General features: G+C 47.3%; 3 pseudogenes; 2 read left to right on the top strand and 1 right to left on the bottom strand.

Annotated features, from left to right (window-relative positions):
• Positions 1 to 23,290: 23,290 nt before the first annotated feature.
• On the bottom strand, positions 23,291 to 86,564 carry LOC129040195 (beta-glucuronidase-like; annotated as a pseudogene).
• On the top strand, positions 74,892 to 78,704 carry LOC129041498 (NADH-ubiquinone oxidoreductase chain 5-like; annotated as a pseudogene).
• Positions 86,565 to 124,961: 38,397 nt separating the features above from the next.
• On the top strand, positions 124,962 to 125,035 carry LOC129041809 (U7 small nuclear RNA; annotated as a pseudogene).
• The last annotated feature ends 18,371 nt before the right edge of the window (positions 125,036 to 143,406 follow it).

Genomic DNA, 143,406 nt, shown 5'->3' with positions numbered 1-143,406 from the left:
TTCCATGTGGTATTGGCCATGCACGTGCACAGAAGACAGGAGTTGAGCTCTAGAAACCTCTGCCTAGATTTCAGAGGATGTATAAAAATGCCTGGATGTTCAGGCAGAAGTCTTCTACAGGGGCAGAGCCCTCATGGATAACCTGTGATAGGGCAATGCAGAAGGGAAATGTGGGGTTGGAGCCCTCATGCAGAGTCCCCACTGAAGCTGCCTACTGGTGTTGTGAGAAGGCCACTATACTCCAGACCCCTAAATAACAGATTCACCATGAGCTTGCACCATGCACTTAGAAAACCCACAGGCACACAATTCCAGTCCATAAAGGAGCTTCCCAAGGCCATGAGGGCCCACCCCTTGCATCAGCATGGCCCACATGTGAGACATGGAGTCAAATGAGAACATCTCAGAGCTTTAAGACTTAATGACTGCCCCATTGGAATTAAAACTTGCATGGGGCCTGTAGCTCTTTGGTTTTGGCCAATTTCTCCCATTTGTAATGGGAGAATTGATCTAATGCCTGTACCTCCATTGTATCTTGGAAGTTACTAACTTGCTATTGATTTATAGGCTCACGGGTAGCAGGGATTTGCCTTGTCTCAGATGAGACTTTGGACTTAGACTTTTGGGTTAATGCTAACGAGTTAAGACTTGGGGGACTGTTGGGAAAGCATGTTTGGTTTTGAAATATAAAAAGGGCATGAGATTTGGAAGGGGCCAGAGGCAGAATGATACTCATGCTGTTCTCGTGATAGTGAGTGAGTTCTCATGAGTTTGGATGGTTTTATAAGTGGTAATTTTTCCTGCTCTCCTTCACCTAGTGAAAAGGATACCTGCTTCTCCTTCACCTTCTCCCGTTATTGTAAGGTTCTTGAGGCCTCCCCAGCCATGCTGAACTGTGAGTCAAATAAACCTCTTTCCTTTATAATTTACCTAGTCTTTGGTGTGTTCTTCAGCAGTGTGAGAATGGACTAATAGACAAAGTAACTTAATAACAAAGCTGTCACTATTATCCTCAATTTACAAAAAAAAAAAAAAAAAAGAGCCAGAGAAACAACCTGCTCACAATAGCAGAGCCAGTATTAAAACAGTATCAACTTTAACTCCAGAGATAACACTCTTGAATAAAACAATAAAAACACTTCAAACAGAAAAGAAGTTATGTTTAACATCCATTCTTAAAAATTTAACAAAAATGAAAATGGATACATTTGTATTGCTATATATTTGTATATATGTGAATGTATATTACAAATAAGAAATACTTCATATAAGCCAGAAAAAGATAATTATTTAATGAATACAACTGAAAAGCAGTTCAATTAATTATTATTTGCAGATGATATCTTTGTTTACTTAGAAAGACAGCAAAAGCAACTGAAAGGTGATTTTAGAAATCTATTCAGGTGGGTAGGGAAAATTCTCAGATGACCCTCAGGTTCCCACTTCAGTGAACACCTGCTGTGTAATCCTTTTCTCTTGAGCATCACAAAATGTGTGTGACTGTGGCGAAATAGTATTCATGTATTTATATTACTAATGTATTGGCTTCCTTTTTATCATAAGAGAGATTATCTTGATTAGGCTAAACTTAATCAGAGGTGCTTTAAGAGAAAGAGCACATCATAGAAAAATATCCCTGCTTCCCTGAAATTAATCAAACTTCTTAGTAAGCATGTCGTAAAGTGTTTATGGTGGCCACATGGCAAGGTATATATTTGTAGATTGTCTCCATTTCTGCCTTCAACATATTGCTTTCAGTAAGAATAGGAGGATCTCATTGCAGAGGAAAAAGAAGGGATCTCATTTATGCAAGAAATAATCACCCCTCATCTGAGACAGCTTAAGAAAAACAGAGACCAGAACATGACCTCATCAATGGGAAATAAAGGCAACTCGGTTGAAAGGGCTCCCTGGCATTATGAAGCAATGTCTACACAGCTGAAGTAAATGATCAGCCTCTGGGATACCAATAGTCTACCAACAAGGCCGTATTCATTTTCATTCTGATTGCATTAGCACTTCTGCACCATTCTGGTAACTCGGATTTACATAATTCATGACAAAAATACCTGCAGGGTGCGGTGGCTCATGCCTGTTATCCTAGAACTTTGGGAGGGCGTGGTGGGTGGATCACCTGAGATTGTGAGTTCAAGACCAGCCTCATCAATCTGGAGACACCCCATCTCTACTAAAAATACAAAATTAGACAGGCATGGTGGTGCATGCCTGTAATCCCAGCTGCCCAAGAGGCTGAGGCAGGAGACTGGCTTGAACCCTGGAGGCGAAGGTTTCAGTGAGCCAAGATCATGCCACTGCACTCCAGCCTGGGCAACAGGAGCAAAACTCCATCCCCTCCTGCCAAAAAAAAGGAAAAAGATACCATGCAGACCAGTGAGTACTATCCTAGAATTGAACTTATCATGAAAAAGCCTTGCCAATTCTTTAATTTCAACATTGGAAAATGTTGAAAAAAATAATGAATTTATTAATAATAATCTGACTTTCTAATTTTAGACTATTCTACTATTCTATAATACAATATTGAACTTTGATCATCGTAACATGAACATTTCTTGAATGCATAAATTGTTATGTAGTTTCTCTTTTAGATTAACACAATAAGACAATTAGAGCAAACAATTCGAAAAAAACATTTGAAATCAAATAAAAGTCATCAGATCCACGTTTCAATGGCTCGGCATAATTGCCATGCTCTTTGAAAGAAGCAAAGACAAGATTTTTGGCTTAGCCCAATTATTGAATCCTTGACCTTTTGAAATCCAATATCTTGGCTAAAAAAAACAGTAGGGAATATTTTTTGGGTGGCTGTCTAAGGCGTCCAAGGCAATATAAGAAGAATTTTAATAGTTAAGAAAATGCATACCACATACACACATACACACATTACTCCTCTACTTTGCTCTAACATTGAAAGATTAGAAATTGCAAATCTAGTCCCTCAATTTCGGGTAAATTAGCAAAAGATTCACGTTTCAGCTGAGCAAATTATTGTATGAAACTTATAGGTGACAGATGTCATTATCTGCAAAACACAAAATAGTATGACTAGATCCAGTAACTATCTAGCCATGCAAATGACAGGCCAATAGATTAAGATCGTAACAGGTGCATGTAGAAAGCATTTATGTGCAATGTTGTGACCCTTCCCCAAACACGTTTTTCTGACTCCTTACAGAGATACCAATTTTTCCTGAATGTCTCAGGGTGAATACTGGGAACTGAGATGCTCAATGTTCAGAGTTGATTACTGGGAACATAGTTAACGCATTTCTTTTATATTATGAAGAAATTTTATGAATCTTAAGAGAAAGGCTTTTTTTTTTTTTTTTTTTGAGACGGAGTTTCACTCTTGTTGCCCAGGCTGGAGTGCAATGGCATGGTCTTGGCTCAACTCAACCTCTGCCTCTCGGGTTCAAGTCAGTCTTCTGCCTCAGCCTCCCAAGTAGCTGGGATTACAGGCATGTGCCACCACGCCTGGCTAATTTTGTATTTTTAGTAGAGACGGGGTTTCTCCACGTTGGTCAGGCTGGTCTTGAACTCCTGACCTCAGTTGATCCGCCCGCCTCGGCCTCCCAAAGTGCTGGGATTACAGTCATGAGCCACTGCACCCAACCCAGAAAGGTTTTTAATAAAAGACTCTTCATGTATAACACTCTATTTGGATTCATAGAAATTTTCAATATGCCATTTAAGTCAAAGACACTGAAATGTCAACCAAATTTCACAAAACGTATTTGAATGAGATCAAGTCTTCCTTAGCTGAGAATTGTATTTCATCAGTAAATTTAGAAGAAAATAATAAATGTGTTTACTTTAGACCATGTAACAGTGTTTGCCACATGGGAACAATTCAGACAAGTGCTCTTCATCATTACTCTTAAAAAGTGGCAATAGCACAACATCCATTTCCTGGTACCAGCCAGCCTGTTTTTCACTGATATGAAGTGCAGAAGGCATTGAAACAGTGAAGAAGGGTGATATAAATGGAATACTTATATGAAGTACAATTGTTAATAAAAGGTAGCATTTGATATTATACAACTATAGGTAAGATGATTAGTATGAGATAAAAATATTTTTACTTTAATTGACAGAATATCTTAATCCACATTATTTCTATTTCAAATAATTGTTTTTGCTCTATATTTGCTGCCTTTTTATTTGCTATTACCTGAGCTCAATAGGAATCAACAAAATGAATCTTTACCACAAGAATTTTATTCATGCATATGCTTAATTTGCTGAAAACATTAGCTTTCCATGAAAGATTTATGCTTTTATTGTGTCATTTTTTGCCAAGAAGTGGCTGTCCTGCCAGAAAACTGCTATTCTGAGCTCTGCTCACATTGACTCTGCTCAGCATAGTGACTGGAAGTGATGTGTGGATAAAAAGCAAATGTGTCTTCTTTGCATCTTTTTTGATCTATTGGCTTTAGAAAGAGGAGAATGTGGATAGAAAATTTAGAAAAAAAATCTAATCTCCAAATAATCATGAAGAAGTTTTCTTAACCAGAAATAAACCAAAGGGGAGGGTGGTGTGTGCAGAAAATTATTATTTTGCTAAGCCTTTGAAATTGTAGAGTTTATTAGTATGACACCCTGCATTGCTTTAACAAACATATTAGTCTTTTAGTTTTAATTCTTCTGGATATGATTCAATTTCCTGATGAATCTGAACTGAGATGAGAATAACTTACTTGTTAAAAACACAGGAAAAAATATGTTGACTAAAATAAGATAGTCAAAAAGAGACAGACAAAACAGAAAGTAAAATGATGTTCTTCAGACACAAAAGAGAGAAGAAGTCAGTTTATTGAACATTAGATTGTACTTTTTAAAGATAAAATTATCTACAGATCTGTTTCATATAATGTAAATATACTTAAAAGTACTAAACATATAGCTTAAGTATATAACTTTAAAATGTTTAAGATGGTAATTTTATGTTTTTAATCACAAATACTTACAACTCTCAAAAAATAGTTACATTTTTCAAAAATTACTTCAAATACCAAGTGTTTTTCTCACACAATAACATAGATTCAAACAATAAACAGACAGTAATTTTAGACTGCCTTTCTGACTACTCATCCAGACAATAAAACACTGACAACCACCCGAGAAAAGAAATAAACAAGATAATTAATAAAGAAAATGGGTCAATATTTATACATGCAAATATCACATAAGTAACTTTTATAGGCAATAGAAATGTCTGACTTATGGGGCTGGGCGTGGTGGCTCAGGCCTGTAATCCCAGCACTTTGGGAGGTTCAGGCAGGTGGATCATGAGGTCAGGAGTTCAAGACCAGCCTGGCCAGCATGGTGAAATGCCATCTCTACTAAAAATACAAAAAATTAGCCAGGCGTGGTGGTGCGCACCTGTAGTCCCAGCTACTCAGGAGGCTGAGGCAGGAGAATTGCTTGAACCTGGGGGCAGAGGTGGCAGTGAGCCTGGATCCTGCCACTGCACTCCAGCCTGGGTGACAGAGCGAGATTCCATATCCAAACAAACAAACACAAATAAGGAATATCTGACTTATACTTGTTTTTTAAAATTTGCTGCAAGCGAAACCCAGGGATTTATATTTGAGTTAAACACCACTTTTTTTTTTTTTCTTAAGACAGAGAATCACTCGTTGCCCAGGCTGGAGTGCAATGGCATGATCTTGGCTCACTGCAACCTCCGCCTCCCAGGTTCAAGCAATTCTCCTGCCTCAGCCTCCCGAGGAGCTGGGATTACAGGCATGCACCACCACACCCAGCTAATTTTGTATTTTTAGTAGAGATGGGGTTTCTGCATGTTGGTCAGGCTGGTCTCAAACTCCCGACCTCAGGTGATCCGCCTGCCTCGGCCTCCCAAACTGCTGGGGTTACAGGCGTGAGCCACCATGCCTGGCCCTATTAAACACCACATTTTTATAAATAATACAGAGTGAAAAATTACCTTCCACATCATAAATGTAATGTTAAAAACAAAAATACAATTTAATCATCAAAAGAAACCTGTACGAAAAAAATGCAGTATAATGGACTTAAAAACAAAAACAAAACATGTTGACTTATAAAATATGGAATATTAGCATAGATGTATCAGAAAATAATTCTTTAAATAACTACAGTTTTCAAATATGACTATGAACTTATGAAAATCTGGCATTTTTAATTATTGGCATGCAATGTATAGCAGTAAATTTCCACAAAAAAATACAATAGAAGAACTAGTAAAAGTCTAATGAAAATGGAACCTTTTAAAGTATTTAAAAGATACTAGGTAAAGTTATTTATGTTATTAATATATCATTGCTATTACACAAAATATAAGATCTACAATACAACCATATGAACACAAGAAAATAATATTCCAAAGCAAAAACAATATAATTTTTTAGAATACTGTGAGATTAATTATATATAAAATAAATATTGGAATTAAATTATATCATTATTTAGGTATAGGTTGAGAAAAATGAGTACAATACTAATGACACCTGTAATGGTGGTGCATGGATTACTTTCAACTTAGGGATAAAAGCTACAAGACAAAAGTATCCAAAATACATATAGCTTAAATAATTTATTATGAGATACACAATATAAAAAATGTAAAGTGTGATATAAATAATGTATTGAAGAGAGTAAATCTGTTGAGTCTTTCTATACATCACAGTAGAGTTGTTATTATCGTAAGCTAGACTGTTATAACTATGAGATGTGTTATGTAAGTCTCTTGGTAACTAAATGAAAATTTGTAGTATACACACAAAAGAAAAAGGAATCAAGCAGCCAGGCGTGGTGGCTTATTCCTGTAATCCCAGCACTTTGGGAGGCCAAGACGGACAGATCACCTGAGGCCGGGAGTTCGAGACCAGCCTAACCAACATGGAGAAAATCCGTCTCTACTAAAAATACAAAATTAGTCAGATGTGGTGGTAAGTGCCTGTAATCCCAGCTATTCGGGAGGCTGAGGAAGGAGAATTGCTTGAACTTGGGAGATGGAGGTTGAGTTCACGCCATTGCATTCTAGCCTGGAAAATGAGAGTGAAACTCTATCTCAAAAACACAAAAACAAACAAAAAAAAAGAAATGGGAATCAAAGCATATAACAACAAAAGCAAAAAAAAAAAAAAAAAGAAAACACAAGAAAAGACAGCATGAAAAGAAAAACAAAGATATTATTTTGTTGGTGCAAAAGTAATTGCAGTTTTTGCCATTAAAAGTAATGGCAAATCAATAATTTTTAAAATATCAAATAATTTAATTATCTAATAAAAACACATTGCTGTGGTTTGAATGCCCCCTTCAAAATTCATGTTGAAATTTAACTGCTGTTGTTATAAAATTATAAATTAGACCTTTAAGAAGATATTAGGTTCTGAGGGATCTACTTTCATGAATGAATGAATGTCATTGTTTCCAGAGTGGGTTAGCTGGCAGGAAATTGGGTCTATTATAAAAGTAAGCTCTCTTATGTTCACCTTCTGTCATCCTCATGCCTTTGGCCATTTTGTGATGTGGAAATCTGATTCTCATCAGATGTCAATGGTGTGCTCTTGGACTTCCATAATCTAAAATTGAGAGCTATGTAAACTTCTATTCTTTATAAAATACCAACTCTAAGGTCGAGCGCAGTGGTTCACACTTGTAATCCCAGCAATTTGGGAGGCTGAGGCGGCTGGATCACCTGAGATCAGGAGTTTGAGACCAGCCTAGCCAACACGATGAAATCCCTAAAAATACAAAATTTAGCTGGGTGTCATGGCAGGTGCCTGTAATCCCAGCTACTCAAGAGGCTGAGGTGGGAGAATAGCTTGAACCTGGGAGGGGGAGGTTTCAGTGAACTGAGATTGTGCCACTGCACTCCCGCCTGGGCAACAAGAGCGAAACTCTATCTCAAGAAAAAAAAGTCTACCTCTACGTGATGAGCCACATCTCTACTCAGTGTGTGAAAAATAGATTCTTTTTTTTTCTGCCACCCCAGACTTCTGGGAAAGGAGCCTGGAGCTGTGCCCAAGCATCCCAGCCTTTGCCCTCAATTGCAAACAGAGTGGAGTGTCTCTTAGCTCAGGAGTGTGTGCTACTCAAGAGTTTGCACAAACACAAAGCTGAGAAATACTGCTTGCTGAAAGGGGTGTAAAAGGCAAAGGACAAACCAGTTATCCTCTGAAGTGGAGACACTTCTATTCTATGTTGGGCTACGATCTTGGAGAATGCAGGCAGGGAACGAGTTTTGCCCATTTTCCAGTGAGAGACCCCTTGTGGTAAGAGAGGCTCTCTACCTGGTGAGTTACTTCATCTCTTTGATACCCAATTTCCTCGTGTTTAAAATTAGGGAGTGAAACCACACATCCCCTAAGATTCTTTCCTCTTAGCTGTTCTGAGTTAATGAGATTTGTTTTCCCATTAGCATACATCCAAAAAGGTACTCAAGGTAGGTTTTCCGTGTTTCCTGGAATCATGTAACTGCCTAAGATGAAGTGGTAGTGTTTGGAGGACAAGCCCTTCCTTGCTTCCTTTATTTCCGTTTTAGAGACAAAATCTCTCCCTGTCACCCAGGCTGGAGAGCAGTGGTGCAATCCTGTCTCACTGCAACCTCAAACTTCTGGCCTCAAGCGATCCTCCCATCCCAGCCTCTAGAGTAGCTGGGACAACAGGCACACACCACCATGCCCAGCTAATTTTAAAAATTATTTTGGGCTGCGGGCAGTGGCTCATGCCTGTAATCCCAGTACTTTGGGAAGCCGAGGCAGGCAGATCACCTGAGATCAGGAGTACGAGACCAGCCTGGCTAACATGGTGAAACCGGCTCTACTAAAAATACAAAAAATTAGCCAGGTGTGGTGGTGCACGCCTGTAATCCCAGCTACTTTGGAGGCTGAGGCAGAAGAATCACTTTAACCCAGGAGGTGGAGGTTTCAGTGAACTAAGATCACACCACTGCATTCCAGCCTGGGCAACAAGAGTGAAACTCCATCTCAAAAAAACAAAACAAAACAAACAAACACCAAAAATAAAAATAAAATAAAATAAAATTATTTTGTAGAGTCAGGGACTTACTATGTTGTCCAGGCTGGTCTCAAACTCCTGGCCTCAACTGATCCTTCTGCTGCATCAGCCTCTCAAAGTGCTGGGATTGCAGGCTTGAGACATTGTGCCTGGCCCTTCATTGCTTTTTAATAAACTTAATTACCTTCTTTTGAATATCTTTAGAACTACATTGGTTTTGTATTTCGAGGCTAGAGTTGATTTCCATAAATAGTCATTTTGAGCCAGGTCTTTTGAATAAAGTTGAGTGGCTAGAGATGATGCCACAACTTTGGCTAAAACAGTTTCCCAGAGAGCATGCTGTGAACTCTAAAATGCTGTGTGCTGGTCACCTGGCCACAGTTCACTCTTCTTGCAAACTCAGAATGGCAAATTAATAAAATTTTTAAATTTATTTTATTTTTTCAGGCAGAGTCTCACTTGGCTCACTGCAACTTCCGCCTCCTGGGTTCAAGCAATTCTCCTGCCTCAGCCTCCCATCTAGGGGATTACAGACATGTGCCACCATGTCTGGCTAATTTTTGTATTTTTTTTTGAGATGGAGTCTTGCTCTGTTGCCCAGGCTGGAGTGCAATGGTGCGATCTCGGCTCACTGCCACCACCGTCTCCCAGGTTCAAGAGATTCTTATGCCTCAGCCTCCCGAGTAGCTGGGATTACAGGTGCGTGCCACCATGCCCAGGTAATTTTTGTATTTTTAGTAGAGATGGGGTTTCACCATTTGGCCAGACTGGTCTTGAACTCCTGGTCTCGCGTGATCCTCCAACCTCAGCCTCCCAAAATGCTGGGATCGCAGGTGTGAGCCACCGTGCCTGGCCAATACCCTCCTCTTAAGTCTGGATTAGATCTACTGGCTTGCTTTTTTTTTTTTTTATGAGACAAGGTCTTGCTTTGTCCTCCAGGCTGGAGTGCAGTAGTGCAATAGTTCACTGCAGCCTCCTGAGCTCAAGAGATCCTCCTGCCTCAGCCTCCTGAGTAACTGAGACCACAGACACATGCCACCACTCTCACCTAATTTTCTGTAGAGGCAGGGTCTCACTACGTTGCCTAGGCTGGTCTTGAACTTCTGGCCTCAAGTAATCTTCTCACTTCAGCCTTCCAAAGTGCTGGGATTACAGGTGTGAGCCACTGTGCCCAGCAAGAAATAAGGTAGTTTAATTTATTGGCTGTGGAGAGAACTGCTGATGTGAGTGGGTTCAGGGCCAGGATAAGAAGCCGTGATCCTTATGAGCTTCTCTGCACCTCCACCTTTTGGAAAAGGGCAGAGTCCCCATAGTCAGACTCCCCACCAGCTCTTTGTAGGCCCTGACTCAACAACCTTCTGATTTGTTGTCATTGTGGTTCCTGGCATGTGGCACTATTCTCACTCTGTTGCCCAGGCTGGAGTGCAGTTGTGCAATCTCAGCTCACTGCAACCTTGACTTTCCAGGCTTGAGCAATCCTTCTGCCTCAGCCTCCAAAGTAGCTGGGATCACAGACACCTGCCACTACACCTGGCTAATTTTTGTATTATTATTATTATTTTTAGAGATACTGGGTATCCCCATGTTGCCTAGGCTGGTCTTGAACTCCCAGGCGATCCTCCCACCTCAGCCTCCCAAAGTGCTGAAGTTACAAATGTGAGTCATCACAACCCGGACAGAAATTTTTAAAAACCAACTTCAGATTTTATTTCAAAATTTAAACAAGATTTTAAAATGTTTAAATTAGGCTGAGTGCAGTGGCTCATGCCTATAATCCTAGCAATTTGAGAGGCCAAGGCAGGAGGATTACCTGAGGTCAGGAGTTCGAGATCAGCCTGGCCAACATGGTGAAACTCTGTCTCTACTAAAACTACAGAAATGATCCGGGTGTTGTGGCACACACCTGTAATCCCAGCTACTCGGGAGGCTGAGGCAGGAGAATCGCTTGAACCCAGGAGACAGAAGTTGTAGTGAGCTAAGATTGTGCCACTGCACTCCAGCCTGGATGACAGACAGGGACTCTGTTAAAAAAAAAAAAAAAACTAATAATAAATAAACTAATTAAATGTTTAAATTATTTTCTTAGCTGGGTATGGTGGTGTGCACCTGTGGTTCTGGCTACTTGGGGGGCTGAGGTAGGAGGATGGCTTGAGCCTGGGAGATAGAGGCTGCAGTGAGCTGTGATCATACCACTACACTCCAGCCTGGGTGACAGAGCAAGACCTTGTCTCAAAAAAAAAAAAATTATTTTCCTCCGAGTCTCAGGTATTCTAACAAGGCTTGGTGGCCCCCATTTTGTGGCAAGGGCCTGGCAAACAGGTTCCGTGTGTATCATTGAGGTCGTTGTGGAGTAACATTTCCTCAGGCTGCATCAGCCTGTGGGTGAAAGCAAAGTTGGGTGCGGTGGCTCTCACCTGGATTCCTTGATGCTTTTAATACCCTTAGTCCTCCACCCCACTCTGAGCCACACTGACCCTTGTGCACCAAGGTGCATGGTATGTATGGCCCCAGTGCCCACAGGATCGCTTGTGAGAACTGCTCCTTCAGCCCCACCTGTGGCTTCTCCTTCTCCAGGGTGAAGTCTGGTTCCTGATGTTCACGCCACGCCCCTTCTCACCAGGGTGCACGGGCATCACTGCCTCCAAAACACCTGATGGAAACCTGTTCCTGGTGGGGCCAACTTACCTGTCCACGACGGCTTTCTCTGAAGCCTATTCTCCCACCACAGTGGAAGTAAAGAAAATTATGAAAACTAACAGGGCACAGTGGCTCACACCTGTAATCCCAGCACATTGGAAGGCTGAGGGAGGGGGGGGGGGCAGATCACTCAAGGTCAGGAGTTCGAGACCAGCCTGGCCAACGTGGCAAAACCCAATCTCTACTAAAAATACAAAATATTAGCTGGGCATAGTGGCGTGCGCCTGTAGTCCCAGCTACTCAGGAGGCTGAGGCAGGAGAATGGCGAGAACCCGGGAGGTGGGTTCTGAGCAGCCATGAAGAGTAGGAAGATAACTCCACCTACCTCTCGCTGGGTCTACGGGGAAACATTGATTAAAGCAGACCAGGTCTTCAGAGAGAGACTAGGTTTGGTGAGTAAGAGATTCAAAAAGCTAGAAGGAAAGGAGGATGTTTACGTTACTCTTACTGCATAATATATAACCCGAAAACTTTAGGCGCTTAAAATAGCAATCTTGCTGGGCGCAGTGGCTCACACCTGTCATCTCAGCACTTTGGGAGTCCGAGGTGGGTGGATCACCTGAGGTCGGGAGTTGGAGCCCAGCCTGACCAACATGAAGAAATCCTGTGTCTATTAAAAATACAAAATTAGCCGGGCGTGGTGGCACATGCCTGTAATCGCAGCTACTCAGGAGGCTGAGTCAGGAGAATCACTTCAACCTGGGAGGCGGAGATTGCCATGAGCCGAGATCACACCATTGCACCCCAGCCTAGACAACAAGAATGAAACTCCTTTTTTATTAAAAAAAAAAAAAAAAAAAAAGGCCAGGCACAGTGGCTCACGCCTGTAATCCCAGCACTTTGGGAGGCCGAGGCGGGCAGATCACAAGGTCAGGAGATCGAAACCATCCTGACTAAGACGGTGAAACCCTGTCTCTACTAAAAATACAAAAAATTAGCTGGGTGGTGGTCGGCTCCTGTAGTCCCAGCTACTCAGGAAGCTGAGGCAGGAGAATGGTGAGAACCTGGGAGGCGGAGCTTACAGTGAGCCGAGATTGCGCCACTGCACTCCAGCCTGGGGGAGAGAGAAAGACTCCCTCTCAAAAAAAAAAAAAAAAAAAGATTTTTTTTTTTTCATGGTTCTGGGAGTTGATGGGTTCATGTAGGTGATTTTCACTCGGGGTGTCTCATGCTGTTGCAGTGGCTGGGCTGGAGTCTTCGCAAAGCCTTCTTCAGTCCCATGTCTGGAAACTGATGTTGGCTGTCATCTGAAACCTGAGCTGGGACTGTTGATTGGAACATCAAAATGTGGCCTCTCCCTGTGATCTGGGCTTCCTCACGGCATGGTGGCTGGGTTCAAAGAGCAAACATCCCAGGAGGACCACGGAGAAATGGTGTCCCCTTTCATGACCTACCTTGAATCACTTCTGCCAGTCACAGACCTTCTTGAATTCAAGGAGAAGGAGCACAGACCCGACCTCACCATGGGAGCAATGTTAAGGTCATGCTGCAGACCAGCACGTGCTATTATTATTATTATTATTATTATTATTATTATTATTATTATTATTAGGGAATCTTGCTCTGTCACCCAGGCTGGAGTGCAGTGGTGCAATCTCGACTCATTGCAACTTCCACCTCCTGGGTTCAAGCGATTCTTCTGCCTCAGCCTCCTGAGTAGCTGGGATTACAGGCGCATGCCACTACACCCAGCTAAATGTTGTCCTTTTAGTAGAGATGGAGTTTCACCATGTTGGCCAGGCTGGTCTCAAACTCCTGACCTCAAGTGATCCACCTGCCTTGGCCTCCCAAAGTGCGGGGATTACAGGTGTGAGCCACCGCACCCAGTACATGCTGTTAGTAAAGTCAGAAAACAGTCAGGTGTGGTGATTTGCACCTATAATTCTGCACTTTGGGAGGCCAAGGTGGGCAGATCACTTGAGGTCAGGAGTTCGAGACCCGCCTAGGCAACATCAGACCCGCATATCTATAAAAATAAAAAATAAATATAAAATTAAAAGTCAGAAAACCACAGATATTGGTAAGGATGCAGAGAACAGGGAATGCTTATACACTGTTGGTGGGAATGTAAATTATTACAACCATTACAGAAAACATTATGGAGATTTCTCAAAGAAATAAAAACAAAACTGCTGTTCAAACAGCAATCTCACTACTGGATATCTTCCCAAAGGTGGCTCACGCCTGTAATCCCAGCACTTTGGGAGGCCGAGATGGGTGGATCATCTGAGGTCAGGAGTTTGAGATCAGCCTGGCCAACATGGTGAAACCCCGTCTCTACTATAAATTCAAAAATTAGCCGGGTGTGGTGGCACATGCCTGTAATCCCAGCTACTCAGGAGGCTGAGCCAGGAGAATCGCTTGAACCCAGGAGGCAGGGGTTGCAGTGAGCTGAGATCGCAGCACTGCACTCCAGCCTGGGGGACAGGTTGAAACTCTGTCTCAAAAAAAAATGCATTTTTATAGATGGCCTTTTGAACGGTATTGAAAAACATGACTTGGGAGTATAAATATGTTTAAATGTGGAATTTCAGAGAGATGATTTCAGCAATCAGTCCTTTCAAAGGTAAGGATGGAGTCGAGCACGATGGCTTACACCTGTAATTCCAGAACTTTGGGAGGCCGAGGTGGATGGACCACCTGAGGTCAGGAGCTCAAGACCAGCCTGACCAACATGGTGAAACTCCATCTCTACTAAAAACACAAAATTAGCTGGGCATGGTGGTGTATGCTTGTAATCCCAGCTACTTGGGAGGATGAGGCAGGAGAATTACTTGAACCTGGGAGGCGGAGGTTGCAGTGAGCCAAGATCGCGGCCAGAGTTTGAGACAAGCAAGGGCAATATAGTGAGACCCCATTTCTATAAAAAAAATTAAAAATTATCTGGGGGTAGTGGCTCATGCCTGCAGTCCTAGCTACTCAGGAGGCTGAGGCAGAAGGATCACTTGAGCCTCGGAGTTTGAGGTTGCAGTGTGCTGTGATTGCACCACTGCCCTCCAGCCCGGGTGACAGAGCAAGACCCTGTCTCAAGAAAAAAACAACAAATGAATAAAAACTGTTTATACTTATTATTATTTCACTGGTTGTACTAACTGATACCTCTTTTTAATGATTTCTGAGAATGGTACTTCCTTCTTTTCTGCCAGGATATAGACACAATACTGCATATACTCATTTGAAAGTACAAAATTCTGTTATTTGCCTTTTATCTTCACTTTTTTTTTTTTTTTAAGACAGTCGCGCTCTGTCGCCCAGGCTGGAGAACAGTGGCACAATCTCGGCTCAATGCAACCTCTGCCTCCTGGGTTCAAGTGGTTCTCATGCCTCAGCCTCCCGAGTAGCTGAGACTCCAGGTGTGCCCCACACGCTGGGCTACTTTTTAAATTTTTTTAGGGTCTTGCTATGTTGCCAGGCTGCTCTCAAACTCCTCCTGCCTGAGCCTTCCAAAGTGCTGGGATTTACAGGTATGTGCCACTGTACCTAACCAATTTTGTCATTTCTTTTTTGTTTTTTTGAGACAGGGTCTCACCCTGTCACCCAGGCTGGAGTGCACTGGCACAGTCATGGCTCACTGCAGCCTTGAACTTCTGGGCTCAAGTGATCCTCCTGCCTCAGCCTCCTGAGTAGCTGAGATGACAGGTGCACACCACAATCCCTGGCTAATTTTTGTAGAGATGGAGTTTTGCCATGTTGCTCAGCTGGTCTTGACCCTCTGTGCTTAAACGATCCTCCCACCTCAGCCTCCCAAAGTGCTGGGATCACAGGCGTGAGCCACCACTCCCGTCTGATTTTGTCATTTCTTAAAAATGAAATTGGGAGCTCCCTGAAAAAACTCTTCATTTTACTTGTATGTATTCCTCATTAAACTAGCCCAATGTTCACTGCTTAGCCAATCCCAACATTGGTTATAAAGTATCTATGCTAACAATAAATTATCTAAGCTAACAATTCAAAGGCAGCCATGTGCAGCGGCTCATGCCTGTAATCCGAGCAATTTGGGACGCCAAGGTGGATGGATCACCTGAGGTCAGGAGTTTGAGACCAGTCTGGCCAACATGCCAAAACCCTGTCTCTACTAAAAATACAAAAAATTAGCTGGGAATGGCGGGTGCCTGTAATCCCAGCTACTTGGGAAGCTAACGCAAGAGACTCGCTTGAACCTAGGAGGCAGAGGTTGCAGTGAGCCGAGATAGCACCATTGCATTCAAGCCTGGGCCACAGAGTGAAACTCTGTCAAAAAAAAAAAAAAAAAAGATCCAAAGGCTCGGTGCTGTGGTTCACACCTGTAATCCCAGCACTTTGGGATGCCAGGCGGGCAGATCACCTGAGGTTGAGAGTTGGATACCAGCGTGGCTGGAACCTTTTTTTTTTTTTTTTAAGATGGAGTCTCGCTCTGTCATGCCCAGGCCGGAATGCAGTGGTGCGATCTCAGCTCACTGCAACCTCCCGCCTCCTGGGTTCAAGTGCTTCTTCTGCCTCAGCCTCCTGAGTAGCTGGGATTATAGGCACCTGCCACCATGCCCAGCTAATGTTTGTATTTTTAGTAGAGATGGGGTTTCACCATGTTGGCCAGGCTGGTCTCAAACCCCTGACCTTAGGTGATCTGACTGTCTCTGCCTCCCAAAGTGCTGGGATTACAGGCATAAGTCACCTCCCCACCCGGCCAAAAAGGTTCCTTTTAATCCTTTTTCATTCATCATTCACAAAGATTATCTCTCTCTCTTTTTTTTTGACAACGCCTATTTTTAGATCTCAGGAATCTAGGTGGTAAAAACTTCAGCACTATATATATACATATTTTGAGACGGAGTCTCGCTTTATCACCCAGGCTGGAGTGCAGTGGCATGATCTGGGCTCACTGCAACCTCCACCTCCTAGGTTCAAGTGATTCTCGTGCCTCAGCCTCCTGAGTAGCTGCGATGATAGGCACCCATCACCACGCCCAGCTATTTTTTTTTTTTTGTATTTTTTGTAGAGACGGGGTTTCACCATGTTGCCTAGGTGGGTCTCAAACTCCTGGCCTCAGGTGATCCACCCACCTCAGCCTCCCAAAGTGCTGGGATTACAGGTGTGAGCCACCGTTCCTGGCCACACTATATTTTTGGTGTAGTTTTTCTTATGTTAGAATGACAATGATAAAGGATAAGCCCTATGTTAAATGGACACCTTTGATATTTATGACACTTGCTATATAGCATTTGCTTCCTGCATTGATTTTTAAATGCTTAGAAATAAAATCCCTGGCCGGGCATGTTGGGTCACACATATAATCCCAGCACTCTGGCAGGCCAAGGCAGGAGGATCACTTGAGCCAGGAGTTCAAGATTAGTCTGAGCAACATAGTGAGACCTGATCTCTACAAAAAAAAAAAAAAATGAACAAAATTAGATGGGTGTACTAGCATGAGTCTGCAGTCGCAGCTACTCAGGAGGCTGAGATGGGAAGATTGCTTGAGTCTGGGAGGTCAAGGCTGCAGTGAATTGAGATTGTGCCACTGCACTCTGCCTGGGTGACAGAGCAAGACCATCTCAAAAAAGAAATAAAACCTCTGCTAGTCTCAGAAAATGACGTTAATTCAGAGGAATAAAGTGTTGTGGTGGTTGGGATGCACTGGCACACATCTGTAATCCCAGCTACCCCGGAGGCTGAGATGGGAGGATCAATTGAGCCCAGAAGTTCAGGGCTGTGATAAGCTATGATCGTACCACTGCACTCCAGCCTGGGTGACAGAGTGAGACTCTGCCTAAAAAACAAAACAAAACAAGACATAATATTTGACTTCACAGGGCTGTTATGAGAATTAAATGAAGTAATGTATGAGGAACTAGTATATAAAGTATAAAATGATATTAAAATCTTGGTTATAAGAGTTGTTGATGATATTATTTGGGGAAATGAAACCAACTTATTGAGCACGCACCTAGGCTAAAAGGTGGTGCCCATCCTACAGGGATAAGGCATTGTTAAAAGTTTTAAAAGGTTTTTTTAGTTCCTTATTCATAACTTTTCTTGGGTTTGCACAAAGTCAATTGACATAACAAGATTGAATTTCTTTTTATTTCATTTTTATCTTCTAATGAGAGGTTTTTTTATTTACTCCTGTTTTAAATCTTATGTAGTTCTAAATCAGCTGTTCTTATTTTATTTATTTATTTTGTAGAGATGGGGTCTCACTGTGTTGCCCAGGCTGGTCTCAAACTCCTGTGCTCAAGCGATCTTCTTTGCCTCGGCCTCCCAAAGTGCTGGGATTATAGGACAAATCAGCTGTCTAAAACGAAAGTATGGCCAGGCGCAGTGGCTCATGCCTGTAATCCCAGCACTTTGGGAGGTCAAGGCAGGCAGATCACCTGAGGTCAGGAGTTCAAGACCAGCCTGGCGAACATGGTGAAACCCTGTCTATACTAAAAATACAAAACTCAGCCAGGCGTGGTGGTGGGCACCTATAATTCCAACTACTTGGGAAGCTGATGCACGAGAATCACTTGAAAACCCAGGAGGTGGAGGTTGCAGTGAGCCGAGACGGCACCACTGCACTCCAGCCTGGACAACAAGAGCAAAAATCTATCTCAAAAAAAAATTAAGAAATAATAAATAAATAAACAAAAATACACCCTGAAAAAATATTAGCACCCTTAATACATACAGCAGGAGGACAGGCTTCCATGTTTGTGACTCCATCTCCAATCATGATTATTTTCTTAAAATGAAAATTTTCCTTTAAATGTTTAATCACCTTTCCTTTTCCATCAGATTTGGCTGTTGGCTGCGTCTCATCAAAACCTACATATTCACCTTAAAAGAGCAATAAAAACAGGGTTAAAGATTCACAGATGTATCTTACCAGTTCCAGCTTTTTGCATAGATGATATATTCACTTAAATGTCACTGAAAATGGCCCTCGATAAAGTCGCACAACCTGGAGCTCCATACCTGTTGCTGGGAATAAATAAGCTTTGCTTTGCTTTTATTTCCTTTTATGATTATGATTATGAATATAGAAATGGGGTCTTGATACATTGCCCAGGTTGGTCTGGAACTCCTAGGCTCATATGATCCTCCTGCCTCGGCCTCCCAAAGTGCTGGGATTACAGGTGTGGGCCACCACACCCAGCCAACCTTTGCTTTTAAATTACAAATATCAATTGTAGAGATGGCTCTATTAGGTCATAAATACCTAGGGGTGAATTTGTTGTATCCTTTAAGCTTCCAGTAATTGTAAAACCTTGTTGAGATGGCAGAACACCATGAAATATTAATATATCAATTTTATTTATTTATTTATTTTTGAGACAGAGTCTCACTCTGTTGCCCAGGCTGGAGTGCAATGGCATGATCTCAGCTCACAGCAACATCCGCCTCCCAGGTTCAAGCCATTCTCATATCTCAGCCTCCTGAGTAGCTAGGATTACAGGTGCATGCCACCACACCAGCTAAGTTTTGTATTTTCAGTAAAGACGGGGTTTCACCACTTTGGCCAGGCTGGTCCTGAACTTCTGACCCCAGCCTTGGCCTCCCAAAGTTCCAGGATTACAGGCATGAGCCACCATGCCTGGCCTTAATACATTAAATTTAAAATGTTAATATATAATGTCACCCAAAAGGAAATTCCAGATTATTTTTGATCAATTATTTCTATTCTTACAATAATTACCACACTCATTCTTGACTTCTTTTTTCAATGATCTCTATCTCTAGACCATTCAAGAATGTTCTATTAACATATTTACATTTTTAAAATATTTAGTTTTAAGAATATCAGCCCCCTAGGCCGGGCGCAGTGGCTCACGCCTGTAATCCCAGCACTTTGGGAGGCTGAGGTGCATGGATCACCTGAGGTCAGGACTTTGAGATCAACCTGACGAACATGGTGAAACCCTGACTCTAATAAAAAAAAATACAAAAATTAGCCAGGCATTGTGGTGGGCACCTGTAATCCCAGCTATGCGAGAGGCTGAGGCAGGAGAATTGCTTGAACCCGGGTGGCAGAGGTTGCAGTGAGCCGAGATCGAGCCACTGCACACCATCCAGAGTAACAGAGTGAGACCCTGTCTCAAAAAAATAACATAAAGAGTAAAATAAAAAGAATATCACTATCAGTCACTCCTTGATATATTTGGAGATCTGAGATAAGATAACAGCTGTGGCACCGCTATGGACCAGAGAGGGGACAGGAGGCTTCCCCAGGGGCAGCTGTAGTTCAGTAATCCATTTACAAAAGTCTCCCTTCTGAAGTCTCCATCTGTTTTTTTTTTTAAGACAGAGTCTCACTCTGTCACCCAGGCTGGAAGTGCAGCTGCATGATCTTGGCTCACTGCAGCCTCCACCTCCCAGCTTCAAGTGATTCTCCTCCCTCAGCCTCCAAGTAGCTGAGACTACAGGCGTGCGTCACCACACCCAGCTAATTTTTGTTATTTTTTTTTTTTTTTAGCCGAGTTGGGGTTTCACCATGTTGGCCAGGCTGGTCTCAAACTCCTAACCTCAGGTGATCCGCCCACCTCGGCATCCCAAAGTGCTGGGATTATAGGCATGAGCCACCATGTCCAGCCTTATTTTTGTATTTTTAGTAGAGACAGGGTTTCACCATATTGGTCAGGCTGGTCTCGAACTCCTGACCTTATGATCCACCTGCCTCGGTCTCCCAAAGTGCTGGAATTATATGCGTGAGCCTCCATGTCCAGCCTTATATGTGTTTTTCTAAATGCACTTAGAAATCAATGGGTAGGGCTTGGCTGCTTTAGGAAACCATTCCAGAATTCTACTCTGCCCACGGGCCTAGAAAAACACAAGGTGAGGACAAACAAGGAAAGCTTAGGTTTTCCCTGGAGAAAGAGGAAAGGTAGAAACAGACAGGACCAGACAACCGGCCAGACAAGACAACGTGTAAGTGCCAAAAGAACCACACAGGCCACACCTTTAATTTCAGCACTTTGGGAGGCCGAGGTAGAAAATCACTTGAGAACAGCCTGGGCAGCACAGCAAGACCCCATCTCTACAAAAAAAATTTTAAAGGCTGGGTATAGTGGCTCATACCTATAATTCCCACACTCTGGGAGGCTGAGGTGGGAAAATTGATCACTTGAGCCCACAAGTTCAAGACCAGCCTGGGCAATATAGTGAGACCCTGTGTCTATAAAAATTTTTTTTTTTAAATTAGGCATGGTGGCCTACATCTGTAGTCCCAGCTACTTAGGAAGCTGAGGCAGGAGGATCTCTTGAGCCCAGAAGGTTGATGCTGCAGTGAGCTGTGATCGTGGCACTGCACTCCAGCCTGGGTGACAAAGTGAGACCTTGTCTCTCAAAAAAAATTTTATTTATAAATTAGCTGGATATGGTGGCATGCACCTGTAGTCCCCACTACTAAGGAGGTTAAGATGGAAGGGCCATTTGACCCCAGGGGTTTGAGACTGCAATGAGCCATGATTATACCACTGTACTCCAACCTGGGCAACAGAATGAGACTCTGACTCTTTAAAAAAAAAAATAGGCCAGGTGCGGTGGCTCACACCTGTAATCCCAGCACTTTGGGAGGCCGAGGCAAGTGTATCATTTGAGGTTAAGAGTTGGAGACCAGCCTGGCCAACACGGCAAAACCCGTCTCTACTAAAAATACAAAAATTAGCTGGCTGTGGTGGCAGATGCCTGTAATCCCAGGTAATCTGGAGGCTGAGGCAGAATTGCATGAACCTGGGAGGCAGAAGTTGAAGTGAGTTGAGATCACACCACTGCACTCCAGCCAGGGCAATGGAGCAAGACTTCATCTCAAAAATAAATAAATAAAATTTTGCCAGGCACAGTGGCTCACGCCTGTGATCCCAGCACTTTGGGAGGCTGAGGTGGGTGGATCACCTGACGTCAGAAGTTTGAAATCAGCCTGACCAACATGGCGAAATGCCGTCTCTACTAAAAATACATAAACTAGCCTGGCATGGTGGTGGGCACCTGAAATCCCAATTACTCAGGAGGCTGAGGCAAAAGAATTGCTTGAACCTGGGAGGTGGAAGTTGCAGTGAGCCAAGATCACACCATTGCACTCCAGCCTGGGCGACAGAGCAAGACTCTGCCTCAAAAAGAGCAATAAATAAATAAATAAAATTTAAAAAAATAGTAATAAAATTAAAGAATAAAAATGAAAATAAACAAGCCACCCAGAGGGCACTCTAAAGCAACAGTCAGATACTCTCAGGAGGATGTGCCCCCCCAACACTGGTGCTGAAATACACCTGGAACCGGGACTCCTCTTACCTTATGCAGTGAGTCAGGTGTCCAGGGTGCTCTGCTATGAGTCTCTGCACCTGCTCCCTGGAGGGCTGGATTAGGGCTAAGCGCTCCGTGAGAGCAGTTTTGAAAGGCACTGACCCACCCATGGCTCGCTGTGTCCTGGGAGGGAGACCCAATAGTCAGGCCAGCAGTTCCGATGTCCTTGAGGTTAACATGCCTTACTGCTTCGGGTCTACACAACATCCACCAAAAGGAAGATGCTACCAAGAGCCCCACTGTGCAAAAGACAGGCTTTGCTGCTATGAGAGCAAGGCCTTGGAATAAACTTCTGAAGGTTTGTGTGAAAATAACGTTAACAGGCCGGGTGCAGTGACTCATGCCCATAATCCCAAAACTTTGGGAAGCTGAGGTGGGCAGATCACCTAAAGCCAGGAGTTTGAGACAAGCCTGGCCAACATGGCGAAACCCCATCTCTACTAAAAAAAGAGGCAAAAATTAGCCAGGTGTGGTGGTGTGTGCCTGTAATCCCATGTACTTGGGAGGCTGAGGCAGGAGAATTGCTGGAACCCGGGAGGTGGAGGTTGCAGTGAGGTGAGATCACGCCACTGCACCCCAGCCTGGATGACAGAGTGAGACTCAGTCTCGAAACAAAAGAAGCCACACAGCCTATCCATAGGTAGTTTTCTTGAAAGCCATGAGCTGTCAAAATCAAGAAAATCTCAGCACTTTGGGAGGCTGAGGCAGGCAGATCAAGAGGTCAGGAGTTCGGGACCAGCCTGGCCATCATGGTGAAACCCCATCTCTACTGAAAATACAAAAATTAGCCGGGCATGGTGGTGCATGCCTGTAATCCCAGCTACTCAGGAAGCTGAGGCAGGAGAATTGTTTGAATCCAGGAGGCAAAAGTTGCAGTTAGCCGAGATTGCACTGCTGCACTCCAGCCTGGGCTACAGATTGAGACTCAGTCTCGAAAAAAAAAAAAAGAAAAGAAAAAAGGCCGGGCACGGTGGCTCATGCCTGTAATCCCAGCACTTTGGGGTGCAGAGGCAGGCAGATCATGAGGTCAGGAGATCAGGAGATCGAGACCACCCTGGCCAACATGGTGAAACCCCGTCTCTACTGAAAATACAAAAATTAGCTGGGCGTGGTGGTGCACGCCTGTAGTCCCAGCTACTCAGGAGGTAGAGGCAGGAAAATCACTTGAAGCCATGAGGCGGAGGTTGCAGTGAGCTGAGATCATGCCACTACACTCCAGCCTGGGCAACAGAGCGAGACTCCATCTCAAAAAGAAAAAAGAAAAGAAAAGAAAAGAAAATGACATGGTGTATGACTGGGGGACTGGGGGACTGGGGCTGTGGAGGGAGGTGCCCAGCTGCAGGGCAGGAGGGCAGGAGGGAGGGAGGGGCTCTGACCCAGGACCCACCAAGAGGCTCTGAACCTTTCCAGGGAATCATTAAGGCCACACTTTCAACCATGACACAAAGCTGCTGGATACTTGGGCCCCGCCCCCCAAGCCATCTTCTTTGGTTAGTGACAGTTGTCATTCCCCTGATCAAGCTAAGAACATGTCTTATCCATATCTGTTTGCCATAAATATTTATATAAATGAATGAATATATCAAATTCAGCTCTAAGGAATGAAAGAAAAAGCCTAGTGCTCATGTTCCAAAGCCAGGGTCTAGCACTTCATCCAAAACAGTCACTCTTTAGAAATTCTTTATCATTTCATAAAGTGAATAAAAGCTATCCCTACATTTCTGACGCCGCGTCCTCAATGCCACACATTTGGGCTAGCTCATCGGTTCCTTCTTCTCTGATAACTGTGCTGTCAACATCAAAACACACAGCATCTGCTGAGGGGAAAAGCTTCCTCAGCTCTGAGCGGGAGACCATCCTTGGAAGAATTTTCCTCCTATAGAAAATAAAAGATAAATATATTTAAAGACATCCAATAAAATTATGAAAAGATCCACACCCAGCTAATTTTTTTTTTTTAATTTTTAGTAGAGATGGGATTTCACCATGTTGGCCAAGGCTGGTCTAGAACTCCTGACCTCAGGTAATCCGCCTGCCTCGGCCTCCCAAAGTGCTGGGACTACAGGTGTGAGCCACCGCACCCAGCTGGTACCAGCTTTTAAATATATTTGATGTGGAGGCCGGGCACGGTAGCTCACGCCTATAATCCCAACATTTTGGGAGGCTGAGGCAGGCAGATCACCTGAAGTCAGGAGTTCCAGACCAGCCTGGCCAACACGGTGAAACCCCATCTCTAATAAAAATAAAAATTAATATAAATTAGCCAGGCGTGGTGGTGTGCACCCATAATCCCAGCTACCCAGGTGCCTGAGGCAGGAGAATTGCTGGAACCTGGGAGGCAGAGGTTGCAGTGAGCCGAGATCGCACCACTGCACTCCAGCCTGGGTGACAGAGCAAGACTCCATCTCAAAAAAAAAGATACATATATAATATATATTTTATATATATCATCAAATATATATATGTATTGTTGAAACAATATTCAATTATTTTTGACCTAATTGTAGCAAGAAAGCAAGCATTAAAGTGGAGGTGTGCATAAGGCTCTGTGGGGACACAGGAAAAATGTTTAGCCTTATCTATGAAACAGGACTTCAGACTGGACGTGGTAGCTCATGCCTGTAATCCCAGCACTTTGAGAGGCTAAAGCAGGAGGATTTCTTGAGGCCAGGAGATTGAGACCAGCCTGGGCAACATAGAGAGACTGAGTCTCTACTAAAAATATTAATACAAAAAATTAGCTGGGCATGGTGGTACACGCCTATAATCCCAGCTACTCGGGGGGCTGAGGCAGAAGAATCACTTGAACCTGGGAGGTGGAGGCTGCAGAGAACCAAGATCGCAACATTGCACTCCAGCCTGGGTGACAGAGAAAGACCCTGACTCTAACTAGAAGAAAAGAAAAGAAAGAAGGCTTCAAGGAAGCACAGGTATTTGAGCTGAATCTGACAGGTAAGTGGCCCTCTAAGTGGGTTGTCAAAGGGCAGGGCATCGATTTGGCATGTGCTGGGAGGAGAGGGATAGAGGTGAAGACAAGGAGAGACGCTTGTGATGGCAGAGGGAGGAGCATGAGCAAAGATGAGGAGGAGGAAGAAGCAGATGACCTGCTGGAAGCTACCTCATGGCTTGGCCCAGGGGCCTGGCAGTGCATCAGGAGTTTAGACTAAGCGGGTCCTAGGGCCAGGCTAAGGAGCTTAGACTTTAACTTCCAGGTACTGGAAAATGCTTTAAGCTTCAGAAGAAAGGTCAGAGCTAAATATAAGGGCTAAACATACACAAGGTCGCCAATGTAGAGGGGATAGTTGAAGACATGGTTGATTTAAGTCCAGGGAGAGGCCGGGCACAGTGGCTCATGCCTGTAATCCCAGCACTCTGGGAGGCTGAGGCAGGAGGATCACTTAAGGCCAGGAGTTCAAGACCAGCCTGGTCAACATGGCAAAACCCCATCTCTACTAAAAATACAAAAATTAGCCAGGCAGGGTGGCATGCACCTGTAGTCTCAGCTATTCGAGAGGCTGAAGCAGGAGAATTGCTTGAACCTGGGAAGCAGAGATTGCAGTGAGCCGAGATCATGCCACTGCACTTCAGCATGGGTGACAGAGTGAGACCGTCTCAAGAAAATAAAAAACTATAAAAGTAAAGGTCAGGGACAACAGAGAGAGGGAGAAGAGAAGAGCACTAAGGACAGAGCCTGCAGGACCACCACCTTTACGTCCTGACTTGAGCCTGGGAAGGAGAAGGAAAATGGTGAAGTTACAGGAAGAAACTCTGGGAGGCACACGCCACAGAAGCTGCAGAGGCAGAGAGTCAAAACAAATTTTATTTATTTATTTTTTTGAGACAAGTTCTCACTGTCACCCAGGCTGGAGTACAGTGGTGTGATCGTGGCTCACTGCAGCCTCCAACTCCCGGGCTCAAGAGATTCCTCCTGCATCTGCCTCCCAAGTAGCGGGGACTACAGGCATGCACCACTATGCCTGGCTAATTTTTTAAAAATTTTTTGTAGAGATGGGGGTCTTCTATGTTGCCCAGACTGGTCTTGAACTTCTGGACTCAAGCAATCCTCCCACCTAGGTCTCCCAAAATGGTGGGATTACAGGCACAAGCCCCTATGAGTGGTCTTTATTTTTTAGAAAATCTTTGGACTAGAATTAGGGTGAAAGGGATCCTCAAGGTTGCCTAGACCAGCCTCCCATCAGAGACTAATATGTCATATACAAGGCTACACAAATGATGTAAGTAATCTATATTTAGAATAGACTGTGGTTAAAAACAGACTCAAAGCAGCTGAACAACCCACTGCTCAACTGATTTCCAACCAATGCAGTTGGCAGAATAATGCCATTTAAAGTTGGCCTGGAAAAAAAAATATTTTAAGTCAGGGCTCAGCACGCTATGGCTTGTAGGTCAAATCCACCCTGCCACCTGGTTTTGTATGGCTCACAAGTAAGAATGATTTTTACATTTTATTTTACTTTTTTTTTTGAGACAGAATCTCATTCTGTCACCCAAGCTGGAGTGCAGTGTTGCCATCATAGCTCACTGCAGCCTCAAACTCCTGGACTCAAGCGATCCTTCCATCTTGACCTCTCGAGTAGCTGGGACTACAGGTGTGAGCCACCATGCCCAGCTGATTTTTACATTTTAAACAGCTGGAAAAAAATAGTTAGAAGAATAATATTTGTTGACATGTCAAAATTAATGAAATTCAAATTTCAGGCTGGCTGCAGTGGCTCACGCCTGTAATCCTAGCACTTTGGGAAGCTGAGGCAGGAGGATTACTTGAAGCCAGGAGTTCAACACCAATCTGGGCAACATAGCAAGATCCCATCTCTATGAAAGTATTTTTTAAATTAGCCAGGTGTGGTGGTGCGCGCCTACAGACCTAGCTGCTCAGGAGGCTGAGGGAGAAAGATTACCTGAGCACAGGAGTTTGAGGCTGCAGTGAGCTACAACCATGACACTGCACTCCAGCCTGGGTGACAGAGTGAGAGCCTGTCTCAAAAGTAATAATAAATAAAAATGAAATTCAAATTTCAGTGTCTATTAAATCTTTTTTTTTTTTGAGAAGGAGTCTCGCTGTCACCCAGGCCAGAATGCAGTGGCATAATCTTGACTCATTGTAACCTCTGCCTCCCAGGTTTAAGCGATTCTCCTGCCTCAGCCTCCTGAGTAGCTGGGATTACAGGCTCCTGCCACCACACCCAGCTAATTTTTGTATTTTTAGTAGAGATGGGGTTTCACCACGTTGGCCAGGCTGGTCTTGAACTCCTGACCTCAAGTGATCCGCCTGCCTCGGCCTTCCAAAGAGCTGGGATTACAGGAGTGAGCCACCGCACCCTACCAGAGTCACCACACCCGGCCAATTAACATAATGTCTTTATTACACAATTTATGCCCTTCATGATCTGGCTCCTATGCCTATGTATTTTACCAACCTCATTCCCCATAAATACACATACACAAACACACACACACATTTTTACACACACATATTATTGACACGGACACACACACACTTTTTTTTGAGTTAGGGCCTCACTGTCACCCAGGCTGGAGTGCAATGGTGCAATCTCAGCTCATTGCAACCTCTGCCTCCCTAGCTCAAGCGATTCTCCCACTTCAGCCTCCTGAGCAGTTGGGACCACAGGCATGCACCGCAATGCCTGGCTAATTTTTTGTATTTTTAGTAGAGACGGTGTTTTGCCATGTTGCCCAAGGTGGTCTCAAACTTTTGGCCTAAAATGATCCATGCTCCTCGGTCTCTGAAAGTGCTAGGACTACAGGCGTGAGCAACCGTGCCTGGCCACACACCCAATTTATGGCTCAAGGAATACTAAGAACATGTTTTTCTTTTTTTTTTCGAGACAGAATCTTACTCTGTCACCCAGGCTGGAGTGTAGTACAGTGCCACGATCTTAGCTCACTGCAACCTCCCTCACCTGGTTTCAAGCAATTCTCCTCCCTCAGCGTCCTGAGTAGCTGAGACTACAGGTGTGTGCCACCACATCTGGCTAAATTTTGTATTTTTAGTTTCACTGTGTTAGCCAGGCTGGTCTTGAACTCCTGACCTCAGGTGATCTGCCTGCCTCAGCCTCCTAAAGTGCTGGGATTACACAACTGAGCCACCGCACCCGGCCGGGCTTGTTTCTTATGCACGTCACGTGTTCATGTGTGTGCCTGTTTTTTTTTTGCTTTTTTTTTTTTTTTTTTGAGACGGAGTCTTGCTCTGTCGCCCAGGCTGGAGTGCAGTCGTGAGATCTCGGCTCACTGCAACCTCCCCCTCCCAGGTTCAAGCAATTCTCTTGCCTCAGCCTCCCGAGTAGCTGATTACAGGCGCCCGCCACCATGCCCAGCTAATTTTTGTATTTTTAGTAGAGATGGGGTTTCACCATGTTGGCCAGGCTGGTCTTGAAATCCTGACTCAGGTGATCCACCTGCTTCAGCCTCCCAAAGTGCTGGGATTACAAGCATGAGCCACTGCACCCGGCCACTAAAGAACTTTTTTTCTGGGGGAGGGGCGGGGGGACAGCGTCTCGCTCTGTCTCCCAGGATGGAGTACAGTGGTGTGATCTCAGCTCACTGTGAGCTCCGCCTCCCGGGTTCATGCCATTCTCCTCCGTCAGCCTCCGGAGTAGCTGGGACTACAGGTGCCCGCCACCACACCCGGCTAATTCTTTTTGTATTTTTTTCAGTAGAGACGGGGTTTCACCGTGTTAGCCAGGATGTCTGGATCTCCTGACCTCGTGATCCACCTGCCTTGGCCTCCCAAAGTGCTGGGATTATAGGCATGAGCCGCCGCACCCCATCAACTAAAGAACTTTTTAAGAAGGTACATGAGAAGGCCAGGCGTGGTGGCTCATGCCTGTAATCCCAGTACTTTGGGAGGCTGAGGCGGGCGGATCACCTGAGTCAGGAGTTGGAGACCAGCCTGGCCAAGATGGTGAAACCCCATCTCTACTAAAAACTCAAAAATTAGCCAGGTGTGGTGGCATACACCTGTAATCCCAGCTACTCAGGAGGCTGAGACAGGAGAATTGCTTGAACCTGGGAGGCGGAGGTTGCCGTTAGCCGAGATAGCACCACTGCACTCCAGCCTGGGCAACAAGAATTAAAACTCCGTTCCCCACCCCCCCGCCAAAAAAAAAAAGAAATTTGGAAAACAGAATTGGCTAGAAACTGGAATTCACACTAATTACCCCCAGGATGCAGAGGGCTCAGGGAATGGGTGGGTCAGGGGGTAGTGGGTGTCTTGTTCTCATTAGTTGAGTGCTCATCAGGAGGACCCCCCAGTTGAAACTTTCCAATTTATACTAAAAAAATATCCAGAATGTCCACAGAGAAGAATAAATGTGGTTGCATCGTGGCTTGAAGAATTGAGGATCCTTCCAGAGCAGAGTTTTACACATGACTTCTCAACCTGGTCTTCTGGAAATGTCCTGGTCTCAGGGCCAGAAGATCCAGGCGAGAGTCCGGCTCTGACATCTCTCTGCTGTGGGACTTCAGGCAAGTCCCTGTGGTTGAGCTACAATGCTTTCCCTCTGTAATGGCGGGAGAGAGAGGCATATGCTTTATGGACCATTCAGGGGCATGTAAAGCTCACATTAAATGAGATATCTGTCTGCTCACTTTGATTTTCACATCACTGTGCAAGCATGGATTACCATTACCAACCAGGTGGGAGGGTGTCAGAAGAGACAGGAACAAATGTCTTCTAAAACCCAGGTTAGGTCAGGTGCGGTGGCTCACATCTGTAATTCCAGCACTTGGGGAGGCTGAGGCAGGTGGATCACCTGAGGTCAGGAGTTTGAGACCAGCCTGGCTAACACGGTAAAACCCTGTCTCTACTAAAAATACAAAATCAGCCAAGCATGGCAGCACATGCCTATAATCCCAGCTGCTCGGGAGGCTGAGACAGGAGAGTTGCTTGAATCTGGAAGATAGAAGTTGCAGTGAGCTGAGATTGCACCACTGCATTCCAGCCTGGGCAACAGAGCTAGACTCTGTCTCAAAAAAAAAAAAAAAGAAAAAGAAAAAGAAAAAACAAAATAAAATCCAGCTTAGACTTAGGAAGTTAGGAAGTCTCTTCTTTTCTCTTTCTTTCTTTCTCTCTCTCTTTTTGACAGGGTCTTTCTCTGTCCCCCATGCTGGAGTGCAGTGGCACAATCATAGCTCACTACAGCCTCGACCTCCAGGGCTCAAGAGATCCTCCCACCTCAGCCTCCTGAACAGCTGGAACCACAGGCCTGGCTAATTAAAAAAAAATTTTTTTTTTTTGTAGAGACAAGGCTCTCCCTAATGTTGCCCAGCCTGGTCTCGAACTCCTGGCCTCAAGGCATCCTCCAACCTTGGCTTCCTAAAGATATGGGATTACAGGTGTGAGCCACCATGCGTGGCCTGGTCTCTTCTTTTCATCTGTGAGTTGGAGGCACAGTCTTCGGTAGCTCAGCTTCCTGGGAGAGGGAACGAAACACTGGGCATGCCTGGGGCCTGGGTTAGGGCAGAATTCTTGGTGGATGTGGGAGGAAGGGGTGAAGTGAGGAATCTGGGCAGCTGTCAAGATGAGGAATTCAAAATGTCAAAGGACAGAGAAAGATCTACAAGAAGCACTAACGTATAATCTTTTTTTTTTTTTTTTTTTCTTGCGATGGAGTTTTGCTCTTGTTGCCCAGGCTGGCATGCAATGGCGTGATCTTGGCTCACTGCAACCTCCACCTCCCAGTTTCAAGTGATTCTCCTGTCTCAGTCTCCTGAGTAGCTGGGATTACAGGCGCCCACTATTACACCCGGCTAATTTTTGGTATTTTTAGTAGAGACGGGGTTTCACCATGTTGGCCAGGCTGGTCTCAAACTCCTGACCACAGGTGATCCACCTGGCTCGGCCTCCCAAAGTGCTGGGATTACAGGTGTAAGCCACTGCACCCAGTCTAATGTGTCATCTTAATTGAGAGCCATAAACATTCATTTATCAGATATCAATTGGTGGTTTTTATTTAATGGGTATATTTCTTTGAAGGTGATGCCACATTGGAACAGGGTCTCATGGGATTAATTTGGATTATATTTAGGGACTGACCATCAAAATTTTGGAACTCAGCTGTTGTGTTCAGTTGAACCACTTATTAACCCAAAGCTAGGTGCAGTGGCTCACACCTATAATCTCAGCATTTTAGGAGGGCAAGGCAGGAGGATCGTTTGAGCCCAGGAGTTAGAGACCAGCCTGAGCAACATAGTGAGACCCCATCTCTACCAAAAAAAAAAAAAAAAAAAAAAAAAAATTAGCCAGTCCGGGCATGGCAGCTTGCATCTGTAGTCCCAGCTATGCAGGAGGCTGAGAGGGGAGGATGGCTTTAGCCTGGGAGGTTGAGGCTGCAGTAAGCCATAATCACACCATTGTACTCCAGCCTGGGCAACAGAGCAAGACCCCAACTCAATAAAATAAAATAATCATGCAAGATCTGAGCTGTTATATAATTAAAAATTTGTTCTAGAATGGGCCGGGCGTGGTGGCTCAGGCCTGTAATCCCAGCACTTTGGGAGGCAGAGGCGGGAGAATCATGAGGTCAGGAGATCAAGACCATCCTGGCTAACATGATGAAATCCCATCTCTACTAAAAATACAAAAAAATTAGCCAGGCGTGGTGGCGGGCACATGTAGTCCCAGCTACTTGGAAGGCTGAGGCAGAAGAATGGCATGAACCTGGAAGGCGGAGCTTGCAGTGAGCTGAGATCACGCCACTGCACTATAGCCTGGAGGACAGAGCAGGACTCCATCTCAAAAATAAATAAATAAATAAATAAATAAAAGAGAATAAAATAAAAAATTTATTCTAGAATGAAGAATTTCCCTGGTTTCTGAAAGGGAGCTTCTAAATCCTTGGAATTTCCCGAGTGATAGGAGTGTGTGTTATTCACACACTCTGCTCCCGCCTGAGTTTATGTTAATGAGGTGACTTGGGATGGGAGCTGGCCATGCCAGAAATTCCAACCATGTGATTACAGGGTTGGAGCTTTGAGCCAGGGGATTATCAGCCCAACCTGTGGTGTGGGGTAGGGTGGGAGGCTGGAGACTGAGTTCAGTCACATGGCCAACGATTCACTGAATAACATCTATGATGAAACTCCAATAAAAATTCTGGACACTGAGGCTTGAGGGAGCATCCTGGTTGGTGAACATAGAGGTGTGCCAGATTCTATGGGGACAGGGCCTGGAACCTGTGCATTTGGGACCCTCCCCTGAGGCCTTGCCCTATATGTCTCTTCATTTGGTTGGTCCGGATTTGTACTCTTTATAATAAAACTGTAATAAGAAGTATAGAACTTACCTGAATTCTGAGTCATTTTAGCAACTTATTGATCCTAAGGAGGGTCATGAAACCCCTTTCCCTCCCAGATTGGGGGCCAGATGGTCAGAAGTGCATGTGGCTTGGTGACCCCTGAAATGGTCTCTGAAATGAGGATGGTCTTGCTGGGAACTGTGCCCTTAAACCTGTGGAGTCTGATGTGAACTCCAAGTGCCCAGCGTCAGAATTGCATCGCAGTAATTGCAGAGCCAAGAGAACACCACACCTTATTTCATTTTGTCAGCCAAGAGATTATCTCTCCAGGGCTTATTTTGTGCTAGACCTGGTGGTGGGTGCCACAGGTACCACCTAACTGTTGAATGCTGTGTTACTAAAGGAATTAATGAGGCTCAAAATAGCACCCGTGTCAAAGGGACAACACTGTGGAAAACACACCGCGATGGGAATTACTATTTTTGGGAGGATGCACAGATTTGGAGGAACAGATTTTCATACACATTCATTAAACCAAGGAAGTCAAAAAACTTCCTAAAGTTAAAGGCTGGAAAGGAATTTTTACCACTACCTTAAGAGATGTCCCATTTCTTAAGAACCTGGAGTCATTTCTTGATGGAGAAAGGATGCCGGTGGCAGACACGGTGGTCCTATCCGTGAAATCTCCTTGGGATGTGCCAGTTGTGGTGAGTTTGCTGTGGGGGAAATGTTTGAGACCACTGTTAGCAAGGACTTGAGAAGTGCACCAGGCACTGTGCACCAAAAGCAGGAGGAAGGGCTTGAGGTCCCCTTGAGTCCTCACGTGGATGGGTGGGCCCATGGCAGAGAAGCACTAGTAGATGAATGTTTGTAAGACCCCATATTGGGGGTTTTCCTGTCCTGGAGGCCAACACCTCCATTTCTCTTTATCTCTCTCATTTCTCTTTCTCTCTTTCTGTCTCTCTTTGCATTTCTTCCAAATTCCCAGGTGGTCCTGATGCAACTGGACTCAGGACCACAAATAGAGAACCTCTGCTCTCAAGGGTGGCAGAGAAGTAGATGCAAGTAGCTTCAATTCCTGAATCACCACACGTGAAAGGCCAACCAGCAAATACCAACCCGGGGCTCTGAGTGAGAGATCAGCCAGTGTGTTTAACCTCTGAGATTTGGGAATTAACTATCATAGAGGCTCAAATTACCTAATTAAGGCAGAAGAAACGATAGTTGTCTCAGTGGAGAAGAGGAAGACCTCACTGAGGTTTCTGACTATTATTCCTTGGCTTAAAATACAAGACTCTTTAGACCCTAACCTTCTCCCCCAAGTCTCCCACCAGCCTCGCACTCTCTCTAGATTCTAGGTCAACAAGGCTGCAGCAGGAACACTGAGAAAAGGGGGCAGAAGTGAAGTCACCTTAGTTGGCCAAAAAACAGCCTTCTGAAAGCTGGGTATGAAATAAGAATATTGCAGACCCAATAATTTATGTATTAATTTTTGAGATAATTGTAGATTTGTATGCAGTTATAGAGAATAAATCAGAGATTCCATATAACTTTTACCGTTATTCCAATAGAAATTGCTTGCAAAAATACCATACATTAACAAAATCAGAATATTGATATTGATATGACCAAGATATAAAACATTTCCATCACCACAAGCATCTTTCTGGTTGCTTTTTTAATAGCCACATCCACTTACCTCCAACTTTCTTTTCTATTGGCTTGTTTCAGAAAACTGCCAAACTATTTTTCCAACTTACATTCTCACCAGCAGTGTATAAATGATCTGGTTTCCTCACATTATCAATAGCATTTGTTATTACTATTTTTTTTAATTTTAGCCATTCTGATAGGTGTGGAATATTTCACTGCCATTCTAATTTACATCTCCCTAATGGCTAATGATATTGAGTATCTTTTCATGTGCTTATTTGTCCTCTGTATATCTTCTTCAGTATCTCTCATTCATTCTATGTCTTTTTTTTTTTTTTTAATGAGACAGGGTCTTGCTCTGTTGCCCAGGCTGGAACACAGTGGCGTGATCATGGCTCACTGCAGCCTCTTAACTCCTGGGCTCAAGGCAATCCTCTCACCTCAGCCTCCTCAGTAGCTGGGACTACAGGCATGAGCCACCATGCTTGGCTCATTCAGGGGAATTGTTTGAACCCAGGAGGCAGAGGTTGCAGTGAGCCAAGATGACACCACTGCACTCCAGCCTGGGTGACAGAGCAAGACTCCAAAAAAAAAAAAACTTTTTTTGTAGAGACAGGGTCTCACTACATTGCCCAGGCTGGTCTCAAACTCCTGGACTCAAACGATCCTCCCACCTCAGCCTCCCAAAATGCGAGGATTACAGTCATGAACCTTTCATTCATTCTTTAAAAGATATTTGCTGTGTGCGGATTGTAGAGAGGCACAGTTCTAGGAAGTATAGATACGGTGAGAGGCAAGTTACCTAAAGGATCAGACCAAGAAGACACTGTCATTGCTGGGGTACTGACTGTTTCCTAGACAGGAGCAAGATTAACCATGATCTAAGTGAATGAGTTAACAATCTCAAAAATATCAAATCTTTTTTTAACTAGAAGGGGCAGTTGTTGGTCAGTGTGGCAAAGATTTGGAGATGCATCTTTCGTCTGGTGATATCTCTCAGCAGAAGACAGAGAGAGAAAGCACTACAGCCCTTTCGCTCTTCTTATAAGGCAATGTACCTCAATCTGTCTTAACTGAGAAGCCATCTTCCGTACACCTATGTACAGGGGGAAAAGGTGCTGATGTGCTACTGTATATATATGTGCATATATATATATATATATATTTTTTTTGAGATGCAGTCTCACTCTGTCACCCAGGCTGGGGTGCAGTGGCACGATCTAGGCTCACTGCAACCTCTGCCTCCCAGGTTCAAGTGATTCTCCTGCCTCAGCCTCCCACGTAGCTGGGATTACAGGCGAGTACCACCACGCCCGGCTAATTTTTTGTATTTTTAATAGAGACAGGGTTTCACCGTGTTTGCCAGGATGGTCTTGATCTCCTGACCTCATGATCCACCCACCTTGGCCTCCCAAAGTGCTGGGATTACAGGCGTGAGCCACCACGCCCAGCTCTATAAGTACCCTATATTTATAGGGATCTGAAGAAAGGTAACACAGGCTTTCTGGTTACACATCGGTCTATTTAGAGTTGGGTTAGTGTGAGTCTTTCTGAAGATCAATTCCCCTCAGAGTGCATTGACAATATCAAGTTTACTGACCTTGACGTCATGTGAAGCCTCATGACAGCAAATCAAACTTCCTTGGTGACCTTCCACCTTTACCACAGGCCTGTCTTAAAGTATTAACCCAAATTGTTGGCAGTTTCATTCTTCTCAGGCTTTGTGTGTGTTCATCTGCCTGCCTGGAATTGTCTCTCTGCTTTGTTTACCTGGAGAACTCCTACATTTCCCCCAAAACCCAATTCAAATATCCACTCTATTGTGATGACTCTTTTTTTAAGTGTTTTCAGTTTTTATTTTCTTTGGAATTATCATCGTACTTTGGATGTGCCTTTGTTTTTAATTACCTATTTAATGCCTGTTGGATATAGGCTCTAAGGTTGCTATTTTGTGTATTTGATCCTCACACAAACTCCTTATAGAGATTTTATTTTTTTGAGAGAGGGTCTTACTCTGTCACCCAGGCTGGAGTGCAGTAGCATGATCATAGCTCAATGCAGCCTCAAACTCTTGGGATCAAGCAATCCTCCTGCCTTGGCCTCTTGAGTAGCTGGGACTATAGGCATGTGCCACCATGGCTGGTTAATTTTTAAAAAATTTTTTGTAGAGATGGGGTCTCCCTATGTCACCCAGGCTGGTCTTGAACTCCCAACTGCAAGGGATCCTCCTGCCTCAGCCTCCAAACTGAGGAGAAAGAAACTACCCAAACTAGGGGGCATCCCAAAGTGCTGAGATTACAGGTGTGAGCCACCACACCTGGCCAGAGAGAAATGTTTTTATCCACATATTATAAATGATAGATTTAAGCCTCAGAAAGTTTAAGTCCAGTCATACAGTCAGTGAGTTTCCTAGGCTAAAATTCTAATTGCGATGTGTCGGCTGCAAAGGGCAGGCCCTTTTAAGCACCTCATTCTGATCACGGCACTTGGTTATTTATTTGCTTGTCTACGCCTCCATTAGTCTGTGTTTATAAGACCCATGACTGTGTATATCACACTCACACCATCACCGCCTTGCCCTAGCTGTGCCATGCACGTGTGTTGAGTGAATAAATGGATGAGTGAATGAGTGAATGAACACATGAATTTTTCACATGGCAGAGATACAGTCATGTGTAACAGATCTTGAACAAATATTTTATTTCACTGTCGGTAGCTTTCTGTCTTGAATTAACTACTGTTATCTTCTCTTGCTATCCATCCTATATTTTAAAAAATTCCACTGAGATATTCATGGGAAGATGTTCCTCCTAGTCTCTTCTGGAGAACTGTCCAACCACACAGTACTAATTTCATACAACTTAAATGGCCCAGACATTTAGCTTACCTCTCTCATTTATATTACAGTACAAATCTGGGATGTGCTTCTTTAAGTGACAGAAGGAGACAGCCTCTAATCTACACATGATTTCTTCTCAACTGCTCTCTCTGTGTAATGGCAGATGGTTCACAGGCCCATCCTGTGAATGTTATGGTACTTAATGCATAAATAGAGTCTGGGAGGGGAGGAGAGAGAGATAGAGATGAGATAAAAGACAATTACCATTTGTTCACATTTGAAATCCCACTTAGAGGAGGAGTTGCGGCTCAAAAATGGAAGGTGGAGATGGAGCGAGGAGGAAGCCAGTTACATACAAGGTAAAATCTGGGGGATTAGCTGGATATAATTGACAGCAGAGATGTTTATTTCATGCAAGCACAACCTTGATTTCTTCTAATCTGCTTGCTTAAATATTAGGACTTCAGGAAGGCAACCTCCATATTTTACGTGAAACAAATTTGCAGTTAAAATAATTATTAACATTTTACAACAAATATAATGCTTAATCTATTTAATATTTAATTATCTTCTACAGAGCAAATGAATAATTTAAATAAACGCTTAGATCCTCTCATGAAACAAAAACACAAGGAAATTTCTAAGAAACTTTTAAAACAATATATAGCCACAGCAGAAACGGGGAAAAAATGCAATCAAGTAGGAGGCCCTTTTCTGTCCATGAAATTAGCAAAGATACAAAAATTATGATCCAAATCGTGCTAAATATATAATGCAATGTGCAGCCTCATATACTTTTGGCTGGAATATGAATTAGTTCCATCTTTTCAGAATTATCTACAAAGAATAGTAAAAGTACACAGAAACATTATCTCTAAATTCTGTTTCTGAAAACTTATCTTAAAGCAATAATTCAAGATTGGTGGAGGGAAGGAAAGTTTTATACAAAAAGACATTCATCACACTCTTGTTATTACTGGGGTAAAGTAGGTAAAAAATTAAATGACTAAATCTAGAAATCTGGTTTGGTCACAGTAGAGTCCTACAACAAAATATTTTATGTCTTTTACCCACTGCTTTTGTTGACATCTGTAGATAAGCTAAACAGTCAGTTGTATTTTCTTGTAGATTTTGATTTTTTTTTTTTTAAAGACAGAGTCTCACTCTGTTGCCCAGGCTGGAGTGCAGTGGTGCAATCTCGGCTCACTGCAACCTCCCCCTCCCAGGTTCAAGCAATTCTCTGGCCTCAGCCTCCCAAGTAGCTGGGATTACAGGCATGTCACACCATGGTCGGCTAATTTTTTGTATTTTTAGTAGAGATGGAACTTTGCCATGTTGGCCAAGCTGGTCTCAGACTCCTGGCCTCAAGTGATCCACCTGCCTTGGCCTTCCGAAGTGGTGGGATTACAGGCATGAACCACCAAGCCTGGTCGGATGTTCTTATTTCTTGTTTTTTGTTTTTTTTTTTCCAGAGTCAGGGTCTCAGTCTGTCACTCAGGCTAGAGTGCAATGGTGCAATCGTAGCTCACTGCAGCCTCCAACTCCTGAGCTCAAGCAATTCTCCTGCCTCAGCCCCCCAGGTAGCTGGGACTACACCACTATGTACACTATGTTCACCACTATGCCTGGCTAATTTTGCGTTTTGTTGTTGTTGTTGTTGTTTTTATAGGGATGGGGTCTTGCTATGTTGCTCAGGTTCATCTCAAATTCCTGGCCTCAAGCAACTCTCCTGCCTCATCCTCCGAAAGTGCTTGGATTACAGGCATAAGCCACTGTGCCTGCCTCTCATTTCTTCCTTCTAACCCTTTATTCTATAGAGAACTTATTTTAACATGTGATATGAAGAGTCAGAGGATATGGGTCCAAATCTTATCTTTGCCATCAGCTATGTTACCTTTGATTCATGGAAACAAAAATGACCTCACCTACCTCACAGATTGCTTGTGAATCTGCTGTGAGTTGGTGCATATAGAATTAGTGAGATTTGTTTTAATTGGTTTCCTAGCTCATGGCCAAGGGGATGCCGCACATCACCCCATCTATCAGGAGACCGATAGTAAGAACTGGGGCCGGGCGCAGTGGCTCATGCCCGTAATCCCACATTTCGGGAAGCTGAAGAAGGCATGTCTCTTGAGGCCAGGAGTTCGAGACCAGCCTGGCTAACACAGCAAAACCTCATTTCTACTAAAAATACAAAAAAATTAGCTGGGCGTGGTGGCATGTGTTTGTAGTACAAGCTACTCAGGAGGCTGAGATCGTGCCACTGTACTTCAGCCTGGGCGACAGAGTGAGACCCTGTTTCCCCCAAGAAAAGAGAGTGAGAGAATAGGAACTGGAATGGTTGGATAAATCTATGTGGAAAATGCAATCCTGAATCATGTATTATAAATAAGGAGAGGCCGGGTGCAGTGGCTCACGCCTGTAATCCCAGCACTTTGGGAGGCCAAGGCGGGTGGATCACGAGGTCAGGAGTTCAAGATCAGCCTGGCCAACATGGTGAAACCCCATCTCTACTAAAAATACAAAACTTAGCTGGGTGGGTTGGCAGGTGCCTGTAGTCCCAGCTACTTGGGAGACTGAGGCAGGAGAATTGCTTGAACCCAGGAGGCAGAGGTTATAGTGAGCTGAGACAGTGCCACTGTACTTCAGCCTGGGTGACAGACACTGTCCCCTCGAATAGAGAGAGAGAGAATAAAAACTGGAATAGTTGGAGAAATCTATGTGGAAAAGGCAATCCTGAATCACCCATTAAAAATAAGGGCCAGGCGCGGTGGTGGCTCACGCCTGTAATCCCAGCACATTGGGAGGGTGAGGTGGGCAGATCACTAGGTCAGGAGATTGAGACCATCCTGGCCAACATGGTGAAACCCTGTCTCTACTAAAAATACAAAAAATTAGCCAGCCATGGTGGCACGTGCCTTAGTCCCAGCTACTCGGGAGGCTGAGGCAGGTGAATCGCTTGAACTCGGGAGGCAGAGGTTGTAGTGAGCTGAGATCACACCACTGCACTCCAGCCTGGGCAACAGAGTGAGACTCCATTCCACGCCCCTGCAAAAAAAAAAAAAGATGAAAGATTTCCATTTCTAGCCATGAAAGTAAAACATGGATCAGAGTTCCACTCCAGCCTTAAATGACTAGAACATCAGATAAATGGAAGAGCCAAGTGTTTTCAGAGATTGAAAAATAGACAACACAGGACATTGATCCCTGCAGTAAGACCAGCAAATGAGGTGAGCTGTAGGAGTGCCCCAACTCACCACCTGCAGAGAGGTACCATGGCTAATCCCAGTGGATAGGGAGCACAGCAAAGCCAGGTGGCCTTGCAGAATTGAAGGGACAGAGTGTGGTTCTAGGGCAGGTGGCTGGAGTTGGCATGGATGTTTCCTGGAGATAATGAAGCCAAGCCAGAAAGAGAGATCCAGTGATTCACAGACCAGCCTGGGTAACATGGCGAAACTGTCTCTACCAAAAATTAGCCGAGCGTGGTGGTGCGCACTTGTAATTCCTGCTACTCAGGAGGCTGAGGCAGAAGATTCGTCTGAACCCTGCTGGGAGTGGAGGGTGCAGTGAGCTGAGGTTGTGCCACTGCACTCCAGCCTGGGCGACAGAAGGAGTGAGTCTCTGCCTGAATCTTTGAATACTGCTGTGTGTGTGTGTAAGAAGAAACTACCCAAATTGGGGGGTGGGGAGAGGGCATCCCTATCCTTCCCAAACTGGGCCCCTATTGTAATGGTAGGGGTGGAGGATACTTCTAGGTAACACTGAAGTGGTGATCAAAGTCCTCCCTAAAGCGTTCCCCTTTAGTGATATCCAACTGCCCCCCTACTCACTGGCAAATTTTTATTTACCTGGAACACCAACCCCAGATCTTTTTATTTTTTCTTTTCAGACAGGGTCTCCCTCTGTCACCCAGGCTGGAGTGCAGTGGCATGATCACAGCTCACTGCAGCCTTGACCTCCTGGGCTCAAGCGATCCTCCTACCTCAGCCCCTGAGTAACTGGGACCACAGGCATGCCTCGCCATGCCCAGCTCACTTTAAAAAATTATTTTTTGTAGAGATGGGGTCACCCTATATTGAGAAAGCAAGTCAGGGTCTTGCTCTCTCACCCAGGCTGGAGTGCAATTGTGCAATCATAGCTCACTGCAGCCTCCAGCTCCTGAGCTCAAGCAATTCTCCTGCCTCAGCTTTTCAAGTAGCTAAGATGACAGGTGTGCACACTATGCCTGGCTTATTTTGTCGTGTGTGTGTGTGTGTGTGTAGAGTGTGTGTGTAGAGTGTGTGTGTGTGTGTGTAGAGTGTGTGTGTGTGTGTGTGTGTGTGTGTGTGTGTGTGTGTGTGTGTGTGTGTGTGTGTGTGTGTGTGTGTGTGTACAGATGGGGTCTTGCTATGTTGCCCAGGTTGATCTCAAACACCCGGCCTCAAGCAATCCTCTCACCTTGGCCTCCCAAAGTCCTGGGATTACAGGCATGAGGCACCGCACCCAGTCTGAGCCCAAATCTTCCTATGTCTATATTGCTTTCCCTACAAATGCAAGAACCTAAAAAGACGTTCAGCCCAAGGCTACATCCCAACCACAAATACATAAAAACCACCGCAAACACAACTATGGCCTTCTCCATTCACTATCAGGGACTGAAATATTTGTTGTTGTTGTTGTTGCTGTACACATAATATTTTATATGTTCCTAATAATAATGCTGTGAATGAAGGATGGTAAATGTGCTTTGCCAGCTTTCAGAAACCTAGTACACAGAGAGGTTTATTAACTTTTCCAAATCTGCACAGCAAGATAAGGGGAGAAGTGGAACCAGAGTTGAGGTTAACTAGTACTTAAGTTGATTCTTCCCAAGAAATAAAAAATAAACTTGTAGGCCGGGCACAGTGGCTCACCCCTGAAATCCCAGCACTTTGGGAGGCTGAGGTGGGTGGATCGCCTGAGGTCAGGAGTTTGAGACTAGCCTGGTCAACATGGTGAAACCCCATCTCTAAAAATACAAAAATTAGCCAGGTGTAGTGGTGCACTCCCAGCTACTAGGGAGGCTGACGCATGAGAATTGCTTGAAACTGGGGGACAGAGGTTGCAGTGAGCCAAGACTGCACCACTGCCCTCCAGCTTGGGCAACAGAGCAAGACTCCGTCTCAAAAATGAATCAACAAATAAACACATTCATTAAGATACTTCTTGGCATTCATCATCATTCCCCAGACACCTGGAAAATAAGAAACTCTACCTTTTCTGTGCATGAAACCGAACTCTGCAATAAGAAGCCTTCTTGAGTCTGAATTTATTAGAAAATCTGCATTTATAACACACTGGATCTCTGTAGAATGTAACTTTGCGTCCAGATGAAAATATGGTTTCACAGCAAAATCATGGTATGAAAGCAAGATCATGTTCCAGACGGCATGCCCTCAATAGATACTATTTAGCACGTGCTTTGTCAGACATCACAGAGTACCTGGGAAGCAACAATACATAGAACTCCTTCTCCCTCCTGAGCCCACAGTCCAGTCAAAGAGAGGCAAAGAAACATCGGCAATGCCTGGCGAGAACACTGGGAGAGCCAGGTTCGGGCTGCAACAGGGGCAGAGCATGTGGAAGTTTCCCTCAGCCTGGCGCAGGTAGGGTAAACCTCCCCACAGGGGGACAGCTGTGAGGAGACTCTGACAGTGAATAGAAATCTTTTCAGCCATGCATCGTGTGACTCATGCTCATATTCCCAGTACTTTGAGAGTCTGAGGGGAGAGAATCACTTAAGGTCAGGAGGTCAGGACCAGCCTGAGAGTGAGACTAGATCTCTACAAAAAAAATTTTTTTTTTTTTTTGAGATGGAGTCTCGTCCTGTCACCCAGGCTGGAGTGCAATGGCGCAATCTCAGCTAACTGCAACTTCCACCCGGCTAATTTTTTGTATCTTTAGTAGAGACGGGCTTTCACCATGTTGGCCAGGCTAGTCTTGAACTTCTGACCTCGTGATCCACCCATCTCGGTCTCCCAAAGTGCTAGGACTACAGGTGTGAGTCACCGCACCCAGCCCCAAAAATTTTAAAAATAGACTGCCCATGGTAGTTCATGCCTGTCGTCCCAGCTACTCAGGAGGCTGAGGGGAATCGCTTCAGCCCAGGGGTTCAAGGCTGCAGTGAGCTATGATGGCACCACTGCACTCCAGCCTACGCAACAGAACAAGACCCTGTCAAAAAAAACAAAAAAAAACAAAAAAAAAACAGCTAGCACAGTGGATCATACCTCTAATCTCAGCACTTTGGGAGGCCAAGGCAGGAAGATCAATTGAGTCCAGGAACTCAACACCAGCTTGGGCAACACAGCAAGAACCTATCTCTAAAAAAATAAAGAAAAAACAAGAATCTTTTAGTTGGTGATTATGGTGCCCACATGGGCATTCCAGGCAGAAGAAACAGCTCAAGCAAGAGCAGGAGAGCAAACGAGGGCAGTGGAAACAGATCAGTGGCTGGGATAGAGGGGAGAAGGGGATGAAAACCCAGGAGAGAGCAGAGGACACTGAGTGTCCTGACCAGGGGTTAGGGCTTTGTCCTGTGGGCCTGGGGGAGCCAATGACAGGACTCTCAAATTTTGATCTGTGGCCGGGTGCAGTGGCTCACACCTGTAATCCCAGTGCTTTGTGAGGGTGAGGCAGGAGGATCATTTGAGCCCAGGAATCAAAACCAGCCTGGGCAACATAGCAAGACCCCATCTCTACAAAAGTAAAAAAATTAGCCAGGCATGTTGGCATGTGCCTATGGTCCCAGCTACTCAGGAGGCTGAGGTGGGAGGATCGCTTGGGCCCAGGAAGTTTAGGCTGCAGTGAACAGTGATCACACCACTGCACTCCAGTCTGGATGACAGAGAGAGACCCGGTCTCACAAACAAACACACACAAATTTGGATTTGTTAGAAAGACCACTTGGGCACGGGTGATAGGAGGCTGTCTGGAAACAAAGCCGATAAGGAGGCCACCTCAGAGGATCAAGTGAGTGGGGCAGAGGCCTGGCTGCTGGTGGGGAGAGAACATGGATGGGGCAGTGGGAGATGAGCCCAAAGCTGAAGTGAGGGGAGCAGTGCAGTGGACGCAGGGCAGGCTGGGGGAGGTGAGTGACATCTCTGCCCCGAGAAAACACACAAGCAGAAAGTTCAATACCACTTACCTGATGAAAACCTGCAATTGTTTCTGCTCCGTACCCGCTTTGAATAATGGGCTTCTCAAACTGGGTGTCCAGCTGCAGCTGAATCAACTCCAGGTGCCTGTAGTCATGATACCAAGAGTAGTAGCTGTTCACACGGATCATGTTCACATATGGAGCCTAGGACCAGAGCAGCTGAGCCCGTTCAGCGCCCAGAAGACCACATGATTCAGCACTCACACGCTTTAGGGGCTCTTCTGGCAGAGAAGGTAAGAAGGGGATGTAATCCAGACACTCTGGGAGGCTGAGGCAGGAGGATGCCTTGAGGCCAGGAGTTCGAGACCAGCCTGGGCAACACAGCAAGACCCCGGATCTAAAAATATAGTAGTAAGACAATGAACAGGGCACAGTGGCTCAGGCCTGTAGTCCCAGCATATTGAGAGGCCAAGGTAGGAGGAATGCTTGAGCACAGGAGTTTGAGACCAGCCTGGGCAACGTCATGCGACTCCATTTGTACAAAAATAAAAAATAAAAATAAAAAAATAACTAGAAGGGAAGAGCCACCTCTCAAGGCTGAGAACATCCAAGTTCACCAATTTAGATCCTGAAATTACCCTGCCTCACAGGCAGGAAACATGGTCACAAAGTGGCCCAAGGGAAGCAGGCCTGTGACTGCACCGACGTGGCAGCTGAAAAGGGCTGAGAGAAGCAGAGCAGCTGCCAACACGCAGTCCTCAGGCAAAGCCCAGGGCCCCCGCCACTGGAACTGACTCTTCTCCAGGCAGCAGTCCCATCACTGGGCTTCCCCTCACCTTGCTCTGGAGAAGCACTCCCATCTGAGGGGCCGATGCAGTCGTTCTCACAGAAAGTCTTTTTTTGTTTTGTTTTGGATACAGAGCCTCACTGTGTTGCCCAGGCTAGAACGCAGGGGCGCGATCTTGCTCACTGCAACCTCTGTCTCCCATGATCAAGTGCTTCTCGTGCCTCAGCCTCCCAAGTAGCTGAGATTAGAGGCGTGCGCCATCATGTCCAGCTAATTTTTTGTATTTTTTGTGGAAACAAGGTTTCACCAGTTGGCTGGGCTGGTCTCGAACTCCTGACCTCAAGTGATCTGTCCACCTTAGCCTCCCAACGTGCTGGGATTACAGGCGTAAGCCACCATGCCTGGTCATCACAGAGAATCTTGAGGCACCTTTCACGACGCAGCATTCACGAGGCAGCACTGTGGGCTGTAGAGGGCCTGAGAGTCCCACCTAGGAGCAGGGCAGAGATGACCGAGCCACCGGCAGCTTCAGCAAAGTGGTGCTCAGGGCTGAGCAGCAGAGGCTTCTGTGTCCAACTGGCTAGTTTCTAATGCATCCTGAACACACTTCTTTCTAGTAAGAATGCTGGCCAAGTGCAGTGGCTCACGCCTGTAATCCCAGCACTTTGGGAGGCCGAGGTGGGTGGATCACCTGAGGTCAGGAGTTTGAGACGAGCCTGGCCAACATGGCAAAATCCCATCTCTACTAAAAAATACAGAACTTAAGTCGGGCATGGTAGTGTGCACCTGTAATCCCAGCTACATCGGAGGCCGAGACAGGAGAATTGCTTGAACCTGGGAGGGGGAGGTTGCAGTAAGCCAAGATTGTATCTTTGAATTCCAGCCTGGGCAACAGAGCAAGACTCCATCTCAAAAAAGAATGCTAATGGCAGCTTGTGCCTGTAATCCCACCACTTTGGGAGGCCAAGGTAGGAGGATCACTTGAGCTCAAGGGTTTGAGACCAGCCTGGGCAATATAGTGAGATCCCATCTCTAAAAAATAATTTAAAATTAGCCAAGCACAGTGGTGCACACCTGGAATCCCAGCTACTCGGGACACTGAGGCAAGAGGATCGCTTGGGCCCAGGAATTCAAGGCTGCAGTGAGCTATGATCACACCACTGCACTCCAGCCAGGGCAATAGAGAAAGATCTTGCCTCTACAAAAGAAAAAGAAAAACGCAGGCTCCAACCCTGGAGTTACTGAATCGGGATCTCAGAATGCAGAGATTGCCATTTCAAAAAAACTTCCCCTAGAGATTCTGATCAGCCAGGTGTGGGCCAGATGAACTCTAAGCTCCCTTAAATCTTTGACATTTTATGAGTCTACTAAATCAAAGTGCAAAAAACTCTGAGTCCAAACTGAGCAAACAAATCCCACCTATGGGATTTGTCCTATGCCCAGCCTCCTTGTATTGAGAAAGCCACACTGCCTGGCAAGTAAGCAGGGAGAGAATTCTCACTAACCTAAAGATCATCTTTGAAAACAGACTGGCTGAGGCTCGGTGCGGTGGCCCACACCTGTAACCCCAGACCTTCGGGAGGCCGAGGCAGGAGGATCACTTGAGCCCAGGAGTTCAAGACCAGCCTGGGCAACATGGCGAGACCCTGTCTCTATCTTTTTAAGTAAGAAAACAAAATTTAAAAAAAAACCCAGATTGGCAGCTCATGGTCCTTTCCAGTTAGTTGTTCCATGATCAGGCTTCAGGACAAGCCCAGGCAAAGGTGGGGAAAAATGAGGGGGGGACCCCCAGGCTCACCCCTTTATCTGCTGCACAGTTGGAGTTGGTCACAAAGGTCACAGGCCGTGAGGGGTCCAAGACTTTGGTGTGAGCGATCACCATCCTGTCTACAAAAGGCAGAAGACAGGTTCCATCAGTCCAGGAATGGCTCAGACACCCTCCCATCCTCTCTGTCCCATCTTCCCCCACCAGAACACAACACGAGACCAGGCACAATGGCTCACACTGGTAATCCCTACACTTTGGGAGGCTGAGGCAGGTGTATCACTTAAGGTCGGGCGTTCAAGATCAGCCTGGCCAACATGGCGAAACCCCATCTCTACTACAAATACAAAAATTAGCCGAGCATGGTGGCACACGTCTGTAACACCAGCTACTCAGGAGGCTGAGGCACAAGAATCGCTTGAACCCAGGAGGTGGAGGCTGCAGTGAGCCAGGATCGTGCCACTGCACTCCAGCCTGGTCCACAGAGCAAGACCCTGTCTCGAAACAAACAAATGAACAAACAAAACAAAAAAGAAAGAAAAAAAAGGCATGAAGCCACTGCTTTCTTCCCTAACTTCAGATGTATTTTATGTAAGGGCACATGATCCTGTAGCCCTAGACTGAGCTCTCTAACATCACTCTTTCTTCCCCTGCCTCCGAATCCTGTCCCCCCAGAGGAGCAGCCACCTTTCCAGGTACACAGAGCTGAGGTCAGTGGGCTGAACACTGGCAAAAATGAGGTTGACTCCCTGAAACAGCTCTTGAACACAGGAGCGGATGGATGCAGATTTGGGTGGGATATTTACTAATGCATCAAGCAAACAGGGAGTGTGGGCTCTCAGATGAGAAGCTTCAAAGCCTTGTGACAGCCTGGCTGAACCACTCCAGCCTGGGCAGCTCCCTCCAATTCCTGCCCCGGAAATCAAGCATCTCCTCTGGCCACCTCCCAAAGAAGCCTGTGTCAGGCACCTGCTCCTGGAAGCCGGTGCTCTCCACCTTTGCAACAAAGGACCTGTCCACCCAGTCCTGCTGAGCACACTCCTGTGCCCCCCAGCTCTGAACTGTCCTTTGCCCAGGCTGGGACGACTTCTCAGAACCTTCTGCCTACTGCAGACTTGGCTCAGCCCAAAGCACTCCATGAAATCAGGGTGTGGCGTCTGCCTCAAGGAGCATTTCTACAACCTCTACTGCCTCTGCTGCAAGTAAAAAATCCACCTCTGAACGCTGAGTTAGAATTGCATGATTGTAAGGAAAAAAGGGAGGCCGGGTGCGGTGGCTCACACCTGTAATCCCAGCACTTTGGGAAGCTGAGGCAGGCAGATCACTTAAGGCCAGGAGTTCGAGGCCAGCCTGGCCAACATGGTGAAACCCCATCTCTATTAAAAATACAAAACTTAGCCAGGCACAGTGGCTCACGCCTGTAATCCCAGCACTTTGGGAAGCCAAGGCAGGCAGATCACCTGAGGTCAGGAGTCCAAGACCAGCCTTGCCAACATGGTGAAACACTGTCTCTACTGAAAAATGCTAAAGTTAGTTGGGCGTGGTGGCACGTACCTGTAATTTCAGCTACTTGGGAGGCTGAGGCTGGATAATCACTTAAACCTGGGAGGTGGAGGTTGCAGTTACCCAAGATTATGCCACTGCACTCCAGCCTGGGCGACAGAGTGAGAATCCACCTCAAAAAAAAAGGCCAACAATTAGCTGGGCATGGTGGCACACATCTACAATCCCAGCTACTTGGGAGGCTGAGGCAGGAGGATCACCTGAGCCTGGGAAGTTGAGGCTGCAGGGAGCTGAGATTGTGCCACTGCACTCCAGCCTCGGCAACCAGAGTGAGACCCTGTCCAAAAAAAACAAAAAACAGCCCAGGCGCAGTGGCTCATGCATGTCTCTAATCCTGGCTACTCAGAAGGCTGAGCCAGGAGAATCACCTGAACCCGGGAGGCGGAGGTTTTAGTGAGCCAAGATTGTGCCACCACACTCCAGCCTGGGCGACACAGCAAGACTCCATCTCAAAAAAAAAGAAAGCAAGCAAAAGAAAACCATAATTTGGGTGGGTAGATATTTGGTCCCCTGAACTGTCCGGGTATGGGCAGCCCTCCCAAAGGGCTGAGACGGGCTGATCTTGAACAGCACACACCCACCCCAGTGAGCCACCTGCCTGGGTCTCCTTCCCAATCCAGCCCAGGGCAGGCAGGGGGCACTCACTTGAAGTAGTAGCCGGCAGATTCCAGGTAGCATGCAGGCTCCTTGGCCACAGACCACGTTACCATGGCAGGGTGTGTCCCTGCACACCAGTTCCTCCATCACCCGCATGTGGTGATGCAGACACGTTGTTGAAGAGCTGCCTGCGGGCCAGGAGGGAAGGGACAGAAGATCACGGTGAGGCCCGCGGGCTGGGAAGGCGGAGTGGGTGCGTGGTGGGGACTCATGGCAGCACCAGGCCCATGGAGGGACACTACTCATCGATGACCACAATCCCATAGCGGTCACGCATCTGCAGCACCTCCTCGGCGTAGGGGTAGTGGCTGGTGTGGAAGGCATTGGCACCAAGCCAGCGAAGCAGGTTGAAGTCCTTCTCCAGCAGCGGCCAGTCGAAGCCCTTCCCTCGGATCTAGGAGACAGCAGAGCCGAGTGACCCATGTCCCTGTCGAAGCTGCACTTCCTCCAACAGCCAGGACCCTGGAGAGCCACCCCACGAGCCCCCTCTCCAGCCCAAGCCTCCTCTCCAGCCCAAGCACCAGTTCCACCACAGGGCAGTTTGGAGCCATTTGCCTCATTGCCCTGAGCTGTGCTCAACTGCGGGACACAGGGAAGGCAAAAGTAGAAGGTGACCAGAAGCAGCCCCCACGAGGACCCAGGAGCCCCAACTCACGTCCACATCCTCATGCTTGTTGACGCCGTGGAAATATAAAGTTTTCCCATTGATGAGGAACTGGCTCTCGGTGACAGCCACAGTGCGGACCCCCACAGGGAGTGTGTAGAAGTCAGACACAGGCCTCAGTGACATCTGTGCAGTCAGCCGCACCTACGACAACCAAAGCGCCAGGTGTGAGCACCCTGACAGCCTGAGCCCCATCTGGCCTGCCCTTTGGCAGGAAGGCCCCTCATGCACCCCAGCAGCTGCCTCAGGGCTGCAAGCAGAGATGTAGCAAACAGAGGTTCTGCCCTTCCCTGGCTGACCCTGGGGACCTGCCCTTCAAAACTGGGCCTTCCCCTTGACCAGACAAGGTAGCTCATGCCTGGAGTTCCCACGCTTTGGGAAGCTAAGGCAGGAGGATCACTTGAGTCCAGGAGTTCAAGACCAGCCTGGTGACAGAGTGAGACCCCCCATCTCTAAAAATATTTTTTTTTTTGAGACAGTCTCACTCTGTCACCCAGGATGGAGTACAGTGACATGATCTCAACTCACTGCAGCCTCTGCCTCCCAAATTCAAGCAATTCTCCTGCCTCAGCCTCCTGAGTAGTTGGATTACAGGCGTGCACCACCATGCCCAGCAAATTTGCATTTTTAAATTTTTTTTTGAGATGGAGTCTCACTCTGTCACCCAGGCTGGAGTACAGTGGCGTGATCTCGGCTCACTGCAAGCTCTGCCTCCTGGGTTCATGCCATTCTCCTGCCCCAGCCTCCCGAGTAGCTGGGACTACAGGGGCCCACCACCACCAAGCCTGGCTAATTTTTTTTTGTATTTTTAATAGAGACGGGGTTTCATCGTGTTAGCCAGGATGGTCTTCAAATCCTGGCCTCAAGCGATCCAGCCACCTCGGCCTCCAAAAGTGCTGGGATTACAGGTGTAAGCCACCATGCCCAGCCTACAAAAAAGGTTTTTTTTAATTAGCCAGGCATGGTGGCATGTGCCTGTAGTCCCAGCTACTCAGCAGTCCAGGTAGGAGGATTGCTGCAGCCTAGGAGCTCAAGGCTGCAGTGAGTTGTAATCAGGCCATTGCACACCAGCCTGGGTGACAGAGTGAGACCATCTCAAAAAAAAAAAAAAAAAACCTGGGCCTCCCACCAAGGGTAGGAAACATCAGAGGACCATGCCTGCCCATTCACCTGTCCTGGGCTCCTGCTGAAGCCAGGGCCACCAGATGGTGGCAAAAGACCTCCCTTAAGCAAGTCCCAAACCACCATTACCTCCAACGAGTACAGATAGGTGGAGCATTCGTGCATCAAGTATGGCGACCAGAGGCTGGCACCCGGCACCTTCAGCTGGCCCTGGGTCCTGGCTCCCTTGGCCACGACTTTGTTTTCTGCATCCAGAAGAGGCACTTCCAACTCGAACTGGTTACTGCACTTGATGGAGATCTGGTAATTCACCAGCCCTGCAGGAGGCAAGAAATACCAGGGCTGAGGGAGGGACACGACCTGGGCCACACAAATGGGAGTGTCCTGCAGTCACCACTCCCAGGCAGTCACTTGTTTCTGTTGCTTTTTTAAAACTTTTAATTTTTTTTTTTTTTGAGATAAAGTCTCGCTCTGTCCCCCAGGCTGGAGTGCAGTGGCGTGATCTCGGCTCACTGCAACCTCCACCTCCTGGGTTCAGGTGATTCTCCTGCTTCAGCCTTCCAAGTACATGGGATTTTAGGCGTGCACCACCATGCCCAGCTAATTTTGTACTTTTTAGTAGAGATGGAGTTTTGACATGTTGGCCAGGCTGGTCTCCAACACCTGACTTCAGGTGATCCTCCTGCCACGGCCTCCAAAATTGCTGGGATTACAGGTGTGAACCCCCACGCCTGGCGCTTTTTTTTTTTAATTTAAAAAAAGATTTTTTTGGCCAGGCAACATGGTCATACCTGTAATCCCAACACCTGGGGAGGCTGAGATGAAAGGATCGCTTGAGCCCAGGAGTTCAAGATCAGCTTTGGTGACATATTAAAACCACTTCTTCCATAAAAATACAAAAAACTAGCCAGGCATGGTGGTGCATGCCTGCATTCCCAGCAGCCCTAGCTACTCGGGAGGATGAAGTGGGAGGATTGCTTGAGCCAGGAGTTCAGGGCTGCAGTGAGCTACGATCTTGAGACAGGGTAGGTAGTCAAGGAAGTGACCGTGTCCTTTGGACATGCCAATCACGGCGCTGAGACAGGTGACGTGTAAACAAGCAAGTACAGCTACTGCGCATGTGCACCAAGAGGACGACCCAGAGCTTGCTTAGAGTAACACCTCTTCCCAGCTCCTTAGGAATTCATCATGTAAGACTCCCAGTGTCTCCCCAGTAATAATCAGCACTGTCTCAGCCTTACAGGCAGCGTGCCCTGAATTCTGTCTCTCTCACGGTGAACCGTGTATTTTGTACTTCATTATATTTTCTGAGACGGAGTCTTGCTCTGTCACCCAGGCTGGAGTACAGTGTTGCAATCACAGCTCACTGCAACCTCCACCTCCTGGGTTCAAGCAATTCTCCCATGTCAACCTCCTGAGTAGCTGGTATATTTCAGGCACATGCCATCATGCCCAGCTAATCTTGGCCAGGCTGGGTTGAACCCCTGAGCTCAAGTGATCCACCCACCTCAGCCTCAGAAAGTGCTAGGATTACAGGCACGAGCCATTGCATCCAGGCTATTCTGAACTTAACTGTCAAAACACTTTTTCCTTTGCAATAAATTGCTGTATGCTGCATCGTCTTTGCTGTGCGATTCTTGTTTAAATTCTTATTTACTTATTTATTTTATTTATTTTTTGAGACAGGGTCTTACTATGTTGCCCAGGTGAGTCTCCAACTTTCGGCTCAAGTCATCCGCCCACCTTGGCCTCCCAAAGTGCTGGGATAACACGCATTAGCCACCACACCCAGCCTAAATCCCTTTAAACTTAGAACTGCGGCCCCACAACAGCTGTCAATAATCTCACCACCGCACACCAGCCTGGGAGACAGCGCAAGGCTTCATCTCAGAAAAAGAAAAAGATATATTTTAAAAAAGAAAAAAACTTAAAAAAAATTTTTTTTTCCTTAAAGACAGAGTATCCCAGCCGGGCATGTGGGTCACGCCTGTAATCCTTACACTTGGGGAGGCCGAGGCGGGTGGATCATCTGAGGTCAGGAGTTCAGGACCGGCCAGGCCAGCAATGGTGAAACTCCATCTCTACTAAACAAAATACAAAAATTAATCAGGCATGGTGGTGGGTGCCTGTAATCCCAGCTACTCGGGAGGCTGAGGCAGGAGAATCGCTTGAACCCGTGAGGTGGAGGTTGCAGTGAGCCAAGATCCCACCATTGCCCTCCAGCCTGGGTGACAGAGCGACAATCTGTCTCCAAAAAAAGACAGGGTCTCCCTCTGTTGCCCAGACCGGAGTGCAGTGGCATGGTCATAGCTCACTGCACCCCTGACCTCCCAGGCTCCAGTGATTCTCCTGCCTCAGCAGCTGGGACTAGCAGCACACATCACCATGCCTGGCTAATTTTTTAATTTTTTGTGGTGATGGTCTCGCTATGTTGCCCAGGCTGGTCTTCAACTCCTGGCCTCAAGTGATCCTCCCACCAGGGCCTCCTTGCAAAGAGCTGGGTTGACAGGAGTGAGCCACTGTGCCCGGCTCCCCGAAACTACCTGTTCCTTAAACACAATGTGTATCAAGGGGAGCTGGAGTGAGAGCAGCACCATGGGGAAGGGACAGCATGGCCACCCTGAGCTGTGTGATGTTAGGCCAGACCCCTCTTCTCCAAGCAAGGTCAAACACATGGGTGATTTTGGGAGCCTGTGCCCACTCAGACCGGCTGGATTTTACCTTCGTAGGTGGATGGGAACCTGTGAGGGTTTAGAGAAGCTGGGAGCACCTTTTTCCTGGGAGAGCTTTCCAAACAGGGAACAAACAGAGCCACCCTGGGCCCGCTGAGGGAGGATCCTACCAGAAGCCCTCACCACTGTCATGCTCCACGCTGGTGGTGACGGTGATGTCGTCGATGTAGGTGGTGGGTGTCGTCTACAGAAGCACAGCCCGCTGCAGTCCCGCGTAGCTGAAGAAGTCCACTCTGTGAAGGCCACCCTGTCCCTAGCAAGAAGACCACGGGGTGGGATGGGAAGGTGGGTGGGTGTGGTGGAGACAGGATGGTACCCACTTGGAGGTGTGGGTCATGTAGCGGATGGTCCCTGGTGGCAGGGTGGAGGGGGTGAGCATGTTGTTGATGGTGATAGCGATGGGGAGGCAGGAGGCCAGGGGCACCACCTAGACCAGGCTGCTGGTGTCTGCCCTTCATGCTCTAGTGTGTCAACCCCATTCACCCACTGCAGGCACAGGGGATAAGGGGAGGGGGCGGCAGGTCAGGGCAAGAGGCGGGGCCCTGCTATCAGGCACTCCCTCACATAACCTGCAGCATGGGGCTCAGGGGCCTGCCAGCCAGATGGGAAGAATGACATCCCAATAGGGTAGATCTGGCCACCTATCCCCCTACACAGCGCACAGCCCCCTGGGCAGGGGAGTGTCCCCTACTGCCCCACCCCAGGAGACAGGCTGTGGGGTGGTAGATGGAGGTCCCATGCTGTTCAGCAGCCGTGCGCACTCAACCCGCCCTGCCTGCTCCTGGCCGCACTGACCACAACAGCATAGGAGTGGGCACTGCCAATTCTCAGCACCACTCTTGTGCGCAGGTCCTGGGTCCATCGCTCTGGCAGAGTCACCTCCCGTTTGTACCACACCCAGCCAACAAAATGCCACAGCCACCAGTCCTGGCCGATGTCGTTGAAGCTGGAGAGAACTCACATGTCCAGGGTGGGGCCCGACTGCAGAGAGAAGGGCCAGGCTCACCTCTTAGGCCCCCAAAGAGATCCGGGACCAATATGCTTCACAGCTGTGTCCCCAGGCCTAGTGTAAGCCCTGACACATAGCGGGGACTCTGCGGAATCGACAGAAAACTTGCTGATGACAGGTCAACTGCCAAGGCAGTTTGTGTACCTGGGCCAGTGGGGCCAGGAGTTCCTCCTCGGAGTGGATGGGCCCAATATCTCCTGAGACAGGGGACAGCCCAGGGCCACATCCAAGCCTGAGGCAAGAGGGTTCAGACCCATGACTAACAGACAGATGACCCACTGCCTGTCACAGGGAGGAAGGCTGGTTGGGGGATGGGGGGACTTTGCTTAGGACACTGTGAGTGGGGTGCATGCTGGCACCCAGCCCTCTCCTCTCTTCCTCCTGTACTGAATGCCACAAAGTCAGAAAAAGAGGATATAGACCAGGAAAAAGCGGCCCAGACATCATCTGGTGCCACTTCTCTGCTGACCACACCCAAGTCAGGAGGGGAACAGGGGTGGCATCCTTCGCCTGATGTCACATCCCGTCCTCTATCTGAACCTTGAAAACCAACGGACCTTCCTGCCTTGGCAGAGTTGACCTCAGGATGTCTTATCTGTCCCCTCCTCCTGATCCCCGGGCCCAGCTCTCTGTAACACATGACACTCTGGCAGGATGAGTGTCTGGGTGGCTCATGCTTGTAATCAGCGCTTTGGGAGGTCAACGTGGGAAACTGTCTTGAGGTCAGAAGTTCGAGAACAGCCTGGACAATGTAGTGAGACCCTATATCTTCAAAAAAAAGTTTTTTGCTTTTCTTTTTTGAGACGGAGTCTTATTCTGTCGCCCAGGCTGGAGTGCAGTGGCGTGATCTCGGCTCACTGCAACCTCTGCCTCCCAGGTTCAAGCAATTCTTCTCCCTCAGCCTCCCAAGTAGCTGGGATTATAGGCATGTGCCATCATGACCAGCTAATTTTGTAGTTTTAGTAGAGATAGGGTTTCATCATGTTGGGCGGCGTGGTCTCGAACTCCTGACCTCATGTGATCTGCCCACCTCGGCCTCCCAAAATACTGGAATTACAGGCTTAAGCCGCTGCACCCGGCCCAGGCAAATTTTTTAAAAAACATTTATTTCAGAAATGGGGTCTCACTATGTTGCTCAGTCTGGTATCAAAGATCTTTTTTTTTTTTTTTTTGAGACGGAGTCTTGCTCTGTCACCCAGGCTGGAGTGCAATGGTGTGATCTCAGCTCACTGCAACCTCCACCTCCTGGGTTCAAGCGATTCTCCTGCCTTAGCCTCCTGAGTACCTGGGATTATGGGCACCCGCCACCACGCCTGGCTAATTTCTATATTTTTAATGCAGCTGGGGTTTCACCATATTAGGCTGGTCTCAAACTCCTGACCTCGTGATCTGCCTGCCTGGGCATCCCAAAGTGCTGGGATTACAGGTGTGAGCCACCACACCCAGCCTTCAAAAGATCTTTCTACCTCAGTCTCCCAAGTAGCTGGGACTCCAGGCATGCACCACCACACCTGGCTGAGTTTTCTAATGTGTTTCCAGTATTTTTTTTTTTTTGAGACGGAGTCTCACTCTGTCACCCAGGCTGGTGTGCAGTGGCACAATCTTGGCTCACTGCAAGCTCTGCCTCCTGCGTTCAGGCCATTCTCCTGCCTCAGCCTCCTGAGTAGCTTGGACTACAGGCGCCTGCCACCACACCCAGCTAATTTTTTGTATTTTTAGTAGAGATGGGGTTTCACTGTGTTAGTCAAGATGGTCTCGATCTCCTGACCTCGTGATCTGTGCATCTCAGTCTCCCAAAGTGCTGGGATTACAGGCATGAGCCACCACACCCGGCCATGTTTCCAGTCTTTATAACATTAGGATCTGATGGACTTAGACGTCCCAGTTCCCAGGATCATGGTAAGCAGAATACTTTCTTTCTTTTTTTTTTTTTGGCTGGGCATAGTGGCTCACACCTGTAATCTCAGCACTTCGGGAGGCTGAGGTGGGCGGATTGCTTGAGCTCAGGAGTTTGAAATCAGCTTAGGGAACATAGCATAACCCCATCTCTAAAAAAATACAAAGATTAGCCAGGCGTGGTGGCACATACCTGTAGTCCCAGCTACTCAGTAGGCTGATGTGGGAGCATCGCTTGAGCATGAGAGGTTGAGGCTGCAGTGAGCTGTCATTGCATCACTGCACTGCAGCCTGGGGAACAGAGCAAGACCCTGTCTCAAAAAAAAAAAACAAAAAAAAAGTGGGTAGTAGAAAAGTAACATTAGAAGGCTGGGTGCAGTGGCTCACGCCATCAATACCAGCATTCTGGGAGGCTAAGGCCGGCAGATCACCTGAGGTCCGGAGTTCGAGACCAGCCTGGCCAACATGGCAAAACCCCGTCTCCACTAAAATACAAAAAATTAGCCTGGTGTGGTGGCATGCACCTGTAATCCCAGCTACTCGGGAGGCCGAGGCAAGGAAATCGCTTGAACTCCAGAGGCAGAGGTTTCAATGAACCGAGATTGTGACACTACACTCTAGCCTGGGCGACAGAACAAGACTCTGTCTCAAAAACAAACAAACAAAAAAAAAAAAAAAAAAAGGAAAAGAAAAAGAGAAAAAAGAAATAACATTTGATATATATGGACCCAGAAGCTAATGTGTATGAAATAGTTTGAGTCATCAGAGAAGTACAATTGTAAGCATATAATTTCATTCTTCTTGCTACCCAGTCATAATGTGTCATCACTCGTAACAGAACGGCCTCAATCATTTGGTGTGTGCAATCTCACACACACAGAATTTTTATTTTGTTTCATTTTGCTTGCATGTTTTAGAGACATGGATGTGCTCTGGCACCCAGGCTGGAGTGCAGTGGTGCGATTATAGCTCACCGCAGCCTCCAACTCCTGGGTTCAAGCAACCCTCCTGCCACAGCCTCCTGAGTAGCTGGACACGGGTGCATGCCACCACACCCAGCTAACTTTTTAAAATAGAGTTTGCATTTTTATGATAATTATATGCACTAGAAGTTATTACAATTCTTGTGTTTATAGGGTACAAACCTGTACCAGTACTATAAACAATGATAGTATCTTTTCATGAAGTCACAGCCCAATGTATCAGTTCACATATTTTTTTTTTTTTAGACTGAGTCCCACTTTGCCTCCCAGGCTGGAGTGCAATGGCGCAATCTTGGCTTACTGCAATCTCTGTCTCCTGGGTTCAAACGATTCTGCTGTCTCAGCCTCCCGAGTAGCTGGGATTACAGGCATGCAACACCACACCCAGCTAATTTTTGTATTTTTAGTAAAGACCGTGTTTCACCATGTTGGCCAAGCTGGTCTCAAACTCCTGACCTCAAGTGATCCACTGCTTCAGCCTCCCAAAGTGCTGGGATTACAGGCATGAGCCACCACATGCAGCCAATTTTTTTTTCTTTTGAGACAGATCTCACTCTGTTGCCCTGGCTGGAGTACAGTGGCACCATCACATCTCACTGCAGCCACGACCTTCTAGGCTCAAGCGATCCTCCCATTTCAGCCTCCCAAGTAGCTGGGACCACAAGCATGTACCACCGTGACCTGCTCATTTTTAAATTTTTGGGTGACATTTTGGGGTCTTTGTTTCTCAGGCTGGTCTGTCTCAAACTCCTTGGCTCAAATGATTCTCCCACCTCAGCCTCCCAAAGTGCCGGGATTAAAGGTGTGAGCCACCCTGCCCGGTCTCCTGGTGCACTTGAAATATAATTCAAACTCCTTACTATGGCCAAGAAGGCTTTGTGTGACCCAGCCCCTGCTCAATTCTTACTCTCATTCACCGTTCTCCAAACAGTCAAGCCACTTTCTGTTCCTTAAAAGCCCATTCCTGCCTTAGAGACTTTGCATGTGTAGCTCCTATAATTTCCGCTTCTTTGTCATTAAAGCCTCACCCCAAATGTCGCATCCTCAGTGAGCTCCCCTCTGCCTTTTTAAATTATGATAACTAACCGTAGATGTTAACCAAATATTTATTTCTCCCTCTTTTTAGACACGAAGTGGAACTGCATGTCTTTGACCCTGTCATGTGAGGGGTGACTGTGTGACTTTTTGGTCAATGAAATGTAAACAGCGATTTTTTTTTTTTTTTTTTTTAGAGAGAGAGGTTCTCAGTCTGTCACCCACGCTGGAGGGCAGTGGCACGGTCTCGGCTCACTGCAACCTCTGCCTCCCAGGCTCAAGCAATCCTCCCAACTCAGCCTCCCGAATAGCTAGGACTACAGGTGCATGCCACCATGCTGGGCTAATTTTTTGTAGAGACGGGGTTTTGCCATGTTGGCCAGGCTGTTCTCAAACTCCTAAACTCACGTAATCTGCCCCCTACTTGGCCTCTCAAAGTGCAGGGATTACAGGCATGAGCCACCATGCCCAGCCTTAAGCAAACAAAAAACAACAACAACAAAGAATTTTTTTGAGGCGAATCTCACTCTGTTGCCCAGGCTGGAGTGCAGTGGCATGATCTCGGCTCACTGCAACCTCTGCCTCCCAGGTTCAAGTGATTCTCCTGCCTCAGCCTCTCGAGTAGCAGGCATTACAGGCGTGTGCCACCACATCTAGCTAATTTTTGTATTTTTAGCAGAGAAGGGGTTTCACCACATTGGCCAGGCTGGTCATGAACACCTGACCTCAGGCGATCCACCCACCTCAGCCTCCCAAAGTGCTGAGATTACAGGCATGAGCCACCATGCCCAGCAAACAGCGATATTTTTAAAAGCCAACGCCTGATTTTCTGCAACCCTTTTTCCTGCCTTGGTGATCATGGAAGCACAAGTGAAATTGAGCATCCATCCCTCAGCTGGGATCCCTGAGCAACTTATGGAAATCAAAGCCCTCTTTCCAACCTGTCATGTATGTGTAGCATGAATGAGAAATAAGTCTTTTATTGATTCAAATAACTGAGGTTTTGGGGTTGTTTGTTACTGCAGCTTAATTATCCTGTCCTGACTGATACACCACGTGCCAGACAGACCCTCATCTGGGGGCTCTACCTGTATTATCTCATCTACTTCTCACAACAATCCGATAAAGTAGCTCATCCTCTTAGGTTGTTATAAAGGAACAGCTGAGGCTGGGTCATTGGTCTCTTTTTTGTCAAAAAGAGATTTGTCTGGCTCATGGTTCTGCAGGCTGTACTAGAAGCATGGCCCCAGCATCTACTTCTGCTGCAGTCTTGGAAGCTTCCACTCACGGCAGAAGGGTGAAGGGGAGCTATGTGCAGATCACATGGCAAAGGAGGAAGCAAGAGAGCGGAGGTGCCAAGCTCTTCCAACAACCAGTTCTTTAACTTTTTAACTTTTTGTTTGTTTGTTTTAAATGGAGTTTCGCTCTTGTTGCCCAGACTGGAGTACAATGGCATGATCTTGGCTGACAGCAAACTTCACCTCCTGGGTTCAAGCAATTCTTCTGCCTCAGCCTCCTGAGTAGCTGGGATTACAGACATGCGCCACCATGCCTGACTAATTTTTTATTTTTAGTAGAGACGGGGTTTCTCCATGTTGGTCAGGCTGGTCTGGAACTCCCGACCTCAGGCGATCCAGCCGCCTCGGCCTCCCAAAGTGCTGGGACTACAGGCGTGAGTCACAATGCCTGGCCCATTTCTTAACATATTAGAGGATTGTGGCCCTGTGTTGAGCTAGTGGATTGGTGCCATTTTTCCAACAGCGTGTGCTCATGTGGTGTCTTTGTGTCACATTTTGGTAATTCTTACTGTATTTCAAACTTTATTTTTTTGAGATAGAATCTTACTCCACTGCCCAGGCTTAAGTGCAACGGTTTGACCATAGCTCACTGCAGCCTCAACCTCCTAGGCTCAAGTGATCATCCTGCCTCAGCCTTCTGAGTAGCTGGGATGACTGCCTTGTGCCACCATTCCTGGCTAATTTTTAACTTTTTTTGTAGACATGGGTTCTCACTATGTTGATCAGGCTTGTCTCAAACTCCTGGATGTCCAGCAATCTTCCCGCCTCAGCCTCCCAAATTGCTGGGATTACAGGCGTGAGGCACCATGCCTGTTTCTTTTTTTTTTTTTTTTGAGACAGAGTCTCACTCTGTCGCCCAGGCTGGAGTACAGTGGCATGATCTCAGCTCACTGCAACCTCTGCCTCCCGGGTTGAAGAGATTCTTCTACCTCAGCCTCCCGAGTAGCTGGGGCTACAGGCATGAGCCACGGAGCCCAGCCCAGCTGTTTTATTCGTCCTTCTTCCTTCCTCCTTTCCTCCTCCTGTTTCTTTTTCCTCTTCCCTCCTTCCTCCTTTCTTCCTCCTCCTCTTTTTTTTCCTCCTCCCTCCTTTCAGCTTGCTGCCTCACCGCCTCCCAAACTGCTGGGATTAAAGGCATGAGCCACCACACCTGGCTGTTTTTTCTTTCTCCTCCTCCTCCACCTTTTTTTCCTCCTCCTCCTCCACCTTTTTTTCCTCCTCCTCCTCCTTCACAGGCGTGAGCCACCTCACCTGGCTGTTTCCTCCTCCTCCTCCTCTACAGGCATGAGCCACCATGCCTGGCTATTGCCAGCCATGGAACATGCCTTTTTCTTTTTGTTCTGTTCCTTCTTTTTCTTATTTTTCTCCTCCTCCTCCTCCTCCTCCCCCTCCCCCTCCCTCTCCTCCCCCATCAACCTCCCCCACTCTTCCTCCTCTGGCATGAGCCACTGGGCCTGGCTGTTTCCTCCTCCTCCGCCTTCTCCTTTTTCACAGGCGTGAGCCACTGCATCTGGCTGTTTCCTCCTCCTCCTCCTCCTTTACAGGCGTGAGCCACTGTGGCTGTTTCCTCCTCTTCCTCTACAGGTGTGAGCCACCATGCCTGGCTGTTGCGAGCCAAAGAGCCTGCCTGTTTTTGCCTCCTCCCCCTCCCCCTCCCCACCTTTCTCCCTCCTCCTCGTCCTCTACAGGCATGAGCCACAGGGGCTGGCTGTTTCCTCCCCCTCCTCCTGTTTCTTCCTCCTCCTCCTTTACAGGCATGAGCCACCACATCTGGCTGTTTCCTCCTCCTCCTCTTTGACAGGCGTGAGCCACTGCGGCTGTATCCACTCTCCCTCCTCACTTACAGGCGTGAGGCACCACGCCTGGATGTTTCCTCTCCTCTTCCTCATTTACAGGCATGAGCCACCTCACATGGCTGTCTCCTCCTCCTCCTCCAACTCCTCCTCCTACTTTACAGGCGTGAGCCACCACACCTGGCTGTTTCCTCCTCCTCCTCCTCTACAGGCATGAGGCACTCCACCTGGCTATTTCCTCCTCTTCCTCCTCCTCCTTTACAGGCGTGAGCCACATCACCTGGCTATTTTGTCTTCCTCATTTACAGGTGTGAGCCACCTTGCCTGGCTGTTTCCTCCTCCTCCTCCTGTTCTACAGGCGTGAGGCACTGTGCCTGGCTGTTTCCTCCTCTTCCTCTACAGGCCTGAGGCACTGCACCTGGCTGTTTCCTCCGCCTACTCTATAGGCATGAGCCACCTCGCCTGGCTGTTTCCTCCTCCGCATTTACAGGCATAAGCCACCATGGCTGGCTGTTTCCTCCTCCTCCTCCTCATTTACAGGCATGAGGCACTGCGCCTGGCTGTGTCGTCCTCCTCATTTACAGGCGTGAGCCACCTCGCCTGGCTGTTTTCTCCTCCTCCTCTACAGGCGTGAGGCACTGTGCCTGGCTGTTTCCTCCTCCTTTACAGGCATGAGCCACCTCGCCTGGCTGTTTCCTATTCCTCCTCCTCCTCATTTACAGGCATGAGCCACCTCTCCTGGCTGTTTCCTCCTACTCCTCCTCTACAGGCGTGAGACACTACACCTGACTGTTTCCTCCTCTTCCTCATTCACAGGCGTGAGCCACCTCACCTGGCTGTTTCCTTCTCTTCCTCCTCCTCATTTACAGGTGTGAGCTGCCTCACCTGGCTGTTTCCTTTTCCTCCTCCTCATTTACAGGTATGAGCCACCTCACCTGGTTGTTTCCTCTTCCTTCTCGTCATTTACAAGCATAAGCCACCTTGCCTAGCTGTTACCTCCACCTGCTCCTCATTTACAGGCGTGAGCCACCATGCCTGGCTGTTTCCTCCTCCTCCTCCTCCTCCTCCTCCTCCTCCTCCTCCTCCTCCTCCTCCACAGGCGTGAACCACCTCGCCTGGCTCTTTCCTACTCTTCCTCCTCTACAGGCGTGAGGCACTGCACCTGGCTGTTTCCTCTTCCTTCTTTACAGGTGTGAGCCACCTCACCTGCCTCTTTCCTCCTCATTTACAGGCGTGAGCCACCTCGGCTGGCTGTTTCCTCCTCCTTCTCTATAGGCGTGAGGCACTGTGCCTGGCTGTTTCCCCCTCCTCCTCCTGGCTTTATTTTCCTCCTCCTCCTCCTCCTCCACCTCCTCCACCTCCTCCTTCTCCCCCCATCCCCCTCTCCCTCCGCCTCCTCCTTTACCAGCATGAGCCACCTTGCCTGTTTCCTCCTCTTCCTCCTCTACAGGCGCGAGCCACCACACCTGGCTGTTTCCTCCTCCTCATTTACAGGCGTGAGCCACCTCGGCTGGCTGTTTCCTCCTCCTTCTCTATAGGCGTGAGGCACTGCACCTGGCTGTTTCCCCCTCCTCCTCCTGGCTTTATTTTCCTCCTCCTCCTCCTCCACCTCCTCCACCTCCTCCTTCTCCCCCCATCCCCCTCTCCCTCCGCCTCCTCCTTTACCAGCATGAGCCACCTTGCCTGTTTCCTCCTCTTCCTCCTCTACAGGCGTGAGCCACCACACCTGGCTGTTTCCTCCTCCTCCTCCTCTACAGGTGTGAGCCACCTCGCCTGGCTGTTTCCTCCTCCTCCTCATTTACATGTGTGAGCCACCTCGCCTGGCTGTTTCTTCCTCCTCCTCTACAGGTGTGAGCCACCTCGCCTGGCTGTTTCCTCCTCCTCCTCCTCCTCTACAGGTGTGAGCCACCTCGCCTGGCTGTTTCCTCCTCCTCCTCCTCCTCTACAGGTGTGAGCCACCTCGCCTGGCTGTTTCCTCCTCCTCCTCCTCCTCTACAGGTGTGAGCCACCTCGCCTGGCTGTTTCCTCCTCCTCATTTACAGGCATGAGCCACCTCGCCTGGCTGTTTCCTCCTCCTCCTCCTCATTTACATGTGTGAGCCACCTCGACTGGCTGTTGCCGCCGCCTCCTCCTCCACCTCCTCCTCCATCTCCTCATTTACAGGCGTGAGCCACCTCTCCTGGCTGTTTCCTCCTCCTCATTTACAGGCATGTGGCACTGCGCCTGGCTGCGTCCTCCTCTTCCTCATTCACACGCATGAGCCTCCTCGCCTGGCTGTTTCCTCCTCCTCCTCCTTTACAGGCGTGAGCCACCATGCCTGTCTGTTTCCTCCTCCTCCTCATTTACAGGCAGGAGGCAGTGTGCCTGGCTGTTTCCTCCTCCTCCTCCTCTACAGGCCTGAGCCACCTGCCTGGCTGTTTCCTCCTCCTCCTCATTTACAGGCATGAGCCACCCTGCCTGGCTGTTTCCTCCTCCTCCTCATTTACAGGCATGAGCCACCTTGCCTGGCTGTTTCCTCCTCCTCCTCCTCTACAGGCCTGAGCCACCTGCCTGGCTGTTTACTCCTCCTCTGTTTTTTCTTCTTCCTCCTCCTCCTCCTCCTTCTCCTCCTCCTTTACAGGCATGAGCCTCCTTGCCTGGCTGTTTCCTCCTCCTCCTCCAACTCCAACTCCTCCTCTACAGGCATGAGCCATCACGCCTGGCTGTTTCTACCACCACCACCACCAGGACCACCACCTCCTCCTCCTCTTCCTCCTCCTCCTCCTCTTCCTTTACAGGCGTGAGTCACCTCACCTGGCTGTTTCCTCCTCCTCCTCTTCATTTTATTTTATTTATTTTTTAGACAGAGTCTTGCTCTTGTCAACCAGGCTAAAGTGCAATGGCATGATCTCAGCTCACTGCAACCTTCCCCTCTTGGGTTCAAGCAATTCTGCCTCAGCCTCCCAAGTAGCTGGGATTGCAGGTATCCACCACCACTTCCAGCTAATATTTGTATTTTTAGTAGAGACAGGGTTTTACCATGTTTGCAAGGCTGATCTCGAACTCCTGACCTCATGTGATCCACCCGCCTTGGCCTCCCAAAGTGCTGGGATTTCAGGCATGAGCCACTGTGCCCAGAATAACAATAATAATAATAATTATTATTATTATTTGAGACAGAATTTCCCTCTTGTTGCCCAGGCTGAAGTGCAATGGTGTGATCTCCACTCATTGCAACCTCCACCTCCCGGGTTCAAGCAATTCTCCTGGCTCAGTCTCCCAAACAGCTGGGACTACAGGCATACACCACCATGCCCGGCTAAGTTTTTGCATTTCAATAGAGACAGGGTTTCACCATTTTATTCCGGGTGGTCTTGAACTCCTGACCTCAGGTGATCCACCCGCCTCAGCCTTCCATAGTGCTGGGATTACAGGCATGAGCCACCACGCCCATCCTATAATTATTATAATAATATCTGTCACACTGATCTGTGACCAGTGATCCTTGATGTTACTATTACATTGGTACAAAAGTAATTGCGGATTTTCCCACTGAAAGTAATGGGACTAGGCCAGGTGTGGAGGCTCATGCCTGAAATCCCAGCACTCTGGGAGGCCAAGGTGGGTGGATCACCTGAGTTCGGGAGTTTGAGACCAGCCTGATCAACATGGTGAAACCCTATCTCTACTAAAAATACAAAAATATTAGCCAGGCGTGGTGGCGGGCACCGGTAGTCCCAACTACTTGAGAGGCTGAGGCGGGAGAATTGCTTGAACCCGGGAGGCAGAGGTTGCAGTGAGCCGAGATCACGTCACTGCACTCCAGCCTGGGTGACAGAGCGAGACTCTGTCTCAAAAAAAAGTAAGATCAACAATGGAAGCAGAGAGAGACCTGAAGATGCTACACCACTGCTCTTGCAGACGGAAGAATGAACTACAAGCCAAGGAATGCAGGTGGCCTCTAGAAACTGGAAAAAAACAGGGAAATGGATCCTTCTCCAGATCCTGGCTGACACTTGATTTCATCTCAGAAAAACCAATTTTAGACTTGTGATGTCCAGAATTATAAGATAACACATATTACGTTGAGTCATTGAATTCATGGGTTAGGCCGGGCATGGTGGCTCATGCTTATAATCCCAGCACTTTGGGAGGTTGAGGCAGGTGGATGGCTTGAGCTTAGGAGTTTAAGACCCCATCTCAGTTTTTAAAAAATAAAATAAATTTATTTAAAAAGTTTGGTTTCTCTTTTTTCTTTTTTTAGGAAGGAATCTCACTCTATCACCTAGGCTGGAGTGCAGGGGCATGGTCTCGGCTCACTGCAACCTCTGCCTCCTAGGTTCATGTGATTCTCCCACCTCAGCCTCTCAAGTAGCTGGGACTATAGGCACATGCCACCACGCCCAGCTAACTTTTGTATTTTTAGTAGAGATGAGATTTCACCATGTTGGCCAGGCTGGTCTTGAACTCTTGTGGTCTCAAGAGATCTGCCTGCCTCGGCCTCCAAAAGCACTGGGATTACAGGTGTGAGCCACCATGCCTGGCCAAAATCATTATTATTATTATTATTTTTTATTTGTGGTAATGTATTACAGCAGCCATAGGAAGCCAGTACTGAGCTTTGGTGTAAATAGATGTTAAAAGACAAAGGAAGAGAAAAAGATCAAGCCAGTTGATAGCAGAACAGGAGAGGCAAATGTGAGTAGTAGCTCAGTCCTGGAGAAGAGCTATGCAAATCCTGCATCTCCCTGAACTAAGACAGGCTCGTTCCTTCCAGTGGGGTCAGACCACATGTGTTCAAGTTCATGGGTGACAGGCACTGGTCAGCTAATTGTAGTTTGGTTAGGGAGAAAACCTTTTTCCTTTCTTTTTTTTAGAGACCAGGTCTCACTCTGTTGCCCAGCCTGGAGTGCAGTGGTGTGATCATACCTCCCTGCAGCCTCAAGAAGTCCCAGGCTCAAGGGATCCTCCTTCCTCAGCCTCCTGAATAGCTAGAACTACAGACATACACCACCACAGCTGGCTAATTATTCATTCTTTTTATTTTTTGTAGAGAAGAGGTTTTGCTATGTTGGCCAGGATGGCTTCCTACCTTGGGATCAAAAGATCCTTCCCTATCAGCCTCCCAAAGTGCTGGGATTACAGGTGTGAGCCACCATACCCAGTGACAGGAACTTTTTAATGGAATTGTCTAAAAACAGATTTCCCACTTAGAATGGGGTATGCCCCATCGATGGAGGCAGCAGAATTGTCACCACAGCAATCTTCTGGTTCTCTATTCCAGTTCTCCTTGTGTTATAGGTATTACAATGATTATTTTAATACTATCTGCTGTTTCATGGACATAAGGCCTTCCTTCATTTCTGAGAATAGATTTTTAGACACTCTCTCTGGATCAGCACTTCTGGAGTCCCCTAGGCATAATATGATTTCTCTCCATATTAGCAGAAACTAACCGAGCCCCTTTTACCTAACAGAAGGAGAATCAGAGTTAGTCTCAGGTTCCAACATCGAATATACTGCAGGTCCATTTGCCCTCTTCTTCATAGCAGAATACATGAATATCATCATAATAAATGCCCTAACTACTACAATTTTTCTAGGAACATTACACACTATATATTCACCAGAACTCTATACTACATATTTCATTACCAAGAGCCTCCTCTTAACTTCCCTATTTTTATGAATTCAAACAGCATATCCCCGTTTCGGCTACAATCAACTCATATACCTCCTATGAAAAACCTTTCTACCACTTACACTAGCATTCTGTATATGACATATCTTAATACCCATCCTAATCTCCAGCATCCCACCTCAAATGTAAGAAATATGGCTGACAAAATAATTACTTTGATAGAGTAAACAATAGGATTTCAACCTCTTATTTCTAGAACTATAGGAATTGAACCCACCCCTGAGAATCCAAAATTCCCCATGCTACCTATCACACCACGTCCTAAGATAAGGTCAGCTAAATCAGCTATCAGGCCCATACCCCGAAAATGTTGGTTACACCCTTCCCGTCCTAATTAACCCATTAGCTCAACTTATTATTTACCTTACTATTTTTACAGGTACTCTTATCACAATGCTAGGCTCACACTGATTTTTCATCTGAACAGGCTTAGAAATAAATATATTAGCCCTCATCCCAATCTTAATTAAAAAAATAAACCCCCGCTCTACAGAAACAGACACTAAATATTTCCTTATACAGGCAACCACATCTATAGTCCTCATAATAAGTATTCTCTCCAATAACCTGTTTCAGACAGTGAACAATAATAAATACTATTAATCAATTTTCATCCTTAATAATAATAACAGCCTTAGTAATAAAACTAAGGATAGCCCCTTTTCACTTCTGAGCTCCAGAAGTAACTCAAGGAACTTTCCTAACATCCGGTATCCTCCTCCTCACATGACAATCTAGCTTCTATTTCGGTTATACATCAAATTTTTCCATCAGTAAACACGAACATCCTATCTCTCTCAATCCTACCTATTACGGTGGGCAGTGGAGGAGGACTTAACCCAACACAACGACGTAAAATTCTAGTCTACTCCCCAATTACTCACATAGGTTGAATAAGAGCAGTACTAATATATAACCCAAACATTACCATTTTTAACCTATTTACTTCATCTTAACCACCACTGTATTCCTAGCACTCAGCCTGAATTCAAGCACCACAACCCTATCACTATCCCACGCCTGAAACAAATTAACATGGTTAGTATCTATAATTCTATCAATTATCCCTAGGAGGTTTACCTCCATTCATAGGATTCCTGCCTAAATGAATCACCATTCAAGAGTTTACAAAAAATAAGTCTTATTATCCCAATCATTATAGCTATCATAACTCTACTCAATCTGTATATTTACATATGCTTAGTTTACTCCACTTCAGTGACAATATTCCCCACATCCAATAATATAAAAATAAAATGATAGTTTGAAAACACAAAACCCGTATAACTTCTCCCCCCACTTACCATCTTCTCTACCCTCCTCCTACCAATCTCTCCAGTAACGCTACCTATAATCTAGAAATTTAGGTTAAGTAAGTCCAAGAGCCTTCAAAGCTCTTAAAAAGTGAATTATACTTAGTTTCTGCAAAAAACCTAAAGACTGCAAAACTGTATTCTGCATCAGTTGAATGCAAATCAATCACTTTAATTAAGCTAAGCCATGGCTAGACTGGTGGGACTTAAACCCACAAAAATTTAGTTAATACCTAAACACTCTATCAACTGGCTTCAATCTACTTCTCCCGCCTCTGGGGGAAAAAGGCAGAGAAGCCCCAGCAGGATTGAAGGTGCTCCTTTGAATTTGCAATGCAACATGAAAATCACCTCGGGGCTGCTAAAAAGAGGCCTTGACCTCTGTCTTTAGATTTACTGTCTAATGCTTACTCAGCCTTTTTACCTTTTCTCACTTCACTTATGTTCACCAACTGTGGATTGTTCTCATCCAACCATAAAGATATCGGGACATTACACCTGCTATTTGGTGCATGAGCAGGGATAGTGGCTACAGCCTTAAGCCTCCTTATTCACCAACCAGGCACTCTACTAGGAGATGATCAAATTTACAATGTCATCTTTACCGGTCATGCATTTTTCATAATTTTCTTTATAGTAATACCAACTATAATTGGAGGTTTCAGCAACTGGTTAATCCCTCCGATAATTGGCGCCCCCAACATAGCATTTTCCCGGATAAATAATATGAGTTTCTGACCCCTCTCACCCTCTTTCCTACTATTACTTGCATCCACTGTAGTAAAGGCTGGCGCTGGAACCGGCTTAACGGTCTACCCCCCGCTTAGCAGGAAACCTAACACACGCAGGAGCCTCTGTAGATTTACCCATCTTCTCACTCCATTTGGCAGGTGTCTCTTCTATTTTAGGTGCCATTAACTTTATCACAATTATTAACATAAATCCTCCACCTATGTCCCAATGTCACACACCCCTTTTCGTCTGATTAGTCCTAATTACAGCAGTTCTCCTACTCCGTTCTCTGCCAGTCCTAGCCACCGACACTATAATACTGTTAACTGACCGCAATCTTAATATTACTTTTTTCGACCCAGCTGGTGGAGGCAAATCCTATTGTATATCAGCACTTACTCTGATTCTCTGGTCACCCCAAAGTCTATATCCTCATCCTACCGGGCTTCAGGATAATTTCCCATATCACAACATACTATTCTGGAAAAAAAGAGCCATTTGGGTACATGGGCATAGTGTAAGCCATAATATCAATTGGCTTCTTAGGGATTATTGTATGGGCTCGCCACATATTGACAGTAGGAACAGATGTAGATACATGAGCATACTTCACCTCTGCTACTGTAATTATTGCTATTCCTACTGGTGTCAAAGTCTAGCTGATCAGCTACACTACATGGCAGTAACATCAAATGATCTCCCACAATACTCTAAGCCCTGGGATTTATTTTCCTTTTTACAGTAGGAGGTCTAACCGGCATTGTACTAGCCAATTCAACACTAGATATTGTTTTACATGACACATATTATGTTGTAGCCCATTTCCTTATGTCTTATCAATAGGAGCCGTATTTGCTATTATAGGAGGCTTTGTCCACTGATTCCCCCTATTTTCAGGTTATACACTTAATCAAATCTGTGTTAAAATTGACTTTGCCATCATATTTAGAGGTGTCAGTTTAACTTTTTCCCCCGCAGCATTTCCTCGGCCTATCCAGTATGCCTCGATGTTACTCCAATTATCCCAACGCATACACCACATGAAATATTATTTCATCCAGAGGCTCATTTATTTCCCTAACAGCAGTAATGCTAATAATTTTCATGATCTGAGAAGCCTTTGCTTCAAAACGAAAAGTTCTAACAATTGCACAACCATCTACCAACTTAGAATGACTGTATGGCTGTCTAACACCCTTTCACACATTCGAAGAACCAACCTACATGAGGACCTAAGTGAAAAAGGAAGGAATCGAACCTCCACAGACTGTTTCAAGCCAATCCCATAACCTCTGTAAGTTTCTCGATATTAGCAAAATTATTTCATAACTTTGTCAAAGTTAAGTTATAGGTTAAGCCCTATATATCTTAATGGCCCATCCAGTTCAATTAGGTCTTCAAGACGCTTCATCCCCTTTTACAGAAGAACTGCTTACCTTCCATGACCACACTCTTATAATTATTTTCCTAATTAGTTCCCTGGTTCTATACATTATTTCTCTAACACAACAAAACTAATTCATACTAGCACCACAGATGCCCAAGAATTACAGACTGTCTGAACTATCTTGCCTGCCATCAGCTTAATCTTAATTGCCCTCCCATCCCTACGTAGCCTGTATATAACAGATGAAATCAATAACCCTTCTCTCACTGTTAAAACAATTGGACATCAATGGTATTGAAGCTACGAGTACACAGATTATGAAGAATTAAGCTTCAATTCTTATGCTTCCAACAGCTGACTTAAAATGAGGAGAACTTCGACTCCTTGAAGTCAATAACCAAACAATCTTCCCAAGAGAAATTCCCATCCGTATGTTAATCGCACCCGAAGATCTCCTGCACTAATGAACTATTCCCTCACTAGGGTTAAAAACAGATGCAATCCCTGGACGCTTAAACCAATTTGCCTTACCTGCTACATGATCAGGCATCTACTACGGACAATACAATGCTCAGAAATTTGTGGATTTAACCACAGTTTTATACCTATTGTTCTAGAATTAGTCCCATTAAAAACTTTCAAAACTTGGTCTATATCTGCACTATAATATCACTGTAAAGCTACCCCAGTGTTAACCTTTTCAGTTAAAGACTGAAAGAAATCACACCTCTCTACAGTGAATGCCTCGACTAGATACTTCCACACGACCTATTATTACTATATCAACAATCATAACTTTATTCTCCATTATTCAATTAAAACTATCAAAGTTCATTTACCACACACCCCCTACACCAAAAATAATTAAAACACAAAAACGTTAACAACCCTTGAGAACTAAAATGAACTAAAATCTGCTCACCTCATTTACTGCCCCAACAATCCTAGGTTTACCCTCAGCAGCACTAATCATCTTCTTTCCCACCACACTACTTCCAACCTCCAACTACCTAATCAATAACCAACTGATTTCTATTCAACAATGACTAGTTCAACTTGTTCTAAAACAAATAATAATCACACATACTATTAAAGGATGAACCTGATCCCTTATACTAATATCCCTAATTCTCTTTATTGCCTTAGCCAATCTCCTTGGGTTTCCACACCACTCATTTACACCAACTACCCGATTATCAATAAATCTCGGTATAGCAATCCCCTTATGAGCAGGCACGGTAATCACAGGCTTCTACTTGAAAACTAAAAACTCCTTAGCTCACTTCCTACTACCAGGCACACACATTCCACTTACCCCTATACTAGTAATCATCAAAACCATTAGTCCACTTATTCAACCAATGGCACTAGCTGTACGTTTAACAGCCAACATTACAGCCGGTCACTTACTCATACACTTAACTGGAGGAACCACACTGGTATTATCAACTATTAACCTTCCCACAGCTTCAATCACCCTTATTATTCTAATTCTATTGACCACTCTCGAATTCGCTGTGGCCCATATCCAAGCTTGTGTCTTTATGCTATTAGTAAGCCTTTATTTATATGACAACACATAACGACCCACCAAACACACCCCTATCGTTTAGTCAAACCCAGCCCTTGGCTGTTAACAGGGGCTCTCTCAGCTCTCCTAATAACATCTGGCCTAGCTATTATGATTTCACTTTAACTCTATTACTCTTTTAACCTTAGGCCTACTAAACAATACACTGACTATATATCAATGGTGACATGACATTATCTGAGAAAGTACATTTCAAAGCCACCATACAACAACTGTCCAAAAAGTCCTCCGATATGGAATAGTTCTATTTAATATCTCAGAAGTAATTTTTTGTTTTTCTTTTGCTGGGTTCTTCTGGGCATTCTACCATTCTAGTCTAGCCCCAACTCCAGAACCAGGAGGACACTGACCCCCAACAGGCATTTCTCCCTCGACCCTCTGGAAGTACCTCCCCCCCCCCCCGAATACATCTGTATTACTTGCATCAGGGATTTCAATTACTTGAGCCCATCACAGCCTAATAGAAAATAATCAAAAACAAATAATTCAAGCACTACTTATCACAATTACCTTCGGTATTTACTTCACCCTCCTACAAGTCTCAGAATACTTCGAGGCTCCCTTTGCTATTTCTGATGGAATTTATGGCTCAACATTCTTCACACCTACAGGCTTTCACAGACTTCACATCATTATTGGATCAACATTTCTCACTATCTGTCTCCCCTGCCAATTAAAATAACACTTTACATCTAGCCATCACTTCGGCTTTGAAGCCGTGGCCTGATATTGACACTTTGTAGACGTAGTATGACTATTCTTCTATATTTCTATTTACTGATGAGGATCTTACTCTTTTAGTATAAACTGTGCCATTGACTTCCAATCAGTTTCGACAACATCTGAAAAAGAGTAATTAACCTGCCCTAGCAGTCAACGCCCTATTAGCCCTATCACTAATAGTTATTACATTTTGGCTCCCACAACTTAATATTTATATAAAAAAAATCCAGCCCCTATGAATGCGGATTTGACCCACTACCCTCCACCCACATTCCCTTCTCCATAAAATTTTTTCTAGTAGCCATCACATTCCTCCTATTTGACTTAGAAATTGTCCTCCTACTACCCTTGCCATGAGCCCTTCAAACAAGCAACCTGACACTAATAATCAGCACAGCCCTTATACTAGTTATCATTTTAGTCCTAGGGTTAACTTATGAATGAACTCCAAAAGGATTAGATTGAACTGAATTGGTAGATAGTTTAAGTCAAAATACATGATTTTGACTCATTAGATTATGATAGAACATATTTACCAAATGCCCTCTATTTGTATCAATATCATATTAGCATATACCACATCACTTCTGGGGATATTAATCTTCGATCCCACCTGATATCATCCCCACTATGCCTAGAAGGAATAATATTATCATTATTCATCATAAATACCCTTATAACTTTAAATATACATTTCACCCTAGCATTCATAATACCCATTACCCTCCTAGTATTTGCTGCCTGCGAAGCCACAGCGGGCCCTGCCATACTAGTTTCAATTTCCAACACCTATGACCTAGACTATATACATAACCTAAATTGACTTCAATGCTAAAAATTATTATTATTCCAATAATTATACTGCTTCCAATAAAATGACTCTCTAAAAACTCTATAATCTGAAGCAATATGACTATTCACAGCCTAATCATCAGCTTCATTGCCCTATTATTTTTTAATCAATTCAATGACAATCTATTCAACTTCTCATTAACTTTCTCTTCTGATCTGCTGACATCACCCCTTCTAATCTTAACAGCCTGACTACCACCTCTTATAATTACAGCAAGCCAGTACCACCTCTCCAGTGAGTCACCTCCATGGAAAAAGCTCTATTATTTCCATATTGATTTCCCTATAATTTTCTTTAATTATGGAATTCACAGCCACAGAGCTAATTATATTTTGTATTCTCTTTGAAGCTACATTTATCCCTACCTTAATTATTATCACCCCCTGAGGTAACCAACCAGAACGCCTCAATGCAAGCTCATATTTCTTATTTTATACACTAGTGGGATCTCTTCCCCCTGCTTATTATACTTATTTATACTCAAAATACCTTCGCTTCACTGAACACGATAATAATATTTACCACCCAAGAACTGTTAATTTCCTGATCCAATAACCTTATATGATTAGCATGTATTATGGGTTTTACAGTAAAAATACCCCTACATGGACTTCACCTATGAATTCCTAAAGCCCACGTACAAGCCCCTATTGCAGGCTCAATAGTACTTGCAGCGGTTCTCCTAAAACCAGGCGGCTATGGCATAATACGGCTTACCCTTATCCTCAGCCCCCTGACAGAATATACACCTTACCCCTTCCTCCTGTTATCCTTATGAGGGATAGTTATGATAAGCTCTATTTGTCTATGACAAACTGATCTAAAATCACTTATTGCATATTCCTCTGTAAGTCATACAGCACTTGTTATTATGGCTATCCTCATTCAAACTCCCTGAAGCTTTACCGGTGCAATCACCCTCATAATTGCCCACAGACTTACTTCATCCTTACTATTCTGCCTAGCAAATTCAAACTATGAGTGAATCCACAGCCGAATCATATTACTCTTTTGAGGTCTTCAAACACTACTCCCACTAACAGCCTTTTGATGACTTATAGCAAACCTTACTAACCTTGGCTTACCCCCCACCATTAATCTAATAGAACTCTTTGTAAGGGTAGCTTCATTCTCCTGATCAAACATCATCAATAAGCTTATAGGACGAATATATTAATCACAGCCCTTTATTCCCTATATGTGCTTATCACAACACAAGGAACACTTACAGATTACATTAACAGTATTAAACCTTCCTCCACACGAGAAAATATGCTAATACTTGTACACCTTGCACCTATTCTCCTATTATCACTAAACCCTAAAATTATTATAGGTTTTATACCCTGTGAATATAGTTTAATCAAAACATTAGATTGTGGGTCTAGTAACAGAAGTCTGCAATTTCTTATTTACTGAGAAAGTATGCAAGAACTGCTAACTCATGCCCCCGTGCCCAACAACATGGCTTTCTCAAGTTTTAGAGGATAAGAGATATCCATTGGTCTCAGGAACCAAAAATATTGGTGCAACTCCAAATACAAGTAATAATCATGTATTTTTCCATTACTGTAAACTTAATCTCCTTAACCTTACAATCATTACTACCTTAATCAACTCTCACAAGAACTCGTATCCATATTAGGTAAAAATATCTACCGCATGCACCTTCACCATTAGCTTCATTCCCACAATGTTTGTGTATATAGACCAAGAAGCCATCATCTCAAACTGATATTGAATAACAATCCAAACCTTAATCTCTCACTAAGCTTCAAACTAGACTACTTCTCCATAAAATTTATCCCAGTAGCACTATTTGTCACCTGATCTATTAGAGAATTCTCAATATGGTATATAAAATCAGATCTCAACATTAATCAATTTTTCAAATATTTATTTTCCTCACTACGATCTTAATTCTAGTTAGAACCGCCAACAACCTTTTTCAACTTCTTGTCAGATGAGGAGGCATAGGAATTATGTCTTTTTTTACTGATTGGCTGATGACATGGCCGAGCAGATGTTAATACAGCAGCCCTCCAAGCGATTCTATATAACCGCATTGGTGATATTGGCTTCATTTTAGCTATAGCATGATTCCTCTCATCCTGCAATACATAAGAACCTCAACAAGCATTTATCCTAAATCCTTCCCCCGATCTTCTTCCATTAATTGGCCTTCTCTTAGCAGCAGCGGGAAAGTCAGCTCAATTTGGCCTCCACCCGACTTCCTTCCACCATGGAAGGCCCAATCCCAGTCGCAGCCGTACTCCACTCTAGCACTATAGTTGTAGCAGGAGTTTTCCTGCTTATCCACTTCCACCTTTTAATAGAAAATAGTATATTAATCCAAATCCTTACACTGTGTTTAGGGGCTATTGCCACCTTATTTACAGCAATTTGTGCTCTAACACAAAATGTTATCAACAAAATCATAGCATTATCCACCTCAAGTCAACTAGGCCTTATAATAGTCACAACTGGCATTAATCAAGCACACCTAGCATTCCTACATATCTGCACCCACGCCTTTTTTAAAGCTATATTATTTATATGTTCAGGATCCATCACCCATAACCTCAACGATGAACAAGATATCCGAAAAATAGGAGGACTATTTAAGACTTTACCCCTTACTTCCTCCTCTCTTATTATTGGCAGCCTAGCACTTACGGCTATGCCTTTCCTCACAGGCTTTTATTCTAAAGATCTCATTATCACAACTGCAAACACATCATATACCAAAGCCTCAGCCCTCTCTAGTACTCTTATTGCCACCTCCCTAACAAGGATCTATAGTATCCAAATTATTTTCTTTGCTCTAATAGGACAACCTCACTTCCCAACCCTAATCAGCATTGATGAAAATAATCCTTCCCTAATAAACCCAATTAAATGCTTTATAGTCAGCCGTATCTTCCTTGGGTTTCTCATCACCAATAGCATTATCCCTAACTTCATCCCCCCAAACAACCAAAACTTACAGCCTTGGGTGTAACCATCCTAGGACTCTTACTGGCAATGGAACTTAGTTTTATAACTAATAATCTTAAGATAACATATCCATTACAAACATTCAACTTCTCCAATATATTAGGATTCTACTCAATCACAATTCATCGTACAACCCCTCACTCAAACCTATCTACAAGCCAAAACCTGGCATCACTTCTGCTAGATCTAACTTGACTAGAAAAGTCCATACCAAAGACAATTTCACAGACCCAAATCACAGCCTCCATTACCATAACTACTCAAAAAGGCCTAATTAAATGTTATTTCTTCTTTTTTTATTCCACCCTTTTTAACTTTACTCTTAATTGTCTACTCTATTACCCCCAGGTAATTTCAACTGCAACATAAATACAAACAAACAATGTTCAACTAGCAACCACCACCAGTCAACACCCACAATTATATAAAGCACCAGCACCCACGGAATCCTCACAAATCAACCTTGGCCCCTCACCCTCAAAAATTATTCAACTTCCCACACTAATAAAATTAACTATGATTACCACCCCATCATACTCACCATTCATCAAAGTAACACCACCTCTATTGGTATCCCCAGTAATAAAGTTCCTAAAACCTCAATACTTGATCCTCATGCCTCAGGGTATTCCTCAATAGCCATCACTGCAGTATATCCAAAAACAACCATCATCCTCCCCAAATAAATAAAAAAGACTATTAATCCCATAAAAGCCCCACCATAATTCAACACAACACAACCTACAGCACCACTAAGAATTAACCCTAAACCCCCATAAATAGGAGAAGGTTTAGAAGAAAAACCTACAAATCCTGTAACAAAAGAACACTTAATAAGAATAAAGCATATGTCATTATTCCCACATGGGTTATAGCCATGACTAATGATATGAAAAACCATCACTGTACTTCAACTATAAGAACACTAATGACCATTATATGTAAAACAAACCCACTAATACAAATCATTAATTACTCATTCATTGATCTCCCCACACCATCTAATATCTCTATATGATGAAACTTTGGCTCACTTCTTGGTACCTGCTTAATCCTCCAGATCATCACAGGGTTCTTTCTGGCCATACACTACACACCAGATACCTCATTTGCTTTCTCTTCAGTCGCCCATATTAACCGAGATGTGGACTACAGCTGAAGAGTCCGCTATTTTCACACTAACGGCTCTTCAGCACTCTTCATCTGACTCTTCCTACACATCGGCGGAGGCTTATATTATGGGTCATTCATATATTTAGAAATCTGACATAGTGGCATTATCCTTCTACTCACAACCACAGCAACAGCATTTATAGGCTATGTTCTTCCATGAGGCCAATGAATCCATTGTTCTTCCATGAGGCGCTGCAGTAATCACAAACCTACTATCAGCCATCCCATATATTGGAACTGACCCTGTCCAATGAATCTAAGGTGGATTTTCAGTTGACAAAGCCACTCTTACACGATTCTTCACCTTCCACTTCATCTTACCTTTCATCATCATAGCGCTAACACTTCTCCACCTTTTATTCCTACATGAAACAGGGTCTAATAATCCTTCAGGAATTTCATCACATTCTGACAAAATCACCTTCCACCCTTACTACACAACCAAAGATATTCTAGGTTTAATTTTTCTCCTCCTCCTTTTAATAATTCTAGTACTGTTTTCGCCTGACCTCCTGGGTGACCCAGATCATTACACCTTAGTCAACCCCCTAAATACCCTGCCCCACACTAAACCACAGTGATACTTTTTATTTGCATATGCAATCTTATAATCCATCCCCAATAAACTAGGAGGCGTACTGGCCCTTCTATTATCCATTCTCATTCTAGCAGTTATTCCTGCACTCCACACATCCAAACAACAAAGCATCATATTCCACCCATTAAGTCAGTACCTGTTCTGAATCTTAGTCACCGACCTATTCACACTCACATGAATCAGAGGACAGCCAGTTGAACAGCCTTTTATTACCATCGGACAGATAGCATCTATGATACATTTCTCTATTATTCTTGCCCTCATACCACTCACCGCCCTAATCGAAAATGAACTACTTAAATGAAACTGCCCTTGTAGTATAATCCAATACATCAGTCTTGTAAAGTAGAAATGGAGAGTCCCCTCCCCAGGGCAACTCAGAGAAAAAGCATTCCCACTTCACCATCAACACCCAAAGCCGAGATTCTAATTAAACTATTCTCTGTATTCTTTTTGGCACGCATTTTAACTACTATGTAAGTGCTGACCATCAACACTAATACATTAATACTTTTATGTACTTTGTGCATTATTGCTAGTCTCCATGAATATACAGCACTATCAATGCCTGATTGTACACAGTATAGTCTCAGATTATATGACATTACAAGCTTGCTCCACATGAATATAAGTATTAGCAATTTCTTAACTATCGTACATAATACTACACTTACATATAGAACTAGTTCCACATGGATATCGACCAGTACTCAAAATCCCTAATATTACATAGTACATTCATTGGTTCATTGGACATAGCACATTTCAGTCAAAACCACCCTCCCAACATGGATATCTCCTACCAAATTTTGGTCTCTTAATCTACCAACCTCCGAGAAATCATCATCCGGCTCGGGTGTGTTACCCTCCTCGCTCCAGGCCCATAATACATGGGAGTGACTATACTGAAACTATACCTGGCATCTGGTTCTTACCTCGGGGCCATAAAACTAAGATTGCCCACATGTTCCCCTTAAATAAGACATCTCGATGGACTAGTGACTATCACCCTATTAACCAGTCAAGGGAGAACTGTCACGCATTTGGTATTTTTTTTTTTTTTTTCTTTTTTTTTTTTTTTTTTTTTATCTTTTTTTTATTATTATTATTATTATTATTATACTTTAGGTTTTATGGTACATGTGCGCAATGTGCAGGTAAGTTACATATGTATACATGTGCCATGCTAGTGCGCTGCACCCACCAACTCGTCATCTAGCATTAGGTATATCTCTCAATGCTATCCCTCCCCCCTCCCCCCACCCCACAACAGTCCCCGAAGTGTGATGTTCCCCTTCCTGTGTCCATGTGTTCTCATTGTTCAATTCCCACCTATGAGTGAGAATATGCGGTGTTTGGTTTTTTGTTCTTGCGATAGTTTACTGAGAATGATGATTTCCAATTTCATCCATGTCCCTACAAAGGACATGAACTCATCCTTTTTTATGGCTGCATAGTATTCCATGGTGTATATGTGCCACATTTTCTTAATCCAGTCTATCATTGTTGGACATTTGGGTTGGTTCCAAGTCTTTGCTATTGTGAATAATGCGGCAATAAACATACGTGTGCATGTGTCTTTATAGCAGCATGATTTATAGTCCTTTGGGTATATACCCAGTAATGGGATGGCTGGGTCGAATGGAATTTCTAGTTCTAGATCCCTGAGGAATCGCCACACTGACTTCCACAAGGGTTGAACTAGTTTACAATCCCACCAACAGTGTAAAAGTGTTCCTATTTCTCCACATCCTCTCCAGCACCTGTTGTTTCCTGACTTTTTAATGATTGCCATTCTAACTGGTGTGAGATGGTATCTCATTGTGGTTTTGATTTGCATTTCTCTGATGGCCAGTGATGGTGAGCATTTTTTCATGTGTTTTTTGGCTGCATAAATGTCTTCTTTTGAGAAGTGTCTGTTCATGTCCTTCGCCCACTTTTTGATGGGGTTGTTTGTTTTTTTCTTGTAAATTTGTTTGAGTTCATTGTAGATTCTGGATATTAGCCCTTTGTCAGATGAGTAGGTTGCAAAAATTTTCTCCCATTTTGTAGGTTGCCTGTTCACTCTGATGGTAGTTTCTTTTGCTGTGCAGAAGCTCTTTAGTTTAATTAGATCCCATTTGTCAATTTTGGCTTTTGTTGCCATTGCTTTTGGTGTTTTAGACATGAAGTCCTTGCCCATGCCTATGTCCTGAATGGTAATTTCAGGTTTTCTTCTAGGGTTTTTATGGTTTCAGGTCTAACATTTAAGTCTTTAATCCATCTTGAATTGATTTTTGTATAAGGTGTAAGGAAGGGATCCAGTTTCAGCTTTCTACATATGGCTAGCCAGTTTTCCCAGCACCATTTATTAAATAGGGAATGCTTTCCCCATTTCTTGTTTTTGTCAGGTTTGTCAAAGATCAGATACTTGTAGATATGTGGCGTTATTTCTGACGGCTCTGTTCTGTTCCATTGATCTATATCTCTGTTTTGGTACCAGTACCATGCTGTTTTGGTTACTGTAGCCTTGTAGTATAGTTTGAAGTCAGGTAGTGTGATGCCTCCAGCTTTGTTCTTTTGGCTTAGGATTGACTTGGCGATGCGGGCTCTTTTTTGGTTCCATATGAACTTTAAAGTAGTTTTTTCCAATTCTGTGAAGAAAGTCATTGGTAGCTTGATGGGGATGGCATTGAATCTGTAAATTACCTTGGGAAGGATGGCCATTTTCATGATATTGATTCTTCCTAATAGGAACAGCTCCGGTCTACAGCTCCCAGCGCGAGCGACGCAGAAGACGGGTGATTTCTGCATTTCCATCTGAGGTACCGTGTTCATCTCACTAGGGAGTGCCAGACAGTGGGCGCAGGTCAGTGGGCGAGTGCACCGTGCGCCAGCCGAAGCAGGGGCGAGGCATTGCCTCACTCGGGAAGCGCAAGGGGTCAGGGAGTTCCCTTTCCAGGGGTGACAGACAGCACCTGGAAAATCGGGCCACTCCCACCCGAATACTGTGCTTTTCCGACGGGCTTAGGAAGCGGTGCCCCAGGAGAGTATAGCCCGCACCTGGCTCAGAGGGTCCTACGCCCACGGAGTCTCACTGATTGCTAGCACAGCAGTCTGAGATCAAACAGCAAGTCGGCAGCGAGGCTGGGGGAGGGGCGCCCGCCATTGCCCAGGCTCGCTTAGGTAAGCATTTGGTATTTTTAACTTTTGGGGATGCTATCACTCACCATCACAGAAGGCCTGGTCCCCTGTCCATCGGCTGTAGTAGTACTTGGATTTGATTTCCACCAAACCAATTGTAGAAGTCACACCTACTCCTCAGGTGATCCACCCAACTCGGCCTCCAAAAGTGCTGGCATTACAGGCATGAGCCACCGTGTCTGGCGCTCTTTTTAAATTTAAAAAAAGATTTTTTTGGCCAGGCACAGTGGTCACACCTGTAATCCCAACACTTAGGAAGGCTGAGGTGGAAGGACTGCTTGAGCCCAGGAGTTTAAGACCAGCCTGGGTAACATAGGGAAACCACTTCTTCCTTAAAAATACAAAAAAATTAGCCAGGCATGTTGGTGCATGCCTGCAGCCCCAGCAGCCCCTGCAGCCCCAGCTACTTGGGAGGCTGAAGTGGGAGGATTGCTTGAGCCAGGAGTTCGGGGCTGCAGTGAGCTACGATCTTGAGGCAGGGTAAGCAGTCAAGAAAGTGACCGTGTCCTTTGGATGCACCAACCACGGCACTGAGACATGCGACCTGTGAACAAGCAAGTACAGCTACTGCCCATGTGCACCAAGAGGACGACCCAGAATGTGCTTAGAGTAACACCTCTTCCCAGCTACTTAAAGGGAGTTTCCCTTGTAATAATCAGCGCTGTCTCATCCTTTTGAGCAGCCTGCCCTGAATTCTCTCTCTCAGGGTGAACCGTGTATTTTGCACTTCACTATTTTTTTTGAGACGGGGTGTCGCTCTGTCACCCAGACTGGAGTGCAGTGTTGCAATCTCAGCTCACTGCAACCTCCACCTCCCGGGTTCAAGCAATTCTCCCATCTCAACCTCCTGAGTAGCCAGTATTACAGGCACATGCCACCACACCCAGCTAATGTTGGCCAGGCTGGTCTGAACTCCTGAGCTCAAGTGATCCACCTGCCTCGGCCTCTGAATGTGCTGGGATTACAGGCATGAGCCACTGTGCCCTGGCTATTCTGCACTTAACTTCCAAAATACTTTTCCTTTGCAATTGCTCTATGCTGCATTGTCTTTGCCTTGTGATTCTTGTTTAAATTCTTATTTATTTTTCATTTAATTTAATTAATTTATTTATTTTGAGACACAGTCTCACTATGTTACCCAGGCGGGTCTTGAACTTTTGAGCTCAAGTGATCTGCCAACCTTGGCCTCCCAAGGTGCTGGGATGACAGGCATTAGCTACAACACCCAGCCTAAATTCTTTTAAACTTAGTACAGTGGTCCCACAACAGCTGTCAATAATCTCGCCACTGCACTCCAGTCTGGGCGACAGTGCAAGGCCTCATTTCAGAAAAAGATATTTTTAAAAAGTAAAAAAACTTAATTTTTTTTTTTTCTTAAAGACAGGGTATCCCAGCCGGGAACGGTGGGTCACGCCTGTAATCCTTACACTTTGTGAGGCTGAGGTGGGTGGATCACCTGAGGTCAGGAGTTCAAGACCAGCCAGGCCAACATGGTGAAATCCCATCTCTACTAAAAACATACAAAAATTAGCTGGGCGTGGTGGTGGGTGCCTGTTATCCCAGCTACTCGGGAGGCTGAGGCAGGAGAATCACTTGAACCGATGAGGCAGAGGTTGCAGTGAGCTGAGATCACACCACTGCCCTCTAGCCTGGTCAACAGAACGAGACTCTATCACAAAACAAAACAAAACAAAACAAAACAAAACAAGACAGGGTCTCCCTCTGTTGCCGAGACCGAAGTGCAGTGGTGCCGTCATAGCTCACTGCACCCTTGACCTCCCAGGCTCAAGTGATTCTCCTGCCTCAGCAGCTGGGACTACCGGCACATATCACCATGCCTGGCTAATTTTTTAATTTTTTGTGGTGATGGTCTCACTATATTACCCAGGCTGGTCTTGAACTTCTGGCCTCAAGTGATCCTCCTACCAGGGCCTCCTTGCAAAGAGCTGGGTCGACAGGAGTGAGCCACCATGCCCGGCTCCCTGAAGCGGCCTGTTCCTTGAGCATGATGTGTAGCAGGGGGAGCTGGAGTGAGAGCAGCACCGTGGGGAAGGGAAAGGACAGCCACCCTGAGCTGTGTGACCTTAGGCCAGACCGCTCTTCTCCAAGCCAGGTCAACCACATGGGTGATTTCAGGAGCCGGTGCCCGCTCAGACAAGCTGGATTTTAGCTTCCTAGGGGGATGGGAACCTGTGAGGGTTTAGAGATGCTGGCAGCACCTTTTTCCTGGGAGAACTTTCCAAACAGGGAACAAACAGAGTCACCCTGGCCCCACTGAGGGAGGGTCCTACCAGAAACCCTCACCACTGTCATGCTCCATGCTGGTGGTGATGGTGATGTCATCGATGTAGGTGGTGGGTGTTGTGTACAGAAGCACAGACCGCTGCAGTCCTGCATAGTTGAAGAAGTCAAAATCTGTGTTCCGGACAAAGTAACCCTTGAGATACCTAGGGTGGGAGGACTATGGTTCGCTGGGCCCTTGCCCTGGGTCCCTTACCTCAGTTCACAGGCCTCCCCCGCCTCCCCAGATCCAGGGCCTCCACTCTGCGAAGGCCACCCTGACCCTAGCAAGAAGACTACAAGGTTGGGCAGGAAGGTGCGTGCGTGCGTGCGGTGGAGGCAGGATGGTACCCACATAAAGTGTCGGTCATATCATGATTGGTCCCTGGTGGCAGGGTGGAGGGAGTGAGTGTGTTGTTGGTGGCGACAGTGATGCGGAGGTGGGAGGGCAGAGGCCCCACCAGGACCAGGCTGCTGATGTCGACCTGGAAGGGGAGACAGCCCCTCTTACCCTCCAGCGCTTCGATCCCATTCACCCACTGCAGACACAGGAGATATGGGGAAGGGGCGTCAGGTCAGGGCACGAGAAGGGATCCTGCTACCAGGCACTCCCTCACATAACCTGCAGCATGGGGCTCAGGGGCCTGCCAGCCAGACGGGAAGAATGACATCCCAATGGGGTAGAGCAGGCCACCTATCCCCCTACACAGGGCACAGCCCCCAGGACAAGGCAGGGCACCCCATTGTCCCACCCCAGAAGATAGGCTGTGGGTGGCAGTTGGGGGTCCCATGCTGTTCAGCAGCCATGCCCACCCACCTACCCTGCCTCCTCCTGGCCACACTGACCACGACAGCATAGGAGTGAGCACTGCCAATCCTCAGCACCACTCTTGTGTGCAGGTCCTGGGTCCGTCGCTCTGGCAGGGTCACTTCCCATTCGTACCACATCTGGCCAACAAAATGCCACAGCCACCAGTCCTGGCCAATGTCGTTGAAGGTGGAAGGAACCGGCATGTTCAGGGTGGGGCCTGACTGTGGAGAGAAGGGCCGGGCTCAGCTCCTAGGACCCCAAAGGGATCTGGGACCAGTGTGCTGCACAGCTGTGTCCCCAGGCCTAGCGCAAGCCCTGACACATAGCGGGGACTCTTGACAGAACGGACAGATTACTCGCTGATGACAGGTCAACTGCCAGAGCGGTTTGTGCACCTGGGCCAGTGGGGCCAGGAGTTCCTCCTCAGAGTGGATGGGGCCCAATATCTCCCGAGACAGGAGCGAGCCCAGGGCCACATCCCAGCCCGAGGCAAGAAGGTTCAGACCCATAACTAAGAGACAGATGACCCACTGCCTGGCACAGGGAGGAAGGCTGGTTGGGGGGGATGGGGGAGCTTTGCTTAGGACACTGTGAGTGGGGCACACACAGGCACCCAGTCCTCTTCTCTCTTCCTCCTGTACTGAATGCCTCAAAGTCAGAAAAAGAGGATGTAGATCAGGCAAAAGCGGCTCAGATCTCACCTGGTCCCACTTCTCTGCTAACCACATCCAAGTCAGGAGGGGAACAGGGGTGGCGTCCCTGGCCTGTCACGTTCTGTCCTCTATCTGAACTTGAAAACCAAGGGAACTTCCTGCCTAGGCAGAGCTGACCTCATGACGTCTAAACTGTCCCCTCCTCCCCATCCCTGGGCCCAGCTCTGCGCAGCGCCTGCTGCTCTGGCCAGATGAGTGTCTGGGTGGGTCATGTCTATAATCAGCACTTTGGGAGGTCAACGTGGGAGGATGGCTTGAGACCAGGAGTTCGAGACCAGCCTGGGCAACATAGTGAGACCCTATATCTTAAAAAAAGTAAGTTGTTTTTTGTTGTTGTTGTTGTTTGAGATGGAGTCTCACTCTGTCACCCACGTTGGAGTGCAGTGGCGTGATCTCGGCTCACTGCAACCTCTGCCTTCTGGGTTCAAGCAATTCTCCTGCCTCAGCCTCCCAAGTCGCTGGGATTACACGCATGCACCACCACATCCAAGTAGTTTTTATATTTTTAGCAGAGACAGGGTTTCACCATGTTGACCAGACTGGTCTCGAACTCCTGACCTCAGGTGATTTGCCCATCTCGGCCATCCAAAGTGCTGGGATTACAGGCGTTCGCCACCGAGCCTGGTCAAAATTTTTTTTTTAATTAGCCAGGCGTGGTGGCCCCAGCTAACTTGCAAAGCTGGGGTGGGAGGATCGCTTGAGGTCAGAAATTAGGATTGCAACACTGCGCTCCCGCCTGGGCGACAGGGCCAAACTCAGTCTCAAACAATTTTAAAAATTAAAAATAAACATAAAAAATAGGACACTGCTAGGGCTCAGCCTTCGCCTCGGGAGGGGGCTCGGCAGGAGTGCTTCCTCCTTCTCCTGCATCCTCTGCCTCGGCCCTTCTGGTTCCCCCTGGTCCCCCTGTCCTCCAACCCCGCGTCCCCAAGCCCGCTGACCTTTAACCTCCTCCCAGTTGGGCTCCCAGTCTCAAGGCGCTCAGGTGAAGGAGCCTGAGGGGGTGCCCGTGCTCCCCTACTCCCACTCCCGCCGCCGGGCTTCCGTGCGCCTGCCGGCCCTGCCCCGAGCACGCACCTCTTGCAGCGGACGACGGTAACACTGCTCCTAGAAGCCCAGGCGCCGGTTGTCGGAGCAGTGGGCGCTGAAGCTTCAGAGGCCGTCCAGCTTCTTGAGCTCCCGCGACGGGCTCTCCCGGGGGTACAGCATCCTGCCCTGCAGCCAGCGCGCAGCCCCTTAACAGCGCCGGAGCGCCGCCAGGGCAACGACCAGAGCACGCTTCCCGCTCCTCTGCTCGGCCGCCGTCTGCGGGGCTAAGCGCACCGCGGGAGGAGCCTTGCAGGTGGGTCGCGTGACGCACATGTCACGTGCTGCGCCTGAGGCCGTCCGCGCCATCTTTGTTGAGGGCGAGTGCCAGACCTTGAGGGGCTGGGCGGGGCGGGGCCGGGCGCTGCCCAGTGGAGCCAATGGCTGGGAACCCCGGGGAAACGGGACCCACACCCTCTGCCCCAGCCAAGAAGGGCGACTTCTGCTCTCCTCCTCGGCCCAGGCTGGACGATCCAGGGCCGCAGGCCAGGAGAGGACCCCTGAGATTGGTGGGATTCCCGTTTCTTCAAGGAGCACCTCCACTCACTTTCTCCAGCAGGAATCTTCCATCGCTGTGGCTCATGCCTGTAATCCCAGCACTTTGGGAACCCGAGGGAAGGGGATCACTTGAGGCCAGGATTTGGAGACCCGCCTGGCCAACATGTCGAAGCACCGTCTGTATTAAAAATACCAAAAAAAAAGAAAAATTAGCCGGGCGTGATGATGGGCGCCTGTAATCCCAGCTACTAGGGAGGTTGAGGCTGGAGAATCGCTTGAAGCCGGGAGGCGAAGCTTGCAGTGAGCCAAGATCGTGCCACTGCACTCCGGCCTGGGCGACAGAGTGAGACTCTGTCTCAAAAAAAAAAAAAAAAAAATGCAGGGAGAGGGTGCCCTGCGGGACCCCACTTTACACCAGTAGGGAAGGCACCATGTGGAAGAGGTAGAAGAAGAGATCTGGAGACAGCAAAGGTTTATTGACGGGACTTTCATACAGGAAAGGTGCAGTGGATGTGGCTGGACATGAAAACCATTACTATTTGTAAAAAGCATGCAGCTTACATAACATTTTCACCTAGCATCCTCCACCTGTTGCCGGTGGTAGGTATCCGAGTTCCTGGTGATGAATCTGTACACATCTGCAACAACTTCAATTCTTGCCTCCTCAGAAGAAAGAATTCGACTGAGGGTCATAAGGCATAAAGCCAGAAGGAGGCAAGTTGCAGAACAGGAGTAAAAGTTTATTAAAAAGCAGGCCTGGCACAGTGGCTCAAGCCTGTACATTTAAATGTTAAATCTGCATCCCAAAATGAACACTGGTCTTATATTACATTCATATTTATTTGTTCAATGCACATTTGTCAGGACCTCCTTCGTGATTATTCACAGCTCCTCCTGTAACCTGTTAAATACGTTTAACCATTCTGCTGTCAGATCACCATAGAGGCTGCGGGGTACAATTGATAGTGCAGAATTTAATTATTAATCCATTTAATAATTAAGATTGAATGCTGGATGGGCATGATGTTTCACGCCTGTAATCCCACCACTTTGAGAGGCTGAGGCAGGTGGATCACCTGAGGCCAGGCATTCGAGACCAGTCCGGCCAACCTGGTGAAACCCCATCTCTACTAAACATTAAAAAAAATTTAGCCAGGCGTGGTGGTGCACACCTCTAATCCCAGCTATTCGAGAGGCTGGGGTACGAGAATTGCTTGAACCCAGGAGGCAGAGGTTGCAGTGAGCCGAGATCACAGCCATACACTACTGCCTGGGCCACAGAATGAGACTCTGTCTCAAAAAAAAAAAAAAGATCGACTGCTGTGTGTACTTCCAGGATAACTCTGGAAACATCCTCAGCCCTACAAGACATGCACAAGCAAACCAGTCCAGTGCTATGTCTGATCCCACAATGTCTTTAAATCAATGGCTCTCCTCATGATTTGTATCAGGCCTCCTGGTGGGAAAAGTTGCTCATGATTACAGGGATAGGATTATTCTTCTGCTGTGGACTGTATTGCTGTAACACACTCCCCATGATGCTCCAGCGGATCTCTTCTCTAAGTCCAGGGACTCTCGAGTACTTTCAATTCCGGGTGGATAGGTTCGTTCCGCGGCCCCCTGACTATGCCCCTATTCAATAGGAAGTAGCCAGAATGAATCAGTTGTCTGTTTTCCGTAGAGACAGAATGAAATTGACAGTGGGGAGTTTGTAACCAGGGACCTCAGTTATTTAAATCACCCTCTTTGTTTTTCTTCCTTCCCTCCTCTCTGAATGCTTTACTCCTAACCTCTCTAGATACTCCCCTCTGGCAATGCCTGCTTATCCAATTATGCGCTTAAAAAGTCCAGGCCAGGTGCAGTGGCTAATGGTGACCACGTGACAGTGAGGTGTCCTCACCCCACACTTCCAGAAGCTCTTTATTAACATCCCTGCTCAGCAATCATTCAACAAGACTTCCTTGCATATGTTTCAGCAAAAGTATTCCCACTCGCCTCATTTTCTCTATTTTTAAAATTTTTATTGATTTATTTTTTGAGACGGAGGTTTGCTCATTGCCCGGGCTGGAGTGTAATAATGCAATCTCGGCTCACTGCAACCTCTGCCTCCTGGGTTCAAGCAATTCTCCTGCCTTGGCCTCCTGAGTAGCTGGGATCACAGGTGTGCACAACCACAACCAGCTAATTTTGTATTTTCAGTAGAGACGGGGTTTCTCCATGTTGGCCAGGCTGGTCTTGAACTCCTGACCTCAGGTGATCCACCTGTCTCAGCCTCTCAAAGTTCTGGGATTACAGGCATGAGCAACCACACCTGGCTAGCCTCATTTTTCTCTTTAACTGGGGGGAGTCTTCCTTTTCTGCTGACTCATTGACATGCATATCTCGCTGTGGCCCGGTTTCCTCCTCCATTCAGCCTAGTTAATCTACTTCCAAGGGCTGGGAGCAGCCCAATGTAGACTTAGGACACTGGGCTGAGCCAGGACAGAGCCCTCCACCACTGCTCCATGGGCAACATGGGGTGAAAGAGATAGTTTTAGGGTAACACAATGTACTTTTGTTTTTTTTTTTTTGAGAGGGAGTCTCACTCTGTCGCCCGGGCTGGAGTGTGGTGGTGTGATCTTGGCTCACTGCAACCTCTGCCTCCCAAATTCAAGCGATTCTCCCACCTCAGTCTCCCGAGTAGCTGGGACTACAGGCACACACCACCACGCCTGGCTAATTTTTGTATTTTTAGTAGAGATGGGATTTCACCATGTTGGCCAGGCTGATCTCAAACCCCTGACCTCAGGTGATCCTCCCACCTCAGCCTCCCAAAGTGCTGGGATTACAGATGTGAGCCACTGCACCCGGCAAGTCCCAAATAAGAACCACAGCCTGGCAGATACCCTGATGTTAGCCTGGTCAGACCGTCAGAGGAGAATCCAGCCACATCATGTTGGAAAACCTGTGAGATAAGACATGGTTGCTCTGTTAAACCCCTAAGTTTGTGGCAATTTGTTACACAGCAGTAGAAAAGTAATACACCATCTCTTTATTAAAAGGAAAAAAAACCCACGAAAGTTAAATTAAGAGATCCATAAATTTCAACACAAATGAGAGTGCATACTCCTTTGTGGAACTAAAGTTTTCACACCTGTGTATTGCTATGCAAACAAAACACACTTGTATTGAAAAACTACAGCCAACCCCTTCCAGGACATACACCTCCTACCTGGCCCCCGCGGGCATTTGAATTCATGACTCCGTTTTTAGAATTTCTGGAAACTGTCTAAGTTCTCCTCCTCACAGCCTCCCATCCCAGGAAGCTCAGGCCTCTTGGTTCTCAGGGAAGGTCCTGCTCACATTTTCCAGATGACATCATCCCCACGGGAGCCAAGTCTCTATTTGGAGATGTTTTCTTCCATTCTTTGTGTGTTTTGTTTTGTTTTGTTTTTTACCTTCTTAGACCCAGGAACCAGTCCAAGCAATGTGTGCTTCCCCAACATGTGAACACAAACAGTCGCTTCCCAAACTGAAGAGACACATGCTACCTTAATTACGTGGTTGCTATTGAAACACTCGAGTGACAGACAAAACCTTTCATTTGGGGAGAAAATTAATTGTACACAAACAAGAGCACATTTCATCTGGAATTAAATTCTTCAACATTCTCTTGGCAGAGAACCCTCCGGCCGTTTCTCTCCTTTTCTTTTTGGCATTAAGTCTCACCCCTTTTATGAGAGATTTTCTTGGCAAACAGGGCCAGCCTTTGAGGTCCCAGGAGAGTTTTGCTGTCACTTCCCTTTATTGGTCATTCTGTCGCCTCCGTTGAAGCTTCACTGGCTCCCGCCCACCTTGAGCCATGGCCTCCCACCCCAGCCCTGTTCCTTCCTAACACAGTCCCCTCCCCTCAGCCTCTAAAGTGTAAAACTGTCCCAAGTCTATAATACCCTGCCCTCCCAAGGCCGGCAGCAGTCCGAGGTAAGCGAATGATTAAACATGATGAATAACAGAGCAGAAGATGTAGCGTGGGGAAAGAGCTCACTTTAGCTGCAACTCTGAGATTTGTTGCTGAGTGCCACAAATAATGAAATCATCAATCTTCCCCGAACTAAAAAAAGGAATCCACCACAGCAAGTTTGAAAAGGGCAGGGAGGAAAAGTCCTGCCTCCTCGTTGGAGCAGTTTAGGGCCTGGTTGCTCTATGATCTTGCTGCCCAGCTAATCCGTCCCAGACACCCTGGGAACTGCAGAAGGGACATCGCTGACCTGTCACCTGCCCAGATGCTCTGATCCTGAAACTCGCTGACTCACTTCTGGGAGGAGAGGACGGTCTTGGGTCTGTGAGATGTGTCACGGGCACACCAATGGGTGTCTTCTGGTTCACACATCATCACAATAGCACAGCCCTTGGCCTGGGCCAGAAAGGTGCATTTCAAAGCTGCCACAAAGGGACTTCTGGGGCAGGCTTCCTAAATGGGAGGGTGCCCAGGCCTTTGGAAATCTGCTTTTCTCCAGCCCTTCTTTCCTTTAGCTGCTCATTAGCCCTGGATCCTCCAGCAGCCGTGACCTGGGGCCCTTTCCACACGTCTCACTGTCCTGGGTTGAACTGTATCCCTTTCAAAATTCCTTTCTTGGGATCCTAACCTCCAGTACCTCAGAATGTGACCTTCTTTGCCAAAGTAATCAAAGTAAAATGAGGGCCGGGCACGATGGCTCACACCTGTAATCCCAGCACTTTGGGAGGCCGAGGCAGGCGGATCACATTCAAGACCGGCCTGGCCAACATGGTGAAACTCCGTCTCTACTAAAAATACAAAAAATTAGCTGGGCGTGGTGGTGCACACCTGTAATCCCAGCTACTCGGGAGGCTGAGCCTGGAGAATTGCTTGAAACTGGGAGGCAGAGGTTGCAGTGAGCTGAAATCATGCCATTGCACTCCAGCCTGGGCAACAGAGTGAGACTTTGTCAAAAAAAAGAAAAATCAAACAAAAAAACATGTAAAATGAAGTGGGCCCTCATAGAACATGACCAGTGTCCTCATAAAAAAAAAAAAAGAAAAAAAAGAAAGAAATTTGGGCACAGAAACACACATAGAGGAAAGATGCAAGGAGAAGATGGCCCATCTACAAGCCAAGAAGAGAGGCCTGGAATGCAACATTCCCTCACAGTCCTCAGAAGGAACCAACCCCACTGCCACCTTGATCTCAGACTCCTGGCCTCCAGAACTGCAGGACAATACATTTCTGCTGTCAAAGTGCCCAGTCCAGGGTATGGGTTACAATGGCCCTTGCAGATTAGCACCCTCACCAACAGACATGTTTCATTTGGCCCTCTCTCTTTTGTGTTTGTTTTTGTTAAATGAGCCAACATTCAAGACTCAAATTATTTTACATAAGAATCTCTTTCTTTGAAACTGTAGACACTGGCCAACCCTACACGGCAGGAGCTGAGTGGAGGCCACCCCCTCCCAAGCCCTCCAGAGCTCCTGGTGCTGGCTGCTGTCTCCCTGGCATCAAGACCGGATGTCAGCTGTTATTTTCCTCAGGAGGGTTTAGTTCCAGATACCAGGAACCACACTAGCCATGTTAGGCAGAAAGGGATTGAATACCGGGGACTAGGATCCCCCCAAAATCATGAGAAGGGCAGGGGCACAAGCTACAGTCTGGGTCCTCAGGAGAGACACCCAGAATAGGACCCCAGAACAGATACGCTAGGGACATAAACAAACCACATAGCCAGGCACTCCAGAGAAATGGGCTGTGGGGTTCGGGAGCAGGGGGAGGAACTGCTGAGTTGAAGGGCACACCAAGGGTCAAGAAGCAGCTGCCTCCAAAATGCACCCCCACCCCACTGTTACACAGAGGAGACAAATATAGCCTCTGAGGATTGGCCCCTGGGCTGTCCCTTCCTTTCTTTCTTTTTCTTTCTTTCTTTCTTTCTTTCTTTCTTTCTTTCTTTCTTTCTTTCTTTCTTTCTTCCTTTTTCTTTCTTTCTTTCTCTTTCTTTCTTTCCTTCTTTCTTTCCTTCCTTCCTTCCTTCCTTCTTTCTCTTTCTCTTTTTTTTTCTTTTCTTTTCTTTCTTTCTTTCCTTTTTTTTGGACAGAGTCTCACTCTGTTGCCCAGGCTGGAGTGCAGTGGTATAATATCAGCTCACTGCAACCTCTGCCTCCCAGGTTCAAGCAATTTTCCTGCCTCAGCCTCCCCAGTAGCTGGGACTACAGGTGCCTGCCACCACACCCGGCTAGTTTTTGTATTTTTAGTAGAGTCAGGGTTTCACCATGTTGGCCAGGCTGGTCTCAAACTCCTGACCCCTGGTGATCTGCCCCCCTCAGCCTCCCAAAGTGCTGGGATTACAGGCTTGAGCCACTGCACCCAGCCCATTTCTTTCTTTACAGCAAACTGAGCCCTGTTACCTCAAAAGCCCACTGGTGCCAAACTCAAATTTTTACACACCTGATTATTTTTTAAATAACCCAAAGAGATTTTTAGCCATTTAGAGCCTGCCTGCTTTGCCTACCCTGCAAAACCTCACGTGACAGCTCTTACTCATGCGTTAAAGATAGAAAGCCTTGTCATTATAGGGCCCCCAAATGTTCTCTGCCCTTGGGAGCACCCTGACCCAGAGACTCCTTGGGCTACGCTGCTGAGCGACATCACTTCCTCACACAAGATCCTGCCCCCAGAGTTCCCTTGCCCTCCCTGGCTTCTGCTGCGAGGGACCTTCCCTGCTTACAAACCTGTCAAGGTACTGCCCAGTGAAGAGAGTGTGTGCTACTGCCACCTCATGGTCAGATTTTCCCCGTATCAGCTCCTAAATCCCTGGAACAAACCCACAAACTGAATGGCCATGCCTTGGAACCCTGATGCAAAAGACCCAACCCTTCCCACTGTGCCCCCGGCTGGCAGCACTCACTGAAGTGGGGGCCTCAACTCCTCCATGTCCAAGAGCCTGGGAAATGCAGGTTTCAGCTTTCCAGCCTTTGCAGCCCTGGAAGCGGACTAGGTGGAGGTGCCCACCCACAGCACTCATCACACACTGACCTCGGGCTGCAGCTTCTGCTTTCCTGATGCAGGCCCCCTTCATTCATGTATCGGGGTCCAAGGAAGCATCCTCATATCTGCCACATAGTGAGGGCTGGGAAACCAGGTGGGCTAGACTCTGATCCTCTAACTTTCTCTCCAGGGTCACCGACTATCCAGGATCGCCCGGAACTCTCCAGTTTTAGCACCAATAGTTCCATATCCCAGGAAACCCCTCAGTTCTGAGCCAATGAGGATGCGTGGTCCCCATGCTTCTCTCCCGGCAGAGCCACCCCTATTCTTCTGCAAATGATTCCAGTGAACAACAAGGGTTCTTTGCTAAAAGTGACTGCAAATAATCAGTCTACATCACCCTCCAGATAGAAAGGAGCATTAGTTATGATACAGGGTTTCCCAAAACAAGGTACACATATCTCCAAAGATGATTTGGGTCTTTCACAAATGAACGCTGCTTTTTTTTTTTTTTTTAGTGAAGATAGGGCCCCACTGCCCAGGCTGGTCTCAAACTCCTGGCCTCAAGTGATCCTCCTGCCTTGGCCTCCCAAAGTGCCAGAATTACAGGCATGAGCCACCATACCCAGCCTGTGCTGCTTATTCTAATAGTATAGGAGTACTTGGACATTAGACAAAAATAAAACTAGCATATGAAACATATGAATTTAAAAAATTAATATTAGAAGAGATTGTATAATGCAAATGATAAAAATTATGACAGCAGTTCGGGAATGTCTGAGATTTGAGAGCTCTGTTGCAGTAGGAAAATCCAAGCCTGGGAGCCTGTGGGCTGGGATAGCCACCCTCACTCTGCATCTGCTGGTCATGTGACAGTGGACACGCTGCATGACCTTGGAATTCAGCTCCTCATGTGTAGCATCATGAGGCCGCCATGGCCCTGTGGGTTCTTCTCCCTCAAATGCAAAGACCAGCCGTGTCGTGGATGCCAGGGTGGGGCCTGCACAGGCTGCCCCCCAGTTCCTGCTGCTGAGACTTCCTGGTGTGGCCCCGGACTTGTCGTCTCTACTCCTGGTCCCCAGCCCCTCCTGTGTCTGAGAACTTCACACAGAGCCAGCCATGAAGTCCCTGTTTGGATTGAGTTAGGTGTCTGCCACTTGCAGCCAAAGGGCCCTAACGGATATAAATGGCTCTAGACCAGGGGTCCCCAACCCGCAGGCCACAAACCACTACTGATTTGTGGACTGTTAGGAGCCAGGCTGCACAGCAGGAGGTGAATGCCTGAGCTCTGCCTCCTGTCACATCAGCAGCAGCACTAGATTCTCATAAGAGGGTGAACCCTATTGTGAACTGTGCATGAGGGGGATCTAGGTTGCACACTCCTTATGAGAATCTGATGCCTGATGATCTGTCACTGTCTCCCATCACCCCCAGATGAGACCGTCTAGTTGCAGGAAAACAAGTGTAGAGTTCCCACTGATTCTGCATTATGGTGAGTTGCATAATTATTTCATTATATGTTACAATGTAATAATCATAGAAGTAAAGTGCACAATAAATGTAATGCACTTGAATCATCCCGAAACCATCCCCACCCCCACCTCAGTCCGTGAAAAATTGTCCTCCATGAAAGTGGTCCCTGCTGCCAAAAATTTGGCCACCGCTGCTCTAGACAGTCCCATCATCCTGGATCAGGTCCCAGATCAATTCCCTCTGGCCTTGCCGGCTGTACCTTTGCATGTCCTGGTCCTGCTGTCTCCTCCTGGGACCTCCTTCCTCACTCTCCCACCTTCCCTGCCCAGCCCAGCTCACATGTTAGCTCCTCCTGGTAGACCTTCCTGACCTCCCTTCTCTGGGCCTCATGGTACATGCTCCTCTGGACAGGCTCACCTATGGCCCTGCCTCCTCCTGAACTGACCGACCACAGTGGGGCCTGGGTGATGTTACTTCACCAAGCCAGGGGCTGGAGGAACCACAATGCCCTCCTCCCTCTGTGGGCAGGGTGTTAGAAACCTTTCTTGGGCTCATTCATCCTTATAGGCTCCATCTTCCTGTCTCAACTCCTGTTTCCCCCAACGCCCACATCTTTGGGTTTGTAGCAAGCAGCTTGATCAACTCCCAGCACATTCATGGTCACAGGAGGACTCCAGTGATACATGTGGGCTATTGCAGCATGCGTTTCATGGGTTGAGGGGTGAACATCGTGAGTGTGGGTCTCACTCAATCAAGCTTTTTCACCATGAGAACATTCTAGAGAAGGCCTGGAAGCTTGCGGTATCTGCCAACATACTCTTAATTATAAATTCATCACGACTCATAAGTCCCATGTTTGGAGCATCTCCATAGGAACGGTGCGAAGTGACCTTGGATTTGCTCTTGACTCCTTTCTCCCTCACATCACTTCCAACTGGTCAGAAAATCCTGCTGGGTCTATTTTCAAAATCAGTCCTGACTCCCACCACTTCTCCCCACCTCTACCATCCCACCCTGGACCACCAGACCACCCTCATCTCTCGCCTGGAATATTCCAGAGCCTCCTCACTGCCCCCGCCTCCTTCTCACCCTCTATGGGGCCATTTCTTCCATGACAGCCACAGGGCTCCTGTTAAACCCATTGGATCACGTCCTCTCTCTGTTCAAAACCCCCCAGTGGCTCTGTCATGCTTGAGTCAAATCCACACTCCTCACCATGGCACAAGGTCCTGCACATGGTCCAGAATCTACCAAATTTTTGGACCTTATCCCTGACTTCTCTTCCTACTGCCCACTCCACCCAGGCCCACCAGCTCCTCAGCTTCCTGCAGCCCATGCTTGGCCCACTCAGGTCCTGCCCTCTCTGGAACATTCTTCCCAGACGTTTCTGTGGCCCGCGTCTTAGCTGAGACTTCATGGAGCGGCCTTTCCCAGCAGTCCTCTTGGGATAGCCCTCTCTCCTTATCCCTTTATCCCAAAGACTGGTTACTTTCTCTCTATATCCCTTGTTCACCTTACTTGATGCCCCAGGAACCTGGCTTCTAGGGACTTTCCCCAGCCTCCCTGGCTTCAGCCCACAGGCACTCTGGCAGGGGATGGAGGACGGGAGTAAAGAGAGTTGCCCCAGGGTGCCAGGCAACAGCTGCGGCATTGGCAGCAGCTGCAATTCTCAACACCCACAGCTTCTGTGGCCCGTTCGTCTGGCTCACATTCAACCAGGTTCTGATACACTACCTCCTCCTCTTGCCCCTTCAGGCCTTGGGAGACTGGGGCTAGTCCCAGGGGCACCACCCCCACCTTGGTCCCCGCAACTCAGCCCCACTGCTCATGGTGGATGAACAGTCTCTTCCTTAACTCTCCCCAGCTCTTCTTTTTCATGAGGTTTTCCTGTCCCACCCTGAAGAGAAGAAGATTTGAAACACTGTCAAATGTGCCATGACACAGCATCAACTCATAAGATAGATGGCAATTTTAGAGATGTTAAAGATGCAGGAAAATGCACATCTTAGAGCCAATGAAAGGTATTAGACATTTGTGTGTATCTTGTCTGTCTCTTTCACTCCTCCAGTGGGAACTCCATGAGGCAGGGACATTGCCTATTTTCCTGTTGACTTCTCAGAGACCAGAGCGATGCTTGGCTTGTGGCAGAAGCTCACTACATACTTTTTGGTTTTTTTTGTTGTTGTTGTTGGGTTTTTTGTTTTGTTTTTGTTTTTGTTTTTGACACAGTGTTGCTCTGTCACCCAGGCTGGAGTTCAGTGGTGCAATCTCAGCTCACTGCAACCTCTGCCTCCTGGGTTCAAGCCATTCTCTTGCCTCAGCCTGCTGAGTAGCTGGGATTACAGGTGTGTGCCACCACGCCTGGCTCATTTTTATGTTTTTAGTAGAATGGGGTTTCGCCATGTTGGCCAGGCTGCTCTCGAACTGCTAACCTCAAGACATTGCTAGATCACTGTAAGAAGGTGATAAATGCTTGACCCGGCTCAGTGTGTTTTGTGCCAGGTTTATGTTCTGAGATATAGGAGGGTTAACTAAGCTGGGGCTGTGGATTATTTATATCCCCCCACCCCTGCCACCCTGTGCCTCGGCCTCCCAAAGTACTGGGATTATAGGCATGAGCCAATGCGCCAGGCCAGTATTTAAATAAAAGATTGAATCAGCAAGAGACACCCAGCCTCTGGTAGCTGGCCTCCAGTGAGCCCCCCTTTCTGGAACTCGGGTGTCCCCCACCATGTAGTACCATATTTGGTGACCAACAGCATTTGGGAGAAGTGATGATGTGCCACTTCCAGTATCAGGTTATAAAGGCAGCCATTTCCGTCTTGGTCCTCTCTCTCTCTCTGTCTCAGAAGCCATGTGGTGGAGAGGCCCATGTGGTGGAGAGGCCCATGTAGTGAGGGACCAAAGCCTCCTCCCAGTAGCCACGTAAATTATCCTAGAGGCCCATGTGCCTTGAGCTCTTACAAGTCTTAGAAGACTGTAGCCCCAGCCAACAGCTTGCCTGCAACTTCGTGACGGATTCTGGGAGCTCAGCTGCTTTCAGAATCCTGACCCTCAGAAACATATGAAATAATAAATGTTTGTTGTTCTAACTCACTAAGTTTTGGAAGTAATTATTTACAAAGCAATAGATAACAAATCCACAGCCCCAGCTTAGTTAACCCTCCTATATCTCAGAACATAACCCTGGCACAAAACACTTTAAGCCGGGTCAAGCATTTATCACCCTCTTACAGTGATCTAGCAATGTCTCGTCCTCTCCACTGCCAAGCCTTCCAGGATCAACTCCATTTTTCTCTTTCAGCCTGAGCCTCGGGCCCAACTGAAGGTGGGGGATTCCAGAGCTTCCCCCTGGCCAAGATCCCTGTGAGCTTTGCCGTTCCCCAGTCCTGACACTGTTGCTAGTTAACTTTCCTGCAGACCCTTCTACATGAGGCCCAAAAAGACTCAGGGAAAAGAAACAGACATTTGTTACGGTACATATACACCATGGAATAGTATGCAGCCATGAAACTGAAGGAAATCATGTCCTTTGCAGCAACATGGATGCAGCTGGAGGCCATTATCCTAAGTGATTTAACATAGGAACAGAAAACCAAATACCACATGTTCTCACTTATAAGTGGGAGCTAAACATTGGCTACACATAAACATAAACATGGCAATGATGGACACTGGGGATTACTAAAGAGGAGAGGAAGGGAGGGAGGAAGGGCTGAAAAACTACCTACTGGGGGGCTGGGTGCAGTGGCTCACGCCTGCAATCCCAGCACTTTGGACGGCCGAGGTGGGTGGATCACCTGAGGTTGGGAGTTCAAGACCAGCCTGATCAATATGGAGAAACCCCATCTCTACCAAAAATACATGGGAGGAGCAGGAGGAGGGGCGCCTCCTCCTGCCTCCCCCCTCTCCTCCTCACCCCACTGGCTGCAGGATAAATGGCCTTTGGGTCGAACACCACACAATGGGATGTTTATCAAATTGCAGGCTGTGATGCATTAGTGGGTCTTGAAATCAATTTAGAGGGTCGAGCCCGGCGTTGAAAATCTGCAATAGACAAGAATAGACTAGGTCAGGAGACATCAGAGCGCGTTGTGTGCAGCGAGGGTGAGTGTCATTTGGGGAAATGTGCTGCATTTCTGTATAAATGGACGTGCGTGTGTGTGCTGGGTGGCAGTTTGCAATGTGTTTCTTACGGTGTGTTGCACTAAAAACGTTAGAGAATCTCTGTCGCACCGCCTTACGGTAACACAAAGGGGAATCACCATTTTCCTCAGAACCTTACATTTCCCTGATTTGAGACCCGTTTATAAGACTGAAAAACAGGTCTAAGCTGGTGCCAAGAGTTTTGGTTACGTAGGGATAAGGCTGTGGCTCCCTCATCCCACAGTCCATGCTGAGGGGTGGAGGGGAATTGAACTGCAGGAAGAAGAAGTGATGAACGTGCAAGAAATGAGACCGGGAAAGGGAGAGGCTCGGAAGGCAAACAGAGAGAGGGAGAGGAAGGGACGTGGGGATGGGTCTGTGACTGGGAGGGAGAGAAAAGGGGTGCAGGTCATTCCTGGAACTCAAGGAGCTACCTTCCTACATCGCTGAGTCAGTGCCACCTAGACTCAGAAACACTCATTGTCCATTCAGTGACCCCTTGGAGCTTTAAGAGCTCTGTTAGGATCCAAAATATGTCCAGTAGATCTTTAGAGCCGTTCAGTTTTCATCCCATGTGGGCTCTGGACACATGTGCATGCAAACTAATATGCTTACACATATGCACACACGGATACACATGCCCACAGACACTCATGCATCCATGTGCTCACACACAGATACACTCATACATATACATACATGCACATGCCTGCATACAATGCCCACACATATATGCACACTGATATGTACACACTCACACAGACACACTCATATGAACACACTAACACACATAGACACACTTATATGTCCACTCACACACATGCTCACTACTACATGCACTCTCTCACACCCACACACGCCCACGCACTCACAGACACAGTGAATCAGGTGTATTTAATATGCAGTTCATGTCTGTGCCTCCCTCCAGATCCCCATGTGACCTGCCCATCAGAGGAGGCCCAGAGTCCTGGGGGGAACCCTGGTGTCCCTCCATGTGATCTCCATGACAACCCAGCTCGACACCGGTTTGTGTGTGTGAAAGCTTCAGGGCCCACACAACCTCCCACGTTAATTCATGCAGATCAGCTGTTCACTACTCAACACTCCCATGTTATGTGAGGCAGCGAGGCACAAAATTGGCATCTGTTGTGGGGTGTGTGTGTGTGTGTGTGTGGTGAGCTTGGCACACAGGATGAGGTTTGGGGCAAAACAGCATGAAAGATACAGCCAACAGTAATTAGATTACGGTTGTTGATTGCTTTCGAAGGACTTAACATAGAATATGAATCCCAAAGATATATTACATGCGGTGAATTCTAGAGCATCTCACGGATAGAATGGGGGTAAAAGGAGAAACAACACACTTGCAAATTTGATGAAATTTCCCACACGGTCCTGAAATTGTTGGTGGAATGGGGGATTGCAGTCCGGGTATGAGGCATTCAAGAATCTGAATGTGTCCCCAAAAATGCTCCCCAGAGACTAGCACTGATCAGGCCGTGGAAAGCCCAAGACCCCACACGACAGGTTCTGGGCTCTGTCTTCCTTGAACATGGTCGGTGGAAGGGTTGGGGAGAGACGCAGAGGCTGAGAATGGCTGGAGACAAATGGTTGGATTCGGTTCTTTTATCTGTAGCAGGGACTCATACCCAGGGTGTCCTGGCCGCTGGAAGGTTGAGCAATGCTGGGCCGTATTTCAACACATGGCTTCACTGGCTGAAGCAAGGCTGGTCCTGTGGCTGAGACCCCCTTTTCCAGCCCTACACGGGTCCCCTGACCCCCAGGCCTGCAGGCGTTCCCATACCCGCCTGCAAAGCCCCCAACCCCCCTTGGGCAAGGACAGGCACAGCTTCAGGTCATCGTCCTCCTGCCCTATGTGGGCAGAGTTGAGCCCCCAGAGCTGGGAGGGAGGCTCCCCAATACCCGTCTCCCCAACAATGGCCAATGTTCCTCAAAGGGTCACTTCCAAAGAATGCCAGGTGGCAGGCACCAGGTTTTGGCATCTGATACACTCCCATCCGCTCCCTGGGTCCAAAGCAATCATCCTTTGTAATCTCTGATGGGGAACAACTGGCCATTGTCCTTTAACTAGCAGGGGACACACTAAGCTATGGTCTCCTGCAGGCTCCGTAAACATCCGTGAAATCAGCCTGGTGACTCCAAGCTCGGTGCAGACTGTGGAGACCGATAGTGGCCAAGGGGGAGCCCCCGTCCCTGGTCTGGCTCTGAGAACAGCCTCCAGGAGAAACTGCCAAGCCACTGGGACTCGTGGCAGCTGCTCAATCCGGCAAGTTATTTCTTGCAAATTGAGATCCAGGTTGCAATCTGGGCTGGCTCTGCACATTCTGGGCACCCGTTATCTGCTGGTTAGAGCTGCCTGGACACCTCTGAGGGCTGCTTGTGCATGGGTGGGGGCCGCTTTTGAACACATGGCTGCCCAGTGGGCCGCGCCTTCTGCGCTTCTTCTGGCCTTATTAAATGATGGTTATTGCAGGGAGGATGCAGTGCCAAGCATCCTCTTATGCAGCACTGTGAGATGCAGGGTGTCCAGTGTCCTAGGAGAAATTCAAACCTCATTTCCCTCTGAGACACTGGGATGAGGCCACGTGCAGAGTCTCAGTGCCTGGATCCCGGGTGCATCATCTGAATCCATGCATGAGGTGCCAAGGCCTGGCCCTGGGCTGTGTGGGATGCGATTGAAGTGTGTCTGATGGGAGGGCCCAGGTCACACCCAACAGGGGCAAAGAGTGCACAGATGTAGATGCCAGTGCCTGCCCAAGTCACCCAAAATGGAGAAAGGGAGGTGCTGGGAAGCCCTCGGGCCAGAGTCTGATGACGTGGAATCCTTGAGGGGACTGCCTGCTGCTCAGGGCAGAAGGGAACATCCTGATGTGGCACCCGTGACAGCCCCCCACCGTTCCTGCCCCCTGGACCCACTGTCCCTGGAGACCTGCGGAGAGAACCACTGCTGATGAGAAGGCATCTCCATCACTTGCTTTGTCTCCCCTTGGTCACCACAAAGACAGATGCTCACAGCCCTTGGGTGACAAGCTTGTGTTTTTGCCTCCTTCTGATGCCCCTGCTCTATGGGTGTGGCCACTGCTCCTGGCTTGCATTGTCTGTGCAGCTATGACAGCCCAGGTTCCTCTCAGGGTGGGTGTCCCTCCCGCAGAAAGCTCACCCTGTCTCCCGGGCCCTGGCCCTGCTTCTGGACAGAGGAGGGAAGGACTGGGGTGGTGGCTGATGGATTCTCATGTCACCTCTTTCCCGTATTCCCCTGGGCTCTTCCTTCAGAGCCTCCACCCTGCACCCTGATGACTCACTGTGTCTCATATAGGAAGCCCCTGGTGACATCTCATGCCCTGTACACAGGTCCCTACAGCCCGGGCCCCTCCCCTGCTCTGCTGCCTCTGGCGGAAACCCCACTTTCACCCCTCCGTCCTTACATCTGGCGGGGAGTGCAGGGGGCTTGTTGGAGGGAAGCCACGTGTGAGACCCACACGACGCACCAACCTCCACTGTGCAGACCCCACCCCATCTGTTTTCTTCCATCCCTTCTGCAGTCAACACAGCCCTGGCTCTGCATTCGGCCCTCTCTTTACAGGGCTGTGTCTGGGCAGATGGGGCTGGAAAACAACTTGCTGGGCGGAGCTGGGGTGTGTTGTGAATGTCACAGCCGAGCCTGTGCAACAGGAGGCTCCAGGATCCCTTTAGGGGTAGGGTAGGGGGCGGGAGAGTGCAGGTTAAATGGGATGGGCAGGGGCAGGCAGGCAACAGGGGTGATTAATTTTTCTCAAAGCGTTGCCAGGCTACCTTTCAATTCCTTGTCTGTGGCCCAGGCCAAGGAAAGTGAATGTTCTGCTGCAAACCTGGCTTGTCTTTTAATCACACCCTTTGCTTGCCAGTTTAGACACTCTCATTGCTTTTTAGACACTCTCAATGGTATACTCTCATTGCTTTTTAGCAATCTTCACAACTTGCTGGACTTTTCCACCCAAATAGGAACAGTAGACCATGTGTACTGTGTGTCAGGCACTGTGCTAAATGCATTAGCTATTTCAATCCTCACAACAGCCCTGTGAGATGGACACTATCATTATCCTTATTCTGTAGATGAGGAAATTGGCACAGAGAGGTCAATTAATTAGCCCAGAGTCACTCAGCTAGTGAGTGGCAGAGCTGAGATTTGAACCTAGGCAGCCTGGCTTCAGGGTCTGTGCTCTTAATGTCTCACTGTAGGGGCTCTTAAGTGAGTCCTCAGCTTGCATGGCTTCAGTTGAATGGACTTCTCTGTGGAGGCAGGGCTAGGAGGAAGTTTATCCATGGGTCCTACAGCGACCACCTAGAAGGATGGGATTGGCTGTGACTCAGAATCTACCCTTGCTGCTGCCTCTGCCTGGAGCTCTGCCCCCTGGCTCATCCCAGGATCTGCTCCTCCTCCCTCCTCAGGACTCAGGTGCAGCATTGCAGAGGATGTTTGCTGAGCACCTGCTATCTGCCAGGCACTGTGCTAGGTGCAGGGGATCTTGCAACAAACAAAATTCCTGCTTTTATGGAGCAGACATTCAGTAAGTGGAGAGGGATAAAGAAATCAGTGAAAGGTACGCATGTCAGCTGCTAATCCATGCTACGGGGAGACATTCAGCAGGCTGGAGGATAGGAAGCCGCAGGTATGTGGGAGGGTGTGTTAGCTTCCTGTGGTTGCTGTGACAAATCACCACCAACCTGATAGCTTCAAACAACACAGATGGACTCTCTCCTAGCTCTGGAGGTCAGGAGTGTGCCATCAGTTTCACTGGGTTAAGTCAAGGTGTCAACAGGGCTGGCTCCTGCTGGATGCCCTGAGGTCAGGATTCTTTGCATTTTCAGTGTCTGTATTTCCTTCCTTCTTTCTTTTTTTTTTTTTTTTTTTTTTTTTTACTTTTAAAAAACGTTTTATTTCAAAATAAGTATAGATTCACAGGAAGTTGCAAAAAAAAAAAAATAGTACAAAGAGGTCCTATGTATCCTTCACCCATTTTCCCCCAATGATTATATTTTACATGAGTACAGTACAATATCAAACTAGAAAATTGAAATTTGTACAATGTCTAGGCCTTCCTTCTTTCTTTCTTTCTTTCCTTCCTTCCTTCCTTTCTTCATTTGTTCCTTTCTTCCTTTCTTTTTCTTTCTTTCTTTCTCCCTTCCCTTCCCTTCTCTTCCTTTCCTTTCCTTTCTTTCTTTCCTTCCTCCCTTCCTCTCTTTCTTTCTCCCTTCTCTTTCTCCTCCCTTTCCTTCCCCTTCCCTTCTTCCCTTCCCTTCTATTCCCTCCCTCCCCTCCACCTCTTTCTTTCTTTTTTCTCTCTTTTTCTTTGTTTCTTTCCTTTTTCTTTCTTTTTCTCTTTCTCTCTTTCTTTCTTTCTCTCTTCCCTTCCCTTCTCTTCCTTTCCTTCCTTTCTTTCTTTCCTTCCTCCCTTCCCTTCCCTTCTCTTCCTTTCCTTTCCTTTCTTTCCTTCCTCCCTTCCTCCCTTCCTCTTTCTTTCTCCCTTCTCTTTCTCCTCCCCTTCATTCCCCTTCCCTCCTTCCCTTCCCTTCCCTTCCCTCTCCTCCCCTCCCCTCCTCTCCCCTCCCCTCCCCTCCTCTCCTCTTTCTTTCTTTCTTTCTCTTTCTTTCCTTCTTTCTTCTTTCCCTCTCTTTCTCCCTCCCCTTCTCTCTCCTTCCCTCCCTCCCTCCCTCCTTCCCTTCCCTTCCTTCCCCTTCCCCTTCCACTTCCCCCTTCCCTTCCCTTCTCTTCCCTTCCCCTTCCTTCCTTCCTTTTTTTTTCCTCTCTGTCTTTGTCTCTTTCTTTTTTTTAGAGATGGAGGCTCACTCTGTCACCCAGGCTGGAGTGCAGTGGTGCAATCTTGGCTCACTGCAGCCTCTGCCTCCTGGGTTCAAGTGATTCTCCTGCTTCAGCTTCCCAAATAGCTGGGACTACAGATGCACACCACCAGGTCCAGCTAATTTTTTTTGTGTTATTAATAGAGACAGGGTTTCACCATGTTGGCCAGGCTGGTCTTGGATTCCTGACCTCAAGTGATCTACCCGCCTCGGCCTCCCAAAGTGCTGGTCCGGCCTGTATTTTCTTTTAAGCCCGTCATATTCCTGGGCTCATGGCTCCTTCCTCCATCCTCAAGCACATGATTCCAGTATCTGCGCTGTCACTACAGCTCCTCTGACTCAGACCCTCCTGCCCCACTCTTATAAAGACCCCTGTGATTACACTGGTCCCACCCAGGTCATCCAGAGTCATCTTTCGACTTCAAGATCCTTCACTTAACTACATCAGCAAAGCCCCTTTGCAATGGACATGCACACAGGTCCCAGGGGTTTGAATGTGGACACATATGGGGGTCCCTTGTTCAGCCCCCTATGGAGGGTGGTTGTTGATTTCCGGTAGGATGGTCAGGGAAGACCCCGCTGAGAAGCCACCATTTGAGCCAAGACCGGAGGAGCTGAAGCTGTGGGCCAGGATGACATCGAGGGTGGAGTCTTCCAGGCAAAAGAACAGTGAGTACAAAGTCGGCAACAGGTGCGCTGGCATATTCCAGGAAAACCGGGGAGGGAGCCACAGCTGCGGCCAAGTGAGGAGAGGAACAGTGGGAGGTGGGGTCAGAGAAGCTGTGGGGACAGAAGCTGTGGGCCTCATGGTTATCATGAAGCTCGGGGTTTTACTCTGAGTATGTGGGAGCCATGGAGGGTTCTGAGCAGAGGAAGCACAGGACCTGACCTAGGTTTCACAGGCTTCCTCTGGCTGCTGTGTGGAAAATAGGGAAATGGGGCAAGAGTGGAAGAAGGGAGGCCTGTCGGGAAGCTTTTGCGCAATGGCCCAGGTGAGAAAGACTCACGGCTTGGTCCAGATGCTGGGATGTGTCCCCCACGTCGCCTTTCAGGAGCAGCCCCACTGCCCAGGGGGTTGCCTGCTGAGAGCTCACAGCTGAGACCCTCCCCAGAAAATACCCCTGGCTGACAGGAGCTGCTTTGCCCAGTCACCCCTCCTGAGGTCCATCCATCTCCAAAGACTGGTAGTAAACACAGGGATCTAAAGGTCCAGCCCCTTGACTCAATTCATAGCAGTTCTGAAGGGCCGTCTTCACTGCAGACTTCCTCGAAGGATGGATTGCAAAGTCATGAGTAGAGCATGCAGGGCTCAGGCGACTATCTATATGTCTCTCTATATTTTAGGATCACTGTCTATATTAGCAATTTGTTTAAAAATATATTTAAAAATTCCTGGGCCCACGTGAGGTCTAGTGATTTGTCCATGAAGGTATAGAATAACGGATAGAGAAGGGGTACTTATGGGGTTTATTGTCCAACAGATTGTGTGAAAGTGTTTCATCATGTCCAGGCACCACCTCTTCCTGGTCAGGCCCATGTTATATACGAGAACAATGGAACATGTCAAAGGCAAAGCAACACATCCCCCTGTAAAAACTGTCAGTGTAACTGTCCACTTCCGTATCTGTCCAGTCACTTAACAAATATTGACAGACCATCTTTAAACACAGGCCACTGTGCTGGTGTCTGGGACACAGCAGTGAGTAAGAGCCGTCTGATCTCATGACACTCTCAGGAAGTTCCAGTCTATGAGGATGGACAGCATGCAGGTCAACACATAAACATCATTCAGACTGTGAAAAGTACAATAAAGGACACAGATTGGGATATGGGATAAAGAGTCGTGGGAATGGAGCTACTGTCTCATTTTGGGTGGTCTGGGAGGGCCTCTCTGTGGAGGTGACATGTGGGCTGAGTCCTGAAGGATAAGAAGGGGCTGCAGTGGGTGATTTGAGGGAACAGTGTGCTAGGTGGGAGGAACAGCAAGTGCAAAGGCCAGAGATCAGACAGATCAGAGATGAGGCCAGGGTATCTAAGAAGTCAGGAGAGTGCTAGGAGATGGGGATGCAGAGACACTGTCAGGTGAAATAGAAAGAGAAGGGAGCCAGGTGTGGTGGCTGACACCTGTAATCCCAGCACTTTGGGAGGCAGAGGTGGGCAGGTTGCTTGAGCCCAGGAGTTTGAGATCAGCCTGGACAATGTGGACAGACCTCATGTCTAAAAAAAAAAAACCAAAAAAACAGATGTGGCACATGCCTGTGGTCGCAGCTACTGAGGAGGCAGGAGGATTACTTGAGCCTGGAAGGTTGAGGCTGCAGTGAGTCAAGATCATGCCCCTGTAATCCAGCCTGGGTGGGTGACAGAACAAGAACTTGTGTCCAGAAAAAAAAAAAAAGAAAAGAAAAGAGAAAAAGGAAAGGGAAGAGAATTGTCACATTTTATTGCAACTACAGTGTTTTGTTTTATTTAAAATATTTTCTCTCCCCTTTGAGTCCAGCCCGACACTCAGGAGATGGGGAGAGCCTTCCTCTCATTCTGCCTCAGGAGGAGCTCCAACCTGCTCCCTTAAATCTCCAACAGCTCTGGCAAGCCCTTGGGCTCTGCTGGCTGTAACACTGCTCCCTGTTTACCAGAGGTTTTTTCTGGCACATTAAATGTATCACTCAGACTCTGAACTAGATCGAGCCACAGAAAGCTTTGATTCATGGAGCTGCTGGTCCCCATTACCACAAGATATGCATTGTTTCTCTTCGTTAAGGAATTAAGGTGCCATATTGAAACTTTAGTCTGTAAATACAGGCAAATAAAACATGATTATGAAATCATCTTCAATAAAAATTCATCTTGACCTTAAGTTTCTGCCTTACTGAATTCATCTTATGAGAGTAGGTGGTTGTGCCTGCTGCAGATAATTGTGACCCTGAATAGCTGGACCTGTGTTCACTGTGAACCAATGTTTCCTTTGAGAGCCCCAAAGACCCTGAGTGTGAATCGCCTGAGTGGGTGGTGTCTCTTACCCTGTGAGTCCTCTCACCAGGGGCCCCATCCTTCCACCCATCTTCCCTCAGGCCTGTTTCCCTTGAGGTCTGAGCTGGGGTGCCCAGTGAGGGGTCATCCTTGCTGTGAGATAAAACCAAGGTGTGACTCCCCACCCCCATGCAGGGCCCTAGAGGGTGTGCGCAGCTTCAACCAACTGACCGAGGACGGATCTGACTCCCTGATCAGGGCAGCAGCTCGTGGTTCATTCAGCCCCAGTGGTGTCTCGATGAGGGTAACATAAGGGGCACAGAGAACTGAGGATTGGGTCTGATGGGATTAAACCCCTAACTGGTGTCCTTGTGTCTTCTCTTTCCTGACACCAGACACCAAGAAGAAAGAGCCCCAAACACACCCGTCAGTGAATTCCGAAGGGTGAGCCGGGGGCCAGGTGGCCTTTGAAGGCTCCATGTGGGTTTTGAGCTTTTGCTTTTTGCAGCAGCAAATCCACTGCTCTGGGCTGGGAATTGGTGTTTGCTAAATGCACAGGTGATCTGGAGTGATGTTTTCATTCTTTAGCAAAGTAACACATGCTCCTTACAGAGAGTTAGACATACAAAGAGGCAGGCATGTTTTTTAAGGGTAAGTTAAACATTCAACAGGTTCTCAGGCACTGAGTGAAAGGTCTCCCCACAGGTCAGCCCCTCGGCCTCCCAGTTTCTTCTTGGAGAAACCAGTGCAGGGCCCCGCGGTGGTGGGTAGGAGGCTGTCTCAAGACACCAGGAAGTGATGAGAGGATCTCAGTCCATTTTGATACCTGTGCTCGGGAGTTGCTGGCTTGGACTGGACTCCTGGCAGAGCCCAGTGAGAAAGGGACAAAGCAGGCTGTGACTCTGGCCGTTTTCTCCTCTGCGATTATGATTCCTTTGCTGCACCCCCTCTTCCTGGCCCATCCACAGAGCACAGACCTGTCCTTGCTGGCTGACATTTCCCTGCTCCCTGAGGCCAGGTGTGCACCCTGGGGGTGCTCAGAGAGTGTCCCTGGATTGATTTCAGGGCCCTCACTTCTCAGAGATGTCATTCCCTGCAGAGCTCCAATCACCTGCTCTCAGCACTCCTCATCCTGCCCAAGGATGTGCTCTCTGGTTTGGCTGGAATGAATGACCCCACCATGCCAACTCTGGGATTCAGGCAAATCAGAACTGCTGGGCCCAGGCTGCGTTGGTGTTTGTACTGAAACACAGCTGTGTGCCCACTGGTTGGTGCAGAGATGCTGTCTCTATCCCTATGGAGACCCCGTGCTGGCACCCCAAGATACAGCAGCACAAGGGGCACAATTGCTGGCCCAGCAGGAACTTGGGGATCCTACCCTCGAGCTACGGTCAGTGTCCACGATGACTGGCCAGCCGCCAAGCGAAGAAGAACACGGGGGTAGGCAGCTGTGCTGTGGCCTCCCAGTGCTGGGTGTATGAGTGGCCGGAGAGGGTGTCTGAGATGCCCCAGGTGTCTTCACACCCAGACCAGGGTCTGCCAGACCCTGATGGCCCCGAGAGTCCTGACCAGACCCCTAAAAGCCAACCCAACATGCTGGGAATGACCATCAGCACCAAGCGGGCCCTGGGCAGCAGGGGAAGGGCCGTCACCTGAAATGTTCCACTACCTGGCTCCTCCTCTTTCCTCAGGGACCCGAATCTGCCCATTGGCCACAGGTCCTCACACAAAGACTGGTCCAGGAAAAACAGGACCACACTGCCAGGCAGCCTGTCCTTCCCCTCTCCACATTCTGTGCTCTGATTACAGAAATGACGGGCTCATGGCCAGAGATGCCAAGCAACAGAGAAAGAGAATAAAATTGAAAATAAGAATTATTCCCCATCCTACACCTACACAGTACTGTGTTTTAAATAAATAAACTCCTTGATTGTGTCTGTGTGGAGGCCTGAGGTCCTGTAACTGAGGCTGTTTTCTCTTTTTTTTTTTTTTTTTGAGAAGGAGTCTCACTCTGTCACCCAGGCTGGAGTACAGTGGCATGATCTTGGCTCACTGGAGCCTCTGTTTTGCAGGTTCAAGTGATTCTCTTGCCTCAGCCTCCTGAGTAGCTGGGGCTACAGGCTCATACCACCGCGCCTGGCTAATTTTTTGTATTTTTCATATAAACGGGGTTTCAACATGTTAGCCAGGATGGTCTCGATCTCCTGACCTCGTGATCCATTTGCCTCAGCCTCACAAAGTGCTGGGATTACAGGTGTGAGCCACCACACCCAGCCTGATCAGTGAATTTTTTGGTGCCCCCTTAAACTTTATGCCTCCCTTGCTGGACCCTGATAATCCACAGATGAGGTCCTCCCTCCCCTGCCTCACCCTAGTCCCCATCCTGCTGATAGGTCTCTGGTCTCTGCTCCTTGATGACATCAGGGGATGTTTCCCTAGGATTTTGGTCACTTTGATTTATCATAACAGACTTGTTAATAATGAATGGAATATAACAGGGCCTGGTGGCTCATGTAATCCCAGCACTTTGGGAAGCTGAGGTGGGCAGATTACTTGAGGTCAGGAGTTTGAGACCAGCCTGGTCAACATGGAGAAACCCCATCTCTACTGAAAATAGAAAAATTAGCTGGGCGTGGTGACATGTGCCTATAATCCCAGCTACTCAAGAGGCTGAGGCAGGAGAATCACTTGAACCTGGAAGGTGGAGGTTGCAGTGAGCTGAGATCACACCACTGCACTCCAGTTTGGGAGACAGAGCAAGACTCTGTCTCAAAAAAACAAAAACAAAAATGAATGGAATAACCGGTGTTTAGGTGTTACAAAATCCAGGCCAGACAAATCTAAACTTTTATCTCACACCCAGCTCCTAGATTAGTTCTTTCTCCAGCTCAAGTTCAGCCTAAGCCTCAAGGGTCCTTAGTTGCAGGGGGAAGCACCCGCTCTTTTCCCCACCTTTGTTCTTGTTTTTTCTCTGCTGGCTCCTGTGGGGTTGGGTGCGTTCAGAGGTAGTGACAGGCTAAAGGTCTTCAGCTTTTTCATTCTGTTGATGGGTGAGTTCCAAATACTAGCTTTCTCTTGTAGGATATTTCATTTATTTATTTGCTAAAAATATTTATTTAGAACACACCATTCAATTCATGTGCCGGACACTGTTCCGCCACTGGGGATAGGGTGATAAATGAGATAAACAAAAATACTTGCCCACATTAAGCTCCTATTCTAGGGAAGACAAAAAAGAAAGAAAATATACGTGTACTTAGCACATTAGAAGTTTCCAGTTACTGTAAAGAAAAATAAAGCAGGCCGGGCGTGGTGGCTCACACCTGTAATCCCAGCACTTTGGGAGGCCGAGGTGGGCAGATCACGAGGTCAGGAGATCGAGACCATCCTGGCTAACACGGTGAAACCCCGTCTCTACTAAAAATACAAAAAATTAGCTGAGTGAGGTGGTGGGCACCTGTAGTCCCAGCTACTTGGGAGGCTGAGGCAGGAGAATGGTGTGAACCCCGGGGGGCAGAGCCTGCAGTGAGCCGAGATCACGCCACTGCACTCCAGCCTGGGTGACAGCGAGACTCCATCTCAAAAAAAAAAAAAAAAAGTAAAAGAAAAAGAAAGCAAGGTGGACTCAGTGACTCATGTGTGTAATCCTTGCCCTTTGGGAGGTCGAGGTGGGCAGATTGCTTGAGCTCAGGGGTTCAAGACCAGCCTGGGCAACATGGCAAAATCCTGTGTCTACAAAAAAAAAAAATTTAGCTGGGTGTGATAGCATGTGCCTGTGGTCTCAGCCATTGGGGAAGCTGAGGTGGGAGGATTGCTTGAGCCTGGGAGGCGGAGGTTGCAGTAAGCCAAGATCACGCCATTGCACTCTGGCCTGGGTGACAGAATCAGACCCTGTCTCAAGAAAAAAAAAAAAAAAGAAAAAAGTAAAACAAGAAATCAGAGATGGGAGCAAGCGGGGAGGGGCTGGGGATGGGAGCCTCCCTGAGCTTCCACAGTTCTTCCTGCCCCTGTCCTGTCTCATTGGGCAAGGGCCACCTGGGGGTTATGGTTGTTTTGTGCCAACCTAATATCTCGTTCTTGCCAACAGTTGGAGGCCAACTGAGGCTTCTCTGTCTTTCACAAGGAACAGCATTGGCCTAAACCTGCAGGCACCATGGCAAAGGGGAGCCAGCTCAGGTAAACCTGCTGGTGAAGCATGACTCCAGCGTGGGGACACAGAGGCTGACATATCTTGCTGTAGGTGATTTAATGTTAGGCCTCAATATTTCACTCCCCCTGTAAGAGTATGACACATCCACATCCTTACCAGGGCCTGAGGGAGGGTGGAGAGACGTATCCATCCCACAGGTATTGCTCGTGGCTGGAAGACTTGCTTATGCCAATGAGATTTTCATAGACACGGCACAGGCAGAAGCCTGGAATGTGTCTGCACTGCCAGGCCTGCCTTTAATGCTCTTGATTTTTCCCAGGAGATGAGTGTGCCCCAGGGAACACTGGCTCTGGCTGCAGGATGAGAGGCATGTGGAGCATACAGGGTTCCAACCCTCAGCCTGGAGTCAAGCCCAGACTAGATGAGCCTAAGCCCAGCCAAGCCACGGGTGCAGGAGTGAAAAGCAAATGCTAACTGTCCATGACGTTGACTTTCAAAGGGGAGTGTCATGTTACGTGGCTCATCCCAGCAACAATGAAGATATTTCTCTATCAGTCAGTTGGTAAATGATTATTGACAATGTGCAAGGAAGGTGGAGTGATTGGAGTAGATTTGGTCCCTATTCTCATGGAGCTTACTTTCTAGAGGGGAAGACAGAGGATGGGTGAATAAATATAAATTATTCTATTAGGCTGGTGCAGCAGTAATTCCGGTTTTTGCCATTAAAGGTAATGGCAATCAAAAGTGGGGAGGAGCTGGTGCTGCAATTCATTGAAAGTAATGACAAAAACTGCGATGACTTCTGCACCAACCTAATAAAACAATTACAAGTGTGCGAAACGTTGCAATGGGAAACTTCCAAGTGCCATGACAGCAACTAGCTTCCTGGAGTCAGGAGATGGGGTTTTCAATTTAACCAAGATTAAGTCCAAGTGGTGGGGGCAGGCGGGGGGCAATATTTCAGTGGAGACTCCAAGGATGAATGGTAATTAGAAAAGTGAACGCGGATGGTGAAGGGGGAAGTGTTTCGGGCACAGGGGGAGGACATCGTGTGTTCATTGACCTGACCAGCAGGCTGGAGCTGAGCGGGTTGAGAGGAGGATGGGGAGCCGGGGAAAGGCACTCCACACAGAGGGCACAGCAGGGGCAAAGGCCCAGAGTCAGGCCTGAGCCTGTGTGGTTTGAGGAAGTGACAGAGGCCTGTCTGGCAGGAAAGAAACAGCAGAGGGGAGACCCTAAGGTCAGGGCAGAGGGGAGGGCTGCGCTGGGCACTGTGGGCTGTGGATGGAAACTGGCATTTATGCTCGGGTGATGGGAACATGTTAGAAGATTTTAAGGAGGGCAGTAACATTTGGGGATAATGTGTATTCTGGGAATCTCAACCAACTAAATTCATAGTTTGAATGTTCATAAGACCTGCACATGCAAAAGGAAAGATCATTTCTAGAGCTGTGAGATAAGATCATAGTAAAAAATAATTACTAAGTTTTAAAGTCATTTCAAATGGTGGATTTCCATCTTACAATTGAATATAAGTAGATTGCAAGGTTGATGGAAAGTAGCAAAGCTTCCAGACTTGCGTGAACAGAAAAGAAACGTCAATTTGAAAGAAAACATTTATTTATTTACTTCCTCTACAGTTTTCCTGACTGCTACATTTCATAAGAAGGGATTGTTTATGAGGGTCAAGGAGCTGGAGGCCTGGGGAGGAGCTGGTGTTTTTGTTCAAGTCTGAGGGTCCTGGAGCTGGAGCCCAGGGGAGGAGCCGGTGCTACCACTGATGTCTTAGGGTCGTGGAGCTGAAGATCCCAGAGAAGCCGGTGCTGCTATTCTAGCTTGAGTTTCATGGAGCTGGAGACCCAGGGAGAAGATGGTGCTGCTGTTCTAATTTAAGGATCGTGAAACAGAAGACCCAGAAAGGAGCTGGTGCTGCCGCTGCTCAAATCTGAGGGTGTTGGAGCTGGAGACTTGGGGTGGAGATGGTGCTGCCTTTGAAGTCTGAGAGTCATTGAGCTGGAGGTCCAGGAAGGAGCTGGTGCTGCTGTTCTAGGGTGAGGGTCTTGGAGCTGCAGACCCAGGGAGGAGCAATGTTGGTGTAGTTCGAGGGTCAGGAAGCTGGTGACCCAGGGAGGAGAGGTCTTGTTCTAGTTTCAGGGTCGTGGAGCTGCAGACCCACGGAGGAGCAATGCTGTTGTAGTTCGAGGGTCAGGAAGCTGGCAACTCAGGGAGGAGAGGTCTTGTTCTAGTTTGAGGGTCATCGAGCTACAGGCCCAGGCAGGAGCAATGTTGTTGTAATTCAAGGGTCCGGAAGCTGGCGACACAGGGAGGAGAAGTCTTGTTCTAGCTTGAGGGTCGTGGAGCTGCCCACCCAGGGAGGAGCAATTTCGTTGTAGTTCGAGGGTCAGGAAGCTGGCGACCCAGGGAGGAGAGGTCTTGTTCTTATTTGAGGGTCATGGAGCTGCAGACCTAGGCAGGAGCAATGTTGTTGTAATTCGAGGGTCTAGAAGCTAGAGACCCAGGGAGGAGAGGTCTTGTTGGAGTTTGAGGGTCATGGACCTGCAGACCCAGGCAGGAGCAATGTTGTAGTTCAAGGGTCAGGAAGCTGGCGACTCAGGGAGGAGAGATCTTGTTTTAGTTTCAGGGTCGTGGAGCTGCAGACCCAGGCAGGAGCAATGTTGTAATTCGAGGGTCTGGAAGCTGGTGACACAGGGAGCAGAGGTTTAGTTCTAGTTTGAGGGTCATGGAGCTGCCGACCCAGGGAGGAGCAATTTTGTTGTAGTTTGAGGGTCAGGAAGCTGGCGACACAGGGAGCAGAGGTTTTGTTCTAGTTTGAGGGTCATGGAGCTGCAGACCCAGGCAGGAGCAATGTTGTTATAGTTCGAGGGTCAGGAAGCTGGTGACTCAGGGAGGAGAGGTTTTGTTCTAGTTTGAGGGTTGTGGAGCTGCGGACCCAGGCAGGAGCAATGTTGTTTTAGTTTGAGGGTCCAGAAGCTGGTGAACCAGGGGAAAGAGGTCTTGTTCTAGCTGAGAGTCATTGAGCTACAGATCCAGGGAGGAGCAATGTTGTAGTTCGAGTCTGGAAGCTGGCGACCCAGGGAGGAGAGGTCTTGTTGTAGTTTGAGGGTTGTGGAGCTGCAGACCCAGGCAGGAGCAATGTTGTTGTAGTTCAAGGGTCAGGAAGCTGGAGACCCAGGGAGGAGAGGTCTTGTTCTTATTTGAGGGTCATGGAGCTGCAGACTCAGGCAGGAGCAATGTTGTTGTAATTTGAGGGTCCGGAAGCTGGAGACCCAGGGAGGAGAGGTCTTGTTGTAGTGTGAGGGTCGTGGAGCAGCAGACCCAGGGAGGAGCAATGTTGTGGTTCTAGGGTCAGGAAGCTGGCAACCCAGGGAGGAGAGGTCTTGTTCTAGTTTGAGGATCATGGAGCCACAGACCCAGGGAGGAACAATGTTGTTGTAGTTCGAGGGTCCTGGAGCTGCAGACCCAGGGAGGAGCCATGTTGTTTTGAGTGTCCTGGAGCTGGAGATCCACGGAGGAGTTGGTGCTGCCTTTCAAGTCTGAGAGTCATTGAGCTGGAGATCCAGGGAGGAACCAATGTTGCTGTTCTAGTCTGAGGGTAGTGAAGTTGGAGACCCAAGGAGGAGTGGGTGCTGCTGTTCATGCCTGAGTGTTGTGGAGCTGGAGAACCAGAGAGGAGTTTAAGGGTAGTGGCGCTGGAGATCCTGGGAAGAGCCAGTGCTGTCGTTTAAATCTGTGGATCCTGGAGCTGGAGCCCTAGGCAGTAGCTGGTGGTGGTGTTGTTCAAATCTGAGGTCATGGGGCTTGAGGTACAGGGAGGAGCCGCTGCTGCTGTTCAAGTCTGAGGGTTGTGTAGCTGAAGAGCAGGGAGGAGGTAGTCTTGCTGTCTAGTATGAGGGTGTTGGAGCTGTAGACCTGGGGAGGAGCCGATGCTGCTGTGTAGTTTGAGGGTCATGGAACTGGAGACCTAGGGAGGAGCCAGTGCTACCGCCATTTAAGTCAGAAGGTTGTGGATCTGGAGTTTTGGGGAACAGCCCGTGCTGCTGTTTAACTGTGGGGAGGATCCTGTGTGTCAGTTGAAGTTTGAAGGTTTGGGAGCTGGAGACCCAGGGTGGAGCCGGTGCTGCGGTTCTAGTTTGAGGGTAGTGGAGCTGGAGATCCCGGGAAGAGCCGGTGCTGTCATTTAAATCTGTGGGTCCTGGAGCTGGAACCCTGGTGGGGAGCTGGTTCTACCATTTATGTCTTAGGGTCGAGGAGCTGGAAATCCAGGGAGGCAGCGGTGCTGCTGTTCTAGTTTAAGGATCATGAAGCTGGAGACCTGGATAGCAGGTGGTGCCACCGTTATTCAAATCTGAGGGTCATGGAGCCGGAGCCTTGGGGAGTTGCCGGTGCTGCCTCTCAAGTCTGAGAGTTGTTGAGCTGGAGATCCAGGGAGGAGCCTGTGTTGCTGTTGTTGTTTGAGGGTCATGGAGCTGGAGACTCAGGGAAGAGGGGTGCTGTTCCAGTCTGAGGGGTGTGGAGCTGGAGACACAGGGAGGAGCTGGTGCTGCTGTTGTTTAAGGCTGAGGGTTTTGGAGCTGGAGACCTGAGGGTGGCTGGTGTTGCTGTTGTTCAAGTCAGAGGGTCATGGGGCTTGAGGTACAGGGAAGAGCTCATGCTGCTGTTGCAGGTTGAGGGTCATGGAGCTGGAAACCTAGGGAGGAGCCACTGCTGCTGTTGAAGTCTGAGGGTCCTGTAGCTGGAGAGCGGGGAGGAGGTAGTCTTGGTGTCTAGTGTGAGGGTGGTGGAGCTGTAGACATGGGGAGGAGCTGGTGCTGCTGTGTAGTTTGAGGGTCATGGAACTGGAGACCTGGGGAGGAGCCGGTGCTACCACCATTTAAGTCAGAGGGTCATGGATCTGGAGCTTTGGGGAACAGCCCATGCTGCTGTTTAACTGTGGGGAGGATCCGGTGTGTCAGTTGAAGTTTGAGGGTTTGGGAGCTGGAGACCCAGGGAGGAGCCAGTGATGCCATTCTGTTTTGAGGGTCATGGATCTGGAGACCTGGGGAGAGGCTGGTACTGATGTTGTAGTTTGAGGGTCATGGAACTGGAGATGGGGAGGAGCCAGTGCTGCTGCTGTTCATGTCTGAGGGTTGTAGAGCTGAAGCCCCAGGGAGAAGTCCATACTACGGCTTTTTAAGTCTGAGGGTCATGGAGCCTGAGACCTGGGGAGGGGCCAGTGCTGCTGTTCAAATGGCTCCTTCCTGGGTCTCCAGCTCCATGACCTTCAAACTAGGACAGCAGCAGCAGATCCTCCCGGGGTCTTCCAGCTCCATGACCCTCACACTAGAACAGCAGCACCGGCTCCACCCTGGGTCTCCAGATCCACGACCCTCAAACTAGAACAGCAGCACTGACTCCTCCCTGGGTCTCCAGGTCTACAACCCTCAGACTCGAGGAGCTGGAGACCTGGGGAAGAGCCAGGGCTGCTTTTCTACTTTGAGGGTTGTGGAGTTGGAGACCCAGGGTGCAGCAGCTGCTGCTATTCTAGTTTGAGGGCCTTGGAGCCAGAAACTTTGTGAGGAGCCAGTGCTGCTTTTCAAATCTGAGAGTTGTTGAGCTGGAGACCCAGGGAGGAACCAGTGTTGCTATTCTAGCCTGAGGGTAGTGAAGCTGGAGACCCAAGAAGGAGCCGATGCTGCTGTTCTAGTTTGAGGTTAGTGGAGCTGGAGGTCACGGGAAGAGCCGGTGCTGCTGTTTAAATCTGTGGGTCCTCGAGCTGGAGCCCTGGGGGGGAGCTGGTGTTGCTGTTGTTCAAGTCTGAGGGTAATGGGGCTTGAGGTACAGGGAGGAGCCGCTACTGTTCAAGTCTGAGGGTCGTGTAGCTGGAGAGCAGGGAGGAGGTAGGTCTTGGTGTCTAGTGTGAGGGTCGTGGAGCCTGAGACCTGGGGAGGAGCTGGTGCTGGTGTATAGTTTGAGGGTCGTGGAACTGGAGACCTAGGGAGGAGCCGGTGCTACCGCCACTTAAGTCAGAGGTTCGTAGATCTGGAGCTTTGGGGGACAGCCCATGCTGCTGTTTAGCTGTGGAGAGAATCCAGTGTGTCAATCGAAGTTTGAGGGTTTGGGAGCTGGAGACCCAGGAGGGAGCCTATGATGCCATTGTATTTTGAGGGTCGTGTATCTGGAGACCTGGGGAGAGGCTGGTACTGCTGTTGTAGTTTGAGGGTCATGGAAGTGGAGACAAGGGTGGGAGCCGGTGCTGCTGCTGTTCATGTCTGAGGATTGTAGAGCTGGAGATCCATGGAAGAACCGGTGTTGCTGTTCTAGCCTGAGGGTAGTGAAGTTGGAGACCCAAGTAGGAGCTGGTACTATTGTTCATGTCTGAGGATTGTGGAGCTGGAGAACCAGAGAGGAGCCGGTGCTGCTGATCTAGTTTGAGGGCCGCGGAGCTGGAGATCCCGGGAAGAGCCAGTGCTGCCGTTCAAATCTGTGGGTCTTGGAGTTGGAGTGCTGGGGTGACCCGGTTCTTTCCTTCATGTCTTAGGGTCATGGAGCTGGAAACACAGGGAGGCAGCGCTTCTGCTGTTCTAGTTTAAGGATAGTGAAGCTGGAGACCTGGAAAGGAGCTGGTGTTACCACTGTTCAAATCTGACGGTCATGGAGCTGGAGCCTTGGGGAGGTGCCGGTGCTGCCTCTCAAGTCTGTGAGTTGTTGAGCTGGAGATTCAGGGAGGAGCCAGTGTTGCTGTTGTTGTTGGAGGATTGTGGAGCTGGAGGCTGAAGAGGAGCTGATGTTGCAGTTCAAGTTTGATGGTCGTGGAGCTGGAGACCTAGGGAGGGGCTGGTGCTACCACTGTGTAAGTTGAGGGTTGTGGAGCTGGTGGCCCCGGGGAAGAGCCAGTGCTATAGTTAAAGTTTCAGGGAGCTGGAGACCCAGGGAGTAGCTGGTGCTGCTGTTCTAGTTTGAGGTTTGTGGAGCTGGAGCCTTGGTTGGGAGCCGGTGCCACCTCCCAAGTCTGAGAGTCATTGAGCTGGAGATCCACCAGGGAGCTGGTGCTGCTGTTGTAGTTTGAGGATCATGGAGCTGGAGACCCGGGGTGGAGCTGGTGCTGCAGTTGGAGTTTGAGGGTCAGGGAGCTGGAGATCTGGGGAGGAGCCAGTGCTGTTGTTTAAGTCTGAGGGTCATGGAGCTAAACATGGAGCCAAAGTTGGGGAAGTAGAGAGAGAGAGTTACAGGATGACCCTGGAAACGGTGATGTAGCTGTAGCCCAAGCAAGCTAAGCTTGGGAACTTCTCAATGCTAGTGATGAGTGCATTCTTTTTCCTCTTACACAGTTTTGGATTTGTTTTCTGTCTCATGAGACAGAAAGTTCCTGATTAGTACCTTTAGGAATTGAAAAGCTTAAAAAAACTAAAGGATGTTGGTAATAATAATAATAAGAATTAAACCATGATTATCCTGGCTGACAGAGACAAAATCACACACACCCAATATATATCTTTCGATCAGTTAGTAAAATAAAAAATAAATGGAAAAATAGACCCAAGCAAAGCTATAAAAAGTTGTTTCATGGAGAAGCAATGGAGGACAGAGATTAATCTGAGAGTTGCTATTAATGGAGAAACTGATAACTTACCATTTTTCCCGTGAGGTTTTGGTGTAGAATGATATTGTGTGAGTTCTGGCAGCTGAGTCACTTCACACAGCCTGGTGATGCAGTAGGTGTCATAGAAGGACCCTCTCCCAGTTGGTCCTGCCTCTCTGCTACGATGAGTGCAGCCTCTGATCCCCAACAGCTGAATGTGTCTTGAGACCAGGCCCATGAGCACAAGGGTTTCCATGGTGAAGGTTCCTGGATGGAACACGTGGATGTTCCTAATGTTCCTTCCTGATGTTCATCTGCCATCTTGCTGTTTAATGCAATGTCTTCTAAATATTGGATAGAAAAAGTATTTGTACAATATGGGCAAGGTATAAAGAATATCCACACACAGGACATACAGACAGGGAGGGGCACCCACAGCAAACTCCTTTTGCCTGGGAGCAGGTGTGTTCCTTGAGTCCTATGTCGCCTGTTTCTTCCTCCACCTTGGCCTACAGGCCCGATATGATCTAACTTCTCTCTGCCTGTCTGACTCCATCTCCCCTCCCACTCCTGTTCTTTCTAACAATTATGTTACAGCCTCAGTGAATGTGACAAGGACCCTGAATCACAGTGGCTTTACTAAGACAGAGGTTCATTCCTTTCACATGAAAATCCAAGGCAGTCGGGTGATTCTTCTCTGTGCATTTTTCAGGGTCTTAGGCTACTTCCATCTTGCTGCTCTGACTTTCTTAGGGTGTAGCTTCCCCCACCTATCTACTGCCAGCGAGCAGGGAGGGGAGAAGAGAACATGAGGACACAAATGTTCCTTCCTCTAAAGGCAGTTGCTGTGCACTAGCCTCATGCGCATTGGCCACTGCCTGGTCAAGTGGCCACTGCTTGCTGCAAAGGATGCTGCGAAGTTTTCATCCTGGATGCCAGTGACCACCTGGGTGACTCCTGAGGTCAAGGGGAGAGAGGACATGAAAGAGAGTCACTGGCTTTTCCCACTGTCATGCACGTTGCTCCAGTCTAGGGCGACCCACTGCCTCAGCTTGCTCAGGATGAGGGGGGTGGTGGGGCACAGACATTTCAGTTTTATAACAGGGGCAGTTCCGGGCAAATCATCCCAGCTTGGCTGAGACTCAGAAGTTTCCTGGGATGTGGGATTTCTAGTGTTAAAACCAGGAAAGTTCTGGGCAAACCTGGACAAGTTGGTGCCTGCCGTGGGGCCTTTGCATCTACTGTTACCCCTGTCCGGAATTCCCTTTCTGTAACTCTGTGTGGTGCTCACTCCTCTTCTGTTGAGGAAAGGCTGCTCTCTGGGTGCCCCCCAGGTGCCTGGTCTGCTGTACTCAGCACTACATGCTCTGTGAAAATCCCTCCATGCTCTTCATAGAATGAGATCTGTTCTTTCCACCCTTCCCTGCCCACTTCAGTTTCAAAGTCTCTGAGGATTATTAATTTTTATTCTCTTCACCACTGAAAGATACATCTCTTTCCCTAAGGCTGTGGCTGGGTTCACGCATAGTCGGATAAATCTGATATTAATAATAACCTGAATGAAAAACATGTATTAAATCCCAAGATGATGATGTAGGAAGCAGGTATTCTGAAGAGATGTGTAAGCCTAATAAAGGCCAAAGGGTGTGGATTAAAAGGAAATGTGGGGTGGAGAAACATTTCATGAAATAGAACCTCACCTCTTGGGTTAGTTCATTGGTACAACGTTTCTAGAGGGCAATTTGGCAACTGGCCAATGAAAGTGCATAACTTTTGGTCCCAAATTTCATTTATAGGCATTTATCCCTAGGAAATAGTTAGAAAAATATGCAAAGATGAATCTCTAAGGATTTTTATAAGAAGAAAGAAGTAGGAAGCATGTGCCTGCTGGTGGTCCTGCACCCTGGCACCAGTGCTCCCCTCTCCTAGTGGGTGGGCACATGCTACATTTTCCCAGGCTTCCTTGCAGTGAGTTGTTGCCAGGTGACCAGGTTCTGGCCAATGGGAGGTAATAAAAGTGTTGGGTAGTATTTTTGGAGACCACCTTCTGTAACTTCTGTCTTGATATGGTTTGGATGTTGGTCCCCTCCAAATCTCATGTTGAAATGTGATCCCTGATGTTGGAGGTGGGGCGTGGTGGGAGGGGTTTTGGTGATGTGGGCAGATCCCTCTCACAATGGCTTGGTGCCGTCCCGATGGCAATGACTGAGTTCTTGCTCTGAGTTTATGGGAGATCTGGTTGTTTAAAGGGCCTGGCACATCCTCCTCCCTCTCTTGCTCTTTCTCTCGCCATGTGATGTACCTGCTTCCCCTTCGCCTTCTACCATGATTGGAAGCTTCCTGAGGCTTCCCCAGGAGCAGATGCTGGTGCCATGCCTGTACAGCCTGCACAACTGTGAGCCAATTAAACCTCTTTTCTATAAATAACCCAGCCTCAGGAATTCCTTTATAGCAACAAAAATGGACTGACACATATCTTTAGTGTCATTTCTTAGTTGTTCCATCCTTTGACCTGCTTCCTGGAATATGCATATGATGGTTGGAGCTATTCTTGTCACCTTGAACCTTGAGGATTAGGCTTCTACTCTGCGGATAGCAGAATGTCCTCTGGAAGGAAATGAAAGTCCCTAATGCCACCCCAGACTGACAACCTCCAGTTTTGTTTTCACTTTTTAATTTTTTGAGACAGAGTCTTGCCCTGTTGCCCAGGCTGGAGTGCAATGGAGTGATCTCAGCTCGTTGCAACTTCTGCTTCCTGGGTTCAAGTGATTCTCATGCCTCAGCCTCCCGAGTAGCTGGGATTACTGGTGCGTGCCACCATATTCAGCTAATTTTTTTATTTTTAGTAGAGACAGGGTTTCACCACGTTGAGCAGGCTAGTCTCGAACTCATGACCTCAAGTGAAACACTGGCCTCAGCCTCCCAAAGTGCTGGGATTACAGGTGTGAGCCACTGTGCCCAGCCCAGTCTTGGTTTTTATGAGATAAACTTCTGTCTTGGCTGAAGTTACGTCACTGATAGGTGATATAACTGTAACTGAATAAAAAGTAGGAAATTCATGTAATACTTATATCTACATATGCATATACCAAAAATAATAGTGATCTGTTGTTATCTATGTGTAAATATGGACACAAAATATTGTTTAGTGTAAACAAAGCTCTTTTTTTTTTTTTTTTTTTTTTTGAGACAGAGTCTCACTCTGTTGCCCAGGCTGGAGTGCAATGGTGAGATCTTGGCTCACTTCAACCTCCGCCTCCTGGGTTCAAACAATTTTCCTGCCTCAGCCTTCCAAGTAGCTGAGCTTACAGCTGTATGCACCACACCCAGCTAATTTTCATATTTTTAGTAGAGCTGGGGTTTCCCCATGTTGTCCAAGCTGGTCTCAAACTCCTGACCTTCAGTGATCTCCTTGTCTTGGACTGCCAAAGTGTTGTGATTACAGGCATGAGCCACTGCGCCTGGCTCATAAAGCTTTATTCTATTTTAATGAAGCAAAAATGCATAAGTGTGTAAGTGTGATCTATGTGTGTATATTGTCTAATAGGAGCACTACATAGCAAAATGCGAATGCTGCTTATCTTCGATGTTGGAATTGCTTGTGATTTAAAATCTTGTTTTCTTCTATTTTTAAAAACTTTCAAAATTAGTTGTGACTTTGATTATCAGAAAAAAATCTATAATAATTGAGAGGAAAGAAAACCCCACCTGTTGTTGAAACTGACTGGAGCTGGGAGAAATGAGACATTCCTTTGAAGGTGTCACCCCCCTACCAGAAAAGTAGCCTTGCAGGACTGTCCTACAAGCCAGATGTACCTCTTTCCCCCGGTCCCTGTACCTGGTGTGAGGTCGCACAGACAGTGAGTGTCCTTCACAGAGTCTGACCTGCCAAGGTCGGGGGTGAGTGGGGATCTAGTGACATTCAGAACCTGGGGGAGCCGAACAGGTGTGACTGTGCATTTGCAGGATGACCTCTCCCCTCAAAGAGCAAGAAATAACTCTAGTGCAATTTTCCAAACATTTACAAGAGAGGATTTTTAAACTTTTCAGTTCTTTATTACAACTAGCACATTTGGAAGCATAAAATGCACAAAGAAGACCTGCTATTTACAATCACTTTCACTAAGCCAGTGTTATATTCGAAAATGGCAGATAAAGCTCATGGCTTTGATGAAAGGGGCAGTCTTTTCATTGGCAACGATTAATACTGCTCCCCATTCTGGGGAGAATTTAAAGAAAATAATTTGGAAGGAGGTATGGGTTGGCATGACACAAACAAATGATTTCAGATCACAAATGTAATCATTTGATCTTGCTTTACCAAACATTTCAGAACAATCTAGCATCACATTCTCTTCTGAGTCTGTGAAACTCTGAATTCTGGGAGAGTCTGAATTCCCAAGGCAGGACTGAGGATAGAAAAAATTTGGTGGCAGACCCCTGGTACTGTGGTTATCACATGGGTTAAAGATGTAGGCTTGGTTAACCTACCGAACCTGCTTATGTATGAGGCTCACCTGAGAAGGTGATATTGACAAGCCCATCCTATGGGTCTGAGGGCTCTTCACCAGGAGTGGAACAAGGAGGACGGCCCCAGTGTCCCCATCTCTGAACACATTTAGTGGGAGGGCTGGAGATCCTGGACAGATCACCACTGGCTCCATGGGGAAATTTCAGCAGCACTCATTGCCTGTGTCTGTTCTGTGCCAGGCACTGCGCTCAGGGCGGGGATTTGGGATTCACTAGGGCACAAGGCCATGTGCCTCTGTCCTCACAGAGCCTAAGTGCTGGCGGACAATGCAGATGTCAACCACAAATGACGAGGCACTTGCAGGTAGGGGTCAGTGCCAAGAAGGAAATGAAGGGTGCGTATCGCTGACTGTGACTCTGGTGGGGGCAACTTAAATAGGGCCATCGGGGAGGGCTTCTCTGAGGAGGTGACATTTGAGCTGAGGCCTCATCAGTCAGAAGGAAAAAGCTGTAAAGGGTCTGGGATAAACTCAACCTGCAGACTTTTCAAATAATATAAGGTGTTACAGCTCTTTCAGAATTTGTCTAGCATGTTTTCCGGTTTTCAGGTTTTCACTCCCGGGAAGGCTCGGAAAGAGGCATCTGTGCCCAGCTCGTGGCCTGTTCTTTGCACTTGCGGGGGAGGGGTCCTCTTCTCCCACAGCTGTCCCCCCGGGGCCTGCTCCCAGGTGGGGTCTGGTTTTCACCAGAAAGCCCTCCATGCAAAACACACACACACACACACACACACACACACACACACACACACAATTGAATTTGAATTAGTTGCCAACATTTACATTTTAATTCTAAAAATCTATATTTTTGACTTTGTTGGAAAGTCAGACTATCCGGCCAGGCCAGGCTGGGATCTGGTGGATTTTGGTATTTCGGTTTCTGGTTAGGGAGGGTATTTGGGGTTTGCCCCTCCAGCATCTGTCCCAGTGTGGAGTGGGGGTGGGGGCCCAGGCTCAGTGGGGAGAACTGCAGTGGCCGAGGGTCTTGGCTGTCTCCAGACAGCTGGGTGGACTCTGCCATCTCCTGCTTGGGGTGGGCTGGGGTTCTTTGCTGCCCCTCCTTACAGCCCACAGCCTCTTGAACTCCACTGAGACCACCGCCATGTGAGGCTGGGAAGGGAAACCTGCCTTTGTAAGTGAAAACAGTTGAAACCGGGCTGGAATGTGTCAGTCAGAAACTAAAAGGCCCTGTCACAAGCATGGCCAGGAAGACTGTCACCATTGTGGCATGCAAATGACAGAGATGTGTGGGACAATGTCTACCAAGAGATGAGCCAGGTGAGGGCAGGTTGTCGTGAAGGAAGGAGGAGGGGTCGTCCCCACAGCAGCGGCGCCATCCCGCAGAGAAACGGCCCCTGGGGATGGACACGTTCCAAGGAGGCCGTGTGCTGTGCCTAGTGGGTGGTTCGAGGCCTGAATGCCGGGCACTCGGAGCGGTCAGTGTCCCCATGGGAGCAGGGGTGCTCTCAGCCAGGTGATGGGGGTCCTTGGATGGTCAGCCCCTGTGTGTGTGAGAGGCGGTGGCCCTCTGCTCTGTCCCTTCTGAAGGCAGCCATAAGGGCTGGGATGTGGTGGGTTTGGGTATTTTGGTTTCTGGTTAGGGAGGGTATTTGGGGTTTGCCCCTCCAGCATATGTCCCAGTGTGGAGTGGGGAGCAGCCATAGGGAAGGAGGCCAAAGCGCTCAGCATCAGACAAGCCTGGGTGCAGGTCCTACTTCCTGCCAGGCCAGTGCCTCTGAGCCTCAGTGTCCTCATCTGTATAGTGGGGTTAATCCCAACCATGTATACTGCCTGCCTGCCATGTGCCAGGCCCCTCTTACACATCTTTGATTGCTTGAGGGCAGGGACTTTATTATCCTCCTTTAGAGTTGAGAAAGAAGAGGCACAGAAAGGTTAAACCACTTACCTGGGGTCACACAGCTACTATTGCAGAGTAAAGTCTCCAGACTCAAATGGAGCACTAAGCCCCGCCCTGGGCGCCAACAGGTGCTCCAGGAATGTCCAGTGCCATTTATCACCTTCATCACCTGCTGGGAGTGCTCGTCCCATCATGCAAACCCTGTGAGCATAAAGTGAGGGGACACATGCAGGATCGATTGTACTGGCGGGTAACGTAAGTAAAGTAATAACCACAGGATGATATTCACAACCCATATTAGTGATACCAACAGCCACATCTGCCTGCTTCTCTGGGCCCAGGATTGTCTGCAAGCTCCCAGGAGCTGGTCCTGACTGGGTCAGAAGAAAGGTCTGAGGTTATGGGAAGGAGCAGCTTGCCCATCTTGTGGCCTGTTTTGTACATTGGGAGTCCCTGTCCTCCACAGCTGTCCCCCAGGGCCTGCTCCCAGGTGGGCTTGAGAGACCCCAGAGCTGCAAGGCTTTAGGCCAGGGTTCTGCCAGTTGCTGTGTGTCTGAGGAAGTGACACCCTCCCCCATATCTCTTGCCCTGCCAGCTGCTGGACACACAGCAGCTACAGGGCATGAACTCTGAGACCAGGACCTCTGCAGGTCCTGGGAGGCAGAAGTTGCAGTGAACCAAGACTGCACCATTGCATTCCAGCCTGGGTGACAAAGTGAGACTCTGTCTCAAAAAAAGAGAAACAGATATTTATATGAGACAGTTTGTAGAGGTTTGAAATGCAACATGATCCATCACGCAGAGATTTTTTATAGAGAATTAATTGTTTCAGTTCAGTGTGAAGGGACTTAAACTCCTCTCTTCACTAGAATTTTCCAAACTGTTAAGGGGACATATGTAATTGTCACCTGCATCACATGTAATCAGGGGCCCATATGAAGAAGTGAAACGTTGCTTTCTTACATGATTGTTTTTGGTGAATTGAGCAGTTTTGTATTCATCATTCAAAAATGCACAGGCCAGGGGAATGCCCAATACTTCCGGCTGCCTACCCTCCCACTGCAACTAACGTAAGCCGGCAAGCAATGGCTGTTGATAAAGACAATGGTCATCATCATATTTCAGGGTTTGTGTGTGTGCATGTGTGTGTGTGTGTGTCTGTGTCTGTGTGTGTGTTTATTCGTTTGTTTGTTTTGAGATGAAGTCTCACTCTGTTGCCCAGGCTGGAGCGCAGTGGCATGATCTCAGCTCACTGCAACCTCAGCCTCCTAGGTTCAAGCAATTATCGTGCTTCAGTCTCCCCGAGTAGTTGGGATTACAGGCACCCGCCACCGGACCCAGCTAAAATTAGTAGTGATGGGGTTTTGCTATGTTGGCCAGGCTGGTCTTCAACTCCTGGCCCCAAGGGATCTGCCCACCTCGGCCTCTCAAAGTGCTGGGATTGCAGGTGTGAGCCCCGACATCCAGCCAACATTTCAGGGTTGTTTGTTTGTCTTTAAGACAGGGTCTCTCTCTGTTGCCCAGGCTGAATGCAGTGGTGTGATCATGGCCCACTACAGCCTCAACCTCCCGGGCTCAAGTGATCCTCTTGCCTCACTCTCCTGAGTAGCTGTGAATACAGGTGCATGCCACCACGCCTGGCTAGTTTTTGTATTTTTTGTAGAGATAGGGCCTTGCCATGTTGCCTGGGCTGGTCTCAAACTCCTGGGCTCAAGCGATCCGCCCACCTCGGCCTCCCAAAGTGTTGGAATTATGGACATTTCAGTTTTTTAAAAAATCAAAAAAGCATGACTGGATACAATCAGGATTTCAGTAGAAGTAGAAAATACGGGAATGTCAGTGAGCAAATAAGTGCAGAGAGAACAGGGGATGAGAAGAGGAATGTGGGAAGATGGGAAGCGCTGGGCGGAGATGAGGATGGGGACAGGCTGGGGATGAGGTCTGGAGTGCAGGCTACAGTCAGGAAACTGAAAGCTGCCCAAAGCATTAAGATTGCCCAAGCCAGAAGCACACGAGGCAGTTTTCAAGAGAATAAGGAGCAAGAGATCATTAAACTCACTTACCAGGAGAGACAAGAGATGGTGGCAGTAATTTCAAGAGAGAGGCCTTGACACTACAAAAAAATCTAAATTCATTCTTTGCCTGAGTGTTCACAAGGGAAGAGGGGGAAGTGGTTGCCTTCAGAAACCATAATACATTTTTCTTACTGAGGCAAAGTTTACAGAGAGGAAGAGATGGGAAAAAGAAGCAACCGAGGTGATGGGAAATGGAGCTGATTTATTCTTGATGTTGGAGCGGCAGTTTCTCTAACACAGATAAACTTTAAAAACCAGCTCAGATGCATCCCTTGAGCCCTTGCTGGTCCCTCTCCACAGGTCCCAGCCCGTTCAGAGTTTTCAAGGAAGCAGCTGCCAGGCTACTGTCACCTTCCTGGGACCGTGAGCCTCTCATCACCCAAGCTGGCAGAATCCCTCCAACTCATGGCTCCGTGAAACCTGAGTGCCTGCCTCCGCTGACCGATTCCCTGGGTGGATTTTCTTCTGGTGGTCAGAAAAATATATCAGTCTTTTCCAGATGTCTCGCATTACATTCTGTCATTTGGAATACAGTTGATTCTTGAACAATGTGGGAGTTAGGGGCACCAAATCCCACACAGTTGAAAATCCACATATAACTTTTGACTCTGCAAAAACTTAACTACTGATAGCCTATTGTTGACCAGAAGCCTTACTGATAACATAAACAGTTTTCGTACGTTAAATGTATCATATACTGTATTCCTACAAAAAGTTGGCTAGAGCAAAAAAATGTTATTAAGAAAATCATTCAGAAGGGAATATACATTTACTCTTCATTAAGTGGAAGTGGGTCATTATAAAGGTCTTCATCCTTGTCTTCTTCACATTGAGTAGGCTGAGGAGTAGGAGGAGGAAGAGGAGGGGTTGGTCTTACTGTCTCGGGGTGGCAGAGGCAGAAAAAAATCTGTGTATACGTGGTCTCTGGCAGTTCTAACCTGTGTTGTTCAGGGTCCATTGTATTTGTTACCCAGTGGGGTGAGATCAAGATAAATTAAACACAGGTAAGTCCCATTTCAAGAAGTCCAATACATAAAAATCTGCCCATAGAATACTCAAATGAAACAACTGAAAGAGACCCAAGGCTCTTTTGTATCCAATTTCCTCAACACCAAAGAGGAGAATGTGGCCCTCTGAGAGGCATTCAGCTGGACTCTGTGTAGTGAGATTGCTGTTTCTTTATCTAGGTTCTGGGCACAGGTGCGTGTACCTGGTGAGGATTAATTGAAATGTACTCTTATGATCTGGACACATTTCTTTTCTTCCTCTTCCTCTTCCTCCTCTCCTCCTCCTCCTCTTTCTTCTTCTTTTTTTTTTTTTTTTAATAGAGATGAGGTCTCACTATGTTGCCCAGGCTGGTCTCAAACTCCTGACTTCAAGTAATCAACCCACCTCGGCCCCCCAAAGTGCTGGGATTACAGGCGTGAGCCACCGCTCCTGGCCTGGGCACTTTTCTTATGTATGCTATCATTCAATATTTTTTACTCCCAGTGGGATTTTGATTGAGGAAGAGCAAGGCATTTTTTGTTTTGTTTTGTTTTTGAGATGGAGTCTCACTCTGTTGCCCAGGCTGGAGTGCAATGGCACAATCTCGGCTCAATGCAACCAACCTTGTCTCAATTTCCTCCCAAAGTTCTGGCATTACAGACATGAGACACTATGCCCGGCCAGAGCAAGGCATTCTTTAAAGGTGAGCCACCCCCCGGCGAGGGTGTTTGAGCCACTCTCTCAGGAACCACCAATTCCTGGTTCTTTCCCATGGGATTTGCTCCAGCCTCTGCTGCTCTGGCTTCCCCAGCTTCCCACTCCTGGCTCCCCTCCTACCCTCTTGATTTGTCACATCCCCTCCAGATCCCCCAAAGACCCTGGCTGGGCTGGCCCTCCCATCCCAGAGTCCCCTGTGGCCCCCACTGACTTGGCTCAGGAAGCCTCTTTCCCAGACAAGCCCATCCTGGCCACCACCCCACACTCCATCCCCCAGATGGTACCCATACAAGTCCATTGCAGACCCCATCAGAGCCCAGGTTTCTTTGGTGAAGATGTGACTTGGCACAGATCAACCCACTCTCTTGAAATTGCATTTCTGGGCTGCATAACCCAGAGGCAGGGCACAGCTAGTATCCAGACCTCCTGTAATGATTTAGAGAAGGGAAAGAAATCTTGGCCGGGCATGGTGGTTCACACCTGTAATCCTAGCACTTTGGGAGGCTGAGGCAAGTGGATCACATGAGGTCAGGAGTTCAAGACCAGCCTGGCCAATATGGCAAAACCCTGTCTCTACTAAAGATACAAAAATTAGCCAGAAGTGGTGGCGTGTGCCTGTAGTCCAAGCTACATGGGAGGCTGAGATGGGAGAATTGCTTGAACCCAGGAGGCGGAGGTTGCAGTGAGCCGAGGTCACACCATTGCACTCCAGCCTGGGTGACAGAGAGAGGCTCCATCAAAAAAAAAAAAAAAAAAAGAGAAAGAAATCTTAGAGCCCAGGAAGAGAACAAGAACAGACCAGGCAGACAGTGACTATCAGTCTTCCCCAGTCAGCTTTCCACCCTGCAGCCTCCACGGTCTTTCTCCATCCAGCTCCACGCACAGTCACTCTACTGCGTAAAAACCCTCCAGCTCCTGAAATGGAAAAATACACTTCCAAAGTGGCGTGCTCCCATCACTAACCCCCCCAAAACTCACCGTCCACACCCTTGCATATTCGATGTTGGCTCTTATCTTTAATTTCCTCTCCCCATTTTATCTTGGCTTATTTTGTTTTTTTGTTTTGTTTTGTTTTGTTTTTTGTTTTTTCCTATTTTTTAAGAACTCAGTACTTTTACCATTGCCCTTTTGAAACTCTGGAGCAATACAAGCATTTAAGACCATAAATTTTCTTCTGAGTACAGCACTAGCCGAGTCCCTCAGATGCTGGTGTAAACTATTCTTGTTGTTTTCTAGAAACCATCATTCCAGTTTTGGTTTCTGCTTTGATCTGGGAGTTATCTAGGAGAGAATTCCTTCCCCAATAAAAGGCACTGTTCTCCGTGTCCCATTCAATGCATTTTGACAAATGTGTCTACTCGAGTAAACATCATCCCAATCAAGACAGAGCATTCCTAGCAGGGCCATCTTTTACTTTATTTATTTATGTATTTATTGAGACAGAGTCTCACTCTGTCACCCAGGCTGGAGTGCAGTGGCGTGTGATCTCAGCTCACTACCTTTGTTTCCCGGGCTCAAATGAGAGCTCCCACCTCAGCCTCCCGAGTAGCTGGGACCACAGGTGCGCACCCCTACATCTAGCTAATTTTTTGTATTTTTGGTAGAGATGGGGTTTCTCCATGTTGGCCAGGCTCATCTGGAACCCCTGAGCTCAAGTGATCCACCTGCCTCGGCCTCCCAAAGTGCTGGGATTACAGGCATGAGCCACCACATCTGGCCAGGGCTATCTCTTTACCATTTATTTTAATGTCATTTGTAATGATCAGAATGTGGGCTATAATAATCTTTATTTTTAAAATTTTGTAAAGGTTTCTTTTGTATTCAAAGAAACAAAAGAAGGAAATAATTTATTAAAAATTCTTAAGCATCAAATATCCTCACCCTTGTGTACATTTCCAGCTCTGTTTCTGTGTCCCTTCCATGAATTTCCTCTTCCCTGTGCTCTTAACCTGGTCTATCCATCCTTAAACTATAGCTGTAATCATGCCCCAAACACTCCCCCTCTTTGAATAGACCGTGAGTAGCTGAAGGATCTGAGGCCGCATGGTTTCCATCTCTGTGTCCCTGCAGCTAGACCAGTGCTCGATGTGGCAGAGGCGCTCCACCAACATTCACTGACCACAGGTGAATTAAATACACCTGTGCCCTGGGGGGACCCAGGCAGGAGGGCAGGTGGTTCAGAGAACCCTTCCTCTAGCTGCAGCCTCATCTCGACCTTGGCTCCATTCACAGCAAGATATTTCAGATTCTTCTTCAGAGAGCCTGAATCATTAAGGGAAAACATTCTAACATTCACCTATTGGTTTCTCTGCCAAGCCCCAGTGGCTTGAAATAAGTAAATCATTTAAACCATCCCATCCTTGTATCTCGGAGACGGTGGTGATAGACAGGGAATCGATAGATTCAATCAGGGGAGTGAGAGGCATGCGGATAAAGGTCCCTGGCCAGGGCCTCTCTGCGGTCCTTGGGGCTGGAGATGCCTTGGAAATCCAATCAGGGCTCTTGACAGGGGACATCACCACTGACCGTCACTGCATTCTTACCCCTGAGCTGGCCAAGGGTCCCTGCCTAGAGACAGGGACACGTGGGCTCAGGAAATAAAGACTCAAAGCCTCCACTTACCCCACACCTCAGCCTCTGAGAGATGCAGGGTCACCTGCTGGGAGGGAGGGGCAGAGGCCACACTGGGGGTGGCACATGGGTGGGACCCGGTCCTGCCTGGCTGAATGTCCCCCATGCTTTATCTTTTTCCCAGGACACCTGGACTTTAAGAGCACTCACCTGATGCCCTCATGCCCCAGCTTTCCAGCCCGGCAGCACCCTTGACTGTGGCTGCCAGGCTCTGCCATCTGGCCCCTGCCTGCTCTCCTCTTTCACCTCCTCTGCCTTCCTGTTTCACTGGTTTCTTTCTGCTACTTTTATTTATTTATTTTTTTGAGACAGAGTATCATTCTATTGCCCAAGCTGGAGTGCAGTGGCTCAATCTCGGCTCAGTGCAACTTGTCTCCCGGATTCAAGCGATTCTTGTGCCTCAGCCTCCCGAGTAGCTGGGATTACAGGTGTGTGCCACCACGCCAGGCTAATTTTTGTATTTTTAGTAGAGACTAAAAATAGTTAGGGTTTCGCCATGTGGGCCAGGCTGGTCTCGAACTCCTGGCCTCAAGTGATCCTCCCGCCTCAGCCTCCCAAAGTGCTGAGATTATAGGCGTGAGCCACCATGCCTGGCCTTCTGCTACTTCTTTGAACCAGGGCCTCCCCCTCCTGTCAAGCCTGTGTGAAGCTAGCCCCTCTGCCTGGAAGGCCCTTCTCCCAGCCCCTCCTAGCTCAGGAACTCCCAGAGGATAAACATGAGATGATTTGACAGAGCAGACAGGGCTAGCACTAAGATCACTGAATCCTGTAGTGGTTCTCCAATTCTTCAATCACCTCAAAGAAAACACCTTGATTTGGTGCTGATGTGCCTTTAGCTCCTTTCCAGACCTTGCATTTCATCCTTTTGAACAAAGAAAGGACAGGCCCCAGGCTTCCTGCAGAATGAAGCACCTCTGTTTAGGTTTATTGCTTTTAGTTCTACAGTCACCATCCTTTTGCAAGCAAAAGATGCTGGTTTTCTATTTACTCTGGTGATAGAGTTTTCCTTTTGAATTAAAGTTTCTTAGTAAAAACAAAAATGGGGTTGCTAAGCAACACACACTGCAGAAATGGCCAAAGGACCGGGGCATGGATGAAATCACACTCCTGGGTTGGTCCAAAGTGTTCAGTAAAATATATCTCTAGCAGCTGCTTGGGGATGTGGAACTTGGAGAGGTGAAAAGCAGAAGAAGAAGCCCACGATGCGGTTGGATGGAGGGACACTTGCAGAAGCAAGAAGGGCAGCTGTGAGATGCAGAGTGGAGAATTCAACCTCAGCAGAGGCCAGAAAAAAGAGCTGGGAGGAGCAGGAAAAATGTCAGCTCCGTGAATGGCAGAAATCGTGATGATGATGATTTTGACATCCATGCACTCAGGATTTAAACACTGGGGTTACAATAAGATTCTGTGGTCCTTTCAAGCCGGAATTGTTGGTCACGTGAACAAATTTACGGGGAAAATAACAGCCACCGGTAACTCAGGCAGGTCAGGTCCCCCCAGGCTATGGATAAACAGTCATGCCTGAGTCAGCATCTTTCTTGAACATTTTTTTTCCAGTTACCTGAGCCAATAAATCCACCTTCACCTCAGACCATTGGGGTTTAATTTTTCATCACTTAGCGGATGAAAGAATCTCAACTTATGGAAACTACAGAACATAGGTATAATTACTCTTCCATTTTACAGCAGAGAAAACGGAGGCCCCACCTCCTTCTATCTTTATCCTCGGATTTTTGAGACTGTTGCCTTCCGCTTCATCCCAGACATCTGTCCCCTGTTTTCTCCCATCCAAAGAGAAGAGAAAAAGAGACAATGTTCACACCCCACTGGCCATGTTTTGGTCACAAGGAGGCCTGGGAAATGTAGTCTTTATTCCAGGCAACCGGGCTCCCTGATACCAGGAGGGATGCTGAGGTCTGGGTAACCCCAGCCCTGTCCCTGTCCCCCATGGGGCCTCCTTGAGTGCAGGACAGAGGACTGGCAAGCACCACACCAACCTGATAGGGCACCTTCATCACATGGCCTGGCCAGGTCATCCTCACAGGAGGGACCGCACTGGGGTCTGGGCAGGACCGAGGCTCTGGACAGGCCAGAGGGGAAAGGTATGAGCAGTGATGGGAGCAATATCCAAAAAGGCCCCACCCCTTTCCTGGGTGCCCAGGGAACCCCAGGGTCTCCCTCAGTGCTGCTGGCTCCTTCCCGCACAAGGCACCTAAGACAGAGGCTGCAGTGAGAAGACCCCGTGGTCACTCACTCTTGCATTGGATGGGAAACTCCTCCCTTTGAATGAAATGCTAATTATAGCCTCCATGTGTGCAGTCTGTTACCTGCTAAAAATATGCTGCCTTATTCTGTCTGCACAGGTGCAGCTGATTTGGGGGAAATCGTGCTGTTTTTAGCACCGGTGTAAGCAGACAACTGAATCCTAGACTTTGGGGATGGTGTCTGCATGGGAACTTGTTTCCAGGAGTGTGACCGAAGCGAAGGGCCAGTCAGAGGAGGTGCCGCAACCCCAGGGGCACAGCAGAGCAGTGCCAATGGTGGGAGGAAGCATCTTCCAACAGTGGTATCAGCTTCACAGTGGAGGCAGCCTCAGCTTCCAGGGCTGAGAGACATTTGTCATCTTGGGAGGAGGGAGGCTGTTAAAACAGGCACTGGGGAAGAAAAATGGGGCCCCAAATCCACCCAAGAAAGCCCCAAAACAGGGATGTTGGAATGAGATGGGGAGGAGAGGGTCCCGAAGACAGAAGAGGCAGGTTTGGGGAAGGATTGAGAGATGTCATTCATTCATTCATCCATTCATTCATTCTACACATATTTATTGAATCCTACCACATACCAGGCACTCTGCTAGGTGCTGGGTTGAAAGGGACAGGTAAGGTCCCTGCCCTCTTCTTTATTACAATAATATTTCCATACATATTGAGCCAGGAACTGCCCAAGGCACTAGAGACACACATTGAACAAAAACCCCTTCCTGGAGCTAAAATTCTAATGGGGGAAGGGGGGGTCTGATGTCCCCTCTTCCAAGAACAAATGAACACAAAAATGATGACAAGAGTTGGGGACTCCCATGGGACCCTCCCGTCCCTGTCCGTGGGTCTCCAGTTCAGCCTTCGAGAGTCCAGGAGGTGTCAGCTTTCCCACCTGGCCTCATCTGCTGCTCAGTTTGTCTCTCATGCTGCTCAAAGGCTCAAACCAGCATCCTCAGCCCTGATGTGCCCCCTCACTCTGGGAGGGCACAATCACAGGATGTAAGTGAGCCAGATATCGACAAAGGTGAAGACCTCCCGGATCTAGACAAGAGGATCCAACTGGCTGAGCCAAATTTGCACACAACACCTGCATGGGAGACAGGTTCTCTGGGTTCAAATCCCAGCCCACTGCCTACCACTTACTAGCTGTGTGACCTTGGACAGGTTATTTAAACCTCTCTGTGCCTGCGTCTCCTCCTCTGTAAACTGAGGATAATTATAGTTCCTGTTACATAGGATTGTCAGACAAGTTAAGGCAGAAAATACCAGTAAAGTGCTCAGTGCACCGTCTGCCCATGGGATGCGAGGGTTTAAAAAATCACCCTCATTATGGTTGCATTGAATTTTATATTGATTATTGGCTTTATATTGATTACTTCTGATTATTACTGATTGGTTATATATTGAGTATTATAAGGCATCTGATAACATTCTCATGACCTTCATTCCTGGCCCTACAGTGTCATGTGTTTTTTATGCTGGGATCAATTCCATTCCCTGGATCCGACATTTCCCTGCAGAAATGCAGGCTGGGAAGGGAGCTCTGAGGTCATCCCCATCTTTATCACAATCAGCAGCCACCCATGTCCCTGAGCCCAGGGCAGGTGCTGGCCCATCATCCCACAGGTGGTTGCACTCTACACTCTACAGAACACGTGCTTCCCATTCCATCCTCCAGCATCTGCTGACCCTGAATGGCTCCCCAGCCTTGCCCTGGCCTCCCCTCCTGGTCATGAGCAGCCCCTTCCCCACACAGCAGTTAGAAGGATCCTTCTCATGCTGAATCAGACCTGGGCACCTCTCTGACTGCAACCCTCCAGTGCCCCCATCATGGGACTGATGGGCCAGTCCCTGCCCCCTCTCAGCTCCTGTCTCTGCCCACGCTCCCCTCACACCTGCCCTCAGTCCCTCCAGCTTCCCTGCTGTGTCCAACCACCACCCCCTCTTACTCCCAGCTTGTCCCACCACAGATCCTTCTACCAGGAGTGACCTTACTTAAATATGCCTGCCCTCCGCTGGCTCCTCCTCATCAGACAAGGCAGGTCAAGTGACACCACCTCAGGAGCCCTCCCAACTCCCAAGTCCAATGTCGGCCACACTCTCCCATCTGTCATGTCACTCTCCCTTGCTTCATGGGTCTAAGATGGCTGCCAAACTCCAACCATCACACTGACATTCCAGATAGCAGGAAAGCACAAAAGATAAAGAAGAGAATACCTCTCCCTTTAAGGACACATCCCTAAAGTTGCACATGATGATTTTGCCTATTTTCCCACTGTCTAGGACTAAGTTCCCTCGCCATGCTTAGCTGAAAGGGGGCTGGGAAAGGTAGTCATGACTCTGGGTGACCATAGGCACAACTGATAGTCAGCAGTAGTTCTATTACTAAGGAAGAAGGGGGAGCAGCTAAGCTGTTAGGGAACCACTTGGACTCCCTGCCACTGCCACCTACTGGCTATTTCACCTTGGGCAAGTTACTGGGGATCTTTGTTGTGAATCTCAGATTTCACATCTGTAATATCAAATGCAAACTCACAAGATCCAGCCTGTTCTGTCCCCTGTCTGTCCTTGCGGTCACACCTCTTTCCACTCCCCCACCTGATTCACTTTGCTCCTAGAGCACGGGACTCCTTTGTCTCAAATGTGCCAAGCTCATTCCTACCCACAGGGCCTCCGCATTTGCTGTTCCCTAAGCATGGAACTCTCTTCTGATCATTTTTTTCAAACTGTGGTAAATTACACACATAAATTAACCACCTTAACCATTTCTAAGTGTACAGTTCAGTGGCATTAAGTACATTCACACCATTGTGCTACTATCACCACCATCCCTCAACAGAACTTTTCATCTGGCAAAACTGAAACTCTGTATCCATTAAATACGACTCCATTCTCCTTCCCCTCAGCCCTTGACAGCCACCATTCCACCTTGTCTTTATAATCTGACTACTCTAGGTGCCTCCTATAAGTGGAATTGTACCATATTTGTCCTTTTGTGACTGGCTTATTTCATTCAGCATAAAGTCCTCAAGGTTCATCCATGTTGCAGCATGTGTCAGAATCTCCTTCCTTTCTAAGGCTGAGTAATATTCCATTGTATGGATATACCACATTTTCTTTATCCATTCATCTGTCAATGGACACGTGGATTGCTTCCATCTTTTGGACATTGTAAATAATACCGCTATGAGCATGTGTGTACAGATACCTCTTCAAGTCCCTGCTTTCAATTTTTTGGGGTATATACCCAGAAATGAATTGCTGGACCACATGGTAATTATATGTTTAATGTTCTGAGGAACAGCCATACTGTTTTCCATATGGGTATACAATTATACCCCCATGGTATACCCGTATGGTATACAATTATACCCCCATGATATACCCCTATGGTATAATTCCATAGGGTATAGCCATAGGGGTATACAATTGACATTTCCATCAATAGTGCACAAGGGTTCCAGTTTTTCCACACCCCCACCAAAACTTGTTAGTTTCTGTTTTCTTGAGAGTAGACATCCTAATGAGCATGAGATGGTATCTCATTGTGGTTTTGGTTTGCATTTTTCTAATGATTAGTGGTGTTGAGCATCTTTTCATGTGTTTATGAGGCATCCATCTGTGTATCTTCTTTGGAGAAATGTCTATTCAAGTCTTTTGCTCATTTTATAATAGGGTTATTTCTTTTTTTGTTGTTGAGTTGTAGAAGTTTTTTTTAATATCCTGGATATTAACCCCTCATATATATTTCAAACATTTTCTCCCGTTTCATAGGTTACCTTTCACTCTGCTGTGTCCTTGGATGCAAAGTGTTTAATATTGCTGTAGTCCAATGTATTTATTTTTTCTTTTGCTGTCTACACTTTTAGTTTCACATTCAATAAATCATTGCCAAATCCAATGTCATGAAGCTTCTCTCTTATGTTTTGTTCTAGGAGTTTTATAGTTTTAGGTTTGAGTTTAGGTTTTTTATCCATTTTGAGTTAATTTTTATATATGATGTAAGGTTCTTTTGCATGTAGATATACAGTTTTCCCAACACCATTTGTTGAAGAGACTGTCCTTCCTCCATTGAGAGGTCTTAGCATCTTTGTCAAAGATCATCTGCCCTACATGTGAGGGTTTAATTCTGGGCTGTTTATACTGTTCCCTTGGTCTACATGCGTATCTTTATGTCAGTATGATACTGTTTTGATTACTGTAGCTTTGCAGTAAGTTTTGAAATCAGGAAGTGTGATATCTCTAACTGTTCTTCTTTTTCAAGATTGTTTTGGCTATTGAGGTGCCTTGAGATTCCATATGAATTTTAGCATAAATTTTTCTATTTCTACAAAAAAATTAGAATTTTGATAGGGGTTGCATTGAATCTGTAGATCGCTTTGGAAGGTAAGGACATCTTAACAGTATTAAGTCCTCCGGTTCATGAGCATCACCTGGTGTCTGCATTTATTTGTGTTTGCTTTAATTTTTCAGTAATTTTTATCATTTTTTATAGTTTTCGGTGTACAAATCTTTTGCCTCTTCAAATTTATTCCTGTCCTTTATTCTTTTTGATGCTATAGTAAATTGTTTTCTTAATTTTCTTTCTGAATTGTTCGTGTTCACCGATTTTTGCATGTTGATTTTATATCCTGTAACTTGTCAAATCCACTTATTAGTTCTAACAGGGGGATTTGTAGAATCTTTAGGGTTTTCTGCATATAAGGTCATGTCACCTGAGTACAGAGAGAATTTTACTTCTTCCTTTCCAATTTGGATGCCTTTTATTTATTGTTCTTGCCTAATTGCTCTGACTACGAGTTCCACTGCTATGTTGAACAGAAGTGGTCCTTCCACTAGTTTTCACTCAGTGGATTCCTTCTTTGCATTTGAGTCTCAACTCAAATATGGTCTCCTAACAGACAGCCATCCCTGACGCTCCCTAGTCCCCAGTCCCTTGCTATCACATCAACTCACTTTATTTTATACCACTTAGTATGATCTGAAATTACACTGTGTGTTTGTTAAATTGTTCATTTCCTGTTTTGCTTCTTGCACAGAGGCTCCATGGGTACAGGGACCTGTCCTTCTTGCATGCCCCATGCCTAGGATGGGGTCTGGCACAAAGACATTCCTTGATAAATGTTTGTTGAATGAATTGGTCAAGGATGGGACTGAGGCACCAGCAGATGTAGGCTCCCACACCCCTGGCAATGCTTCCTTCTCTCAAGAGGTTTCTTCTCTGCCTGCCCACAAAAGGTCTTCATCCAAATAGGTTGATTCCTCACCATCCTCTATAATTGCTCTGAGCAACTGCAGTCGGTCATCTGAGTGGGGATGCATAGCAATGGCCCAGGATTGGAGGTGCAGAGGACATGCCTTTCTTATCAGGGATAGTCCTAATAACAATATCTTATTTACAACCCACTTCACAGCCTGCACATACTTAAGCGTCTGCCATCCCTGAAAGAGAAAGATAAACACAATTGAGACATTTAGGCAGAAAATGAAGGGAAGATGAAAAGGTTTAAAAATGAGCAAGGGATGCATTTTCCAGCATTGAATGACAGCATAGGTTTCTTCCTGGTTTCAAGAAAAAAGAGGATACCTGAAGGAGAAAAACACTCAAAAAAGGTGACGCTTTATCCTGAAGATTAGCCCATAGCAGAGTGTTAGGTAACCTATAGTAACGGAGACTCTGGGATAAATTTTTTTAAATTAAGAAGTAGAAGGAGAAAAGGCAGCAGCCCTGAGCCTCGACTTTGGAACGTCCTCCATTCGTCTGCGTCTGTCATTAGCTGGCAGAGTGGGTGCATGGCAGGGGGAGCCAGGGCCATTGTTCCTCCTCTCAGCCCTTTCTGCTCTCAGTTGAGGGATAACCAATGTTTGATGGCTTGTCTCTCAAGAACGATTAGAAGCAAAGCTGCCCATTACAGGCTAAATCTCAAAGAGCTCCTACAGAAACCTCACTTCCTAAGCCCAAAGCCCTGATCCCGGGCTGCGTTTTGACCAGGCTCATCTGTGACCCTGACCGGCACCAGCAGACGATGATGGGCTGACACACACAGCCCTTACCGTGGGCCGGGGACTGCAGTTCTGAGCTCTCCGGGTGCGTGAACTTGCTTAATCCTCACTGAACTTGACGATGCTATTAGGATTCTGCTCACAGATGAACAGAGCCGGGCTGGGCAGAATCAATGCTCCCTGGGCCCATGGCTGCAGGACAGTGGAGCCACTTCCAGGACCCCTGGCCAGCACCAGGCCCACACCACTGACCACTGACCACTGATGGCGCTCTTGACAGAAAAGGGGCCTCAGTGACAGCCCTGATACCAATATTGCTCCAGATGCCTCTTTCCAGGAAAAAGTCCTCTTCTGAGACAGTGAATCCAGTGAACCAGACTTTTCCAGAGCTCTCAGAATTTTGGCTGCATTCCCACAATTAGAAGTGTTGGAACCAATTTGTTCTAAAGAGAGTACGGAAATCTCTATGAAAGCCATCAGTCACCACCCTAACATGAAAGAGGGACATTCAAAAGGAGATTTCTAGGAGGGAATTAGCAGGAGGAGACACTTTGGCCCAAGACAAGGAGCAGGGCTTCGAGAAACCACCGGCAGAGGCTGGGCTACTCTCCAAGCAGGACAGCATCTCTCAGACTATTCTTCCCCAAAGAGTGCTGGAAACCTCCATGGGCAGAGGGGATGCTGGACTGGACCCATCTGGGAAGGGGTCCGCTGGGTGGAGGTTCCCTAAGGCTTTATGTGGGGCAGGAATTGAAGGTGAGGTTTGCAACAAGGGGTGCATTCCCAGCACCCCAGTGTCTGAAAAGCATGCAGTATGGAGCCCCAGGGTGTCTCTGAACGCTCCTCTCCCCCACCCCATACACCTATTTTATGTCAGGTACCGTTGAAGCAGATCCTGAGAGGAGGACCTTCACGGAAGGACTGGATCTAGGAATCTGCACCAGGGAGATGAGAAAGGGGTGCGGAGAGGGGATCAGGAAGAGCAGGAAGCCAGGCCAGGGTGCGGCCTTAAGCCAAGCTCCTTAGGGAGGGAGGCAGGCTTCAGCCCACCCTGCAGGGGAATCCAGCCCAGGGTGTGAGTCACAGCCACTCCTTGTCCTGACTCAGGGCAGGGAGCTGGGCTTCCGAACACCTGCACTCCAGATACAACCAGCTCTCTGTTGCAGCAAGGCAGATCCAGGAGCCCCAGGGCAGTCCTCTTATGAGAGCCAGAGGTGTGGCCCATGGAGGGGGAAGGAAGGTACAGCCACCAGGGCCAGGCGGTAAACACAAAATGCAGAAGAGAATCCCAGGGCACAGAGGCTGGCACCCCCGCTGGCCACTGCTTATTTCTCTGCTCACTGCCTGTGGGACCCTCAGCCTGTCATGCACCCTCCCTGAGCCTCAGTTTCTCCAGCTCCAGAGTGAGAATTGTCATAACTGCCCTGACCTCCAAGGGCTGCCATAAAACCAGGAGAAACTGTCCAGAAAACCCAGCGCAGCTGGGACCAGCAGCAGGCTCATTAAGAAAGCTAAATATGCTAAAGTGGAGAATCCAAAAAAAACCCGTTTACACTCACAGCTTTATACAGTTAAAAGAAAACACGCAACTCTCCTATAATTGGCAAATATTTTCATGCCAGGGCTAATGACTTTCTTCATAATGTGGGCCTGCTGTTGGAATCTCCCATTGTCTTTGTTCTTTATATAATTCTACAATGTTCAGTTTTGGCTTCTTTGAAGTGGAATGAGGGCAGAAAAACACTTGCCACGCAATCCCAGTGCAGGATCCTTCCACACCGGCATTGTCCAGTAGAAATAGAATGTGAATCACAAACACAATTTAAAACGTTTCAGTAACCACATCAGGAAAAAAAAGCTAAAAAGAAACAGAATAAATTAATTTCAATGATATATTTTATTTAATCCAACATACATAAAATATTATTTCAACATACAATAAATGTAAAAATTAAGGTCATTTACATTTTTCATTCTAAGTCTTTAAACTCTGGTGTGAGTTTTACCCTTCCAGTGCACCTCCATGTTTATCAGATATACTTGACTTCTATTTCGATTTTAGAAATTTGACAGCTGAAAAAGTGGATTCACATAAACAACTATCCCCAAACATATTTAAAAGCTTTCCAATAACTGAATCACATATCAGTTTTTAATCATTTAAATTAATTAAAATTGAACAAAATTAAAAATTCAGCTTCTCAGTCACATTAGCCACATTTTTAAAAAATATTTTTTAAGTTAGAGATGGAGGCCGGGCGCGGTGGCTCATGCCTGTAATCCCAGCACTTTGGGAGGCAGAGGCAGGCTGATCACCTGAGGTCGCATGTTCGAGGCCTGCCTGACCAACATGGAGAAACCTTGTCTCTACTAAAAAAAAAAAAAAATACAAAAAATTAGCTGGGCGTGGTGGCACATGCC

This window comes from Pongo pygmaeus, chromosome 6, assembly GCF_028885625.2.
Source record: "Pongo pygmaeus isolate AG05252 chromosome 6, NHGRI_mPonPyg2-v2.0_pri, whole genome shotgun sequence".
NCBI lineage: Eukaryota > Metazoa > Chordata > Mammalia > Primates > Hominidae > Pongo > Pongo pygmaeus.
This window is presented reverse-complemented; position numbering and strand designations above follow the sequence as displayed.